General features: G+C 38.2%; 1 protein-coding gene across 2 annotated transcripts; it reads left to right on the top strand.

Annotated features, from left to right (window-relative positions):
* The first annotated feature begins 25,434 nt into the window (after positions 1-25,434).
* LOC127429347 (gamma-aminobutyric acid receptor subunit beta-4-like) lies at positions 25,435-129,329 on the top strand. Of its 2 annotated transcripts, XM_051678329.1 has the most exons (10): positions 25,435-25,551; positions 27,885-27,979; positions 67,677-67,744; positions 86,969-87,189; positions 104,626-104,708; positions 106,995-107,132; positions 119,464-119,616; positions 124,817-125,073; positions 126,566-126,655; positions 128,976-129,329. In XM_051678329.1, exons 1-10 carry the CDS (start codon positions 25,472-25,474, stop codon positions 129,327-129,329), a joined length of 1,539 nt encoding a protein of 512 aa, XP_051534289.1. In that variant the 5' UTR covers positions 25,435-25,471. The 2 variants fall into 2 exon arrangements, with proteins under 2 accessions (XP_051534289.1, XP_051534290.1); XM_051678330.1 differs by lacking the exon at positions 126,566-126,655.
* Positions 129,330-144,179: the final 14,850 nt, after the last annotated feature.

Raw genomic sequence — 144,179 nt, 5'->3', positions numbered from 1 at the left:
ATGTGAGGCCTCCTGCAATGAGGCACGTCACGTCACAGAGGAAGAGGCAAGTGCGTGCAGAAGAGAGAAACAGTGTTCGTCCTAGGAGGGGAGCTTTTGTTGAGTTGAGGTTGGCCGCAGCCCAGAGGTGCCTTGAGCCAATCAGAAGTGTCTTTTCAGATACCATGTGATCATCTCTCTGCCCCTTCTTCTGAAGGTGATTAATGAGCCTTTGTCTGTGAAGATTCCCTTTTCCCGCTCAAAATAGGGCAATGTTTAATCATGACCTTTTATATCTCAGAAACAACTGAATATATAAAAAAATAATTAACATAAAACATTCCTGAAATGCAGAAAGAATCTCAATGATAGTAAACATGATATGCTTTATCATGTATGGTTACCATTCTAATAATATGACATGAATAAGATGAGATTAAAGATTATAATCATCAATTTGTCAGTTATAACTGATTACAAATCACTACACATATTTTAAAGGTTACATCAGTCTACAATAATTTGTGTAAGATAACATTTTTCTATCAAAAATAGACTGTGCGTTGTGCAGTGAAAACAATACAATGAAGTCTTTTGATAGTGTTATATCTCATAATACATGTATATGAATTGTTAAAACGTTAGTTAGTTTTGCGATTGTGTCAAAGTTCCTGTATTAAGATGTGATGACCTGCTAAAAAGAGTTCAAAGGGATCCTTCCAAAGACAGTAATACAATTTTCAAGCTCTCTTATCTCGTACAGAGTTTTAGTATGTGACACAAAAAATGTCTCATTTTTAAGTGTGTCAGATTGGTAAAATCGAAGAATAAAGGAGTGTTTTAGATTTCCATGGCAATATGGGGGTTTCTTAAGAAGATGGCCTTTAAGTCATGTGGTGATCATTAACGTTCAGAGCATTCCTGATTTACAACATGGAAGTGGTCGTCTTGGTGTGTCCACAGAACTCTCGTTGTTCTCAAGACTGTTGACACTCAACAGAGCAGATTTTATGGACCCTTCAGGCCTTTTTAGCTCACTTGTGCCTGGTTTTGGTAGACTTTTGGGTGTGACCAGCCAGAGTCTTTAATTTATGAAATTGAGGAATTTCCGATGTTGATCCTGATTTCAAGTAATTTTGCATAGCCATTGTTCGTTCTTCTACCCATAATACACTACATATAAAACCTGAATATGAAAGAGTGTTTGATGAAATTTTCATGCATTTAAGGGTTAAATGCAAAGCTTTTTTATTTGTAATAAAAAAAAATAAAAAATAAAAAAATAATCATATATATATATATATTGTTGTGACTGTCCTTATATCTGCTTGTTATGTTTTTTTTTTTTGTTTGTTTGTTTGGTTTTTTTTGAGAATTTGTTATGTTTAGGCATGGGGTGGGGTAAACTTGCATTGCCTTGCCTTGCCTATAATAGTGTAATCTAACTTACATTATTGTGACTAAATTTACCTGGCTGTTACATGTTTTATATTATTTCTAACTGGTTAGGTTTAGGGGTGGTGTTGGACTAGACGATATAAAATATTAATATGGTAGTATAATGTAAGTAAACTAAAGTATTTATAAGCATAATAAAACATATTACAGTTAAATGCATGATAATTTTCCGAGCCTGTGACAAAATCGTATGAACTGAGGTGATAATGGAGACTGCCTGCCATTAGAGCATTTACCTCTTCCATACAAACACTTGTGCATGATATCATAACTTGTGGGTTGGGTCCAGTCAAGACTTGTGGTGCACCACTGTTGTCGTCCTTTCGTTTTTCTCATTAGATCAATGTTCTGCGATCACCTCTATTTGAGGGTTGTGGTATCCCTCCGTCCTAGAGCAAAGAGGCCCAACCAACGTCTGCCTAATTAACAATCTGCGCAAGAAGAGTGTAATTGTACAGGGAGCATGACCAATGATTAACCCCTCAGCTGCCTGCAGGCCTGTCATCATACTAGTTGTACCCTTGTGCATGTCAGAACATACACACTCATGCTACCCAATTAGCTTCAGCTGATAAGCCTTAAAATAGACATGGAGGAGGTATTTCACGGACCACTTGCTCCTTGGCTCTGGATTCGTGAATGGAGTCATCCCAAGTGAAGTGGTGACATTTCTTGGCTGATTGCAATCAATATGGATGACCTCTCAAAAAAGAAAAAAAAAAAAAGAAAAAAAGAAAAAAGAAAGCACAACACTCAGCGGAGACTCTTAGTACACTGTGACAATCGAATGCATATCAGACCATGCACAAACGGCTTGTTAAACATGTAGTGGATGTGGAATTGGAGTCCCAGTGGAGCTTCTACACTGTCAAGTGGCGCACAATGATGCATGATTGATATGAGCACCCCTGGCTTCACACTGGTGAGTCAACAATTATTAGACCCCCACTGGATGCAAGAACAGCAGGTTTAGACCGGAACGCAGCCCATCAAAATCTATTAACATTATGTGAGAGCGAGCTCCTTGTAATCTCGTCTGTGAGAAGCAACGAACACTAGAGAGTCCTTGTTTACTATAAATTTTGACAAGATCACAGACTTAATTTCTGTGATGTAAATTTTACATTTATATTTCTCAGGAAACGTGTCATTTGTGCCTGAAAGTTTCAGGAACATTTGTTTAATATAAAATAGAGTCACCTGATTGGTTGTTGCAAAAGTCGTACGAATTCAAACGACCAAACTCGTACGATTTCATTAGATTTAGCCAACTCGTATGAACCTGGGGTGCGTTTTCCAAAAGCATTGTTAGCCAACTATGGTCGCAATTTCCATCGTTACCAACATAGTTCAATGATTTGGTGTTTCCCAAAACCAGAGTTACAAACAGCTCTTTACTACAGCTCTTTACCTGTGGTTAGAAGCATAGTTCCTTGTTAGTTTGCTGTGTGGACATCATTTCACTTCACTGAGGTTTCTATATCTTTTATTCCATATACATTGTTCATACTGTTAAGACTTTGACCACATCTACATGCATTTAAGAAAGCGAATGATTCAGGGGTTTTAGCGGATAGTGGCAATCTGTATGAGTGCAGCTGTTTAAGGGATTAAAGGCTGTTAAGACAAAGCACTTTATCACACACGGTTTCTGTCGAAGAACACAGCTTTTATGTGTTTATATTAATTCAGAAGTGCCGTTAATATGTTTTTGAAGTGTGTGCATGTGCATTTGCTTAAGTGTGTCGGGGAACAGCGGAGTCTAATATAGAGGGAAACCCATCTATGGCAGCGCAATGCAAGTCGCATTAAGTGCATGCCGCTTTTGTGTCTTCAGCAGCTTTTCTGCATTAAACGGCTTTCTGGTGTAGGTGAAAATGAGCTTTTATAATTTAATATTTGTGGAAGTTATTACTGCACCCTCTGAGTAACGTCATTAATGACAGCTCAACCACTGTGGTTCGAACGAAGGGTGTGCGATATAGTTACTACGGTTTTGGGAAATAGTCGTGACTAGCTAGTTAATTTCTATAATGATGCATCGTACTATGATGGTTATGCATTATGATTTTACTAACCGTGAATCTTTGAACACACAGAATGCACCTGGAATCATTTTCACTAATTAGTGGGTCCACAAGGTGGCAACAATCACATTTTAGGTGCTGTGGTCATGAAACACCTTATTACGCATATTCTGACTAGCACTTCATTTAGTTAAAGTTCACCTGTTCATTTGCTTCACTGTGCAGATGTAAGTTGTTATATTACATATATGTTGTGGATATAGGCTACTATACTGATTGAAATTACGTATAAATAGGATGCGTTTGAATTAGGTATTTACCCCGTTTTGAAGTGGTTCATTTTGCCTGTGTTCAACTCACGCATCTCAAGTGGAGAAATCCCCAATTATTAATGGGTTAGATTCTATATACAGATTCTATAGATATTTCTTCTCCTTTTCATATCTTACACTGTTAATATCTTGCAGTATATAAAATCGTTTAATTATCGTCATGGTGCGCCCTTTTCATCTTGTCTTCGGTATTGTTGACAAAATAAAAATAAACCTTTGTCAACTAACGTTTTCATCAGTGATTTCGTTGATGAGATTAATACTGGACACCGGAATGTTTCTTCAGGAGTTTAGACCCAGACGTCTTTATAATCCTTCAGACTCGAGTTATAGAAACGCAGTTAGCTCCTAACCTCCTCACACACATGTTCTTGACATGCACATCCACTGTTGTTGTTTTTACCTTCATCTCCTGATGTTTAGCGCCGATTACATCTTCTTCTTAGCGCTTCTTCGTGACAGCAATGGTTCAAAATGTGAGTTTTGCCACCTTGTGGACCCACTAGTTAGTGCAAAAAAACTCCAGGTGCATGCGCATTCTGTGCGTTCAAAGATGCGTGGTTAGAAAAATCGGGCACGGGCTGCTCCTCCCCCCATCCTGTTCCTATTCCCTGGAAACGGGGAATTCCGACCCTAAAACTGATTCTTCGGTCCCGTGGAACTTTCAACCCGTTGGGTTTTCCTAACTCACTCCACTCTCCCCCACAGGCTGGTGAATCCGCTGTCGCGTCTGGGCATTGCATGATGAAACTATTCTTTTTTCCCTGTGCAGAGCGAAGAAAGTGTTTCACTTAGTTTGAAGAGCATGATGCTACAGCAGTGATGGATAAATTATACATTAATTCAAATTAAACCCAGTAATGTAACGACAGGAATGCCACCCATTGTAACGAAGTAAAAGTACTTTTTTTTCATTAGAAATTTACTTGAGTGAGAGTAAAAAGTACCCACTTTTAAACCTACTCTAAAAGTAAAGTTTGTTTCCAAAAAGTTACTCAAGTTAATGTAACGGAGTAAATGTAGCTCGTTACCTCTGGTTGAAACTACATGTGATCCTGTTTAAATTAATTGAAGTTAATATTATATAAAAGTTTATTGGCCTACTTTACTGATCCTTCGTCTAGTCATTTATACAGTCAATATCGTACTTTGTTCCAATAATAATCATTTAAAAAAAAAATATCAGTAACCTGTAAATTATAGTCACAGGGACACAAATGGCACCATTTCCTTAGAATTCCCTTCAAATTCCAAGACAGACTGAAAATAACAGAATGTGTAACTTCAAAATGTGCGGAAATGAGAATGGAAGAAAATAAGGCTCATAAGAGGTCAGGACTTTTAGCAAGCGCCCAATGTGCACAGCTCCATTTGTCATTTTCCAAGAAACCAGTGCAGCACCAAGCACTAGTCTCCCTGGACTGCAAAGATTTTAAATGCATCTCAGAATATTTATGACCTGAAATTCATTCATATTTGTCATAACGTTTACATAAATGTCCAGATTAGAAAAACTATTGGTTAGGAAATAAAATTAACATGGGTATCAGAAATAGAACACAAAATGTGCCATCAGGTAACCTAAAAATGTGCTTCATGTAGAAAAGGTATATTATTTCAAGCTGATGTAATTTTCTTTCTCATATCCCAGCTGAACATGCAGATTCAGCTATAAGCAATTTGTAGGTTGATTTAACCTAAAAGTGTATCACTGAGCGTGTTTACATGTATGAATCTTACACCGATTATGCTTAGTAAGCTGACAATGCATGTGCGTATAAATGCATTAAATGGTTTTCCTTTTCAGACATAAACGTTTAAGCAAAAAAACGATCGGCACATGTATTTTTGCCCATCACCCTGGTTTCACATGTGAAAACCTTTACTGGCATTCTTACCCGCTTATCTAATGTGCTCTAGTGTTGTGCGCACGACTGTTTACATTTTGAGGTCAAAAGCAGAGAATAATCTGATTATTTCAAATCTCATGTAAATGTGGTTTTGTTGCTTTGTCAGATTTTATGAATAAGCAGATTTTTGGTTGTTATCAGCATATTGGTGAGCATGTAAACACACTCACAGTGGCTCTGCGGCGCTATGAATACATTCCTCTGTTTGCTTAAAGGGAAAGTAACCCAAATATGAAAACTCTCTCATCATTTACTCACCCTCATGCCATCCTAGATGTGTTCTGCTGAACACAAAAGAAGATTTTTAGAAGAACATTTAAGCTCTGTTGGTCCTCACAATGCAAGTGAATTCATATTAAACTTTGAAGCTCCAAAAAGCATTTAAAGGTAGCATAAAACAACAAGAACAATTTAATTAATAAGCAATAAAAGTAATCCATAAGACTCCAGTGGTTAAATCCATGTCTTCAGAAGCAATATGATACATATAGGTGAGAAACAGATCAATATTTATGTCCTTTTTTACATTAAATCACTATTTTCACTTTCACATTCTTCTTTTGTTTTTGGCAATTCACACACTTTGTGCATATTGACACAAAGAATATTGGGGAGGGAGGAGAATTTATAGCATGTGGGTGAGAAAATTATGAGAACATTTTCATTTTTGGGTAAACTATCCCTTTAAGCATTCAGACTTGCCTGGCACATCAACACTGGCTCAACCCATTGTGGGACTATATTTTTGCTAGCCAATGTAAGACAAGGGGGGTTTTCTGGAATGTGTTGAAAAAACGAGATAAGTTTTGCAATTCCGTTTAGTGACACTTTTCAACAAAAGACATTTTAAGGGTCAGCATCACACAGAAACAGCTCTTTGAGAAAACAACAGCACGTTTTCATGTTTTACACTTTACTTGCTCTTTCAAAGTATTTGTATGCGTCCGGGATTAAAAAAGTTCTGGTTCATTATAAACAGAAAATGTATTTTTCGTTCCAGCTCCGGCGTTCGTGGCCTTCTTTCCAAATGGTATCCGGTTAGAACTAGGTCTGTGAATTGATACATATTTTTAATCTAATTAATTACATGATGTGCCAAGTAATTAATATAATTAATCACATATATCAATATTTACTGACACAGGCCCCCAAATAAAGATAATTTTAGGATAAAATTATTATAAATATAATATATAATAAATATTGTTATTTAGATAATTCAAATACATTACATCATTTACATATATTGTGGCTGTAGACAAACATTTCTACAATACAAAAAGTGGCCTACTTCCATTTTAGCTATTTTAAATGGCTGGTCTATGTATTCACGCATCAGACAGACACTTTTGGAGCGTCGCGTCACACTAGTTTTCAGCCGACAGCCCTAGTTACAATGAACGGTTATTAAACTTATTTTTTAAATGACAGTTTCAAATTCCTCCATATACTTTGTATTAAGATGTTGGTGGCATACCTGTTGCAGGGCTGCCTGACGTCATAAGGGAAACAAGCATCCTTGTCTGGAAAAAACAAACCCGAAATAAGCAATTTGCCTCACCAAAATAAGCAAAAATAAGCTATCCATTTATTTTTTTCCTGTGAGGGGGATTAATCAGTGTTGAAATCATAGCTTACATAGTATACAGTACACTCATTGTTCTTGGCTCTTTAGCTTTAGTAAACCATATAAACCTTGTGCGACCCCACGTCCACATGCGTGGACGTTGTATTTTGGCTTCGCTATACACAACACATAATCTAATTTAGTTTAAACAGACTGAAAACTGTTCACAAGACTCTAGATTGTTATGTAAGGGTAAACTTTTGGCGCACCGAGTCATGTGACACAACAGCATGGTGTCGATTTCCGTGAAGCGCTTCTACAGAGCCAACAAAAGTGCCTCTTGTAAGACAATCTCTTTAATGTTTTTCATTGAAACCTGTTTGGGTGTAAAGAGTAGCATCTCTAGTTTAGTTTGATATGCCGCTTTTAAAAAAAATCATTAATTCTTTGCACGTCATCGTGCTGACAAACATGATGTCCACATATGTGGATTGTGGGACATTATTCCCTCAAAAGTTGGAAAAAACAAATATGTTATTTATTTTGAATAACTTTCAACATTAACACACCTGTGGGTCATTTCGCTTTATTTTAGTATCAATTTTGTCATGTTTTATGTTGTTATCACTGTATAATATGGTTCTATTCATTAAAATTAGCGAATGGATTCCTATATTTATTGTGCATTTTCACACTGAGCTGAAAATGTTGCTTACAGAGGCTTTATATGGAGTTAGGATGAAAATAAGAAGCATTTCGAACTGTGCTGAGACCAGTGCAGACAGACAGCACACTGGAGGTTAAGTCATTCACTAAACTATATAATATGATCATAAACTATTCATCATTATATTTGTTTTTACACAATGGGATTCAAGTACAAACCAAATCTAGAATCCACTTTAGAACAGTGATCTGCTATGATACAGGACCTCGCTAAATAAGCCGTTCCTTTCACATAAAACGTCTGACACATAGAGTGTGCCGTACCAACAGTGTTTACAATGAATGGTGTGCCTTTCCATGGTCTTTAATGCATTTGCCCAGTTGCCTCGGGCAGTGAGGAGTGATTCTAAATGTGTCCAGGGTGCCGCTTCAATGATTGAGTCAAATACAGCACACATCGGTCCGCAGTCTGAGGGAAAAAGGAGGAATAAGATGGAGGGAACAAGAGAAGGAGGAGGGCGGGGATTCTCTGTGTGCCCCCTTTTCTACGTCATCACAGCCTTTTTTTTTTCTCATTTAACGCCACCCCCCTCTCTCCCTCTCTTTTCACTCAGAAAGACTGCCTCAAGTCTTTACTTTGACAATTAATTCATTTATTTATGGTTTTCATCTCTCATTCCCTGCATTTTGGCATCAACAGGAAGCGCAGTGTCAGAAGAGCTTCCGAATCAACAACAAACAAGATTTGCACAAACCCTATGTTTTTAATTGAAACACCCTACATAGATAGACTGAATGGCTGGTGGGGTGATGTGGGCACAGCTACTAGGTTGGCTGGCACTGGTCCACAGTCCAAGTGTCTACCTTTCCTTTTTTAATCAGCTGCATCCTTCTTAATTCTTAAATATTAGCTAAGTGTGCTTTAAACGTCAGCGCTTTCAGAACTGTCAAATATTTCTGCCGCTATTGTTCTGTCTGTGCCTCGTTTTCACTCTCTGTGAACCCCTCCTCCTCGCCTGTGTGTACTGAATACAAGCTGCAAGCAGTCACGCAGCTGTTTCCATGGCAATATCTATCTGCGGGAAAGATTCGTTAACCCTCTCTCCCAGGCATTCCTCACCGCGAGCCCACACGCTCTTATGGGCAGTCTAAAGCAAAGCAGAGGCGCTGCTATTTACAGCAGACTGCATTTGAAACATTACAGACACACATATGTCATTGTTTTATGTGTATATGCATGAGGTTTGTGTGTGGGAATATGTGTGAGGATTTCCTTTGTTGCTCATGTATTAATAACCTCCAGACTGGATCCACCACATGCACAGTACTCAGAATTCAGTGTGGGTTATAGAAAAAAGCATAGATTCAGAAAGGGGGGATGGGGTGGGGGCTTTCGTAGCTTAAAAGGGGTTTTCCTCAGCTTTTATGTGCGGAGGAAATCAATTAGCAATGCCTGTAATTTAAAACGAACAAAAAAGAGAATATTGTTTGATAGGCCAGAGATGAGAGGGAGAGCTGTGGTCAGATGGTAAATAAAAAACAGGCACACATTTTGTATGTCCTTTCTAACATGGTCACACGGGAAATCAACATGTTGCTACCAAATGTTCCACTACCCTGAAATCAACCCCATTCAGCCGAATAATTGGGGCTGTTCACACCAAACATGTTTTTGCATGCATTTGTGTTGTTTTTTTAATTGTTTTTCCAAGTAAACACATGGACATGTTTGACTGTTGCACAAGCGTCAAGCGTCTCCATGGAACTAATGGCCGAAGCTGGAAGTGTTTTTGAATGTATGGGCATGTGAATTGTCCATGGAGTGGCACCAAAAGCGAGTTGTATTGAATGTTTTTTTTTTTTTGTAAATGATGTAATACAGTCAACAGGAATGGCTATTTTATTAAACATCAGGGCTTGACATTTACTTTTTGGCTCACCGGCCACTGTAGCAAGTTAGCTGTCCTAAGTAGCCACTCAGCATTTTCACTAGCCAAAATCCCCCGTCCCACAAAAAGTGATAAAAACAACTGGAGACTGGTATCTGCATGCATTATTTGGACATTTTATTTGAACAAGAATTTCAGCAGGTAACATACCTAATGATTTAAGTCACCTTTAGAATATCTGAAGGCAAACATGGCCAGTGAGAACAGGAGTTGGATAGAACAAGGGAAAACTTTGTCAATAATTTGTCCATTTATCCATGGAAATCCAGATTTTAGCCCCTTTAACTTTTCTAAATTATTCTTGCCTTCATGAAAATGTACTGTTGTTCTTCCATTTTTTAACGGTGGCATTTGTAATGATAAAGGCCATAACCACAGGTCAGACCATGAACACTCCACAATAATGTGGTTAGGCTAATGTAGATAGTCTTACTAAAAAATCAACTATAGGCTAGTATTTGATATGAAAAACTAATGGCCTAAACACATTTAGAAACCTAACTACATCTTCACAGTTATTAATTCCATGGAGTACAAAAGGTGATATTGGGTAGATTAAACTCAATCACCATTAAATTTCAATGCAACTTTTTCTACAAATGGAAAAATACATTAACCACACATACATAATATACATGCTATTTCTTACTCAAAGTGTCACTCTTGTTTCAGCAATTGACTTGATTTACATTTGACATTGCTATTTGATGAAGAAACAACATGGAAGTAAACTATAGCAAGTTTAACACATGAACAGTATGATATGACTATTGCCATTTGGGGGTACTACTGAAATAATGTAAGTTGTGCATCTATTTAGATTCAATAAGTGACTGACAAAATACACATAAGATACACATAAGCTACACATAAGTTACACATACATTACACATGTGTACATTATGTATTATGTGTAGCTCAATATGTGTTTGACAGCCAGTTGCATCTCATGAAATTTCAGTGTGAAAAACTGAATCCTGCTCTTGATATGTTCTGATTTGTTGCATTATCTCTTTAATTTATGAAAAATAAAACATCAAAATATATCAAATATATATATTATTTTATTGTTTTCTAATTGTCTTGAAAATATTTTAAAAATTTGACACTATCTGGGCATTTTGTACATCCATTTTTGATAGATATAGGTGCCGAGTGTTTGGGAAAATTACCATGCATTTAAGGGTTAATCTTTTTTTTTTTTTTTCATTCATGGAAGAAAGTCCTATGGGTTTGGATCAAAATAAAGGTAAGTGAATAACAGAATAATTATTAATAACAAAAATGAAGTCTTATGGACTCACTCTAATCATTTTATTATGCATCTATACCAGATACCAGTTATTGTTACTGCAGTTAAAACATTTTAGTTTGGATGTTGACGTGTATTTTAAAAACTTGGTAATCGATGTTGATGCGTTTCACACAGTTGTCTCTTTACCTGTGCTGTTAATGTCAGGGCTGTCTAGCAAATTTGAGTGTTTCAAATTCCTCCATATACAGCTTTATACTAGAACGTTCTCTTTGGAATTCAAATGGGTCACATAAACCGCAATATTGCGTAAAGCTCGACTAAATCACGCAAGTTTCGCTCTGCGCTGTCCCAGAACTCTGGCTGTATCTCTGGAGCATTCTGATCTGTGCTGCGGTGGTTTGTGCGAAACCATGCTTCAATCGGCCCACACAGATGCGCATGTCAGGTGTGAGAAACATATTTACTGCTTATAAAGCGTTGAACATGAGATGACTACTATTATATTTGCTTAGGCTATGGCTAACCGCCAAAGTGGCTATTAAGAGCAACGAAGTTACCCTCCACTGCTGATTTCTACTCGCATTTGGCCTGTGGGCAGGTGTTAATGTCAAGCCTTATTAAACATATGCCCAACCCCTAGACCTAAACCTGCCGTAAAAATGTGATTTTAGTGTGAAAATTTCAAATCACGCACACCATTGTTTTTGTGAACGCGATTACTTCCTGGTTTCCACAGGACCAAAGCCCGTGTTTCAGAGGTTGTTTCTGCAACCTGCGAGTAGGACAATAGGGAAATGTTTTCACTTGAAACGATGCACAAATGTGTGATGGCGGATGGCAATTGGTGGATGGCTACACCGTATGCCCACCTATCTTACAAAGGATTTTGCGTATGCCCACCTAAAATGAGTCAGGAGTTGGAAAACCTGGCATCCAATTAACGAAGTGAGATTGGAGGTGTGGGTTAGAGCTACTTTGACTTATAAAAAACCTCAAATATTTTGAGTTTGCTATTCACAAGAAACATCTGCTGAGGTGGACCATGCCTCGCAAAAAAAAAAAGAGATCTCATAAGACCTACGATCAAGAATTGTTGCTTTACATAAAGCTGGAAAGGGTTACAAAGCTTTCTCGAAGAGCTTAGATGTTCATCTGACCACAGTTGTACAAATTGTCTATAAATGGAGACGATTAAGTACTGTGGGTACTCTCCCTAGAAGTGGCCGTCTAGCCAAGATGACAAAGGGCACACCGCAGAACACTCAATGAGGTAAAAAAGAAACCTAGAATGACAGATAAAGACTTGAAGAAATCATTGGAACTGGTTAATCTCTGTTCATGAGTCTACTATACAGAAAACATTAAACAGGAATGGTGTCCATGGCAGGACACCATGAAGGAAGCTGCTGCTTTCCAACAAAAACATTGATGCGCACCTGAATTTTGCCAAAGACTACCTTGACACTCCACAACGCTACTGGGAACAATTTTTGTGGACTGATGAAACTAAGTTTGAATTATTTGAGAAGAACACACAGCACTACGTATGACGTAAGAAGGGCACTGCATACCAACATGAAAACATCATCCCAATGCTGAAGTATGGTGGAGGAAGCATCAATATTTGGGGCTGATTTGGGGCCTGGACCGCTTGCCATCATTGAGGGAAATATGAATTCCCAAGTTTATTAAGATAACTGACAGGATAATGTCAGGGTGGCTGTGTGCCAGCTGAAGCTCAGTAGAAGTTGGGTGATGCAGCAGGACAATGACCCTAAATATCGAAGTAAATCCATTACAGAATGGCTTCAAAAAAATAAAATCCACCTTTTGGAGTGGCCCAGTCAGAGCCCAGACCTTAACCCAATAAAGATGATGTGGAGTGACCTCAAGAGAGCCGTTCACACCAGACATCCCAAAAATATGGCTGAGCTGAAGCAGTTCTGTAAGGAAGTATGGTCCAAAATTTCTTGTGAACGTTGTTCTGGTCTAATCCGCAGCTACCGGAAACGCTTGGTTGAGGTTATTGCTGCCAAATGAGGATCGACCAGTTATTAAATCCAAGGGTTCGTTTACTTTTTACAAAGTACTGTGAATGTTTAATGGGATTTGTTTAATAAAGACATGAAAGATTATAATTGTTTGTGTTTTGTTAGCTTAAGCACATTGTGTTTGTCTATACTTGTGACTTGATGAAGCTGAGATCACATTTTATGACCAATTAATCAGTCCAGGTTTCACATACTTTTTATTGCCACTGTATAAATAATAAACCTTTCGTGGGTCATGTTATAGATTCTAAATGAAAGGCTCATTTTAGATGAACAATTAGGCAATATAGTTCATGGATATAGCCTAATAGCACAACATATTTCTCATGATTACAAATCATCTTTTCATATGTTCAAAATGTGATAAATATGATGTATTCAGAGCTGAAATAAGCAGGGTTTGTCTCTCACTTTATATTTGTTAACCTGGGATAACACACACACATGACGTTCATTAATCTAACACACACGGTCAATTAGGTGCTTGTAAGGTGCACTAAAAAAGGTTCATTTAAACTCAAGTCAGACATGGCATATGAGGGTTTAATTAACGTGTTAACCGCACATCCTAATATCTGTATACCTCCTTCACAGATGTGCACACAAACATGCACATGCAAAAAAGGGTTATATTTATTTTCAATTCATACTACGTACTATGCATCCACTTTAAACCTCACAAAGAAATATCTGGGTTTTATTTCGACCCAAAATCAAAAGAAAAAAAATATATAAATTATATTTTGCATAAAGGAAATTAAGCCTATTTTTTTAGGACTTTAGGATTACTTTCTCCTATCACAGCAGAGACAACTATAAGTAAGCTCTGTAGTGTTATCAACACATTCCTATGTTTTTTTTTGTTTTTTTTTTAGCATTCAAACTCACAAGACACAGCAACAATGGCGATAGTTTGAGGCGGGATTATCTGCTTTGTCGAACCAGTGGAAGACAGGGGCAGTGTTAAGGCAACATGAACAAACGGGACATTAACATGTTGCTTCAAAGTTCATGTACCCTGAAATCAGTGGTGTAGTAGTGACTGAAGAGGTGGGCATACTGTGAATTTTTTGAGGATCTCTCTCAGAAAAAAATTACATTTGATACAATTACTGGACAACTTGTCATCTGCAAAGAGCATAACAAAAACTAGCACGGGTGCAGTGACACTCAACATTTTCCCAAAGTTTAATAGAATAAGTTTTATTTAAATGCACGCATCAGCATTTCACTGCAGATGCTAGAAATGTCCCGGCCCTTATTGAAATGGAAAATTTGATTGGTTAGAAAATATCCAATCGCGTCTAAAACGAACATTCCGATTGGTCGCTCAGCTGAGTCAGACTGTCTATCTGCCCGTGCCTTCATTTCAGTGCTCCCGCTGTTCCGTGCACATTTAGAGAGAATCTCTGTACACTGATTTAAAAATAATGATAATCACAATTCACTTAACGGTGCTGTGGCATCACCTCAGTATAATTAAAAGTTATGGGTCAAAAGTCTCCTCGCTGTTCTGGCGGCCATATATATAATAACTCTAATTAGCTTTTGTTGACCTCTTTAGCCTAGGGGTTCACATACTTTTTCCAAATCACTGTGAATGTTTAATGGGACATGTTAAATAAAGACATGAAAGACTATAATTGTGTGTTGTTAGATTAAGCGCATTGTGCTTTGTCTGTAGTTGTAACTTTTGTGAAGATAAAATCACATTTTATGATCAATGAATACAGAAAACCAGCTAATTCCAAAGGGTTCACATACTTTTTCTTGCGACTGTATATTATTCTCATAGTTTAATATTAAATTTCTGTGTCTAGGATATGGCTAAAACAATAAAATCTATATATAAAAGACATTTTGAAAGTACCAAAAATAAATGATGAAAGCCTGGTGAAAAGATTCCAAGTCAGTTTTAATGTGATCTTCCTGTAACAAAAAGAAATATGTTGACATTTGTTAGTTTTAATTAAAAAAATGCATTCTGGAAGAGAGCAGCCTAGCGATTCTGCTTATCTTCTCCTTTTGTTATCCATGGAAGTAAGAAAGTCAAGCAAGTTTTGAACAACATAAGGGTGAATAAATGTTGAAAGAATTTTCATTTTTGTGTGAATTATTCCTTATATACCTCCTGATCTAGATGAGGATCACAAGGCCAACATTGGTCAAAGAAGAGGGGCTTTGAACCTGAAGACTGCCATCTGCACTCTTTTGTCTGACGAGGAGATGGGAGTTGTGGGATCGGCAGTAGAGAACAGATGAATGAAAGCCTTGCAGAGAGTCCTCATCAAAATGATACAAGAATAAAGTCTTGAGCATTCATCAGTTTTACAACCATTGATTTTCACATGCCGCTAGCTCTGCCGCTGTGACGCTTCCCATCAAGGTGAGACTTGTTGGAAGGATGTATTTTTCAACCTTGTGTTTTTGTGGATGCTGGAACGCTCTGTTCCCTCAGGAGGCAAGATGACAGAAGAAAACCAGTTCAGACACCATATTAAGAGCAGTTTGGCCTAGTATAGGAAAATCACTGATCTAATACAATGTACAGTATGGTACAGTGTAGCCATATGGCAACAATTGCATGAGAAGGGAGTAAATAATGACAAAAACATAATTGTTTGGGCCAGATTTTGGCTAATTATCCAAGATATATATATATATATATATATATATATATATATATATATATATATATATATATATATATATATATATATATATATTAAAAAATAAATAATAACTAAAAAAAAAAACATTGGTGAAAAGCCTTATTTGATTGTACTGGTGGACTAGTCATTGTGGTGCAGTGACTTTAAAAAGCAGTGGCAATCTGCTTTTTAAATCAATAGCTCTATTAGTCTTAACAAGGAAATGTAAATCAGTTCAGCTGCCACAACGTTACTCTGCCACCATGCTCAGGTCACCATGCTCATGCATGTGCCACCCCTTGCTGCTGGGTGGCACATGCATCCCTGGTTTGTGAATAGCAATAAAAAAAAAATAAAAAAAATAATCTTAAACATTTCAGTGGTCTTATTTTAGACACAGGTCTTTGCTAGCAACGAACAGTGCGTATAAAAAGAGCAGTCAAGGGACTTGAAGGCAGCAATGCATAAAGCATGTGATACTATTTATATCGAAAAAGTGAGAGTGACCTAGTAACTCACACTCCTTATGCAACATTTGTGTGATTATGCATTTGTATGCATGTATGAATGAGTGTTTGTGCACATGCTGAGATTCAACATACGTTCATATTCCTCTCCAAATATAAATGCAATTTCATACAGGTATACATTGCTCGTTGGACCTCATGAGTTGTAGTGTGCTTGGAAACCATTAGGGAAACTGGACTGGTTGATCCAGTGTTCCCACGCATCCTGGAAAACCTGGAATTTTGAAATGCAGTTTTCCAGTCATGGAAAAGTCTTGGAAAATGAGAAAAATACCTAAATGTCCTGGAAAATAATTATTTGTCCTTGAAAACATTTAAGTATAATAAAACTGTTTGACTGTGTGGCTAACATGGTTTTTGTTACATCGACAAAAACATGGTTACGATCAGGACTCGTGATAAGTGTCAAATACACAAATTTGTATCGTTTTGTCACTGCCGGCGGCTGCACAATATGATACAACATCAACGTCAGTTATGTTTTCAGTCTAACTATGTCTGTCACTAATAATTAATAATCACCTAATCATGGTTATTTGATCTAAGTGGGATATCTGAGATAACCGTGATTATTGTGCATTTCAAATTCCAATCGCAATTTACTGGCCAAATAAAGGAATTATGAGCCAAAACATTATGACCACCTGCCTAATATGCTGTTGCTGATTTTTTGAAAATGAGTTCACAACCCGAGGTGGTAGCGTGGTGATGTGGCCTTTACACCTCAGGATGTGAATTCATTTTAAATAATAAATGAACGGTCCGAGTCTGCTTATACCATGTATAATGCAGGGCCCTATGATTTCCACGATGTCGGAATCACTGAATCCAGTCATAAAAATGGCATTAGCTACAGTATAAAACATGGAATGTCTCGGAATTTGACACACTTGGGACTAAAAACAAATGTTTGGATGCACAAATAATCAAATTAAAACTGCAATATGTCCTGTTGTGATTATTAATCTGCAAAAGGCTGCGGTTTAATTAAATAAATATATAATCTGCATGTGCTGCGCGCTTCAAAATGAATGTGTGTAATGAATTCAGAAAGAAATAACCATTCAGTAACCACAATATACCTGTACATCTCTCATGTGTTTTTGTTTATATATTAAATATTAAATATTACACCCGTTAAACACCAGCAAACAAAATGTCCTGGAAATGTCCTGGAAAATTGTGCCTTGATCGGACGTCCATTGGGATCAGTCTATTCATCTGGTCATGCACAACCCAGATAACCTTATAAATATCAGAGACACACCTATTAACACCAGTTTCTGTCCGACAGGTAACTTCCGACAGGTTTGAGGTAAGGTTGCAAAAGTTTAAGATATATAGATTTTTTTTTTCCGTATACATATGATTTCCAGGTTACTTTTGAATATTTACGGAATGTCAACAATTCTGTAATATTTAACAAAAAGAGGTTTCAAATGATAAAACAAAAGATTAAGGTCTCTATTTTCGTGAGCACGCTAAGCGCAGCGCTGAGACTGTGCACAATGTCTTATCTCATTTTTGTGAGAGTGCTAATTCTAAGGGCAATATTCGTGCCAGCGCAAGTGGGCATGGGTGGGAGTGTTTGCGCTATCTGTGGGTGTAGGTGCGCAAACTGTGTGTATATTTCATGTAAATGAAGTGGAGCAAAATGCAATTTGCTATTTTCCTGAGAAACAGGTCATTGCACTCAGACATTTCAGTAGCAGGTCTAATCTCAGCGCAAAGTCTAAACTCATTTCCTGCATTTGCAGTTTGGAGGTTTCACCAGCAGGTGGAATGTCCAAACTCTTAAAATATAGTGGAACATCAAAGTATGTCCCTGACAATCACTGTTGTAACCATTTTATGAAACAAAAATGTATTCGAATTATGTTAATTTATAGGTCATGGTTTATTTTTCAATTATAGTTATGTTTATATTTACAATTTTATATATGGTCTAATTTGTATTGGTATTATTCCACCTGTTGTCATAAAGTGATCTTTAAGTCACTGCAAAATGGGCTGATGAAAAAAGTTTGACAGAGTAGAATGTTTGGATTTGAAATAATTTTTTGACCACTTCGTTATTTTGATTATATTTTCATTTCATTTGAAGTGTAGTTTGAGTTTAGAAATACTTTTGGTTTAATTTTTTCATGTTTCGATACATTTTTCACATTGTTCAATATCAAGATTGACCGGTAGAAGTGAAGTGCGCGCCGATACAATCACTGTTAACACTAGCCACGATTTGTGTGTCAATAGATTGATTATAATACTTACATTCTCTATCATTTAACGTGCGCTTAGCACTAGCACTCTTAAAAAGGGCCCTAGGTGTTTAAAATAAAGACAAATATATTTGGACACTTTCAAGTTGGTAAATATAACATAGTTAATGTGATGAACTACACATGTGGTTACTCTGTTAGGACACCTGAGTAAACTTGAGAGGAACTGACTTCATACATACACTAAAAAAGACAATTTGTTTAGATTTTTGTCATCTAATGCAATGGCATTCAGAAATTTTTGGAGCTCACATGTCACGTCAGACATTTGTCTTTCACAAAATGCAGAGTGGCATGTCCAAATTAAGGTTATATCAGAGCATACAAGTCTTTAATTTGCACCTTTAGCACTTTTAAGCAGGTGAATGATAAAGTGTCCTCTATGGTGTACTGCCGACTTTGAGCATTCATACCTTTCAACTGTATATTGTGCTCAAGCAAAGTTTTAAATAATTGGTGTAAGCACAAACAAACTGCCCAAAGTGCATTTTCAGCTACAGAAACAGAGAGAATGTCTATCTAAGCCGTTTCAAGACTGCATTCCTACAGATAAAGCAATACATCAGGAGGTAAACCTCACAGGGAGAGTTGGGGGAAAAAACGTAATTAGCCTTCCACAACACAACTGAGTGACATTTTTAATAAAAGAATTTGCAACAAACAAATTCAAGTGTTGTAGCACTTTCAAAGTGCATATGTTTACGTATGCTTTCCAAAGCGCATTTTTTTGGGTGAGTCAGCATGAGTGAAATTGGTATAGCTGTTCAAATTTACCTCTTGATTGCCTTTAAGTTTTGAGGTATTTAAACGGAGACGGAAGCACATTCTTCTTTAATGCTCTCCCTTGAGACACCACACAACAAAGAGTAGTTTGTGAAAAATCTACGACCGATGATAGGTGATATTGCTTCCTAACACATAATACCCTCTCTATACAGTGTAAAGATGAGCTCATTGCAATATAATTTTGTTAGGAAAAGCTACAATATGGTCCAATTTTAATAAGCTGTTTTTTTTTTTTTTTTTTTTTCAGTAGATAGAAGAAGAAGATGATGATAAGGGGGGGGGGGAGATAAAGGGAAGCAGACACAGAAGAAGAGGTAAAGAAGGGAAAAAGAGGAAAAAGAAGAGGTAGGGGAGGAAGAAGAAGGGGACAATTAGGAAAAGAAAGAAGAGGAAAATTAAACAGAAGAAAAATAACAATAAAAAGAAGATGAAGGGGAGGAAGAAGAATAAGAAAAAGAAAAAGGGGAGGGAGAAGATGAGGAAAAGGAAGAAGAGGAAGAACAAGAGGCAAACTAGGATGAGGAAGGGGAGGAAGATGAGAAAAAGGAAGATGAAGAAAGAGAAAAGGAGTGAAGTGGGAAGAGCAAGAAGGTGAGGAAGAAGAAGAGAAATAGGAACGGGAGGGAAAGGAGGAAGAACAAGAGGTAGGGGAGGAGGAAGAAGAAGTAAATGTGGAAGAGGAAGGAGAGGAAGATGAATAAAAAGGAAAAGAGAAGAAGAATGGGAGGAGGAAGAAGAAGAGGAAGGGGAAGAAAACAAAAAAGATAAAAAAGAAGAAGATGAAGCAGAGGAGGAGGAGGAGGAGGAGAAAGGGGATGTAGAGGGAAAAAGATGAAGAAGGGGAGGATAAAGAAGAAGATGAAGAGGAGGAAGAATAAGAGAAAGAGAAAAGGAAGAAGAGGAAGGAGAGGAGGAAGAAGCGGGAAATTAAGAAGAGGAAGAGGAATAAGAAAAAAAAGAAGTGGAAAGGGAAAAGGAAAAAGAACAAGAAGTAGGGGAGGAAGAAGAAGAGATACATTAGGAAGACAAAGGAGAGGAAGATGAGGAAAATGAAAATGAAGAAAAAGGAAAAGGAGTGGAGTAGGATGAGGAAGAAGGGGAGGAATGGGAAAGGAAGGGGTAGGAAAAAGAGGAAAAATTAAGAGGTAGAGGAGGATGAAGAGGAAGAAGAAAAAGAAGAAAAGAAGGAGAAGATAAAGAAGAGGAAGAAGAAGAGGAGGTGGACGAGGAAGGGGAGGGAGAGTAAAAGGAAGAAACAAACAGAACAAGAAGTAGAGGAGGAGGAGGAAGTGGAAGAAGAAGAAGAAGAAGAAGAAGAAGAAGAAGAAGAAGAAGAAGAAGAAGAATGAAGAATATAAGGAAAAAGAAGAGGGAGACAAAGAGGAAGAGGAGGACGAGGTAGAGGATGAAGAGGAGGATGAGGTAGAAGAAGCAGAAGAAGTGGAAAACAAAGACGAAGAAGAAGAATGAAAAGAAGGAGAAGAGGAAGGAGGAGTAAAAGAGAAAGAGAAGGACATGATGATGATGATGATGGCATTGACAAACAGAAAGCAGCATTCTAAAATTTGGTGTTTTAAGCCTTCAGTCATGTTTCTTCTATTACTTGACAGTAGAGCAATTTAGATTGAAATAACTACACATACAGTAGTGTCAAAAGAGCACTGTCATTTCCATTGTCATTATCCCGCAGTGGTCTTTAATATTATAGCTGTCATTCTAATTCATTAAAGCATCTAATGGCATTCGGACAGCCTGGAGCTTCTCACTAAAGTACCTTACTTTAATAAGATGACTGCAAAGATGTCTTGCATATTCAACCCGAGGTTGGATAGAGGATGAAACTCCAAAGTAACTAGGAGATGTGTCTGAATGACCTTCTAACTCTCCACATGCTCTTAAAAGAGGTCTGTTGATTTTCCCCCACACTGTTTTACAAGAGAAAGCACTTATATCGATGTAGGATCGTTCAACCCCTGGGTCTATAGGATTAGAAGGACTTTACTTGTACAACCATTACTCGATTAGTTTATCATATGATAAATATGCTCTTTTACGCTCAAACACAGAGGCTAACAAGTGCATATTCATTGTAAAGCACATGTGTGCTTCATAGATGTTATGCTTGGTTTAAAGATTATTGTATATATGCAGTGTAAATTATTAGAGCTAATTTAAAGGTATAGTTCATCCAAAAATAGAAATTCTCTCAACATTTACTCACCCTAGATGTGTATGACTTTCTTTCTTCTGCAGAATATAAACAAGCATTTTCAGAAGAATATTTTAGCTCTGTAGGCCCATACAATAGAAGTGAATGGTGACCAGACCTTTAAAGCTCCAAAAATCACATAAAGGAAGAATAAAATTAATTGATATGACTCCAGTGGTTAAATCTATGTCTTCTGAAGTGATATGATAGGTGTGGGTCAGAACAGATCAATATTTAAGTCCTTTTTTTACTCTAAATCTCCACTTTCACATTCTGAAAGTGAAAGTGAAGATTTACAGTAAAAAGGATTGAAATATTGATCTGTTTCTCAACCAAATTGACTGCATCATGTCAGAAGACATATTAAACCACTGGAGTTACTTTACTTTATAGAGTTACTTTATCCCTTCCTGTAGTTATGGATTACTTTTATGCTGCCTTCATGTGACTTTTGGAGCTTGGAAGGTCAGTAGCCCTATATATACATATATGTATAGCACTGAATTATACTTAAATGTTTTAGTTAAAATTTTTGGTTTATAGTTTTAATGTATATATATATATATATATATATATATATATATATATATATATGTGTGTGTGTGTGTGTGTGTGTATGTGTGTGTGTGTGTGCATACAAACTTCACCTCTTTGTCCACATCCCCACTGGTGTTTCATCACCAGAACATTGAGCACAATAACGATATTTGAAGGGGAGCCATTTATTATGGGACTATGTTTCTTTAAAAAAAATAAAGAAAAATGTGACAATCTTCTATGCAGTTTAGTAGTCCCTTTTAACATAGTCTTGTCCATGGTCCTGAACCGATGTGTCAATATAAAATTTGTTTGCTGCTGTCCATGGTCCTGAACATACATTGCTGTGCTACTGTCCATGGGCCCGAATTTCCCCTTCTGCACTATGTTGCTGTGTTGCTGTCCTTGGTCCTTAATTTCCCCTTCTGCTTTATGCTGATGTGGTGCTGTCCACGGTCCTGCATTTTACCTTCTGCATTAGGTTGCAATACTGCTCTCCATGGTCCTGAATTCACCCCTCCAATTTGGGTTGATGTACAGCTGTCCTTGGTCCTGAACTCACTCTCTGCTTTATTTGTTGCTGTCCATGGTCCTGAACATGTAATCCATTATTTCAAAGGAGGACACATTTTGAATGTCCATATTAACAGTTTTGGGAAAGTTACTCAAAAATCTATCCACTACAAATTAATTCTGTTCGACCTACTCGAGAGAGATAATTACATCTCTAAAATCAGGTTACTTTACTGATTACTTCATGAAAAGAGTAGATATATTACTAAATACTTCACTTTTTAGACAGAATGTCCAAGCATCTGTTTTCCATAAAACAAATGTGTAATTTATATCTCCAAAATTAATTTATAAGTTCCAAAAACCACATAGATATACGTATAAAAAAACAGTCAATATGACTTGTGCGCTACATTCAAAATCAAAGTAATACTTTTGAATTTGTATGAGGAACGGACCGAAGTCATTATTCACTGATAACAGGGGAATTTGGAGTCACATTTTAAATGCATTGCATCGAGATCGGTCACGTGATGTGCTAGGTCCAATGCCATGATGTGTCCAAAAGTGCCCTTTTTTAACTGAACAGAAGCATGAATGAGACTTTTGTGCTCTGGTGAATGGGAAGATTATCAGACAATCGCCTTAAATTTCAGCCTATTCCTCAAACAAAGCTATTGTATGGCGCACAAGTCATATGGACTACTTTTATTATTTTTGTTGTATAAATCACAATCCACTTTTGTTTTATGTAAAAGAGGAGCTCAGACATTCTGTCTAACATCTCCTTTAGTGTTTTACATATGAAAGACAATAATAATACTTGTTTGGAACAACATGGCGGCAATGTTTCATGCAATGTTTACACTGCCTTGACCACTGACAAACACACATCCAAATCCACTCAACATTACACCCAGTAAACATATGATGTAAAGTCAGGGGGGTGTTACCCTTATGACTTCATTAAACTAATCTTGTAAAGCACAACTGAACTACTGATAGCCGTCTATCCCTGTCCTTCATTTCAACGTCCCCAACATTTCAGTGGTGGCGATTAGGGAGCATGTCACCCCGTTAAAGCAGTCGACTTGTGCCGAGGATGCCCATATCACAGTTGGCCCTCCTGTCCAGGAGATGCAACAGAGGCGCCCTCAGCTCCTTTAAATGTGCCATCCAAACACCACTGCTCTGCATCACTGCTCAGGGTTGCCTAGCAACTAGACAGCACATAGATCTCTGTATCTTCAGTACCGAAATAAATGGGGGAAAATTCCCACATCTTATCTGTTTGTGCATTGCACCTCTAGTCTATGATTTGGGCTAAAATTAACACTAGGACTTGGATATGTTTTAATCTGATGTTGTAACGTGCAGGTTGGCATGTGCGAGGAACAGCACTGAATCCTAATGATTCTTCCTCCATAATTATTTGCATTCATTTGAGATTGTGCGCTCGAGTTTGTGAGCGTACTCCGCGTACTTCTGAGCTGAAGAATGTGGCAAAGCATTTTAATAGGTTGCAGCGCGCACGCCGACAAGTACAGACATCATTCCTCCGCGAGACAAGAGCGTGGACAGACTGCCTTTCCTCTTTAGTTCGCTTTCGCTTTTATTTTTCAACAAACACCGGCGCTGTATTCAGCACATTAAACGAAGGACCATGTCCTTTTCTCTTCTTTTCAAAACCGTGCGTGTAGGTCGGAGATTTATGTTGCGCTCTTGATTATTTTCGCGGTTCCTGGAGGTTTTTTTTTTTTTTTTTTTTTTTTTTTTTTTTTGCGATTGAAATGTGTGCGTGCGTGCGTGCGTGCGTCTCATCATTTGTGCGTTTGTGTTCCTCTCTTGAACAAGAGAAAGAACATGCTCGGGGTTTCAACTGAGAGATAAGGGGGCTTTTCCAGTTTAGGGTAGAGAAATCTTGGACATTTCCAACCATTTTCTGTGAGACATACCATTTTTGGACTGGTAACCTATATTTTGCTTTGCGCTTTTCTTCTTCTTGTTCTTCTTCTTCATACATGGCTATACTATAGACTTCAAGCTCTGACGTGTGCATCGGATATTCTCTTCTGCATTTTCTTTAAATGTGCATTTTTCCTCCCCGTGACTTTGAGAGAAAATCTCGAGCATCAGCAGTAGGGGATGCAGATTTCATTTTGCCTTCTTTCACCTCTACGCACCCCCAACCTTTACAGCTGAGGGGGGGAAATAAATAAAAATATCATATACTGTGGAGCACCCCCCCTCCTCTTTGAAGGAACACCACTGGAGCCATGGCTGGTCCACTGCTTTGGACCTGGAAACAGCGACAACAGGTGTAAAAGAAGATAGATTTTCTTCCATATTTATTTTCCTTTTACCCTTTTCTTTTCTTTTTCTTTTCTTTTTTGTTTTCCTCCATGGTTTGCCTCAAGACCACGAAGATCCAGCACTTTTCCAGAAGTCCTGTCGAAGCTGAGAGAGATGTCTGATCTTCTGGTGTTGATCGAGGGGGTCTCTGACCTGCACGGATTTCCATAGCTGAAGAAAAAAATTAAAATAAAAACAGCTGGGACCCATTAAAGCTTTTTTTTTAAAATCATCGCTTTTTTTCTTTGCAGGGCCATCACACGTGTGTGTTTTGGTGGTTTGATCTCAGTCATTCATTTGGCCTTTTCCCCTTCTGTTGGATTCTTTTTTGATTATTATTATTATTACTATTATCATTATCATTTTTGAATACCACATTGGAGGCGGTTGGATTACTGAAAGTGAATTAACGGATTTGTGGAGATGTTGGGTCCTCAAGAAGACAAATTATGTGGAATTGTTTCTGCTCTGGCGGCTTTGTCCTTTGTCTGCTTTGCACAAAGGTAAGAAAACGATGTTTTTTTTTTTTTTTTTTTTTTTTAAATTATGAACATTGGATGACATAAATCAGTTCGCATATTGGTCGGATCCAAAGACTCATCACGGATGAGTCACTGATAGGGATAAAGAGTCTACATAATGTTTCCTTTCCAATTCCACTTCTTCTTTCTTTTTACCTGAATAGAACTTGAGATTTGTGTGTTTGTGTGTGCGCGTGCGTGCGTGCGTTCCCACATATATGTGTGTATGAGAAACATCTTCGCGTCCATTTGTGAAGCGCATACATTATTGGTCCACAATTATACATCATCTTTCTGATCAGTCTCTCTATACTCTTGGCCTTGCGATTTGAGAGTGACATCTCAGTATTCTGGCATCAATTAAAATCAGGTCACGGCAGATCTCTGCTAGCTTTGTTTTTAATCTCATAGTCGTGTTTTCCGAGATCTCGAACTTGTATATTTTGGATGCAATAGTGTAATATCTCTAAATTTATTTGCAATTGATCAATGCTGCTCTTCTAATCCACCCCCACCCATGCCACCATGTCGTGCATCCATGGAGATCCATCATCGCTCAGCCAATAAAAATAAAAACGACTACGCCTATCAGTCAATAATGGTTATGACATGTGTTCACCTGTGATCATTGAGATGCGAGTTTGAAGCTTCTGAGGCCGACATTTAGTAATACGCACATATCTCCATCTCAATATACTCTGTGGAACACCTGTAAGATGTGTCAAATGACAAGCCTAATGATGTGTTCAGCATAGCTGATTTTACCTATATTTGACGGGATTTGACGGAATCATTGAAATCAGTGCAATCAAGCAGTGGTGGCCTTAAACCCACCGTCTTCCATTTTGACGTTTTGCTATTTTAATTTCGGTTCAGAACGCATGGCTGAGATATAGGATGCTGTTAAAAAATACCAGGTCTTTTCATGTGTATTAAGGTTTGAAGCCACATAAGCTGGCAGGTGCAAAGTAACTGTAGTCAGAAACAATAAGACTAAGGGTTTTCAACCTCTACAGATTCAGGGACCCCCCATCCAGACTGTCATCTAACCCAGGGACCCCCAAAATATATGTAGATGTTCTGGGTAACAGTAGTTTAATAACATAAACATGCATTTTATTACAATATAATATTTTAAAGATCTTTTTGAATGTGCAAGTACCACACACACACACACACACACACACACACACACACATATATATATATATATATATATATATGTGTGTGTGTGTGTGTGTGTGTGTGTGTGTGTGTGTGTGTGTGCGCGCACTATTTTCATTCATAAAGAGATTCTTATGCTTTATATATTTATTCACTGACTTTCACAGAACTTTCACAGAAGCCCAGTTGAAAACCCTGACTCTGGACTGATATGTTTGAACTGGATAAACCCAGCTATGTTAATTGTCAAAGTTACATGGTGAACTGGCCAACCCCTTTTGTTCAACAGCCATGACTGTTGCTGAAATTATGTTTTGAGTTTTTTTTTTTTTTATTATTATTTTTTTTTCAGTTCCAGCAAAGTGACCCATTCATGTCAGGGTCAGAAATTAATGGGGTTTCGGGTCAAAAATGTCAACGAAATTGACAAAAATGTTCCCAAAATTCAAAATGATTTTTTTCTGTTCTGTTTGCATCATCTGATTTTATTCTAGGCTTTGTTGTTTATATTACCACTCAAAGTAGGAGTTGATTTAATTTGGGTACATAGGTAATAACCTAATTCATCAGAGTATTTTTTTTTTTTTTTAAATGCAATTAATACATTTATTTTACATGAAAGGATGACATATAGTGTGTTTTTATATGGTTAGAAAAAATATGCCCCCATAAAGTGTAAAAAAAAAAGATTTCCCCTTAATAAAAAAGTTCTTTTTTGACAATGATTAATGTTCAGTATTTTATTTATTTTTTGCAAAGAAGTGTTGTCATTTTTTAAATGTTACCTTAAATTCTAACTTTAAGGACCAGCGAAAATAGTGTTTTCAGTAGCATTTTATACTCTAGAGAAAATAACAATTCAGTCCCATTTATGTGAATGATTATGTGCTTGGTATATTGATATAAAGATAAGCATTTTTTCATTGGCAACTGAGCCAAGCGTGCAAAAAAAACAAAAAAACAAAAAAAAAAAACAAACATGCAAAACGCCTGGCTTTGAATAAATTCTAAACGCATCACAAAAGAATGTTTAATGAGCAATCACATATGACTCAACAGAATCAACTGAATTAGCAAAGCAGCTGCATGTTGTATTTTTGTTTTACCTGAATTTTTTAAACAAAGATTGCTCTGAATTCTTTCTCCTGCAGCACCTCCATCGGAAGTACCGGAATATCTGTGGCCAAGACAACAGTGGACAAATTGCTGAAGGGGTATGACATCCGTCTCCGGCCAGACTTTGGAGGTACACCTGATCCTTTCTTAGAAATTCAGTTATGTTATATTCTCACCTATCAGTATCAAATAAGTTGTTTTATTGCATTGGGTGATCCAGGGTGATAGTCATGCAGTATTTTCCCCACTGCACAGCTGATCATAAATCATCAGTTTAGGAATGTTGTGGAATCTCAGATACAAATATGCAGCGTACGTGCTTTATTGTTTGTTTGTTATGCAGACAGAATTCTGAACATTGGTGCTTGTTAAATATTGTGAAAGACTTGTGATGCATGGTTTAATTTCAAGAGTTGGGTTTATCAAGTGAGTGTGTTTGAAGGCAGACATTTTCAAAATCTGTTGAAATAGCTCGTGGTGTGATAGGATCTAACTCAAGGTTGGGCTGTATTGAGAGCAAACAAAGGACTCTTTCTGATGGAAATGCTTTGCTGTGTGCTTTTGCAATGTGTTTTTCCACGGACCCCTCCTTTCCTATAAAAAAAGTTGTGTGGGTACATGTTTCACAAAGGCTGAGCACACAGTTTTACATTGCAGCTCATGGTCCATATTTATGCACACGCTCACAATGCTGAAGGACAACAAGATGCTTTGCAAACCACAAAGTCGAGGAAAATGTTGCTTCAACACCTCCGCAGAATCCACAGGTTGCAGTCGGCTTGTCCAGCTATTCATCACAAGCCTTCTGTTTGTCCCCTGATATTGCAAAGAGACTATAAATTTGCTACAGAGTGTGCTTTTCAATTCAGCAAATAAGCCTGTATTTTAGCAAAGCAGCAAATCTATTGAGAAGTGCTTAAGACAGCACCAGTTAATATCTGAACAAGCATATCTATCTATCTATCTATCTATCTATCTATCTATCTATCTATCCAACCCTTAACCCATCTATTATTCATGTCCATTTTACGGTGTGCCACTATTCAAATTTCATATATGTATTATTCATGAATATAGTAAATATTTGTTCTGTTCAGCCAACGTGTTCTTATGATTTGGTCAAATGGCAGGACCATTTACATTTCACACATTATTGTACATTATTCTTGGTATTTAAAGTATTGTGAGTTAAATATAAAATTCCATCATGAATTATTTGCTTTGCTGTATTTCAAGGGACATTGACCCATTTGCGATAATTAACCAGTGATCTTAACAGTATTCATACGTAAAGTGCAGTTAAAAAAGACTGAAACGAACAATTTTAACATTGGCAGCATCTGAAATGCAAACTCTTTAATGTAGGAAGTACAAACTGTCATGTCATGTCCTCATGTATTGGGGCTGTACAGTACAGTGGTCAACTTTAGTTGTTTTTATTGTGTTTTATAAATAAAATTGATTGAAAATTGATTGAAAATGTTAACAAATCCTTCAGCAAATCAGTAAATTCCATGGCACTGACCATATTTCACTTGAATTTCATGCTTGTTGACGTTTGATGATAATCAAATTCAGTCATACACTCTAAAAAACTATATCTGCCTGATCGAACCCTCAAAATTAGTTTTGTTTGTGTAACCGAATGTAATCAGGTTGATTCAGACATGTTTAATAATATTTTTTAACGTTGCATAAAACCCGTTAAAGGAATATTCCACGTTCAATACAAGGCATAATGTTGATTACCATATATATATATATATATATATATATATATATATATATATATATATATATATATATATATATATATATATATGTATACATATATATATCTAAAGATATGAATTGTAATTTTGCAATATATGTAGGAAATCTTGAGCACTCACATTAAATAAAGACTCCAGTCATATCAGTAACATTATAAAAGCTGTTTTATTCTACATGGAGAGGGTCCGCACATGGGGGCTGCCATGTTAGGATCACATGACCAGCTGAATACTACTCTTAATCTCAGTAACCTTCCAGTTATTTGACACTTTCACTCATTGATTAAAGTAATCATGGCTGACTGTGAATACTACATTTCTACAATGGCATCTGAAACTGAAAACTATTGATTTCAAATGATGCTATAAGTCCAAGATGACACTAACAAAAAAGTTGCTGAGTGCACTTTTAAAGAGGAGCAAGTCAAAATTATTGTTTGCCAATCAACATTATGCATAATTGACCTTCATTTATATTGAACCTGAAATTCCTTTAATTTAGATGTTAGCACATGAAGCACATTTTTTAGATTAACATTTGTTTCAGCGTAGAAAGAGTACAGATTACTTGACTTTTATTAGTTTCATCTGGATTTAATTTATAAATACATTTCCCATTAAAAAAATCTTTCTCTGACAAAGTGTCTCCACTATTTAATGATCAATGAGAGTTCCGCTATGGGACTGAGGTTCAGGAATTTATGCTACCACCAGTCTGTAGAGTTCTCTTCTTTCACCATTTGTACAAAAGACATATAGACGCAACATTTCTTTCTTTTCTATTTACTGCACTGGCCTGTCACTCAGACAGCAGTGAAGGCCCCTCCACAGAGCACTGATGTGAGGTCAGTTGTCCTACAGCGCTGCACGCTTTTAGCTGGAGCAGCATCCGCTCTGATGCAGGCCAGGGAACTGTAGTCTATCACATCCTGATAATTCCATCATCAGTCAGAGCCCAACTCTCATGACACAACTGCTGACCAACTTCAGCTTCAGGAGCACCGTGCATTTTAATTGGACCCAGACCGCAGCTCAGCCAGCAAGCCAGGGAGGGAGGGCAGAGAGAAGGAGAGAAAGAAAGATGCCAGTCAAGCGGTCGGGAAACCAGGCCGCCCTGACAGTGCTCCATTTCTTTGGCCAGCTGGAGGGACAGCCTCTGGGTTTGGTTGTGTTATTTTTGCGTGCATGCATGTGTGTGTGCATGCTTACATCACACCACACATGAAGGCAAAGCCTGCTTGCACATCATGCAGATACGGGTCAGGAGCTTCAGTTGATGTTCACATCAACCATCAGAATGGGGAAAAAATTTGATCTTAGTGATTTTGACCATGGCATGATTGTTGGTGCCAGACAGGCTGGTCTGAGTATTTCTGTAACTGCTGATCTCCTGGAATTTTCACACACAACAGTCTCTAGAGTTTACTCAGAATGATGCCAAAAACAAAAAACATCCAGTGAGCAGCAGTTCTGTGGATGGAAACACCTTGTTGATGAGAGAGGTCAACGGAGAATGGCCAGACTGGTTCGAGCTGACAGAAAGGCTACAATAACTCAGATAACCACTCTGTATAATTGAAGTGAGCAGAATAGCATCTCAGAATGCACAACATGTCGAACCTATATTTTATGTGATAGTGGCATCAGTATCAATAATCAATGATAGTGGCAATTACATTACATTGTTCATTACACGTTCTGCGGCACTAAAAGTGAGATAAATGTTCTCCCAAACAGATCATTTTTTTAAGATTTATGCTTTATTGAGTTTTTAATCAACAAAACCTACCTCCCCACCCTAAACCTTAAACCTAAACAAAAGTGCCATATAAGCAAATGTGAGATGAAAAATGCAATAGCTGAAGCAACCATGTAATTTTGTGGTGCTTCTATGACACTTTCGGCTCACGTGTTGACTCGTATGCTCTTCAGGACTCCTTTGCATCACAAATGCAACGCTCTATAAGTTGAGATACAGCACAATTTGATCACACTTGAACAAGCTTGTAAATGTAGTTGGTTATGTAATGCAAATGTTAAAATATGTCGCCTTACAAGTCATGTTCTATAGCAGGGGCCGGCAACCTATGGCACGCGGAGGGGTAATCACTTGCACGCCAGCAACAGCAAGAGAGGAGTAGACTATTTTATTTATATAAATTCCGCACCTGCATTCCAATCTACATCTTGATGTAATCCTTCCTCGTGATCACGCAGCGTGTTTTCATGAGCTGAATGGGAGGCTAAACAAAAAGTTAAAATGTGACGAGAATGCAGTATACCCAACAGACTCGTGCAGCGTGTGCAAGCCATTCACGCATCACGAGGCAGCAGTGCTTCACTTTCGGTTAATCGCACGAGTAAACACACCCGCTTTGCTTCGGTCAGGCTGCCCAGATGACAGCTTACATTCCGTTTTTCATTTGTTTCTTTTTGCTTTCAGAACAACACGTGATGTAATTAAGAAAACACCACTATTCACCGAAAAGGGCTAAATAGTTGATCGGCTTGTGATGCGCGAATGGCTTGCATCAAGGATTACGTCAAGATGTAGATAGGAATGCAGGTGCGAAAAACTTCGTATAAATAAACTAGCCTGCTCCTCTCTCGCTGTTGCTTGCATGCTAGTGATTACCCCTCTGAGTGATTTTGAAAATTGTATGAGAAATACAAGAAATATTTAAGATTCCACACAAATTTGTGATCAGTAATCAAATAAGCAAATTTGTGACATTAACTTTGTTAACTCATTTTGTTCAAAAGGACAGGTTTTCTTTCGTTAAAGCACTTTCACAAGATGCTCTGTGAAAATGCACATGCAAGATCATGATTGTATCATAATCATCAGGTTTTGCACAAATTTTTCACTCAAACTGTTATGCTGGCAACATTATTTGTAATGAAAAATAAACGACTAAATTAGAAAAATGCAAAATAGAAACATTTTCACAAGAGGACTCATACTTCGGAAAATCGCATACAATTGCTGACCCTTGCTCTATAGTAAAAGAGATGGGTAAAGAGCATTGTGAGAGAAACGGCAGAAAGCTCACTGTGTTTATGAACAGATAATCTGTCGTTATACTCGTGTTTTGTGTGAAATAGAATAAAAGTCTTTGTTTTTTTAGTAGGGATGTCCCGATACCGATACTGGTAATGGGTCCGATACCGCGCTGATGTACTGGTACTCATAAAAATGCTCAGATATCAAAAACCGATATCATCTGACGTACGAATATCATTACGTAAACATTAAGCGCACAAATTAAAATCACGTTATGTTCTAGTGAAGTTTGGGGGGGGGTGTACTTGCTTGCCCCCATCCCCCTGGAATCTACGCCTCTGGTTCTGCTAGTTTTCTTGCTTATGTATGCCTTAAACTAAACTATGAATATCTTAAAAAAAAAAAAAAAATCAGACGGTTAATGAAAGGACTGCAGGTGTCCCATATGCATACCGTCTGAGACTAACCTGTGTATGACAATGCCAGTTATAAAAAGCACATTCTTTTGATTCTAGCCTCTGTTACACAGAAACTTTGCTAAACGGCTTGTTTTGAGAGGCTTTCAACCCCACATTATTCATTGTTTCAGCAGAAGCAGATGATGAGTTATTTTATTCAGCCTTGCTTTACAACTGACTCTGTTGCCTTTCGTGTTTGCGTTATAGTTTATTGGCTTTGGTTCCATCTTTTGACAAATAGCCCATGGATGTATGTTCTGAGAAGAAAAATATGAAAAAAATATGATGCTGGTGGCACGTATGATTATCCATTGTTTTGTAATCATCATTGTTGTGTTTGTAGCCTGATCTCATGAAAAAGATGTGACAGTGGCGACATTTGTGCAAAATATTACATGGTTCATTTCAGGTATCGCAACAGTTCCGAGGTGAAATGTCCACTGTGTGGCCCTAAAAGTGAGTTAAATGTTCTCCCAGAATATAGTGTTTTAAATAAACAAAACCTACCTCCCTACCCTAAACCTCAAACCTAAACCTAACCAATAGTGTCATAAAAGCACAAAAAATAAAGCAAAAAAAGAAAAACACAATTGCTGAAGGAACCACGTCATTTTGGGGTGTCTCTATGACACTTTCAGTTCACATGTCGACTTGCATGCTCTTCATTAAAAGTGTTTTGATGTCATAGTAGTGATAGCATTGTATATGGAACAGGACTAAAAGTAAGTGATTATGAATTTTTAATCTGCCGTTTTACCCATGATTTGTGTGAAAGTGAATAAAAGTCATTGTTATTGTAGCGCCTCAAGTGTTTATTTTTACCAGGAAATTGCCGAGATACGCACAAACAGCCAAGTAAAAATAATTTTGCAAAAATATAGGTATAGTAACGTGATTAATATTAGTGTTCATATTTCAAAGACTTCATTTGGAACCTGTACAACTTAAAAGGTTTGACTGTCACCACAGTAGTGAGCTGGCTTGCTGTCCACTGCCTACATTGGTAGCTACCTTCAAATGCAGCATCCTGGCCAAAATGAAACCTCTCGGAAGTGAACAATTTGACACACTCTTCATAGGCAGCAACTGCGCATGCCAAAAAAATAGCCCTCCGTATGTGAAGCACACAACTGATTTCAATAAAGTTGTATGTTAGCATGTTGCTAAGCTAATGATGTGATACTATAATGAGCTTTAAAATGCAGAGCACACACAATATTGGGTAAAATAGTTGCAATAAAGGCATTATTAGTAGTGCTGTCAGTCGACATTTTTTAATTGCTGTTAATCGCATAATTTTCATAGTTAATCACGATTAATCGCAGATTTTAAAAGTGCTGAAATTTGACTCCAAATATTTTATTTTTTTCCTGTCAAAATGCATTTATTCCACCTTAGCAAAGAAACAAAACTATATGTAACAATATAATGCTTTATTATCATTTTCCAAACAAAGCCATCCACAGTATACAGATAGAAATGCACTAAAATATCACCAATTCAAGTTGCATTAAACGTTTCCCAAAGTCTAAGTGAAACGTTTGACTAATTGAAAGAACTAGTCCCCACATAGGTTACATATTCATTGCAATGGGCATTAAATCTCTTAAACTCTCATCCTCCACAATATTAATCTGCCGGCAGACTGTAGCTATCCGCTTTCCTACAGCAATAGTGAAGCTGCATTCATGATTCACAGGGCATTAGTGCCAGAGTCAAGCGGCACTTTGAACTCCTCATGAAAAGCGTTTGCAGACAAAAATGCTGGTTAATGCTGTATTAACTGTAAATGCGTTAATTACAATTAAGAAAAATGTACTCGTTAAACGTTTTTAATTAATCGTATGCATTAATGCATTAATTTTGACAGCTCTAATTATTAGTGGTGCTTGCTTCAGCAAGGCTCCACTATCACTATTGCTCTGAGCTTCGGTTAGGGATTTGCCAAAATCCCTAACCCAATTCTTCCTCTTCCATACAAATTTCGGCACCTAACTCGTCCCGCACCATTTGTCGTACACCCATGAATAAGGTATAAAATCGTAAAACCTGCTTAATGAGGAGAGTTGTGTTAAATCCCATAGACTTAACATTGCAAAGTGATCACAGTATTCACATCTCCAGTAATGAATGTCATAAAGACTTTTGAGTGGGCTTATTTGACTCTTTGCAATATTTGAAATTGCAATTAAGCAGCCTTTAGTAACCCTCTGAAAACAGCCTAGCCACGCCCTAGCAACCTTAAAGTAACATGACCCTGACATATTTTGGCACCAGAACATCGTAGAGACATTGGGTGGGCTCTTTTAGCTTGGGGCAGTGTACTAAAGCCCTTGGTGGGACATTGTGGTGACAGGTTTTGCAACAGCAGGCACTACTCACATTTTCTTCAGAATCTAGTTATTATTATAATGCTTTCAACATAGGCAGTTCATTGTGTTTTGGAACAGAATCTTGTTTGGTATTTTTATTTATTTTTTTTCATTTTAGATGACCTGTGCAGGCTATAAATGGATCGAAACATGATTTGTCTTAAACTACATACAGTACACTTTGCTATGGAATATAAAGTAAGCATTTTAAACCTCACTTAGTTGCATCAGCCCTTGACATAGTAGCTCACTAAGTACAAGTGTGCTCATTGTATCCTGAATCCAAAGCATTTAACTATTGAGAACACTTAGCCTAGCTAATAAGGCACGTTGAAAATAGCCGGCACCCTTATTTAAGTTGCGGACATGAGTAATGATAATTGAGAGGGCTATATTAAACTACATCAAGCTGAAAATGAAGCCACTTATATAACTTGCAAAATAGTGCCAATATCCCTATGGAAAAGTGACATTGGAAAATGAACATTTCGCTCCATGTAAATGAAATAGAATTCCCCATTGTCTAAAAGAGGAAGACACTGAATTAATTACAGCCTGTGCTGGCCTTATCTACAACTTCAATAATCAGGGCAGCCTCCGAAGGTCTCCAAAGACCTTGAATTTATGAGATTGCTGTATCTCATATCAAGTCATCCTATCGTACAAAAGATACCTCCATGTGCGCGGTTCCGGCTGGGTCCGGTTGTGTCCGGCCATGTCGCTGGGTCCCATTTATGTGCTGCCCATAAAAAAAACATGCTGAAAGTTTAATCAACAGAATGGAACATGAAAGCAGTTGCCTAGATACGCAACATGTCACACCCAAGGCCATAAATCAACTGTGTTTGTTTTTTCTGCTATTTTCATGTCTGTTTTTTAATAATGATAACAGTAATTAGTGGAAATAAAAATAATTTTTCATTAAAGAAAAAATTGCAAATATTCCTTGTGAGCCCTTTACAAGCAGCTAAAATATTAATAATATTAAGATGAATAATTATTAATTCCTGATTTTAGGTGATTGTAGAAGTTTAATAAACCAGATTTAGTATGTAAAATTGTGAGAGTTTTTAATCAGACTTTCTGTCACTATTGGGAGTTTACAGCACTTAGACCATGTGTTCAACACAAACACTTCAATACACCTGTGCACTTAATGACACTTAATCACACAGACATAGGTTTGATTGTACACAATTGAAAGGAATATGTCACCCCAATTTTTTTTTTTTTATTTTTTTTTTTTTTTCATTTAGTCCACCTCACTTTGTTTCAAACCTGTATGACTTTCTCTTTTCCGTGAAACACAAATAGTGAATTTCTGAAGAATATACTGGCTGCTTTTTTCCATACAATGAAAGTGAATGGAGACTGGGCAAAAAAGCACCATATTATGATACCAAATGACTTATGACTATATTCCATGTCTTCTAAAGCCATATACACTTTTTTGAGCACTTTATTAGTTACACCAGCACACCTAATTATTCATACGATTAACTAATCAGCCAATCATGTGGCAGCAGTGCAATGCATAAAATCATTTAGATATGGGACAGGAGCTTCAGTTAATGTTCACATCAACCATCAGAATGGGGAAAAAAATTTATCTCAGCGATTTTGACCGTGGCATGATTGTTGGTGCCAGACGGGCTGGTTTGAGTATTTCTGTAACTGCTGATCTCCTGGGATTTTCATGCACAACAGTCTCTAGAGTGTACTCAGAATTGTGTCAAAACATCCAGTGAGCGGCAGTTCTGTGGACGGAAATGCCTTGTTGATGAGAGAGGTCAACGGAGAATGGCCAGACTGATTCGAGCTGACAGAAAGGCTACAGTAACTCAGATAACCGCTCTGTACAATTGAAGTGAGCAGAATATTATCTCAGAATGCACAACACGTCGAACCTTGAGGCGGATGGGCTACAACAGCAGAAGACCATGTCGGGCACTTTATTAGGGACATAGTGTTCCTAATGAAGTGCTCAGTGAGTGTATCTTTGTTTAATGAAAAGATTAATATATAAGTTGTTATGCACTGTTATTCATCTTTACCTCCTCTTAAATGGACAACAAAAGGTGTACGCACTACAAAAATGGCGCCATTGATGTCAAACACCATTGGTTTGTTTGTGTCTTGCGACCAAGCGTCAAACTTGATGCAGGATGTCTAATGGTGTCATATTTGATTTGATAGCTACAGTGGAGGAAAAAATTTGAATGATGACTTCAATTTCCGTCTGTTCCTCACACAAAACTATGACTTCGTGTCTTGGAATATAGCAGATGGGTGATATGGACCACGTTTATGTTACATTTATAGTGTGTTTATTTTTTTAATCTTCTTTTCATTTTTGTGTTTGAAAGCCCCAGACCCCAATGTCCCCATTCACTTTACTTATATGGAAAAAAGCAGCCGGTATATTCTATAAAAAAATTCACCTTTTGCTTTCTTGAAAGAAAGAAAGTCATATGGATTTGGGACTACATTATTGCAGAATGTTATGTGAATTATCCCATTTAAAACAATCATTCACTCTCACAGACTCTTAACTCCCACAACATTCACTTGAGTGCTCAACATGAACAAACAGTCCACGATTCCCGACACCCCTCCAGACATACACATACCCACACACAGGGCATTCCGACAGAACCGGCTCCCGCCTATCTGTCAGCATCAGAAAATAACTTTTACTAAGATTCCAATCACAGTCTGCCTGTATGCCATGATTCAAATCTAAAGTGTATTTCTTGCTCGGTTCTGACTTGACGTGATGTGGACACTACTAATGCAAACAGCAATTCTACCAATATGAACAAACCATAAATGAATATTTCACCCAAAAATGAATTCTCACGTTGTTCCAAACCCGTTTGACTTTATTTCTTTTTCTGAACACAAAAGTATAAATTTTGAAGAAGTTTCACGCTGCTTGTTTCCCTCACACAACAAAAGCATACATTGACCAGGGGCTGTCAGACTACAATTAGTTCATATATAACTTGTGCTCTGTAGTGCAAATCTTCTGAAGCATACGATATCTCTGTGTGACAACCAGAAATTAAAAGTTTAATTCAACTTACAATTTATAAGTAAATCTTTCCCTCTGCCTCAGCTTTCAAATTTTATTTGCAGCCTAATCTCAGGAAAATTACGTGACTGTGGCAACAATTTTGCAAAACAATATTACATGGTTCATTACATGTATTATTCCAGTTCCAAGGAGAAATGTCCACTGTGGTGATTAAAGTGAGTTATGTTATCTTCCAAACAGATCTGATGAACGTTAATGGTGCTGTAAGCTATTTTAACGTTCTGAAGCTTTCATGTGACTGAGCTGTTGAATTAGCCACTCCCCCTCATACCAAAACCCTTCCCTCCAAATATTATTTTGAGACCAAAACTGAGCAAAAGAGCCGCATTGTTTGTTCCTGTGGCTGTCAAATTCAACAGTGGCACAATAGCGCCCTCAACTGTCAAACATTATGAACCATAGCCTCAACGATCCGCTTCAAATACAACGCTATGAGAATGAGCAAAATGATTGACAGGTGAAAAGCGTCATTGTCTCACATTTTTGTTTGCAGTTTACAAAGCGTACAGCTGTCACAGAGACCGGTGAGATATCTCAGCACACTTATTTCATTAATATCTTTAAGGGAGTAGGAACATTTTTGGCATACTTTTCCTTGAAAAATCGCTTACAGCACCTTTAATGTTCAAGTTTAAAAAAATAAAGTTTAAAATCAATCAAACCGAACTCCCTACCCTAAACCTTAACCCTAACCTAACCTAACCCTAAACCTAACCTAGACGTTAAATCAGTGGTGTAGTATTGTCTGAAGAGGTGGGCATACTGTGAATTTATGAATTATGCCTGCGTATGCCCTAGACTACACTACTGCATTAAATGTATCACCTAACAAGTCATACACTATTATAAAAGTGTTTTGATGTCATAAGATAACATTGTGTGAGGAACATGGTGAAAAGTAAATGTTTATAACCTCGTAATTTGTGTGAAAGTAAATAAAAGTCATAGTTGTTGTAGCGCCTCTAGTGTTCATGGTCTTATTGCAGATCTGAGACCAATATTGTTTTGACTCCCCCAGATTAATAACATATGTTTTTTTTTTTTATCTTTTTAAAACAGGCTTCTCCCAGTTCGGCACTAACTTACACCCTCAACCCATATCAGATTACTGACAAATCTTCAAATAAAAAAGGGGGGTGCAGCTCACATGAAGCCCCTGAAGGATTAGACCTGCGGTCTGAGAGGAAGACTATTGAAATAAAACTATGAACTGAAGGCCGCTAATTACATTATCTTCGAGGAGCTCACCATTTTGCCCGAGATGTAAGTGGTCCCCACAGACAGCAGGAAATGTAATAAAAAGCAGTGGCCTGTAAATTGTAGCAGTAAGTGTTTTTCCCGCGTTGGGTTATCGGCTTCTCCTTCAACTTTAGTACTGTGGGCAATGTTTTAAAAGCTTTGTTACATCAACACTGAGTAAATTAGGTTTGAATGTGAAGAAAATCCACAGAAATGGCTCAGCCATGCTGTAACTATGTAATAATAACGTTATAGAGCATTTATAAAGCATTTATAGCTGTTCGAGTTTGGAACGCTTCGTGATCCATGTGGCCCTTTTATGCAATTTCCTCTTATGCAGCCAGTTTCCCCTTAACTGAAATTTAATCATAACTGTTTCATTGAAAATTCGAAACATTGAAAAATTAGATTAGAGTAATGGCACATCTTTGGTTAAAGTGCTCTTTAATGTGCCAATTTATGGATGCAAACATATAGGATTCCTAACTTGAGTGCTATGTGGTGTCACGTCTCGCATTCATTTAGATCACAGGGCCGATATATAATCCCAACGGTTGCCAGACAAATAGCAGTGCAGAGTAGCTAGAGGGCAGTTAACAATGTGATTTACTATCCCCATTCTTAGACAACAGTGTGTATGTGTGTGTGTGTGTGTGTGTATGTGTGTTTCATGAAATGTAGTCACTCTGATGTAATGTACAAACTGACATTTCTCCTTCAAGCATTGCTTCAAACAATGCATTGCTGTGCATAACATGCGACTGTCACGGGCAAGGTGCTTCAGATGAATCTTAACATGAGAGGATGTACGTGTCTGTACTCTGTCTGATGCTGGCCAGCACGTTACAGTGATGTACCGTTTTCTGCATCTCTCAGGGACTTGTGTCAGAAAACCATGTAAAGCTAGGCTGTGATATACCATAGCCGCAACATTTGCTGCTCACTATCCATAATGTCAGCTGTCATTTTTAAGTAGTCATAACCATACAATATAATAATTTGTATCTCTATTTTGGCCACTTTATATCACCCCATAGCTATACAAGCTTAAATAGTTCACCCAAAAATAAAAATTCTCTCATTATTTATTCAATCTTAAGTCGTTCCAAAGCAGTATGCAGTTATTTTGTCCGTGATACACTAAAGGAAAATTCAGAAGAATCTTTACATGGCTATTTTCCATACAACAGTTCATAGTGACCACGTCTGCAAACTCTAAAAAGGACACACATACACACACAAAAAAAGCACCATAAAAGTAGCCCGTATGACTTGTGCACTATTTTGTACACTAAGCCTTCTAAAGGTATAGGATTTTAATAATTAAAATCGTTTAAATATGGTGCCTGTGGCGCAAGTTGGACATTGATAACATCAAATGTCATTGGTTCTTGCATGTCTTGTAACTAGGGATGGGAATCGTAAGGAATTTAATGATTTCAGTTCCGCTTCCTCTTAATGTTTTTGGTTCCTTAACGGTTCCATTAACGATTCTTTTAGTACCTTTAATGAAGAAATATTTGGAAATATACTGTAAATAAAATTAAATTAGCATTTACTGCCATTAGCAGCCTGTTACAAAATGATGAGCTCATTTCATTTTTTAACAGAACAGATTCTTGCAAAAAAGTGTTTGGAGGGACTAATTAAGATATTTTGTTCATTATTTTTGTAAATAAAAATGCCAATTACAGCAAAAATTATAATGTTTATCTTTAACAACACATTATCATATCAACAGCCATCCAGGTATTACTCTGATTGAAGTCTCACAAGCCTTATACTGTACACATAAAACAGTAACAGTTCTCAATTCGTTAAGATTCATGACAAAATGAATGACTTACAGTTCAGTAAGTTTTTCACTAAAAAGAACCGGCTGATGAGATTAATCTGTTTGGGAGGTAAAGCTGTATGTTTCAAGTTGTATATTCAAACGAACTGACTCAAAAGAGTCATTTGGATGAGAATCGGACTACACTGGTCACGTGTATGTTTTGCTGGGTAGATTAAAAAAAACTGACTCATAAGATTAATTCATTCGGGAATCGGACTACACTGATCGCAGTGTATGGATGAGAATCGGACTACACTGGTCACTTGTATGTTTAGTGTTGTATATTCAAAAGAACTGGCTCATAAGAGTCATTTGTTTAGGAATCAGACTACATTGGTCAAGCTGTATGTTTCGCGCTGTAGATTCAAATGAACCGGCTCATAAGAGTGTTCGTTTGGGAATCAGACTAAACTGGTGGTGCTGTATGTTGCATGCTGTAGATTCAAAAGAATCAGCTCATAAGAGTAATTAGTTCGGGAATCGGACTACAGTGGTTACGCTGTATGTTTCGAGTTTTAGATTCAAAACAACTGACTCATAAGAGTCATTCGTATAAGAATTGGACTGCACTGGTCATGTGTATATTTTGCACTGTAGATTCAAAAGAGCTAACTCATAATAGTCATTTTGTATCAACTTCTGTTGTTTTTTAAATGTGCTTTATAAAAAAAAGTTGACTTACGAGAGTCATTAGTTCAGGAATTGGACTACGCTACACTGTTTCGAGTTTTAGATTTTTTTTAAAAACAGCTCATTAGAGTCATTCATTCGTAAACCGGACTACACTGGTCGCCCTGTATGTTTTGTGCTGTAGATTCATAAGAACCGGCTCAAAAGAGTCATTAGTTTGAGAATGGGACTGCACTGGTCGCGCTGTATGTTTCACACTACTGATTTAATTGCGGTGTTTGTTTCTGTCCTTTTGGAGTTTGACAGATGTGGAACCTATAAACCGTTGTTGTATGGTAACGATCTGTGTGAACATTCTTCATAAAATCTCCATTTTGTGTTCCACAGAAGAAAAAAACAAAACAGGGGTTTGGAACGACACAAGGATGCATAAATAATTACATAATTTTCCATTGTTGGGTGAACTATTCCTTTAATAAATACATCTGACAAAATGGAGAATGTAGTGGAAGTACGATTTATAGTATACTACAGCATATTCACTGGGATCCTTTAGTGTGCCAGGAAATGGGACAAACGTGTGGCTGCTGTGTTTGATTTAAGCAGGAAAACAGGAACGGTGAGTCACCATCTCATAGTGGAGCTCCCCCAACCTCAAGAAGGGGAGATGCAGTGAAGTAATATTGCACAAAAGGTGCAAAAAAGAGAGATGGGGAGCGACGGCTCAGAAACTCACCACCACCCTTCCAGTTTTAGCCCCTCACCCTGGAGATGGCACTTTAAATCTAGCTGTCATCGCTGCTGAAATGGGTTTTATGGTCTCAGCTCACCACCGTTAACAAAGCTTGAAATGGTGGCAACACATCCGTTGAGCTGCAAACACTGCACACTTTCCCTCAAGAGTGAGGCCACTCTAGGCCTTTGGTTATGTTTCAAATCTTGATATCGAACCAGGCTGATGCCACTGCATAGATGCTTTGCTGTTCTCTGTGGGCTAAGAGCATTTTTAGATCCGCATCAGGGATTTGAACAAACCCCTAACTCTAAAGAATTAAACTTTAGTTCACAACTTATTCTGCACAGATATTTAGAGCAAGACAAAAAATAATACCTCAAATTGTGTGGCTTCTTGAGGTATACAACAGTCTAATGCAACCCTGTAAAATGCTATTAGCCATTACGGGGCACAAGAGAGACTTCTCAGTTATATTCAATGTATTCATGCTGTAAAATATCCACTCCTCTACGTCACAGGCTGCAATAGGTGAGAATGATAGTCCCACAACACATTTACTATGCTGAGTGTAATCTTATGAGAGCAAAGAAACTGGTGGTGAAGAAAAAAGGAGATAAATTTAAACTCTGATGTGTTCTACATTACATAATGTTGCTGCAGTCGACTCAGTTCCACCTGGGTTGTCATGGACACCAATGCATTCTCCAAATACTTTGCACACGCTCTGGCTGAACCGTTAACGCAAGCCATCTTGAAGATCAGGAACATGTGACACTGGCTGTCATGAGGTCAGGCTGTAGTCAAATTGCTGAAGAGGCTGGACTCTTAGACGGAATGCACTGAAAGGCTGTCATTGGTGTAGTGGCAAATATGTGATATTTTAAAAAGGGGCAAAAAATTTGCAGGGAGGTCCTGAGATCCAATAGAGCGCATTAATTTGGTTCCGGAAATAAAAATCCCATTTATTTTCTCAATAGGTGACAAAACGATAATCTATTTTTACACAGTATATCCTCCTGAGATGCGAGCGTGACTGCTGTGTGCATTTTCCATTTCCCTTTTTGATTTGTAACTAGTAGTGTAACGGTAGCCACCTGGTGGCTCACTCCCCTGGCCTCAAGAGGTGCACCAGCGACTGACGTTAGGGGCTGTAGCCTTTAGCCTTCTTGTTAGCACACCCACCTCCCATGCCGGAAACCCCAGTTCAAATCCCGCTCGGAGCGGGTTGGCAGGACTGGTTACAGTGGTGCCGTGACCCAGATGAGAGTGAGGTTTAGGGGGGTGAGTGTAACGGTAGCCAGCTGGTAGGTAGCTGTGCAGTGTGTAAACCTCACTCCCCTTGCCTCAAGGGGCGCACTAGTGACTGATGCTAGGGGCTGTAGCCTTTAGCCTCCATTTTAACATGCCCGCCTCCCATGCCGGAGACCCCGGTTCAAATCCCGCTTGTGCAGGACCGGTTACAGTAGCACCAAATAAACATCCAAAAAAATACATACATTTCCTAAAAATTGATGTCTGCATATGTGGATAGTGCAACTAAGTTGTGAAATTTTAAATGATACCAAGATATAGAATGTCAGACTTTTTGGTTGTTTGTGTTTTTGAGACATTACAGACATTACATCAGAAATTAGCATAATTCTGATTCAAAGTAATGGCCAGGAGTTTTAGGAGTGAATGCACTTAGCTGCATAGAGAGCTAAAGGATGCTCCCTTGCTTCCTTGTTTCCTATTTAGACTTAATATCCAGTGTACTGTCTGTCTTCATTGGTCCAGAACAGTTCGAAATGCAGCTTACTTTCATCCTAACTCCATAAAAAGCCTCTTAAAGCAAAAGTTTTCAGCTTTTGGATGCACCCATTGATTCTCAATGTGATAATGCACTGTAAAAATACACAAAAAAGTACACATTAGTGTACATTGTGTTTATCAGCGTGGCGTTTCGCGATAAATCACTCAAATGTTATAAATGGCATTTCGGATGAATACAGACTCTAATCTTTCGACTCAAACAGGTTTCAATGTAAAAACTTAATTACGATATTTACCAGATGTAGTTTTGTTGCAGTTACTCCCAAAGACAAACTCCACTGTGGTCGGCGCCATGTTGTTTTGTCACATGACTCCATACGCAGTAGCGGCTCGTGACCACAGATATAGGTGGAGCAGATCTTGCCTTTTTTTTTTTCTTTTTTTTTTTTTTTTACATTATTCTACTCATTAAACTCATTATTTAAACACAAACGCACTAACACAATATATGGTGTCCTTGCATTTTTTTCATCACAAAGCGGCACCCTTAGAACGTAATGTTGATTCTAATATTCTAAAAAAATAATGTTTTATCTTAAAATGTTGACTTGTTGCAGACCAAAATCAAAATCAAATGTTATTTTATAATGTTAATTGTTGTTGAAGAACCCCAGCGAGGAGACAGAGAGAAACAGAATCTGCATGTCATTTATAGGTTTCCACAGTACTAAACAACTAAATGCTTTATAATGATAATAATGTTTTAAATCACAGTAAATTTAAAACAGAAAGTTTCAATAGCCAAGGCTTTTTGACGTAAAATTTGTTATTATTCAAAACATACAACGTCTTATCACCTACCCTTATCTTTTGATTGCCAAACTAGTTTTGTTTGGCTTGTCAGGGCCAAGTTGTTAGATGGTCAATGAATGAAATGAATCAATGAAATGTCTTGAATTTTCAATAGAAACGACACGCTGTTACACACAAGTTTATCGATAGTGCTTGCCGTGTTTGCGATCTGTCACACTGCTGGTGTGCACTAATACTAATGTTACCTTTGGTTTGGCACTACATATGGGCAGATTTATTTCTGCCCCAGTGTGTCTCAATGAGGGCTTGTTGCAATACCATATTTGACCACAGATTTCCACTTGGATAACTGAGGGGCGCTGTGGAGTTCAGGAGGGCAGCAGACTTTCTGCCCCACATGCTTGAATATCTATATCAAACACTGTGTAATGGAGCTTTCAGCTATTTTAGAATCAGAATATTTAAATAGAATCAAAACTTGTTCTAAGTCTTCTTTTAAATACATATATCAGCATTTTGAACAATTGGCAAATAAATGACATTATTGGCAGTTTATAGTATGGATCTATGTTTTCAAGTGGATGAATATTTAGGTGGGGCTTTGTCCGACCTGCCCATATAGACGAGCCGCGCCTGTCCATACGTCGAAAGTTTAACAGAGTCTCCTGAACTGAGATCAGTAAGTTTAAAATAATTTAAATTATGCGTTGCGTATAGCAAAGCCAAAATACAATGTCCAGGCATGTGTACGTGGAGTCGCACGAGGTTATATATAACTGACTCACAGTGAGCTCCGAGGTTGATTATCGATTGTATATGCTTCTGTTGATGCCATCAGTCAGTGTTATTTCAGTGTAATTTTTTTAAATTTGTGTGCATTAGCGAGATCACTGGTGAACAACTACACCACCCATAATCCTGTAGAGAGATTCACCAATCACGGCCATCAAAGAGTGCTCAAAAGAGCTGTGCAGCGACCACCCACATCCATTACACAGTCTTCCTACACTCTCAAACTACTAAAATTTATATTTAGCAAAAAACGTAAAATATATTGTTTCCATACTAATAAATAACAACTTTAAATCAATAGTTTTATATTTTTCTACTTCTTTTCATTCGCTATGCTTCATGGGACTGTAGTTCATGCCCTAATTAAATAAATTTTAGTTAGGGAGCTACTTTAGGTCTAATTTTAAATAGTCCCTAATAGGCTTCATTTACTTTATGAAAAATATAATTTGCTATGTTCTTCTTTTGATTTTTGGGTGTAATATGACCTGGATGTGTTCTTCATGAAATTCACCCTATTACTTGTTTACTTACTTAAAAAATTGCTCAAGTTTACTGTTGCCTACAGCAGAAATCCACCACACCCTGAGAATGAGATGCCAATAATAAAAAAACAACTCCCCCCAAACAGTAAAGTTATGAACTTGATAAATCTGTGACCACGCTGCGCCTCACAGGGGACACACTCCCATATCCAAGGACGACTCCATGGCACAAAATCTCCCCTAATTGCTGCCATCTCTCCCAGCTGGCATAAAGTATCTTAATTAATAATGAATACACCTACAATGCTCTAGCTAGTTTCCCTATTAATTAATTAACTTGACTCCTGCAAGCAGCCACACAGTTTCTCTCCCATGTGACGACACTTAAAGAAAAGGAGCTTTCTTGGCATGTGTGGGATGAACGCGCATCATCGCTGAATGCAAAAGTTGCGCGCATTCAGCACAAAAGCATGCATTGTCAGAGTGGGACGATTAATGGTCAAGCAGTGCAGGAATGATCTGTATCCCGATGAGCAGAGAAAGCCTGCTGATTTATGGAGAGAGAGCCCATACAAAGAGAATATGCTTGAGGAGGCTCCTTTTGCTTTCTGTCTCGTTGCAGTCTTCTTTGAGTAGAGCAAGATTCTTTAACATGGGCAACATTTTTCAGAGCAATTATTAGATTAATGCACTTTCATTGTAAATAAACATGAACAGCAATTAGCATGAAAACAAAAGTTGACTTCCTTAATACTGTGTGTTCCCATATAGAGATCTAATATATGGTCATTTATGAGCCATAATATAAAATTATAGTTCAAATATTTGGGCATACATTTACATTAACATTAAGTCATTTAGCAGATGCAAAATGCATGTATTGTATATACTGTATATACATATTTCAAATTTCACAATTATATGGGAAAATATGTTACATATATAAAAACTGACATTTTTTAAATGTATATTTACATTTAAATTCAGACATTTAGCAGATGTTAAATGCATATTTGGGCATATATTCCAATTCAACTGTTATTTGAAAACATATATCATGTTACATATATGAAAATAGCTATTTCTGAAATATACATTTACATTTAGTCATTTAGCACACTGTTTCCCAACCTTTTTTTGCCATAACTACCCCCACAGCACCATAAGATTGAAGTACCCCTTCATCGACACGAAACTAAAGATGTGTACCAAAGACTAAATATAATTTATCATTATCATTAATATTGATTATTATTGATCAATCAGTATTGGTTTGATCTTTTTATCAATACTCATTAGGGCTGGGTTTTGATAAAGATTTCCTGATTCGTTTCTGATTCACAAGCTCTCGCTTAGGTTCTGATTCAACTCTGATTATTGTGTGTATATTTCAGTTATAATGTCCATGTCCATTTTGCTTGCATTCTCTGTTAGCTAATGCTGTTAATTACATAGGGGACCTTCTAATTTTGTACAATATGAAATATAAATTTTAAAGGAATAGTTTTTCTATTCTCTCATCATTTACTTACCCTCATGCCATCCCAGATGTTTATGACTTACTTTCTTCCGACTGGATCACTTAAGAAGACACGGATTAAACCACATGGATAACTTTTATGCTGCCTTTTTGTGCTTTTTGGAGCTTCAAAGTGGTGGTCACCATTCACATGCATTGTATGGACCTACAGAGCTGAGATATTCTTCTAAAAGTCTTTGTTTCTGTTCTTCAGAAGAAAGAAAGTAATAGACATCTGGGATGGTCTGTTTGGTGGGGGGGGGGGAGATAAAAACTTTGGTCTTCTATACAGATATAACAACCTTCACACTTTTACCATAGGAGACATCATAACAGTCAACAAGCATGTTACGACAGTAAGTCACCATTTGCGGATATCATACAAATGAATGGGGAGAGCCGTAAACCTACTCTTACATGTTGCAAAATTGTCATGTCTTCTCTTATAAAACAGCCATTTTATCGTAGTAAACTCCACACATAGTTCATTCCAAAAGGATTTTTTTGTGTAAATATGTTTTAGATTAGTAGACAGGCAGTTAATTTATCAAATGATGAGCTTTTTCCTCACAAAAGCAGTTTATTCTGCGTAATGAAGCATCTCCTCCATTGACATCCATTACAAAAAAAAAACTGTATCTTGTCTCCTCGCCAATGTACCGCCCATAGAATGTCTATGGGAACGCCGCTTAATGTTATATGTGAAATTAGCATTACAGTTTCTTTTTTTGTAGTTTTTGATCTACAACTAACTACAAAGAACAGGAAGGGTATTACATGAGACACTGACACAATGGATTGCTTGAATCTCATCTTTGGGCACACATTAGCCTAAATGGAACGAGTTAAACCAAACTTTTACTCTCAACACGCAGTGAAAAGAACACTGTGTTTAAAAGATCAATATCGGTATTGTTCAAATGTAGGTCATGATTTATTGGATAATCTATATTTTTATCCCCTAATCACTATTGTTTTTATTTTAAGACATACATTTTGACACACACACAGCAAAATCCAAATCTTTTCGTGTACCCACTGGAACCTGCCCTGGGCTCTGTGTACTCCCGTTTGGGGATCACTGATTTAGCCAACGCTAAATGCATAGGCCTATATGGACATGTTCCAAATTCAACTATTATATGGGAAATATGTTAGATATATTAGATTTATTGATTTACATTAAAATAACGAAGGGTATTCAAAGTCTTTCATGTTCGATCTGTTAGCCTCTACTTGTCCTGTAAATATTGTGAATCTGCACGCTCTTTGTTGTTAATGTCACTGCTTTGTGTTGTTTAATTCACAGTAGAGTGCACTCTGATGTAACAGGAAGTAATCTCTTCACAATTAGTCGGAGGGCTGGATAAAATTAATTGAGGGGCCGGATTTGGCCCATGCAATGCCAGTTGAATAGCCCTAGACTGGAGTAACCTGTTTTGTGTATGCGTGTTCGGTGTTTGTGCTTGGAAGGAGAGTAAGGAGGCCTATTAGCGAGCACATAACCACAGAAAACATACTTCATTGTTCACCTACAAAGTACTCATTTCAGCAGCTTTGAGGGGACACGCGGCAGGTGGAGGCGCTACACAATAACGCGGACACCCTCTTCACACCCTCGGGTGATGGATGGGAAAGACTAGTCCTTGGGAGCCAGGAGGGATCTGTCAAGGACAGGAACCGGCCCTGTGATGATCTCAGATAAATACACAGAGAAAGACATGTCATTTATCGTAGGCCTGAGATGAATGCGACCGGCTCAGCAGCCAGGAAGCATGTTTAAAAGCCCATTTCATTATTATACCTCTAAAGAGCCTTTGGGAGCCATTGACCTTCCAGATGCAGTTAGAACTACCAACTCACTGGCTGAACACCGAATTGCGACCCACCATTTTAAAATGTAGCTTGGTTAAAGGTGATCTGTGTATTTTATTAAATTTTTTTACATTTAAGGATTAGTTCACACACACACACACACACACACACACACACATGTCTTTTCAAACCAGTGTGGCTGTCTTTCCTCCATGGAAAACAAAAGGAGACATTTTGAATAAAGCACTGGTTGCTCTTTTCTGTTCAATTACAGCGAATGAGAAGCTCACTGGAGGGGAAGATTAACAGTTAATAATGACTGAAATTGTGGTCTGTTTCTCATGCTATTGTATGGCTTCAAAACTTGCAAAACACTATACATATTTATCTAGTTGTTCTGGCCTTTTTATTTTTATTTTAATTTTTTTAATTTTTTTTTTTTTTTTTTTTTTTTTTAGTTTGTGAAGTGCTTTCATTCATCAAAGACACGACTGAGTGTTACAAAGATGTTTTGCCAGCCACAGATACACAAATGGCCTCTCTTAAAGGGATAGTTCACCCAAACTATCTCATCATTTACTCGTCCCAGATGTGTATGACTTTCTTTCATCTGCAGAACACAAACTAAGATTTTTAGAAGAATATCTCCATGATACAAGTCCATACAATGCAAGTGAATGGTGGCCAGAACTTTGAATGTCCAAAAAACACATAAAGGCAGCATACAAGTTATCCATACAATTCCAGTGGTTAAATCCATGTCTTCAGAAGTGATAAGATAGGTGTGGGTGAGAAACAGATCAATATTAAAGTCCTTTTTTTAATATAAATCTCAACTTACACTTACACTTTCACTTCAACATTCTTTTTCTTTTGTTTTTGGCAATTCGCATTCTTCATGCATATCGCCACCTACTGGGCAAGAAGGAGAATTTCTGGTAAAAAAAGGACTTAATTTATTTGTTTCTCAACCTCATCTATCATACCACTTCTGAAGATATGGATCAAACCACTCGAGTGATATGGATTATGTTTATGCTTCCTTTATGTGCTTTTTTGGAGCTTCAAATTTCTGGCCACCATTCAATTGTATGGAGCTACAGAGCTGAAATATTCTACCATAAATCTTTGTTTGTGTGAGGCCACATTGCAAATCAGAGATTCAAAATCTAAAGTAAACCTGGAAATAAACATTTTAGGATGTTGGAAAATTTGAAACAGAAACGCTATGGCATAAAATGAATAAGAGATATTTAAGATTCTACACTATTTCTATGTTGGTAATAAAATGTGCAAATGTGTGGAGACCAGCTCAAGTGCATATTTTCATGAAAGCAAAAAGGGGACATATTAAGTGTTTTTTTTTTTTTTTTGTTTTTTTTTTTAACTGTAATAATATTTTATAGGGTTTTATTATTTTTTTTATTTGCTTTGGTACTATTTTCAAAAGTAAGTTTTATATTTTCAAAACTGTTAGTAATAATCTCACAACAGATCATCAAACATGCAGGTTTTTTTTTTTTTTTTTTTTAACATTTCAGCATAGTTTCAACTGATTAAGTGCAAGATGTGGTCCATCAATATAAACATTTTAACTGAAGAAATAGTTTGCAACAAGATTTGAAAATTGCTTGTGAAAATAGAACCAAAGTTTTTTTTTATGTTTGACTTTTTAGTGAAATTGCTATGCTGAGAATAGATTATGCTGATAATAGTAGAAAAATCCATGTTCACTAGTGGCCTCCCACTTGTTGACACCGATGTAAAGTGATGACCATTTTTAAATAAAGGGATGGATGGATGGATGGATAGATAGATAAGACTGCTTTACTGTTAGTGTTCTTGTTAGTGTTTCCAATGAATATTTGCTCATAATAAAATAGCTGTTATTTCTGACTCACCGTGTCCAGCGACACATTTATTTTAAATGTCAACAGTGTGTTAATATCTGCAAATGTTAGGTAGAAGAACATATGAATATTCTCATTTTATCCTGGCACCTGCGAAACCTTGATGTTTCAAACATGCGACTTAAACATCTTGTAATATTTTTGTCCACTCCACAGTGTACAATCCTAACAGAGTTACCATACTGTATATAGATGTTCCTCATCGCAGAAAAGGACATGATGCCAGCATTTCACCATTGATGATATGGGGGGGAAATTAGAAGCAGACTGAACACAATTTATGAGGAGCACTGTGTCTCCCATGCAATGTAAGAGTGACAATGCTGCCTTGTTGCTATGGAACCCCTCTGTTGCTAAGCAATGAGTTGATATTAAGAATTTTGAATCAAGTGGAAGAGTGGTATTTTCTTCACCACACTATTTCTTCATTTATGGTGCTGGCTAGTCTCGCACTGCGTGACTGTGTTGATGAAACGGATGTTACCCTATTCTTACCACAATTCACATGCAATTAGCTTTTTCTACCTTGTATTAAACCAACATGGTAAAACAATCAATGTTCCCTTTATCAAGGGATAATTAAAGGGTTCATTAATGACTAATAATTAATTTACAAATGCATTATAAATCCCTGCTATATGGTTATAGCAACATGCATAAAAAGGGTTACTTTTAATACCTGCCAAATAGTGAGTCATTTTACCTCACATGTTATTAATCCCTAAAAACACTTTTTCAACATTTGTAACCTCTGACAATGTACCGTAATGTAAAGTTGACACACATGGAGATTATATGAAGGAGTTGACAACATTAGAAACATATGGACATACCAGTTCAGTATTATATGATGATGAGCATTTAGACCTGAAAATGGTTTTTGCAAAGGACTTTAGGTTACTAGTACATCACTGTGACAAGGAAAGTGACAACACAAGTGAATCAAGTCATAAATTCATGAATTAGGGTATTTTAGGGTGTTTTTCATTCATATAAGCATTTATAACATGCTTACTATTTATTAAAATGCTTACTATTTGGCAAGTATTGGATGAAAGTTGCTATTTTTTGCATGTTGCTATAACTGCATATAAAGGAATTATAATGCATATGTAAATAAATTATTTGTCATTAATAAACCCATTTATAAACCCTTTACACAGGGAACATTAATGTAAAGTGTTACTGCAAGCATATATAGTCAACAATGATTTTTATCTTTAAATATATGCGCAAGTATTGAATGAAAGTTGCCCTTTTTATGTATGTTGCTATAACTACATATAAATTATTTAAAATACATTTGTAAATTACTTATTAGTCATTAATGGATTATAAACCCTTAACAAAGGGAATATTAAAGTAAAGTGTTACTGCAAAGTTCCTTGTTCTATGTGTGCTTTATTTGTTTCTATGTCGAAGATGTACAGGATTGTTAAAATGTTCTATATACGATTGGAGGGGAAGAAAATCTTTAAAAAGTAAACAAAACAATTAATTACCAAAACAATTGTAGATGGCAGTATCTGCTTAAATCACCAGAAAAACACACTGCAAAATATGAAAAGATAATTTTTAACACACCACTATCAACATCAATGTTAGCTCAGTCGTATCTTTGAACAGAAATAACATGCTGACATGCTTCAGTGCAAACAAAAGAAGGGGAATTATCCATGGCATGACCCTGTAGCATCAGTAGAGGGAGCTCTAGGGTACAGCACATAATCATACCTTCAAACAGGGACTCTTGACCTGTAGGTGTGTATTTGTTTAGCACAGACTGAGATCTATTTGTATTACGCTCCCTTATGCCATGATAGCTCATCAACTCCTGAATTAATTGGGGCAATAAATCCTCAGCAATCCACTGTTATGACGAAGACTTATGGCTATGCATCATCCGTACGACTGCTAAGAGTTACCTTCACCTCCTCACCAGTAAGCATTTTTAGCTCCCTCCTAAGCAAAGAGGTAGAACACAAACGCTCGGCATTACCGTCATCATTACCTGCAAGAGAGCAACACTGCTGTGTAAGTGAAAACCTGCTTAGGGGAAAAGCATCGGCCCATGAGAATTCAACTCGGGACGTTATATCCTTGGCACTCCTGTTCCGTCAGAACTGCTATTTTTGCTGTTTCTACTTAGTTTTCTCTTTTCTGCTGCGTTGGGTGCTGGGTACCTTGTGATTTGCCCACAGTTTAGGAAAACAAAGGCATTGGGGCAGCATAGCGGTCGTCTGAATGGAGTCAGCGTCTCTTGAGATGCCACCTGCTTTCCATTTGTCATTTAAATATGTACACAGATGATGGTGCCATCTGCCAGTGGAGTCGTAGAACAAAAAAATGGGTGGAAACAATCTGAAATCTTGAGATGGTGGAGGGGTTTGAGGGGTGGGAGAGTAGAGCCGCCCTGGAGCATTAAGCAAATAAATGCAAAATGTCAGATTACGCAAAAGGAGTGATGGTTGAAATGATCTGCCATTTTGTGCTCTCTGTTTGTGTGAGTGGAAGCAGCATGCTTTGCCTTGTGCACTTTCAATCAAAGATGTTTTCAGATGTTAGTTTTCATATTGTTATTCTTCCTCTCTGGAAGTCTTTTTTTTTTTTTTTTTTTTTTTTTGCTTATAAATCCTGAATAGTTTGGTCTAAAATTGTGATGCTGGTCTCTTTAGATTTCTTAGGGCATAACGAATCAAATGATAGCCAATTTTTCGGTGTCAGCCATTTTTAATTTTGGTGTAAAATGCTGTATTTTACTCACGCATTGCCGTACCATTATGAAACTTGGAATGCATCATCGGCACTATTCCCTGAGTGTACCTTTAAAGTTTTGGGCCAGAGCCACCTTGTGGTCAAAAGTTATACCAAAATGTTTAAAAAATGCTCATAACATTTGATTATTTTGGCCTATCCTCCTGTCATTACTCTCTTTAGATTCCTATGGTCATGTCGAATACACTGATACCAAATTTGCCATGGTCGGCCATACTTCCTGTCTGCTATTTTGAATTTTATTAAAAACCTAGTTTTTTTAACTCCTCATAGGCCATAAGTCCTATTTGCACAAAATATGTTTTGTATAACAATAACCCATATGGGCAACATATTAAATACTGGGCAAGATATATCGATGACTGTTTCTTAATATAGCAAGGAAATGAAGGAGTACTTAATGAATTTGTTCAGTTCCTAAATTCCAGGCTTAATTCTATTTCATTTCCAGTTGAGAAAGAATTATCATCTATTAATTTTCTTGATTGTACTTGTATCCAAAAACAATGATCATGTCTCCACCACTGTTTTTTTTTTTTTTTTAAACCAGCCAATAAAAACACATTACTTTCTGCTGATAGTCACCATCCTTTACCCCTAAAAAAAGGGGTTACCCCTAAGCCAACTTTATAGATTAAGCCGAATCTGCGATTCAGATGAGGAATTTGATGAACAATCTAAAACTTTATTCAGTCGTTCCATTCTAGAGGATACCCATTAATGTGGGTTCAATCAGCATTTCAGAAAGTAAAAATGTCGAGTGGAGGAAAAACTATTACATAATACAAAGAAAGTTACAACAAAATCTTTCTCGGTTAATTATGTCCTCATTTACAATGACGAAAAAAAATTTATCAATAAATGCTGGTACATTTTAGCTTCTGATCTCTCTTTGAAAGAGATGGTTAAATATCCTCCTCTATTTACTTTCAAAAGATTTCGCAACCTGGCTAATATGTTAGTAAGAGGAGATGTAGTATGTTATAAAACGTATTTAAAACAATGTTTTCCCTGCAAAATTGTGCTTCTTGTTCCACTGTTGAAAAATGTAGTGAATTTACTTACATATACGCACAAAAAAAGTGTATCAGATTAAATCCTGTATAACATACTCTACAAGTAATGTGATTTACATATTAAATTGCCCATGTCCACGTATTTATGTGGGCAAGAGATCTCCAGCACTAAAAACAAGATTCAGCGAACATAAATCAGCTATTCGTAGGCAAGACATCATTTCACCTGTTGAGACATTTTATTGATCATGATCACAGTGTACAACAATTAAAATGGATTGGAATTGAAAAGGTTATAGTCTCGACGTGGTGGAGACATAGATAGAAAGTTACTGCAGAGAGAAACATTTTGGATGTATAATTTACAAACTGTCTCCTTTAGGCTTTTCTATAAAGTCTTTTTTTATTTTTTTATTTTTTATTTTTTTTTAGTAAGTGGCTGCCATAAAAGCTAGAACCGACACTGAAGACTCATCATAAATGTCATAAAAGCATTTACTGATCTTGCCTATGTGAAGTTATATCCAGTCTTTCAACTCCTGTCATGACCACATAAAGACGCTAAAGCCAGTAACTTTTGCATGACTGTAAACATGATTTTAGTTTATTTTTACAAATTGATGAAACAGTTGCAATCATTATCTGTGGTAATCGACAGCATGTCACAAATGCTGTCGATAGAGCTTAATGTTCCTTTAAGCCAGTGGCTCAACACTTGGGAGGGATCTGTTCTGATAGAGTTGTGGACACAATACTAAATACTATATGCCATTCTATAAGCAAATAATAAAATGCAACTAACCATGTTTTGTTATGATAGCAAATAAACAGTCTTTTTAACTTTTAAAAAGGAGAAAACACTTTCCATCTATGTTCGTCCAATGAAACTGTTATATTTTAACTCATTTTCATTTGTCACTTTGTAGAAACTAGCCAAATTAGGCAAAGGCCAACATGAACAGGTTGCGTGACATGTCCTCATCTCCTTGAAAGTGTTTGTTAAATGTGTTTGGCTGGTAAATCAGACTTCTGCTGTTGTTTATGCATTTGCAAGATGTTTATAATGTTAATAATTTTGCATATTTTTGAGCATATACCATTCATGGTAATATGAATAAATTTCAGTATTTCATTTTAAGGACATATTGTTTAGTTTTGTACAATAAACAATTCTGGTACTGTGGTTGGTTGCCACTTCATGTCTATGGTAAAAAAAATAAAATAAAAAAAATTCACACATTTCACAGTTCGAAAAAATAAAAAGCATTACCGTTAGTTCACATTTACAAAATAAAATATTTTCATAAAATACGATAATCACAGATTAATCGCATAGTTGTGATTAATTACAGATTTTGAACGTGCTGAAATTTTACATTAAATATATTCTTTTACTGTGAAAATGCATTTATTTCCATATTAAGAAAGAAAACAAAACAATATGTAACAATATAATGCTTTATTATCATTTTCCAAACAAAGCCTTCCACAGTATAAAGATAGAAATACACTAAAATAGCACCAATTCAAGTTACATGAAATGTTTCCCAAAGGCTAATTGGGAGTTTGACTAACTGAAAGAACTTTTCCCCCCATAAGTTGCATTTTCATTGCAATGGGCATTAAATCTCTTAAACTCATCCTTCACAACGTTATTCTGCCAGTAGATTGTGGCTATGCACGTGAAGCCACATTCATGATTTGCGCCAGTGCGTCAATGCCTCAACATGAAAAGTGCTTGCAGACATATATATACACACATACAGAGTTGGGAGGGTTACTTTTGAAATATATTCCACTACAGATTACAGAATACATGCTGTAAAATGTAATTTGTAATGTATTCCGTTAGATTACCCATGGTCAGTAATGTATTCTAAATACTTTGGATTACTTCTTCAGCACTGGTAGATTTTTTCACTTGTTTTGACTATAAAAATTCTGCCAGTACAGTAAGACAAAATACACATGTTAAAAATACATTCTCTGAAAAACCTAAATATCTTATGCAGTGTTGTTTCTAAAACAAGATAAATCAAGTTTTAAGGATTTTTAGATGTTTTTACAGGAAAACAATACAAAAATTATTATCAAGAATATGATTTCTGCCCTAATATCATAGATCTTACTAGAAAAATGGTGGGTAGAGTAGCCAAAAATTTTACTCAAGTAAAAGTACAATTACTTTAAAAAAATTATTACTCAAGTAGAAGTAAAAGTAATAATGTAAAAATTACTCAAGTAAGAGTAAGAAAGTATCCAAGTATCCACTTTCACATATAATGTAATTGATATTTACTCTCCTATATTCCACTGCATGATACACATTTACATGCCTAACAGAATAATTAATAATAATAATACTATTAATATAATTGTAAATAATGGAAATTGTCATCATTCACCACCATGTTGTTCCAAACTCATATGACTTCTTTCTTCCATGCACCAAATTAAAGGGATAGATTAATATCACCCTCATGCTATCCCAGATGTGTATGACTTTCTTTCTTCTGCTGAACACAAATTAAGATTTTTAGAAGAATATCTCAGCTCTGTTGGTCCATACAATGCAAGTGAATGGTAACCAGAACTTTGAAGCTCCAAAAAGCACATAGAGTCAGCATAAAAGTAATTCATATGACTTTAAGAAGCAATATGATAGGTGTGGGTGAGAAACAAATAAATATCTATAACTTTATAATATATAATGTCCTTTTTATACTAGTAATTCTCCTCCCTGCCCAGTAGGTGGTGATATGCACAACAATTGAATCACCAAAAACACAAGAAGTAGAATGTGAAAATGGAGATTTATTAGGAAAAAAGCATTTAAATATTGATTTGTTTCTCACCCACACTTATCATATCCCTTCTGAAGACATAGATTGAACCAGTGTCATTTTAATTCTTTTAATGCTGCCTTTTATGTGCTTTCTGAGCTTCAAACATTTGGTACCCATTCACTTGCATTCTATGAACCAACAGAGCTGAGATATTCTTTTAAAAATCTTTGTGTTCAGCAGCAGAAGAAGAAAACACATCTGGGATAGCATGAAGGTGAGAAAATGGAAAAATTATTCCTATAAGGAGACAGAATGCTAACCTTAATCATCATTTACTTTCACTGCATGTTTTTTCCCCCCTCCATATTTTGAAAAGGAATGGTGACTGAGACTGTCAGTCCCTAACATTCTGTCTAACATCTTTTGGGTTCCACAGAATACAGAAAGTTTCACGGGGTTGGAAGGACATGAGGGTGGGGAAATGATGATATAATATTAATTAAAGGCTGAACTATCACTTTAAAGATGCTTCTCAGATTTGGATGAATCTGTCAATTAGAAGAAAAGTTTGGAAACCTTTTTCTAGTAATTATTACGGTGAAAAACGTGAGCAATGTCACACAGTCCTAAGTTATATATAATGTTTAATTATACAATAAAGCAAGATCATGCTTTATTCATGCCTTCTGTCGTTATTTCACAGCTTTTTACGTCCTGTGTTAATTTAGTTCAGTGACGGTCCAGCATTTTCAGTGTAGAAAGTATTTCGATAATTAGTTCTGTACACTAAGTATAAATTGCACCTTATCTCTGTGTTTGGAAGCTTGTTTTCCATAAGACAAAGCCGCACGCATCTGTCAAACGCTGTGCACGCTCCAACTTTGCACGTGCAGAAATGCTCACAGTCGCGATTGACAGGGCAAAACATTTGCACTTAACGGAGATGTTTACAAGGATTTATACAGTACGCACTGATATGTTGCAGCGATGATATAACAATGCAAACTTAGAAACTGAGGTCATAAGAGCCCATATTACAGATTCACGCTGAAAATGAATGAGTATCACCATGACACAGACAAGCCCACATTGTCACAATCTCTAAAACATACCTCACCATGTTTTCATAAGTTAGAGCTGCAATTTTAATCTTGAAATATATCCTTGTCTTGGTGTAAAATTAAGGCATTGTGTGGAGTGAAGAAATGTTTGTTTTGCACGCTTGCTTCTGTAGTGTTGAACACGAATCGAGTGACAGCGTGCAGCTGTGAAGTTCCACTTTCGTAAGAGTCCCATTCAAAAATCTGAATAAATTACACATTTATTAACACTTATTAAATTAAAACCAGTAATGTAATGACAGGAACGCTACCCATTGTAATGAAGTAAAAGTAAAAACTAAATTCAAAACATACTCATAAAAGTACATTTAAAAAAAAAAAAGTTACTCAAGTAAATGTAACAGAGTAAATGTAGCACGTTACTACCCATCTCTGCAAATGAAGAACATGATTAACTGGAAAATCAATATGTTTACCCGTTCCTAGAGTTGAACATAGCAGTACTCTGATTCACTGGTAAATGTCTCATCTGATTAGCTAAGGAGGATGTACCTTTGAAAATGTTTTATTTGTGATTCGAAACCTGGCAGGAAAGTCCTAAAACATCTACACACAAATCTGAAGTGACTCACAAATGTGTAACAATTTACAAATGCAGATTCAACAATCAGTTTGTCAACAAATTTGTGAACTCACCTGTGTATTTATGAATCATGTTATGCATTTGTAAATCCTATTTTCTGAATCTGGTGAAGCTGTGAATTTGAATTAGGTTACACATTTGTGAATTATATTTGGTGTGTATACTTTATATTCTTTTGATATCATTCTCATACTCAGACTCCATACAAAACCACTGTTTAAACTGCCACACAAGTGTCCAGTTCGGCACGTATGATAAGATCGTAAGAACATTGCAAAGATGGCTAACATTTGCATTACGAGCCAAAACATGCTTTCACTTTAAGAGCCTCAGACGCAGGTAAGTGGTTTTATTTTGAGCCGCAGCATGGAAGGCCCTATATGCTGGACACCATTCTCCAATGTTCCTCTATTTCATGGGAGCCCAGGTCACAAATATGTAGCGGCAGGAGCATGCGAGAGGTCTTAGGCCTCGCTGTTAACTAGCTAATGAATGTACTTTGACATCTCCTGGGAAAATTCTTGCTGGTTGCGTTCACAAAGCACACAGCAAAATGGCTCCACTTTTTCCTCAGCTCCACAAGCACTGCTCTCTCTTCTGTTTTTATGAGAGCGAGAGATGGGATCAGGGAATAACAGAACTGCGGGCATTCAAGAGTGCGACAGGATGCCGTGCAAACATGTCAATACTGAAAGGGATGGGGTGAAAAGTAGTGCTGCACAAAGAGAATGGAGAGGACGTATGGAGAGATAGAGGAGTAGAAACCTGCACTCTCAGTCAAGTGCTCAGTTAGTAAATATTTCAAAATGTGCTGTCAAACGAATGTTGTAATTTTTGGGTCTTTCCAGTGGCTGTGGATGGCATCTTAGAGATATTTTAAGACAGCAAAGATGACGTATGACAAACAAAGGAAATGTCAGGAGGAAAATCATTGTTCTGAAGGTTTTAAAGGTTATTCTAAAACATGCTGCATCCAGTGTTACAAACTTTTCCATTAGGTGCAATATTTGCCACAGGAACTGATTTTGAGGGGTATTTTTTCCCCTATAAGGTCTTTTTTTTATCTTACAAATGTAATCAATCAATTCAATCTGAATAACAAGGTATTAGGCTGCTAATAAGATTCTTCAGCCTGTCGCGGCCCGTTCTGCATAATGCGGCGGCCTGTTTCAGCTTATCGCAGCCCGTTCGGCCACATTTCGCGGCCGGCCCACCGGGAAATGTCCTGGTTCTCCCTATGGCCAGTCCGCCCCTGGATTTAACCACTGGAGTCGTATGGATACTTTTTATGCTGCCTTTATGTCCTTTAGTAGCTTAACAATTTTGGTATCCATTCACTTGCATTGGGCCTCATTCAGGAAACATGAGCAGAACGAATTTTTGTGTAAATCGTTCATAAAGCCAGTTTGACGTAAATTTTCGGATTCATGAAACTTTTCATATTTTCAAAACGTTAGTCTGTATGAACAAAATTTACACCTGCTCCCGACCATGTGTAAATCTTGCGTAAGACATCCAAACGCGTTGTGTTCTTTCAGACAAATTGTCTTAACTACATTTTGATAGAAGTAAAATTAAAGAAGTAATGAAAATGTATTAATAATTAAATGAGTGGAATTAACCTTAAAAAATAACGAATAATAATAAAGAAGAACGCTTTTATTTAGAAACAGTTCTTTGCTGCTTGCATTTATTAATTCCCACTACTTAGTAGGTCCTTGTGGTGGTGCGGTTGCTTACCTCAATCCGAGTGGCGGAGGACAAGTCTCAGTTGCCTCCGCTTCTGAGACCGTCAATCCGCGCATCTTATCACGTGGCTCGTTGTGCATGACACCGCGGAGACTCCCAGCATGTGGAGGCTCATGCTACTCTACGTGATCCACGCGCCCCATTGAGATCGAGAACCACTAATCGCGACCACGAGGAGGTTACCCCATGTGACTCTACCCTCCCTAGCAACCAATTTGATTGCTTAGGAGACCTGGCTGGAGTCACTCAGCACACACTGGATTCATACTCGTGACTCCAGGGGTGGTAGTCAGCGTCAATACTCGCTGAGCTACCCAGGCCCCCCTCCAGCAGAAGTTCCTGATATGGGTTTTCGTTTGATTTTCTTGAAAAAATAAATAAATAAATAATAATAATAATAATGCCCTCTAACATGACTGAATGGACTTTTTTATTTATTTAATATAAACTCTTTTATTTAGATTTCATAATTTAGTATAGGCATCAGTAAATTGCGTTTAGATGACTTATGGTCAGTGGTAAAACCTTAAATGAACACTTTGAGGGCAGGTGCATAAACAATACAACAATACGCTGTCGTATAGCTTTTAAATCTGTAATATCTTACAGCGTTTCGGTCAAAGACCTTCTTCAGGCATTCTATCAATTTCTTTGAAGATTGTTACTGTTGCAAGGGAAGTAGGCTATATCACAACAGTCTTGGATTTACTCGAAGTTTCTCCAATGACACTGGTGATGCGCTCAACTGAACCAGAGAAGGCCATCCTCCTGTGACCTGACAGCATGAACTGAAATTGTTTTACACTAAAGCTTCATGTCAAACCATTTTTATTGACCTCTTGGACTAATTCACAAAAGAACCACTGATGACAGCAAAGATGACTGTAAGTTCCTCACTTTCTTTTTAGATGCGAGTGTTTGCTAAATCAGTATTTTACAATGTGAATGCACTTCATAAAATAAAAAATAAATAAAAATGTATTACTGTCCACATATGTTAAAATATTACTATTCTCATTTACTTGCGAGTCTGAAGCCTACCTTATATGGCGTTTTCATGGGCGTGGATTATGATAATTGTGAATCAACGTGGACGCGCACTCTATTTACGAATGTTTGGAATTGACTAACACACAAGTTGTACTAACAAATCTGGGAAATAAGAAGTGTTCGTGAATCTGGCGGAAAGTTTTCGGGAAGCTCCATTGTACACGGAAATTACTCCCAATTCTTTCGTATATTTACGAAATTTTCATGAATGAGGCCCATTGTGAGGACCTACAGAGCTGAGATATTCTTCTAAAAATCTTAATGTGTGTTCTGCAGAAGAAAGAATGTCATACACATCTGGGATGGCATGAGGATGAGTAAATAATGAGAGAATTTTCATTTTTGGGTGATCTATCCCTTTAAGACAATATGTACTGTAGATGAAATTGTTCGATGTCATTACATTACAATATTTTTTTAACAATGTAAAGAAAATAAATGGAAACAAAAGAAAGAAAGACAATGTAAAGTATTCACATGGAATGAATTTAACAATAATTTGCAGTGCGGAATGGAACGCAAGTTGGGTTTTTTTACACTAGAAAGCATTTTTTATGTGGTATGAAATAATTTTATTGATTCAAAGTCTTTTTGAGGGTAGATGAAAGAAAAAGATACATATTTATAATCATACCTTGTTCCTCTGCAGTCAAACATCTTCTCAATAAGCTGACATTGTCAGTTGTTGAACCGTAAAAAGCCTATTATATGGCCCTCATGGGCAAGAAAGCCAAATGTCACACCTGGGATGTTTTGCTCATGTTACAAATGGATTCCTAGAAAGAAACTCCATGTGCTTAAAACACGCCTCTGAATTTTTAATGCAACTAGGGAAACTGTTGCTGAAAACAGCAGCCATTTCAGATGTAATGTTTAACTCTGAAAATCTCAGCGATTATAATCCAACAAAACACACGTGATTTCTCTGGCTTGCCCAACAGAAGATAAAATTCTCCATACATTGCTATTACTCTATACTTGTATTAAAATAAAAAATAAAAAAAAATGCATTTACTGTAATGTACAATAGAAGTCTATGTGGCAAGTATACCAAAGGGTTTAAAAGCAGATATGTGAAGCACATTTGTTCAAGCACTTATATGAATTCTTCTGTATAGAAAGGGGTGGCAAATAAACTTCTGGTGATGCATTACAGATTTTTTTTTTCCATATTTCATGTGAAAGTTACTGTGTTTACCCACTTTACATGGTCTTGACAGGAGTTCATTATTGGTGTATGTTTTATATATACTGTATACAGCATCTTTGCACAGACAAAGTCTTGTGGCAATACTTTTACAACAGTGCGTATGTTAATGTTTCTCTTAGTGCAATGCCTTGCCCCATAGATTTCTATTGTAAGACCATTACTTTAAAATGACATTTGTTGTTTTTTTATAAACTCTGGGGCAAGTGAAAATGATTTTTGTGGTAATCTGCAGCATGTCACACATGCTGTGTCAATAGAGCTTAACTTGTATTGAACCTGGAACATTAGTTTAATGCCCTTACCTCAAGGTAATAAAAATTTAGCATCTTCTGATTACATACCCATTTGTTTTGTGTGATAGCTATGATTCAGTGTTTTGGTCTTTGAATAATAACTCCAAAATATACTTAACCCAAAAGTAAACCATGTCTTCTGTGTCACAAAGTTGATATATGTACAAATCAAGGTGGAAAACTAGTTGAAAATTTATTTTCTTGGAATGGAAAACAGGCCCCTGTCTGACTTAACCACATAAGTTTGGCATTATGTATGTGATAGTTAATGCACTAACACATACTGTTAATTATAATGTAGTATTTTACCATTTTTAACATATTTTTATTTTATGGTTTGCTAATAGTACCTTATTAGATTTAAATAGATATGCTTACTTGCAAAAAATATGTTCAAAAAATAATAATAATGGTGAATGTAACTTTGAGGTGGGTTCACTGATAATCGTGGACGCCAACCGGCACACAAATATCACATACAGTTTTGAATTGGATGAAAAGTGTCATCATATGTAACCAAATTTCAAAATGCTATTAACTGAGATTTATTTAAGCAATATCACATGAGCAAAAGTGTTGTTTTATTGAGGATCAGCATAGCTTTGATTACCAAGATATTGCTATTGAGTAACTTTAATTTTAGACAGAAACATGGCCAGTAATCTAGTCTATTTTGATCCGCTCTTGAAATGTTGCATGACCAATCAAATTAGAGGACCGGAAATAACTTTTGTAAAACCAGCTTTAACACATTAAAACACATTTGGTGCTATTAATTACAACAACAACGAAAAATGTGTAAATTAAAGCAAAAATCTCATGTGAACCACACTTAGCGAGAACTGGCTGCACTGTGTAAATTAGGAGGCATTCACTCAGGACATGTCTATGGAGTGCAATAGAATGAAAAAGAATGCAGGGGTCTTGAGATGCATTTTTGTTTTTTTTCAGTTGAAACACTTTTAACTTGACACAGTGTCTTAAAACGTCACTAGTTCTGGCAAGAGGCACTAAAAAAACAACTAATTGTACACATTACACATAAACCTATTAAAACAAATGGCATATACAGTATAGTATAATAATCTACACTATTTCTCTGATGTATATTTGAGGGCCTGGGTAGCTCAGTGGTAAAATACGCTGGCTACCACCCCTGGAGTTCGTTAGTTCGCTAGTTCAAATCCCAGGGCGTGCTGAGTGACTCCAGCCAGGTCTCCTAAGCCACCAAATTGGCCCGGTTGCTAGGGAGGTGTAAGGGGGTTTCGAGGAAAGGAGGAGGCGAGAACCGGCTTGACAACTTAAATAATAATTTATTAAACAAAAACCCAACCAAAAACACACAACTAAAAACACAGCACAGCTGTCTGTAATTCTCTCTCTCCCGAACTGTCGTCCCCGGCCGCCTTTATCCCTCGCGCGCCCCATCAGGCTGATTGGGGACCGGGTGTGTCTCATTCCAGCCCGGCCCCGCCCTCCTCAGCTCTACACTCCTCCCGGCGTTGCCTCAGGCCGGGGAGCCCCCGGCATGACGTACATCCCCCCCACCCTTCCTCTCCGGGTGGGGGGCGTGCCTTATGCCCCGACTGCCGGCGGGTCCTCCCCGCCTTCCTCGACCTGGGAGGAGAAAAAACAACACAAAATGGCGAGGGAAAGGCCAACACGGAGCGGCAGAGAGAGAGAGAGGAGAGAGAGAAAAAGAAACTCACCGGTTCTCTGATGCGCCGTCGCGTGGTCCTCGATCACTACTCCACCCTCTCAGGCGGACTGCAGCCGCTCCTCCCCGGGCGGACCGGAGTCAGACCTCCGACCCCCAGCGGACAGAACGCCCCTCCGCGTTCCCGGCGTCCCGTGGAGACTCTCCTCCGCCCCTGGCAGCGGCCCTACCACTCCAGGCGGTCGGGGAGTCACTTCCCTCCTCCCCCCGCGGACGGCGGTCTTCTCTCGACCCCTCCGCGTTCCCGGGGGACGGCAGGGCACTCCTCCGCCCCCGGCTCCCTCGCTCCAGGCGGTCGTGGAGTCCCGTCCCCACTCGCCTCGCGGACGGCGGCCGTTCCCCGCGTCCAGGTAGTCGGGCTACTCCGTCCCCCGTCGGACGGCAGCGGCGCTCCCCTGGGTGGACGGCAGTGTCGAGGACTCTGCGACGGGAATCCCTCCTCCTTCCCGGGTTTCGGCACCAGTGTAAGGGGGTTTCGAGGAAAGGAGGAGGCGAGAACCAGCTTGACAACTTAAATAATAATTTATTAAACAAAAACCCAACCAAAAACACACAACTAAAAACACAGCACAGCTGTCTGTAATTCTCTCTCTCCAGAACTGTCGTCCCCGGCCGCCTTTATCCCTCGCGCGCCCCATCAGGCTGATTGGGGACCGGGTGTGTCTCATTCCAGCCCGGCCCCGCCCTCCTCAGCTCTACAGGAGGGTAGAGTCACATGGGGTAACCTCCTCGTGGTCGCTATAATGTGGTTTGTTCTCAGTGGGGCACATGGTGAATTGAGCGTGGTTGCCGCGGTGGATGGCGTGAAGCTATGTCTCCGTGGCAACGCGCTCAACAAGCCACGTGATAAGATGCGTGGGTTGACTGTCTCAGACGTGGAGGCAACTGGGATTCGTCCTCCACCACCAGGACTGAGGCGAATCACTATGCGACCACGAGGACTTAAAGCGCATTGGGAATTGGGCATTCCAAATTGGGAGAAAAAGGGGAAAAATCCCCCCCCCCCTAAAAAAAGATGTATATTTGAAGTGCAGCCTGGCAAGTACATCAGCCTCACTATTTTGTCACTGATCCATAAAGAAACAGTTCACCCAAAAATGTACATTTTATTATTATTTACTCATCCTCATGTGGTTCAAACCGGTATGACTTTCTTCTGAACACACTTTTCCATATAGTAAATGTGAATTGGAACACATAGTTTCAATTAATTTCACTGGTTATTTTTAAGGCCTAATTGGTTGCATGTTCTAATTGACTGACCTTTTCTCTTCCTTTCTCTCTTTTTTTCTCCAGGTCCTCCGGTCATCGTGGGAATGAGCATAAATATAGCCAGTATTGACTCCATTTCAGAAGTCAACATGGTTCGTAACAATGATTTGACATTATTATAATTTTGTTGCTGTCATTTGTTTCTATCAAAGCTTTTTTAGCACTTGTACAACAAAATGAAGAGTAACGATGCACATTAGGTGTGAAATTGATGCTTTATCTGTGTGTTTTCTTTATTCTCATTCTGCCACAGAGAATGATGGCATATGTAGTTTTAACCCTTAAATGCATACAGTACCATGGGACTTTAGTGACACGAGGCCTCATTTCACCTCCTTTTCTTCATCCGTTTTTTGGAGTTTTGCTGAAACCTTTTTAGTATTCCTTAACCTTTCTCTTATGAGTAGTGTACCAAGAAAAAAATGCCAAAATTGCATATTATATAATACATATAATACATTTTATTTGTAACTCAGGGTGGCGCTGTTATTTCAGTGATTGATTTGATTCACATTTTACATTGCTATTTGATGAAGAAGCAACATGGAAGTAAACTATAGCAAGTTTAACACATAAACAGTATGATATGGCTATTGTTATTTGGGAGTACTACTGAAATTATGTAAGTTGTACATCTATTTAGACTCAATAAATGCCTAGGAAAATACATATGTTTAGCTTATGTTAACCAAAGCAACAAATGACAAAATAAAACATTAGTTTCTGTGTTTTCAGTTAGTATGCTAACCGATTAGCCTGCTTAGCTAACATTTCATCATGCAATCCCTACAGTTAGCAAGCTAATGAAATATCCTGCTAAGCTCACATAGCCTATTCAGTGCCAATACAACACATAATTATATAAAAACATTGCATTTTTGCTATATGGTAAATTGATATGGTAGTACTGTATTTACTGACTTCATTTACATGATCAGCTACAGTAGAAATCAGTAACGGACATTTCTGATCCAGCATTACAAACAACTAACCAAGGGGGACAGGAGTTCATGGGGGGACTCAATATTGCAAGACATGGAAAATGAGTAGTATTATAAGGCAAGCTTTATAACTATTCATCTTCAACATTTCACAAACTGCTCACAAACTAAAATTAACAGTCAACATTTACAACTTAATTATGACCAATATAAATTAGTTTCCACCATGAGTCTTTAATTGTCATGCCCCCAGTTTGGAAAGTCAGGACTAATCAGATTTTCCCTACTCTTAATTACATCAAGGGTTGGGCTGTTGGGCTGGATACATGTAACAGCGTTGTGTATTCAGAATACAAAAATGAAGTTACTATTTTCAGCCCGTTACCTTTTCAAGCACCTGTATTTAGAATACAGTTACTTTATAAAATTTTGTTAGAATAATTTTAAAATACTTCCCTCATAATGACCACAACATAAGGCAGAAAGAAAAAAAAATATTGTCAATCAAGTGAGAAACTTTCTGAACAGTTTTTCTAAACAGCGCAAATGCAGCTGCAGCGTGTGAGCAGTGTTGCCAGAGTTTCATGCCAAATTGGGTTAATTAAAAATAAATCACAATCACAAAAGGTTTGATGGTAGACACTAGATAATGAAAATACCATGTCTTAGTCATGGGTAATGATTCCGGGATTGAATATCTGGCAACCGCACCGTAATGTTTTTGTCTTAATCTGAATCAATACAGCCACATTTTTACACAAATATTACATTCAATTGCATGATATATAGTTTCCCGCGATTGTAAATGCTTTCTAAATAAATTTCCTTAAAATATCATACGGATCGATTCACAAAAGTGCCATTTTTTTCTTTTTTTTTCTGACAATTAGCAAGATCGCTGTTTAGACTCACTTGTAATGCACTGTATCTAGTTCAGATACAGTGCATTTTACACGTTTTGTTATGTTGCAGCCTTATGCTAAATTGCTTTATTATTATTTTTTTTCACATCAATCTCACTCCCTATCCCATAATGACAAAGCAAAAACCATATTTTTGATAACTTTTCAAATTTATTACAAATAAAACACTGAAATATCACATTGACATAAGTATTCAGTCCCTTAACTCAGTACTTAATTGAAGCACCTTTGTCAGCGATTACAGCCTCAAGTCTTTTTGGGTATGATGCGACATGCTTTGCACACCTGGATTTGGGGATTTTCTGCCATTCTTCTTTGCAGATCCTCTCAAGCTCTGTCAGGTTGGATAGGGACCGTCGGTGGACAGACATTTTCAGGTCTCTCCAGAGGTGTTCGAGTGTGTTCAAGTCATGGCTCTTGCTGGGCCACTCAAGGACATTCACAAAGTTGTCCCTAAGCTACTCTTGCATTGTCTTGGCTGTGTGCTTAGGGTCACTGTCCTGTTGGAAAGTGAAACTTCGGCCCAGTCTGAGGTCCTGAGCACTCTGGACCAGGTTTTCATTAAGGATATCTCTGTATTGTGCTGCGTAGTGCTTTCTTTCAACCCTGACCAGTCCCCCAGTCCCTTACACTGTAAAACACCCCCATAGCATGATGCTACCACCACCATGCTTCACCGTTGGGATGGTGTTGCGCAAGTGATGAACAGTGCCTGGTTTCCTCAAGACATGATGCTAGGAATTGAGGCCAAACAGTTCAATCTTCATTTCATCAGACCAGAGAATCTTGTTTCTCACATTCTGAGTGTCCTTTAGGTGCTTTTTTATGTGTCTTGCTCTAAGGAGAGGCTTCCGTCTGGCCACTCTGCCATAAAGCCCAGATCAGTGGAGTGTTGCAGTGATGGTTGTCCTTCTGCAAGTTTCTCCCATCTCCACACATGATCTCTGGAGCTCAACCAGAGTGACCATTGGGTTCTTGGTCGCCTCTCTTACCAAGGCCCTTCTTCCCCGATTGCTCAGTTTGGCCGGGCGGACAGCTCTAGGAAGAGTCCTGGTTGTTCCAAACTTGTTCCATTTAAGAATTATGGAGGCCACTGTGCTCTTGGGAACCTTCAATGCAGCCAAAAAAATAAATAATTTAGCCTTCCCCAGATCTGGGCCTCGACACAGTCCTGTCTCTGAGCTCTTCAGGTAGTTCCTTTAACCTCATGGGTTGGTTTTTGCTCTGATATACATTTTCAGCTGTGAGATCTTATATAGACAGGTATGTGTCTTTCCAAATCATGTCCAATCAGTTGAATTTGCCACAGGTGGACTCCAATCAAAGTGTAGAAACATCTCAAAGAGAACATCTCAAGGATGCACCTGAGCTAAATTTCAAGCGTCATAGCAAATTGTCGAATACTTATGTCAATGTGATACCTGAGCTAAATTTCAGTTTTTTTCTTTTTAATACATTTTCAAAGTTATCAAAAATCTGGTTTTGGTTTTGTCATTATGGGTTATGGAGTGTAGATCGATGTGAAAACAATAATAATTTAAAGCATTTTAGCATAATGCTGCAACATAACAAAATGTGAAAAAAATGGGGTCTGAATACTTTCTGAATGCACTGTAAGATAATAATGACAAATCACACATACATTTTCCAATTGTGCCTTGCTGTTATAAATATGTATTCTTAAATTATTCTTGTATTGTGAATATGTTACTTTTTTATGTGATGTATTGAACTACATTACTGAATACTTTTAAGAGAGAGTATTTAGTATTCAGCCCAGAATACTTTCTGTAAGTATTCTGCCCAACCCTGATTACAACATTGGGGTGTTGTTTATGTGTGCTTATCTTGTAAACATAATTATCACTGATTGTTTTTAGACACTAAAAAGGACTCATATTTCATATGTATCATATTAGATCAGTGATATTTTGATATAAGGGGCCATTTTGGATAGAATTTAGCTTCGGTTCTTGTTAAAAATATGTTTAAAGGCCCGTTCTTTTGAGTGTTTCTGGTGCTCAATAAGAAAAGGATCAGTATGCATGATTATGTATAACTGCAGTTATGACCAATTATGCAGAGCTTGTAGACCTTTTGGCTTTGGACCATCACCTCAAGTTAAACACTGCCCTGGAGCCCTTAAAAAGCAGTTTACTTAAAGAGCAGTCATCTACATTTCTGCTGACAACTCCCTATACATACTTACCGTAGAGACCCCACGGAGCGTTATTGCATTCATCATTTCCTTATGCACAGTCAGGGACTTTGGTTTTATTAGCACCTCGCTTCAACGACTGTGGCCTGAATCCATAAAGTACCTTCAAGCTGAAGTGCTGCACCTTGGTTGGTTCTTCTTTCAGGTTATTGTTGAAATATAAAGCAATAAGTAATAAGAGGTCATGCATTATAATGATTATACAACAGGTAATGGGTGCTCTACACGTGGTAAAATCACTGTATCGCACAGACTGGAGTGGATTACTGCATTACATCATAAAAGACCAGTATTAAGTAAATTGTAAAAATTATTGGTAATTATCAGAATAAACAATACTTCCGTAAAGTAATATAGTTTATTATCCTAAATATAGGCTGTTTGCGGTTGCCAAGCAACGACTTGACACTTTAATATAGAAAGTGTGGTCAAGGTTTGAGTTTGGAATACATTTACTTTAATTTTACAATGGCTTAAAGGTGTTTCATCCAATCAAAATTCAAAGTTAGAACTATTTGTTTTATAGTAATGGTTTGACAGCAAGAAAAAATGATCCTAGATCAGGGTTATTAAGGTTTTGAATTTAATTTAGCTCTTATTTCTATTTTATTTTCAATTTGTTCTTTGGATTTAGTTTAACTAGCGTTATTCTTCAGTCCAACGCTGGATTCCTGTCCACACATTTTTATGCAAATTGTGGTATTTCGCAAAAGAAATGCTGGATGGAAACACCAAGACGTGTAAAAAATGTATATGCTTGTGTGAGGTGGATTTTTTTTATTTGATAAGAAGACATGCACATAAACTATGATGGAAACACATTTACAGAATATTTTCCTATATAATCTAGTGTGATAAATGTATTTTGATCTCTTAAACACATGGGATTTACATGCTGCTTTATTTGTAAATTGTTTTTGCGATATTCCAAATTTGCACATAAATTAAATTCGTAACTTGAATGGGAAAATGACTTATGACCATAGCTGCCGTCGCTAGCATTGCCAGTATTGAAATGGCAATACTAGTTTTACTTGAAGAATCTAGTCTCTCTCTCTCTCTCTCTCGTGCAGCATTGTCATTGGACGCTTGTCGAGTTTAGTGTGAGTGCGCAATGAGCAAAAGAAGTTGCACATTTGCTGAACTTAAAGATTATACCTATATAAACCTGTTAATTCGCAACGTGATAAAACAATCGGTCCTGTTTATACAGTGCAAGTGTGCGACATTGGAGCGATCTTATTTTGTTTCTTCACATTGTGGCACTCCCTCATAAAACAGCACCTTTAACAAGAAAGGAAGAAATAGCAAAAAATGCATTGTGTGTAATGCTACCAGAACTACTAAGAGTGAAGAGAAATGCTTAAAACAGAATTCATCACCCTGTTACTTCCCTCATCTGATGTAGGCTATACAGGTATTTTCTCTGCCTTGTGAATTAGTCAGGTTTAATAATATACGTAGCCAGTAATAGTAGACATAATAACATAAATACTATAATATCAATACTTGTATATTACAATATATATTATTTATGTTACACTGTACATGCAAATTATTCAAAATATCATGTTATTATCTATCTTTAATATAGCCTACATGTTATTATCTTTCAGTAAACATCGTAACTGATTTAGCAACAAAGTCCCCTCTTTTAGGATTTCATCTGTTAACATGTTTAGTGCATTTTGTCCTTAAACTTGTGAGCATTGACTATTAAAGGAATAGTTCACCCAAATTGAAAATTCTGTCATTACTTCACATTTCCACGTTTTTGCAAACCCACAATGTTTTTTCTTCTGTGAAACTCAATAGGAGATGTTTGCAGAATGTTAGTCTCCAGAATTCACTTTCATTGTATGAAAAAAAAAAAAAGAAAAAAAAGATGCAGTGAAAGTGAATGGTGACATAGACTGACATTCTTTCTAACATCTTTTGTGCTACACAGAAGAGAGAAATTCATGTGGGGAACAACATGAGTTTGAGTAATGATGACAGATGTGAGATGTTTGGCTGAACTATCTTTTTAATTGCCTATTTAAGTTTTTGTTAAAGGTATTTGCCAAGAACAAGAATATAAATTTAAGTCAGCACATGATGGCATTTCATCTTGCTGGGAAACAAGTGACTGAAGAGAAGGGCTGTAACTTAGGCTGTATACTTAAAAAACTATTCCATCTGAATAAAACTAGAAGTAAGAATTAAGAAAAATAGCCCCCTGTGAGATTTAGGTGAGACTGTTTCTCATGCAGTAAAACATAATAATTTGGATAATTTAGAACATAGAGAACAAACAGAGCGCTGGATGAAGTGGATCTTTATCTACAATCAGTTGAGAGGTAACTTTGAAAAAAAAAAAAAAAAATGCTTTTATAGCATATAGCCCAGCCACTTATATTAGAGTTATACACCTTGCGGTGATAATTTGTCAATTCTACTTTGACACATGGCACCCCCATTTATGGCTAGTTTCACTTTAGTTTTAGTTTTTCAGTATATTTAGTTTTAGTTTTAGCATTTTAGGGCTGTCAAAGTTATGCATTAATTGATATGATTAAAATATGTTTAACACGATTACATTTCTCAGGTCTGTCTAGTGATATATGTTTTTTGGTTTATTGAAGGCAACTTGTAAAGGTTTCAAATTGTATAATATACTGTATTGTATCAAAAACTACAACTAAAAATAATTTAGTTTTGGATCCATGAAAATATGTTTTAGTTCAGTATGTGTTTTTTCCATTTATGTTTGGTTCTACTTATATTTCCGTTTTCATTTAGGCCACATCCACACTAAAATGTTTTCATTTGAAACGCATTGATTTTGGTATGTTTAGTCCTCTCATCCACACTGGAACAGCGTTCTCCTTCACTGAAGGAGCAGCCTTTTAAAAACGCTCTCTGTTGCTGCATAATTCGGAAAACAATGACATTAACAAACTACAAACATGTTTTCACTCGAAAACGGTTAAGTGTGGATGTGGCCTTAATTTTTTGTTTAGTTTCGGATCTGGATCAGATCTCTTATTAGGAAATGTGTAAGTACAACCCACCACGAGAATAAGACAACATGAGATCCCACCTAAAGACCCTCTTCGAAAATTAAAGAGCTTAATTTATTACAGTTCCCTCAAAGTCCCCCAACGTGCTGTGACCTCAACATCAGAGAAGGGCCTGTCCACAGTCATCACAGGCAGTAGTCATCACCTGACCAAAATAAACCCAGCCTTGCAAATGGGCGAAAAGAAGACGCTGCGCTCAGAATACATTAGCTCCTTATTTTTAAAAAACTCTTCACTTTTATTTCAATGAAAAAGTCCTGACACAACAATGCGCCTCTTTCAGAGAAGTAGTTTGAAGGCATTTTGAGGTCATTCGTTTAACAGCTTTGACATTTCTCACTGTCCACTTTTGCCTCAGAGAAAAAAGGTGATGAGACAATCACAATGGTGTTGAAAATTGACTACTGGTTGAAAACATGCTGCGTTCAAGTTCTTTTGGGAAGTTCCTACCAACAAGTTTTGGAAGTCACACCCTTTTTAAAATATACACTTTCCCTTGTACATTCCTAAAAAGTTTAACCTAAAATCTAAAAACTCATGGACATGTCATGCATTAGCTACCAATGTGTTGTTAATCCAAATAATTGCAATAGTTAGTTGAGTGTTACAGCTGTATAATGAATGGTTCAAATCCCATCTTCAGGTTCAGACAGTGTTGATGCTCCGGGCTGAATCGTTCACGTGTTGCACGCATTAAGCTGCAGGTGTGTTAATTAGCTTTGGTCACAGCATTATCAAGCTCCAAGTGAAATTCTATTAACATTTGATGACAGAGAGCTGTGATTTTTCTAGATTAAACTTTGCATGAAATCACTCCCAGGCACTCAAGAGACAGCACGCTATAGCTTTACAAATGCATCATTTCTAATTGACAGAAAGCATACAGATAGAAACAGTCTAAGCTCATCTATTGATTCCTGGTTAAGTGATTATTTTGAAAACAAACAGCACATAAAGATTTCTTCCAGGCTTCTGAAACAAATATTCTGAAATCATTTTGACTTATCTCATGAAAGTGTAACCAAGAGACTTATACATTAAGGGGCAAATTCACTAAACAGTTTTTTTTTATTATTACAATGAGATGTTTGTGTGCATTTTCTTTTGCTCAAGGTAGCAGTAATTCAACAAATGATGATTAAATGATTGTTTAAAATTGTTACCAGGCATCTATCCACTAATTGCACCATGCAAATTTGTGTGTGTTTGCGCCATTACCTGACCTCAACATCAGAGAAGGGCCCTTCCACAGTCATCACAAGCAGTAGTCCTCACCTGATGAAAATAAACCCAGCCTTATAGATGTGCGAAGAGAAGACGCTGTGCTCAGAATACATTAGCTGCTCATTTTTAAGAAACTCTTCACTTTTATTTCACAGAAAAGGTCCTGACACAATAATACACATTTTATTACAATGAGATGTTTTTGTGCATTTACCTGATTTGCATAATTCCTTTAGTTAAACTTAATTAGATGCTAACATAAGGCAGACAGTATGTGCAAATAAAAAGTGCTATTAGCGGGCATGATTCATTCTTTCTGAATTCACTACTATCTGTTTTAACATGAAACTAGTGCGATAGAATCGCTTACTAACCTCGTCTTTGTAAATTTGATCTAATCTTTCAACTCCTGTCATGGCCATGTGAAGCTGGTAAACCTTGCAACTTTCACAATTCACCCAAGATTACAAGAAAGGGACTCTTTACATGGAGAAAAATCTCACATTGGTGACACATAACCAAAACATCATCCACACAGAACGTAGTCCCACTCAACATTACTTTTTTACGGAAGAATTAATATAAGAACTTTCGTAAAAATGCAAGCTGCACAATTCTGGTTTGAAACCACCGTAATTTTTTTGCCCCATAGACTTCCATTATAAGTGCACTTTTTCTTTTTTCTTTTTTTTTTCTTTACATATTCAGGAACGAGTCGAAATCAACAGCATGTCACAGATACTGTCCATATAGTTTAATTTTGACAGAGCTGGTTTTCAACCTGGAACATTCTATTTACTTCATATGAATTTGACTTTGCAGGTGTGCTAGTTTGTTCAAATGTTGAGTCATAATATGGCTCTTGTTAAGGGCGTAATATCATGCTAACATGGCTATAACATATTGATAGGATATTGGTCTTTGCTGACTAGATCTGATACTTTGCTGCTGCTACAGATCAAGTATACAGACTTTCTACTGCTACTGAACATATACAGACATACTGAGTTATGCATGTGGACCTGCTGCTGCTGCACAATTAGAAAAACACTAGACATGCTGCATCAAGGATATATTACATGCTGCTACGCAATAAGATATAAATACAATCCCCCAGCAAAAAAAGAAAGCTGCAAAACACATAACACAAAACAAAACACCCAAACAAGCAGATCTACCACCAGGACTTATGTACTGCTGCTGCTCTGAAGAGTCATGTGCACTCTTGAATACTAGCTAGGTATGCCTGGGCCTGCTTTGCTGAAAGACTTAAACAGCTAATGGCCTGACTCATAATGTGTATCTGGACCTGGAAAGCCCAGAGCTTTTTTAACTAGTGATTTAGCCTAGATATGTGTGGATTAATTTAAACTAATGACAAAGTAAGCAATGTGTGCCAGTGCCTGTTTTTGCTGTGTCTTACCCTGATAAAGAGATGGTTCTGTGTTGTGGCCAAAGGCAGACCTTACCATGCAAGCTATTAGAAGGAAAAGTCTCAGCAACCACCTGAGCAAATTGCATTTTCGAAACTGGCTTACTTGCAAACTGAGCAAATTTAAAGGAATAGTTCACCCAAAAATGAAAATTTGCTGATAATTTACTCACCCTCAGGCCATCCAAGATGTATCTGAGTGTCTTTCTTCATCAAAACAGAATTTAAGACTTTTAGGATTTCATTTCAGGCCTCCTCCTCTAAACAATGCAAGTGAATGTCCTCCATTTTGTGACGGTCCAAAATGCATATTTAGGGTGCATCAAAATAATCCACACGACTCCAGTCGACAAATAAAGTTCTTCCGAACCCAAATGGTTGATTATTTTTAGAAACAAAACAATACTTATATACTTTTTAACTACAAATGTTTGCTTCAGTACATCTCTGTGACGTGCACTCATGAGAGGGATGAGGTAATCTCATTGGTAAGGTCACACATCACGTGGAGGAGGAGTCAGGAAGCGCATCATTATTTACAAGAGAAACTTGTGCCGTTCACAAACCAAAACAGTCCAAAACAATTTAAAAACAATATATATATATATATATATATATATATATATATATATATATATATATATATATAAAATAATATTTTCCAAATAATAATAAAAAAACAATGTAAACAATGACGCGCTTCCTGACTCCTCATCCATGTGACGCGTGACCTTAACAACGAGCTTACATCAAAAATCAAATCAAATCAAATCACTTTATTGTCACACAGCCATATACACAAGTGCAATGGTGTGTGAAATTCTTGGGTGCAGTTCCAATCAACATAGCAGTCGTGACAGTGATGAGACATATACCAATTTACAATAACATCAAATTAACACAGCACAATTTAAACATCTGATATACACATAATTACACTCAACAATATACAAATAATAACATACACTGTACAGTATACAATACGCACTATATAGATACACATTATTCAATAAAAATAAAAAATAAAAATATATAAAAAAGCATATATATATATATAGAATGTACAGTATTGTACTGTATTGACATTCAGGCTGTCGGCTGATAGTTGTTAAGAGAGAACATAATATAATAATAATAATATCATTTATGACAGTCCGGTTTGAGATATAAGAGTAAGGGTAATAAAGTGCAGTGCTGATGTATTTTGATTGTGGGAGATCAAGAGTTCAAAAGTCTGATTGCTTGGGGGAAGAAGCTATCATGGAGTCGGCTGGTGCGGGTCCTGATGCTGCGATACCGCCTACCTGATGGTAGCAGTGAGAACAGCCCATGGCTTGGGTGGCTGGAGTCTCTGATGATCCTCCGAGCTTTTTTCACACACCACCTTGTATATATTTCCTGGAGGGAGGGAAGCTCACCTCCGATGATGTGTCTGGCAGTTCACACCACCCTTTGCAGTGCTTTGCGGTTGTGGGCGGTGCTATTGCCGTACCATGGGGAGATACAGCCAGTCAGGATGCTCTCCACAGTGCAAGTATAGAACCGTGTGAGGATGTGGCGGTTCATGCCAAACTTCCTCAGCCGTCTCAGGAAGAAGAGGCGCTGATGAACCTTCTTCACAATGACTTCAGTGTGGATGGACCATGTGAGTTCCTCAGTGATGTGGACACCCAAGAACTTGAAGCTGCTGACTCTCTCCACTGGTGCTCCATTGATGGTGATGGGACTGTGTTCTCTGTCTTTTCTTCTGAAGTCCACCACAAGCTCCTTTGTCTTACTGACGTTGAGGGAGAGGTTGTGCTCCTGACACCAGTGTGTCAGAGTGTCCACCTCCTCTCTGTAGGCTGTTTCATCATTGTCAGTGATCAGACCTACCACCGTCGTGTCATCAGCAAACTTAATGATGGCATTGGAGCTATGTGTTGCCACACAGTCATGTGTGTACAGGGAATACAGTAGTGGGCTGAGAACACAGCCCTGCGGGGCTCCAGTGTTGAGGGTCAGTGATGAGGAGATGTTGCTGCCTATTCTAACCACCTGGCGTCTGCTTGACAGGAAGTCCAGGATCCAGCTGCACAGCGAGCTGTTTAAGCCCAGAGCCCGGAGTTTCTCATCTAGCTTGGAGGGCACTATGGTGTTGAATGCTGAGCTGTAGTCTACAAACAGCATTCTCACATAAGTGTTCTTTTTTTCCAGGTGGGAGAGAGCAGTGTGTATTGTAGATGCAATGGCATCATCACTGTAGCGGTTGTTGCGGTAAGCATACTGCAGCGGGTCAAGAGAGAGTGGCAGTACAGAGCAGATGTAATCTCTGATTAGTCTCTCAAAACATTTGCTGATGATGGGGATCAGAGCAACAGGACGCCAGTCATTTAAACAAGTTATTTTTTATTGTTTTGGAACAGGCACAATGGTGGATGTTTTAAAGCATGTGGGGACTACAGACAAAGAGAGGGAAAGGTTGAAAATGTCCGTAAAAACACCATCCAGCTGGTTCGCGCACGCTCTGATGACGCGGCCCGGAATGCCGTCTGGGCCAGCGGCTTTGCGGATATTCACCCGTCGGAAGGATCGGGTTACATCCGCTACAGAGACGGAGAGTGAACTAACCTCTGTAGCTTCAGCCGCGAGAGCTCTCTCCGCTAGGGCGGTGTTATTTCCCTCGAAACGAGCATAAAAAGTATTTAGCTCATCCGGTAGAGAGGCAGCGGTGTTCATGGCGGAGTTTTTATTCCCTTTAAAGTCCGTGATGATGTTAATTCCCTGCCACATGCTTCTAGAGTTTGTGGTGTTAAACTGTCCTTCAATCTTACTCCTGTACTGGCGTTTTGCGGTTCTCTGTTTTTTGGAGGTTATAACTGGCTTGTTTACGCTCCTCCACGTTCCCGGAATTAAAAGCGGAGGTCCGCTTTTAAGGATCCATGGTTTCTGATTCGGATAGATTCGTACAGTTCTGGTCGGAACGACGTCCTCTACGCACGTTCTGATGAAACACATTACGCTATCAGCGTAAAGCTCGATGTCATCATCAGAGGCAGTCCGGAACAGGGTGCGCGGTTTCCTGCTCACTTATAGTCCCATACAGTTCCTTGAGTGCCCGGTCTGTGTCGGCTTGTGGGGGAATGTACACAGCAGTGATAATGACCGCTGTGAATTCCCTCGGTAGCCAGAATGGTCGACACAGAAGCATAAGAAATTCCAGATCAGGAGAGCAGAAAGACTTGATAGAATGTACGTTCCTCTGATCACACCAGGATTTGTTGATCGTAAAACATACACCACCACCTCTGCTTTTACCTGAGAGGTCTTTCGCTCTGTCCGCTCGGTGCATGGAGAACCCCACGGGTTCAATGGCTGAGTCTGGAATCTCCGCAGACATCCAAGTTTCTGTTAGGCAGATAATGCAGCAGTCCCTTGTATCTCGTTGGAAAGAGATCCGCGCTTTCAGCTCGCAGAGCTTGTTATCCAGAGACTGAACATTTGCCAGTAAAATAGTTGGTAGCGGGGGTCGATTTGCGCAGCGTCTTACTCTCATGAGAACGCCGGCTCTGTTTCCCCTTTTCCTCCTGCGTTTCCGCGGCCGTGCTGCCCAGACAAAGGGCTCCGCTTGCGTGTTTGTAAACAGCGGGTCGGCATTGAGGAATGTGAAGTCCGGTTTACGCTGTGAAATTGCTGAACCAATGTCCAAAAGTGTTTGTCTGTCGTAGACAATAAGGCAGACAACATCCAAGACAAAAAACATAAGAATTGTTAACAAAACAAACAAAACATTACTATGTTGTGTCAGAGCTCGCAACGCAGCAGCCATACTCGGCGCCATCTTGAGTCCATCATCCCTCTCATGAGCGCACATCACAGAGATGTAATGAAGCAAACATTTGTAGTTAAAAAGTATATAAGTATTGTTTTGTTTCTAAAAATAATCAACCATTTGCATTCAGAAGAACTTTATTTGTCGACTGGAGTTGTGTGGAAATGAAATCCTAAAAGTCTTAAATTCTGTTTTGATGAAGAAAGAAACTCAGATACATCTTGGATGGCCTGAGGGTGAGTAAACTGTCTGCAAATTTTCAGTTTTGGGTGAATTATTCCTTTGAATGTTAGACAGAGTACGCAAATTGATTGGCTTCCTGATTATAAAAGGACCTATCAGCTTACTCCATGTGAGCCGACTGTCTAACAAACAAAATGTTTAAAGAACCTTTCAGCTTGCGCAATTCAGAGTTACATGCATGAAGTTAGTCATTTAAGTTAGTAGCATGGCTACTTTAAGAGCTTGAAAAGTCTGTTTTCAGTTTCCGAACAACATCATATTCCAAAGTATGCAGTTATAAAGAGCATTTTCAAAAATCCCAATTTCTGTGAAGGAAAATTACATTCTAGTGTGAATGAGAAGCATAAACAGCTTGATTAATGGGTTTTCCAGACAAATACAAATTAGTGTGGATGTGGCCTTAGTTAGTTATACTTCCCAACACTGAGCAAATAGTATGTCCAGAATCTGATCAATGACATTAAAGACCTTTTAGTCCATATCTGTTAGCTTTGAGGCCATCTGCCGTATATGCTAATTTTCTCTTAAATGTTGAGAAAATTCACTTTTAGCAGATATATGCATTTTTAAAAAAAAGGTTTTCCTCTTTTGGGTTAACAGATAGATTTTTGTCCCAAAAAATGCTCTCTAAAATGAGAATGTCCATCCCCCTAATATCACCTGCAACTGACTAGCAAGTCACAAATCATGGTTAAAGGCTGTGAAAAAACTAAAGCCTACTTTATTTTTCCAAAAAAAAAAAAAAAACCTTTGAGCCCTCAAACTTCCTTTTGCAATAGGACATACGTCATCATTATAGGATTGAAAACTGCACTCATCAAGAAAATTCACAGGGTCTTTTGTTTACAGTTTATATGCTGCTAGATTTTATTCAGTGAGGCAAAGAGAAAGTGAGAGAGAAAGAGGAATACGAAGAAATCAGAGACGAGAGGCAGGAGAGATAGCAGGGAGAGGGACAGAAAGATCTGATGCTGTTCTCTCCCAACTGCAGTCCCTCCATTTGGGGCCACTGGAGGTTTTCCTTCCAGTTCCAGGCAAAATATTTTATTTTAATTTGCTCCAAGTATTCACTCAAGTATGAAGCTGTTTTCCTTCACTCTTTTCCCCCTCCTTCTTCTTCAAGAACAAGTGTGTCTCTTTGATTTATTTATCATGATGTTACTGCTGAAATGTCTTTGTACTGGGGGGTTTTGAAGATACCACAAGTTTCAAGCAGATGTTTTGTTACTTCTCTGTCCCCGGACATTTAAGAAACCTGGAGGAAAGTGTTGTGAAACATCAGAGAAGCAAAAGGTTGCAAAAAAAAAAAAAAAAAAAAAAAAAAAATTCACAGAACAGAGGGAGAAAAGACACACACAACTCATTTAAACTTTTAGAGAATAGAGCCTGCTTATAGAAACGCCTTATAATCAAGAGTACAAAACAAAATTCTACTATAATTTGGTATTAACAAATTTCCTGTATAATTTGACCATTGATTTGTGGTACTTTTCACAAATAGGGTATCAAATTTGACATTTAATATTTAATGTGTCCAGTGTTGAATGCAATCTGGTTACAAAGTAATTAGTTACTGTAATTTAATTACTTTTTAATTAAAAAAGTAGTGTAACTCATTACATTTTATATTTGTGTAATCAGATTACAGGTACTGACTGTCAATTAAGTGTATTACTTTTAAGTACATTACTTGTATACACATTTTTAAAATAATATTATTTATATAGAGTACAATTAAAACATTAATCATATTACTATGTACATTTGTTTGCAATTCTGTCACAAAGGACCCTATTTTAAGAGCGTAAGCGTTAAACACAGGGCAATGCCTTAAGTCATAAGCACAAAGTCAGTGGGCATGGCCATGAAGTTTTGGTATTGAGATCTGGGGAATTTGGAGGCCAGAGCAACACCTTGAACTCTTCATCATGTTCCTCAAATCATTCCTGAACAATGTGTGCAGTGTAGCAGGGTGCATTATCCTGCTGAAAGAGGCCACTGCCATCAGGGAATACCATTGCCATGAAGGGGTGTACCTGGTCTGCAACGATGTTTAGGTAGGTGGCACGTGTCAAACTGTTACGCTCCCACCACCGGTTTTACGTCTTCCCACAGTGCATCCTGGTGCCATCACTTTCCCAAATAAACTGCGCACACATACACGGCCATCCATGTGATGTAAAAGAAAACGGGACTCATCAACCTTCTTCCACTGCTCCAAGGTCCAGTTCCATCGCTAGCGTGCCCAATGTAGGCACTTTCGATGGTGGACAGGGGTTGTCATGGGCACTATGACATGTCTGGCTACGCAGCCCCATATGCAGCAGGGTGTGATACACTGAGTGTTGTGACACATTCTTCCCATAACTATCGTTCAAATTTTCTGTAAGTTGTGCCACAGTACACCTTCTGTTGCTTCAGACCAGACGGGATAGTCTTCGTTGCCCTCGTACATCGATGAGCCTTGGGCGGCCAACATCTTGTCACCAGTTTGTGGTTTATCCCTCCTTGGACCACTGTTGGTAGGTACTCACCACTGCTGACCAGGAGCACCCCACAAGCTTTGCCATTTCAGAGATGCTCTGACCCAGTCCTCTGGTCATAACAATTCGGCCCTTGTCAAAGTTGCTCAGGTCTTTACTCCATTTTACCTGCATTCAACACGTTGACTATGAGAACTGATTGTTCGCTTACCATTTAATCTACCCAGACCTTGACATGTGGCCTTGTTAGGAGATAATCAACATTATTCTCTTCACCTGTGAGTGGTCATGACATTTTGGCTCATCAGTGTAAATATATGCATATTGCAGTCAATATTGCAAGTGTAGCTACACGGAAAGCTGCAGTACATATTATAGACATTCTACATAGGACTGTTTATCATTATGAAATATAATATTGTCTAACATGTAGAAGGTAGCATTTGAATCTGCTGCATGAAATATTAAGATGCCTACTTTTACAGTACTTTCCAGTCAAACACTGGTCCTGCTGAGTGGATGAATGAGAAATCACATGCATACACCAACAGGTTGCCATGTCATCTGAACACTAAGAAGGTCTTTGTTCTTTCCAGTGCATCAGTGCAGTGCAGTCCATTGTCATAGTCAACCATCACCTAAAAATCATGCAGCATTTTTAAACATAGTTCACTCAAAATGAAAATTCTGTCATCATTTACTTACCTATCTCTTTAATACCTTAGTCAAGTGTCTAGGCAGAAGCTTTGCTTGTTGTTATGCCCTAATGCTGTTTCATTACTGAACCTGCTCCAGATGTCAGTTAGCGTTAAAGCTGTGATGAGTCATATCAGTAGATCTAAAATGTGTCCTTCACCAATGCTGTTTGCCCCGCATAAAAAAGTAATCAATTTCAATGTTGGTTAACATCCTAATCCATTTAATAATGTTTGCATTACCTTCCCGTACAGTAGAAAATGGCTTAAAATTAGTTGGCTGTCCTGGGTGTTATAATGCTGTCAAACCAGAACAAACACATACAGGCCTAATTCAGTTCTAGGTTGATACTCAATTAGGGCTGATACGACATAATACATGTTTTAAAGTCAACCGTTTCATTTGTAATTTGGGTTATTAACCAAACTCTTAGACACACTTAGTGTAGTCTCGTAAAATGTATTGACTAGATTAATTTTCATTTGCATTCAAACAGAATAACAACACTGTAAAAAGATTTGCTCAATGAAGCAAGTATTTGATTAAAGACAAGTTCACTTGTAAACAGGGACAAAAACAGTTCAAGGAACGAAAACGAAAACCGAAAATGAACAAAAATTTTAGCAGAACATAACCGAAAACCGGAACAAAGTGATTTTCAATTGTTCTGGAGTGAAAACTTTATTTTTAAATGCTGGTAACCGGTTATAACTGGTTAATTTTGTTCCGATAATTTTTTCATGAAACTAAAGGCCATAGGGTTTATCACAGTATATTTTCAGAACTACACCACTTCATGTTGTCCGAAAAATGAAACGTGTTTTGAACCTGAAGGAAACCGCTGCATCACACACTTCTTTGCCGTTGTGGATGTCATATTCTGTGAATGAAGACCTTTTTAACAACTATGTATAATTTCTATATATATACATGCATGGCTAATCCAGATACAAGGAAAACATTATTAGATGTAAAAAGTACTTTCCTCAGTTGTTTGCAAGTCTTCACTGAATTATTGTTAGATATGATGCATTAATACAATCAAATCAAATCAAATCACTTTATTGTCACACAGCCATATACACAAGTGCAATGGTGTGTGAAATTCTTGGGTGCAGTTCCGATCAACATAGCAGTCGTGACAGTGATGAGACATACGCCAATCTACAATAAACATAAAATTAACACAACACAATTTAAACATCTGTTATACATAATTAAACTCGACTTAAAACATCAAATTAACACAGCACAATTTAAACATCTGTTATACATAATTAAACTCGACTTAAAACATCAAATTAACACAGCACAATTTAAACATCTGTTATACATAATTACACAACTTAAAACATCAAATTAACACAACACAATTTAAACATCTGTTATACACAATTACACTCAACAATATACAATAATAACATACATTGCACAGTATACAATATGCTGTTTTTGTTTTTTGTTTTTTTTTTTTGTTTTGTTTTTTTACTATATAGATACTATATAGATACACATTATTCAATAAAAATTAAAATATATATGAAAAAAGTATATATATAGAATGTACAGTATTGTACTGTATTGACATTCAGGCTGTCGGTTGATAGTCAGTTGTTAAGAGAGACATAATATAATGACAGTAATATAATTTATGACAGTCCGGTGTGAGATAAAAGAGTAATAAAGTGCAGGGATGATGTATTTTGATCGTGGGAGATCAAGAGTTCAGAAGTCTGATTGCTTGGGGGAAGAAGCACAGATTTGATGCTGCTGAGTTTTGACTCAGAAGCAGATCTTTAATTAAAATGTTACTTAACTGTTAATTAACTGTATGCTTGTTATGATTTTTGGCATATTTTGAGCTTGTTTTTCCAGACCAGATTTCTTGCTTCTCTTCAATTGCAATGCTGCAATTGGCATTTCACCCACCCCTTAGAGCAGAGTACTGTCATTTTAAAAAGAATGTTGTTAACTGTTCTTTTATTTTGCTCCAACTGGTAACCATTTGGAAAGTAGGCTGCGGAACTTTTGAAACGGAATGAAAAAATACAGTTTTTGCTCAGAACGAACCGAAATAAATATCATTTCATTTTTAGATCCTGCTTGTAAAAATTTTTTGTGGTGAATTAAATATAGCAGAAAAAAGTATATGTAAGTATATAAAAGAATAATGAACAAATAAATAAATCAAATTAATAATATTTTTTCTTTATTTTAAAATACAACGAATGCTAATATGATGATTGCATACTGGACTAAACTGGACTAATCTTTGTTTTGCAGGACTACACCATCACCATGTATTTCCAACAGAGCTGGAGGGATAAGCGCTTGGCCTATGCTGAAATGACTTTAAATCTCACTCTGGACAACCGCGTGGCTGATCAGTTATGGCTGCCAGACACCTACTTCCTGAATGACAAAAAGTCCTTCCTGCACGGAGTGACGGTGAAGAACCGAATGATTCGGCTCCACCCAGATGGCACTGTTCTGTATGGATTGAGGTAAATGTAACTATTGTTACACTAGTGTTAACCAAGTGTGTTGTTCTTTTGATGACATTGCAAACCATGCTCTTAAGATCCTCGTAAATTAAAGAATGTAGGACATTTTTAACAAATGTTTCTTGAACCAGCACATAAGCTAAAATGAAATAAATTTGTTATTCAAGAATGAATAATTGCTTCAGCGGAAATTCACTTTCGCCAAAGCAAATCAGGTCACTCGGCGGCCATATTGGTAGCGCCATTTACGTCGGCCATATTGGTAATGCCATTTACGTCGGCCATATTGGTAAAGCGCTATTTTTTAGCCATCCAAGTACAGCTCCTTTCTATTTTAATTTCTACCAACTCTGTTGGTCAAGATTGTGTTAAAATGGCATATTTCAAATCAGCAATAAAAATTTACATCAATAGAATCATAAATTTCAACTTTTTTAGTTAAAACCTTGTTTAATAAAAGTAGTAAGTACATTACAAGTGTTCTGAAGCCATACAATAACGTTGACAGCTGTGAAGGCAAACACCACTGGTTCTTATGTGTTATATGACCGATCATGACATGATGCATGTAAAAATGTATCTGCAAATATGACTTGCAAAAATATATATGCATATACAGTATTTCAGATTGGTCTTGCTAATGTGCATGTACTATATGGGGGCTGATGCCCAACCTCATAATTTTGTCCCGGGCCCCATGAATTCTAGCGATGCCCTTGAATTCATTGCATGTAAAAAAAAAAAATGTAACTCTTATTTTTTTCTTGGTTATTGTGTAAAGGTTTTATATATATATATATATATATATATATATATATATATATATATATATATGTCACATGTAGCAACGCATAACATAATAACTGCACATAATGTAATAAGTTAAATGTAATACAGTAAATGTTCAAAATTTAGTAATTTCACATTTTTGTAATAAAAACAAATTGTGAGCGCATAATGTAATAATGTTTTTTGGCTAAATGTAATAGGTCATAACATCATGAGAAATTTATTTCACCACCAAATGATTCACCAAAAACTGTTTTTTTTTTTGTCTGAAAAATGTAATAATTTTGTCAAAACAAAGCCAGATTTTTTAAATCTACACTTAATCTACTTACAAAAAGCACTAAATTAAAACTTTGATGTATTATTATTATTATTATTATTATTGTTATTATTATTATACATAACTACTTATATACATATAAGCATATACTACTAATTATAATAATATTAATGTTATATATTTATGTTTGTATTTATACATGAGCCAAAGACACTTGTAGATTTTAGTTTGAAAAGAATAATAAATGTTTTTAATATGATAACCAAATGTACTGTATACATACTGATAAAGGACAAAAAGTGAGGTAAAAACACTGTGTACAAGGAATAGCTTACATTGTTCAAAAAAATAATAAAAATAAATAGTGTATACAGTTCTGTATGCCTAAATGCAATGTTCAGATAACGTGTTAATGATCAGACACTTTGTTAAACCAGTAATTTAAAGCTAGGGTGTGTAATCCAGAGAGGCTAGCTGTTAGCAAGCTAGCTAAGAAAGCATAGAGCCCGCCCTCGCTTCAGAGGTGTCTCCAAAGCCACGCCTCCTCTATCATGACATCGTACTCACTGTTTTGGTAGAGACTGATGAAATAGATGTAACAGTTGGTGGTGGTGGCCTTATGAATCCATGCACCAAAGGTGTGGATGTTGCAGTGTTTTCGTAATTTTGAAAGCATAAAAATAGTTTCATTTTACACCGTAGCTGCTGTTAGCGTTGAAATAATTCGTAAAGGTACACAAACTACATGAGCTAAATACTTCATTACATTAACACAATTTATCAAAAACAAATCAAACCATGTAATTACCTGTCCAAAAGAAAAACAGCAACCATGGCGTCATTTTTCAGACCCTTTGAGTCCCGCAGCTGCCTCCAGCGTGGAAAAGCAATGCCAGTGTTAATTCTGCTTTTAGCACGCTCTTGATCCAGACGTTTTTTTATTGTAGAAGTTTCTAACACGGTCTTTCTTTTCTTGTTTCCTTTTAATGGTGGTTCAGGAGGAACATATGGTAGCTGCGGTTCGCCTTCCATTCTCGCGCTCTCTCTGCATAGCGTCAAGGAACCCGCGCTGATGACGTGTGATTGTCTGCGCGAACAAGTTGCAAATATAGATTGACAGACAGGAAGGACATCCTGTCATTACATTCAGACTGAATGCAATGATTGGTTGACCATTTTTTAGTCCTGTCCCTTCCACAGAAGATATATATATATATATATATATATATATTTTTTTTTTTTTTTTTTTTTTTTTTTACATTTAGACCACTTAAATTATTGATTGCTATCAGGATGTGAAGAGACTTTCAACCAGTATAACAAAAAAATGTTTCTGGAAAAGACTGCACACCCTAGCTTTAAAAAAATAAAAATAAATAACAGTTCAACAACTCAAATGATGTAGAATTCTGTTGTTGTTACAACACATTAGCGAGGACAGAACGACAACATTAAAGCTGAAGTGTGTAAATTCTTCGGTGTTAAAATGTGTTCTCCTGTACCAGTATAATATGCAGACCCAACTAAAAGTAAGCCATTCATAGGTTTATTTTATCGAAAACTGTGGGCTCTATTTCAAAGAGCGCCTTAAGCGTAGTACTACACAATAATCATGTGTGCAAAGTCAGTGGGCATGGCCATAAATTTTGGGAATTTTCATACAAGCATGAGCTAAGTCTAGGCGCAAGTGTGTTGGCGAAAGTAATTCGGCAGTATAGGGTTGATTTCAGAATACATGAACATTTGGAAGCTACATGTCGATTTCTTTTGTCGTCATGTTGTAAATCCAACAGTTTAAACCACTTAAGACCAGCCATTTGTGTGACATCATACTTGAGATCACTGTTGTATCAGTATCAAAGTTCTTTATTTGACTTTACAGGCAAAACTTCAAATCTCACCTGATATCACAGTGAGGGGGCAGGTTATCTATAGTAAGGCATCTATTTGGGGTGTGTGAAAGATCTGTTAATGGTTCACAGGACTGACAGACCGTGTTAAAAAAATGGGGGTGCTAATGATATTGGATGAAATGTGTGATCAGATGAAGAAGCTTTGCCTTTTTTGAGGTCCAGCTCTCTTTCAAACTTCATTTTTGAAGGTTTTCTTCCCTTGTTTGAACTTCTTTAACAAGGTTGTCCTGATTTTCTGAAAACATAAAATTGGATATTTCAATCTGTAGTCTGCAATCCACTTCGGAAGCAAAACATCTACTATACAGCAACTAACACATTGATAATCATTATGTTCTCATACACTACATCATGAAATACCTTCTTGAACATTTCCTATGTTGTTATTATTTCCTATTGGGGAAGCTGTTATGTCTAAACACAGTTGTCCCAAATTTTGTCCTCTTTTGGACAAACAGGGACACAGGCATAAAAACAAACCACTCTCCCTCCCTGCTCTGCGATGCATTAATCTGGAGCTGCTCTGGCAAGGCGGAAAGGAAGCTCTGGGTGCCCCACTCAGTCAGCCTATCAATAATAAAAGATGACAAACTGTTTCCTCTTCCAAGAGGCTTGGGCACAGGTGGAATCGAGGAAGAGGAATGAGGGCACGGGGCTCTCAAACTAACGTGATCTCATTAGTATTCCTACAACATAATCACTTTGTATAAATGTTTACGAATCCTACAAGGGATATTTTATTTTTATTTTTTTTTTTGGGGATTTGACGACAGTACATCAAAAGTTCTGCTGCTGAAATCTGTCTGTACTTAGCGAAATTCGAACCACTGCTGCCAGTGGACAAAGCTGGAAGCGTTGAACGTATAGGCACTTGTAAGCTCCAGTTTCCGGGTGAAATGTCCACAGGGTGGCGCCAAAAGTGAGTTGTATTGTTAGTGTAAATGATGTAATACAGTTAACAGGAATGGATAATTTATTAACCCTACACCTTAACCCATACTTCCACCCATAAACTAACCATCAGTGGAGTCAAAATGTAATTTTAGAGTATAAAACGCAACCTCCGAATCATGCTTACCATTGTTTATGTGAATGTGATTACTTGCTGGTTTGTCATGGGACCAGAACCCGTGTCTCTAAGGCTGCTCGCACAACACACTATCAGTAGCACTAGAGGAAAAGGTGAACACTTTGAAATTGATGAAAATATGTCTAAATGGAGATGGTGCTTATCATTAATTCAGCAGAATTGGGGTTGATTTCAGGGCGATTTTCCTTGTGGTTCATGTCCATGTTTGCATCATGCATATTATCATTGATTTTGTTTTATAAAAAATGTAATCAAATATGTTTAACTCAATCACATTTATTAACCACAGTTAACAAATATACTTTTAATGACATTTAACCTGTGTTATTTTGTGTGATTTCTGAAGACTTCTCAGAAGTATTGTGACCAAACACACACACAAATCAGTACTTGTTGAAATGTAATAATAATTATTTTGCAAGTGCAAATAACTTCCCATTAGTTCCATCTTAGATTCATTTATACGTAAATGTGCTATTAAAAAGTTTTTTGTTTTTTTTTTCAGATAAATTTACTCTATCATTTACTGATAATGCCTATTAATGAGTGTTCCTTGATCCTGCAGTTTTAGTTGTGACCAGTCGTCAGAAGAGTTTTAAAGATTTGTACGTCCCCAAAGATGCTGTCAATATTGTACATTTCAGTGTCTATCCAAACATTTTAAAATGGTTGTGTACACATTATATATGAATACCTGTGATTACAGTCTGATCTAATGAAAATTACGTGACTGTGGCGACAATTTAGCAAAATTATATTACGTGGTTCACTACACGTATCGCAGCAATTCCGATGTTAAAGCTCCACTATGTGATGCTAAAAGTGAGTTAAATGTTCTCCCAAACACATGAGTTTTTTAAGGTTAATGCTCTATTGAGTTTAAATAAAACAAACCCACCTCCCTTCCCTAAACCTTTCAGCTAAACCTAATCGATAGTGTCATAAAAGCAAATGTGAGATGAAAAACCCAATTGCTGAAGCAAACAATATTTGCCCCAGTGCCGCAAGGACACTGCGTGAACTGTTGCTCTCGTGCTCTATCATTAACACACACAGGAGATCAATGGTCGGTCAACAGTTTCACTAAATAATACATTAGATTTCAGTTTGTTTCTCATCAGACCTTATCATATGCTTTCATAACAATCATGAGTCTCATGGAATAATTTATTAGACTTCTGAATTATACATTTGCGTTCTTTTGAGGCTTGAAGAGGTGGTCACCATAAACTGCCATTGTATGACATCACTGAGCACAACATTTTTTTCACAATTTCTCCCTTTGTGTTAAGAAAAAAAGAAAGTCACATGGGGCTATAACAACATAGGGGTGAGTAAACAATGGCTGAATTTTCATTTTTGGGTGAACTATCCCTTTAACTTAATGAAAAGACATATAGTATTCTAGATGTAATAAGATATATTCTCTGTAAGCCTTAATCAACAGTACAGTTATGTTTCTCATGTAAACTGATCGTGTTTAAAGGATGTTTAGATATTTTTACACTAAAACTAGACAAAGATTAAGAAACATTTTAGCAGCCACGTCTATTCGCTTGCAACATGTAGGCTTCAGTCTGTTTTATCTTAAATGTTCCTAGTTTCTTGCAGTCGCACAGTTGAACGCAGCAGTATGACGTTTCTGAATGGCAATAAGCATATGGTATTTATAGGCAGATGAGGTTATGCATAGTAAAACCAGGCATTGTACACTCCACATATGTTTGGTTTTTTTTTGCAGATGAGACAGGGTTGGGATTTATAAAGTGAACTTTGCTCAGGTTCTGGCATACGTACGTAACTTTACGTAACTGAAAACTTTTTGGGTATGCAAAACTGACTTTTGCCCATACGCACACTTTTAGGATGAAATGTACGCAAAGTTTATACATGACGCCCCAGGTTGTGTGATTACGAATGAGCTCACCCTATTCAAACCTGTGCAGCTGTGGAGAATATAAATATGAGGGAGGCTACAGCGTGAATGTTGGCAGCATCGATATGTCCGCTTTTTATAATACCTTAAGATGGACCTTTGCTGGTTGTAAATTATTCATAAGTCATTGTTAATGTTTAATTATCATATCATGCCCTGCTGTGTCTAAAAAGGGATTTCGAATTAATGTGCCTTAGTCAGCTTTAATACTGATTCGGTATGTATGCAAAGCATCCTCCATATGACCCATAAATGCACAGATATATAAATATGCAGAGGGTTGTGCTTTATGGAGATTTGGAGGAAAAAGGTTATGCTCATACAGAAGGGGTTTAAGCAGTGTGTTAAAGGGAATGTTTTTTTTTTTTTTTTTTTAGAGAACATTTACATTGAGCTTACAAGGTAGCCAACTGTTTACTCCACATTTCTCAGAAATCTTGGCAGAATTCTCAAGAAATGAGAGTATGTTTTTCGTCTTTTCATGCCCAACACACATAGCTCTTATTTCTGCAAAGTATGTTATATAGAAATAATGCGTTTTTACAAATGTTGTTTGCTCCTTAGCCACATAATTCTGTTGCAAATCAAAATGCTTTGGAGCTGAAAACAAATCCAACTCTAAATGTTAATTATAGGATGCTTACAGTTAAATGCACAGAAGGCAGGGTAATAGCTACATTACTATGTTACGCCCATGCTTTATTACCTAATTTAACTCCACAATCAGTTACATTGAACATCGAGTGGGAACACAGTACCAAAACTGTTTAAGTACAGTTAAAATAAAACATTAAATGGATAGTTCACCCAAAAATGAAAGTTCTCTCATCATTTGCTCCCCCTCATGCCATCCCAGATGTGTATGACTTTCTTTCTTCTGCTGAACACAAACAAAGATTTTTAGAAGAATATTTCAGCTCTGGAGGTCCATACAAAGCAAGTGAATGGTGATCAGAACTTTGAAGCTCAAAAAAGACATAAAGGCAGCATAAAAGTAATCCATAAGACTCCAGTGGGTAAATCCATACCATCAGAAGTGATATGATAGATGTTGCTGAGAAACAGATCAATATTTAAGTCCAAGAGTTACAAATGTATGATCACTATTCACTTGCATTGTGAGGACCAACAGAGCTGAAATATTCTTCTAAAAGTCTTCATTTGTGTTCAGCTGAAGAAAGAAAGTCATACACATCTGGGATGGCATGAGGGTGAGTATATGATGAGACAATTTTCATTTTAGTTTTTAGATAGTCAACTGTCCCTTTAAAATATATGAATATTACCATGAGCTGCATAGGCCCAAATATACGCAGTCTTATTAACAGCAGGAGGTGAAGTCACCGGAAGCATCTTGGTGTGCCTCAATTGCCATAGAGCCTCAATGACTAACAGCTGATAACACTGCCGTTTCACCGTCTCCGACCTCTCGATACGGCATTTCGCCCTCAAGTGAAAATCATGATTAATGTTTAATTTGCTCACTATGGATTATATTTCTTACGAGGAAGACAATTTAAGCGATCGCGATGTCAGCACTATGATCATCAAGGGACATGGCAAAACTTTCCACAAGTTTTAATGCAAGTAGGAAAAGCTGTAATATCTGCTTGTTTTAAGGTGACAACAAGTCTTTTCCCTCTGAGGGTCTTAAAAAAGTCAGACTGGGATTTCGAAATCACCTAAAATGCCCGGGATTTACCTGTTTTCCTATTTAAGATCTCTATGTAGTCATACATATATACATGTCTTATATTCTGTGTGCATTTGCCATATAAACCTAGCATATCAGTAGAACTAACTTTGCTTTGCTTGTCTCCCTCCCTCTCTGCGCACCCGCTGCATGTGTGTGATAGAGAGAGAGGGAGAGAGAGAATGCGTGCTCTCAGGTACAGTAAGTGACCGCTAGAAAGGTACTTTTTAATGAAAACATTACCGTACATGAAACAAGTAACTCAAGTACATGTGTAGGATGTTTGCATTGTAGGGATATACAGGCAGATTTTAGGAAACAATCTGTGATTGAAGGGCCGATGTTTACTCACTAAAATTAGATGATTTTCTTTTAAGTCAATAGCCACACTGGAATGTTTGGGCATAGCTGTATTATATATGGGACATTTTCCCTAGCGGCCACTAGAGGTCGCTAGGAGGTTTAAAACTTTTAGTTTGAAGTTTGGTTTTTGTTGTGTCTCTGTTCTCTGTGCTCCCCTTTATTGCTCCCAGGTGTCTTGTTAATTAATCTTTCTAACCTTGATAGGTCTTGTGTATATAATGCCCTCATCTTACTTGTGTCTTTGTCAGTTGTTAACCTTTCATGGTTGTAGTGGTTTGTTCTGATTTCGTGTTTTTAGTTTCTTGTGTTTACTTTTCTGAGTTTATATTAAAAAGCCTGCACTTAGATCCTCTTTCTCTCATCTCATTCCTGCAAACATTACAGAAGAACTGACCTCACTATGGATCTAGCGGCTTTGCAACTCTCAGACAAGGAGGTGGTACCATTGAACAGTATACCGAGCAGTTCTGCAGTCTTGCCCAGATTCTCAGTTGGGGAGATATTGTGCTCAAGGACTGCTATCGTTTTGAACTCAACGAGCCAGCGTTTGAAGCCTCGTCCATAGCCAGCGCGTGAAGCCTCGTCCGTAGCCAGCGCTTGAAGCCTCGTCCGTAGCCAGCGCTTGAAGCCTCGTCCCAGAGCCAGCGCGTGAAGCCTCGTCCGTCCCAGAGCCAGCGCGTGAAGCCTCGTCCATCCCAGAGCCAGCGCGTGAAGCCTCGTCCGTCCCAGAGCCAGCACGTGAAGCCTCGTCCGTCCCAGAGCCAGTGCGTTGTAGGGCTTTACTGGTTGTTTAGATCAGTGTTACTATCAGAAATAATTAATAATTATTTCTTTAGTTATTAATTAATATTTAAATTAATTAATTGAATCTAACTCATTAAAACCTCATATGGGGCTCCAGTAAATGTAGTGTGCTACGTTTAGGAGCAAGTTTGGTTATTAGCAATAATTAATAATTATCAAAGATAATTATTAATTATTAAAATCAATAGAACATTAATGAGAATCAATGTTAGCTTTTTTTTAAATATAATGCCCTCATCTTACTTGTGTCTTTGTCAGTTGTTAACCTTTCATGGTTGTAGTGGTTTGTTCTGATTTCGTGTTTTTAGTTTCTTGTGTTTACTTTTCTGAGTTTATATTAAAAAGCCTGCACTTAGATCCTCTTTCTCTCATCTCATTCCTGCAAACATTACAGAAGAACTGACCTCACTATGGATCTAGCGGCTTTGCAACTCTCAGACAAGGAGGTGGTACCATTGAACAGTATACCGAGCAGTTCTGCAGTCTTGCCCAGATTCTCAGTTGGGGAGATATTGTGCTCAAGGACTGCTATCGTTTTGAACTCAACGAGCCTGTAAAATACTGTCTGCCAGGAGGCAGATGTGATCTTTCCATGGTTGAGTTCATTGACTATGCTTTGAGGCTCACATTCTCCCCTTACTCTGTGAGATATGGCAGTAATCACATACCGCTGTCAGCGTCCACACCTGCCACGGTCAATGAGCCAGTGCCCACGCCTACCATGGTCAACTAGCCAGCACCCACACCTGCCACGATCAACTTGCCAGCGCACACGCCTGCCACGATCAACGAGCCGGGGCCCACGCCAGCCACGGTTAATAAGCCAGCAATTGTAGCCTCATCCAATCCCAGAGCCAGCGCTTGAAGCCTCGTCCATCCCAGAGCCAGCGCTTGAAGCCTCATCTGTAGCCAGCACTTGAAGCCTCATCCGTAGCCAGCGCTTGAAGCCTCATCCGTAGCCAGCGCTTGAAGCCTCGTCCATCCCAGAGCCAGCGTTTGAAGCCTCGTCCGTAGCCAGCGCGTGAAGCCTCGTCCGTAGCCAGCGCTTGAAGCCTCGTCCGTAGCCAGCGCTTGAAGCCTCGTCCATCCCAGAGCCAGCGTTTGAAGCCTCGTCTGTAGCCAGCGCGTGAAGCCTCGTCCGTAGCCAGCGCTTGAAGCCTCGTCCGTAGCCAGCGCTTGAAGCCTCGTCCCAGAGCCAGCGCGTGAAGCCTCGTCCGTCCCAGAGCCAGCGCGTGAAGCCTCGTCCGTCCCAGAGCCAGCGCGTGAAGCCTCGTCCATCCCAGAGCCAGCGCGTGAAGCCTCGTCCGTCCCAGAGCCAGCACGTGAAGCCTCGTCCGTCCCAGAGCCAGTGCGTTGTAGGGCTTTACTGGTTGTTTAGATCAGTGTTACTATCAGAAATAATTAATAATTATTTCTTTAGTTATTAATTAATATTTAAATTAATTAATTGAATCTAACTCATTAAAACCTCATATGGGGCTCCAGTAAATGTAGTGTGCTACGTTTAGGAGCAAGTTTGGTTATTAGCAATAATTAATAATTATCAAAGATAATTATTAATTATTAAAATCAATAGAACATTAATGAGAATCAATGTTAGCTTTTTTTAAATCCTTTAAATCAACAATTATCAAAGATAATCATTAATTGTTAACATCGATGAAACATTAACTAAAATTAACACTAGCTTATTGATCATTCAAATTCAACAATCATCAAAGATAATTATCAATTATCAAAAATCAACAGAATATTAATAAGGATTAACATTGACAGGGCACCACCCTGGAATCAGGGACTAATAACCAGAGAGTAAAACAGTCTCAATATTAGATTGTTTCTTTGGAAATTCGACATCCGAAGAATATCGATTTTTGGGAAAAAAAACAATGAATGAAGGCTTGAATCCGAGCACTGACATCCCGTCAGCATGACACAGGCGTATGCAAAACAAACCAAACACTTCTCTTTGTAATATAAACAAAGTTTATTTATGCAGTAATATCAATTAATAATTAATACAATGCAGTCAATAAACTTCCGACTTACAACAACAAACTAAACAGTGATATGATTAGATATGGAAATAAAAATAATCCTATAACACATAAGGTGTGTGTGTGTGTGTGTGTGTGTGTGTGTGTGGTTAGTATGAGAGAGAGAGAGAGAGAGAGAGAATTAAGTGACGGCCCTAAAGCCGATTTCGTGATCGTGGGAGAGAAAGCAGCTGTTAGTTTATCACTCAGAGACGTGTGGACGGCTCATAAAAGTCCCACGTTCTTTGACTCTTTAATGGATAACTCAGTTTGCCGGTTTCACCCACAATGGCGAAAATGCACAACAGTCCAGTTTGGTTGGACCACAATACAGCAAAACAAATTCGTGATAATTAATAACCTGAGTATTAATAATGAGCGGACATGGTGGTCTGTAAACTGTACAAGCAAAAACCTTGAAACACAAGAATAACACTATAATATTCTATCTCTGCCCAGTCATAAACCTCTTACTTGAATCGCATGAGGACACAGGTAGAATGTGTTTTCCTCCATCCTTTAACTCCGACGCAGTTCCTTGAGGCTCGGGTGATGACGGGAGGCCGTTTCCTCGCTCTGTCGGCGGGCGGTACGGCTGTTGATTCTCGGCGGGCTGACGGAGAACTCAGAAATGTCGACTTGATTGAAGATGGAAGAGAAATCTTTAATCTCTTCACTTCTGCAGGCAAACAGATGAAAATGCGGATTGCTCGGCGGTCTCCTTCGGATCCGTCAGAGTGTTCGGTTGAACACAGAGTAATCTCAACTCGTCCAGCGAGATGGAGATTGTATGACCACAGTTTCAAGTTGGACGTTACTTCCTTGTGCCACAAGGTTGCACATGAGAGCAGCGATGAGCTGCGTCTACACACTGCAAACAAAGTTACTGGAAGCAAATCCCGGAAGCATTTCAGAGGTATTTCAACTCCTGATGATTTCATGGTTTGAGGTGCGTTCTGTTTTGTGCCTCATCCAATAGGAGTTGAGAGTTCAATCCTTTAGTGAGCAAGGCTTCATGAGATTTGTAGTCTGTTTTGGACTCCCTTTGTTTGATTTTGGCGTGATTTTTATCAGTATAATTTATGACGTAGAATGTGGGGGCTTGAGTTAGGTTTTTACGACTGTGTTAGGCCTGCCTTTGTCTTCTATCTGAATACATGAGGCCCAACAGCGTGAAGCCTCATCCGTCCCAGAGCCAGCGCTTGAAGCCTTGTCCATAGCCAGCGCTTGAAGCCTCGTCCGTAGCCAGCGCTTGAAGCCTCGTCCATCCCAGAGTCAGCGCGTGAAGCCTCGTCCGTCCCAGAGCCAGCGCATGAAGCCTCGTCCGTCCCAGAGCCAGCGCGTGAAGCTTCGTCCATCCCAGAGCCAGCGCGTGAAGCCTCGTCCGTCCCAGAGACGATGCGTGAAGCCTCGTTCGTCCCAGAGCCAGCGCGTGAAGCCTCGTTTGTCCCAGAGCCAGCGCGTGTAGCCTCGTCCATCCCAGAGCCAGCACGTGAAGCCTCGTCCGTCCCAGAGCCAGCACGTAAAGCCTCGTCCGTCCCAGAGCCAGCACGTGAAGCCTCGTCCGTCCCAGAGCCAGCACGTAAAGCCTCGTCCGTCCCAGAGCCAGCGCCTGAAGCCTCAGCCATCCCAGTGCCAGCGTCCTCGGCCACAGAGGCTGTTCTCACAACAGTGCTCCCAGCCATCTGGAAGAGGAGGAGGAGGATAAGGGCTCCTGTTCTCCAGCCGCTGCCTGCACTCACTGCCACGGAGGTCATTCCCCTGCCACTGCCTGCACTGACGACCACGGAGACAGTCGACGAGCCTGTCCAGTTCCCCGAGGCAGTCGACGAGCCTGTCCAGCCTTGCTCCCTGGTGCTATGCTTCCCTTTCCCATGCTTCCCAGTGCCTTGTTTCCCAGTGCCATGCTCCCTGACTCCCTTTGTACCTTGACCCCTAGTTCCTTGCACTCTGTGTCCCCAGGTGATCTGACCTCTGATCCCTCTGTGTTCCTAGCTGCTCTGACCTCTGAGCCCTCTGAGTCCCCAGCAACTCTGACCTCTGAGCCCTCTGAGTCCCCAGCTGCTCTCACTTCTGAGCTCTCTAATTCCCCTGTTGCCTGGACCCTGCCAGCATCTAACGACCATTCGCCGTGTTCCCAGTGGTCATCGGCTGCTCCGCATGGTCCGCCCTAGTCTCCTGGCCGTCTGCCTGGTCTGCCTTGGTGTCCTTGGTCTTCTGGCCATCCACCTGGTCCGTCTGGGTCTCCTGGCCATCCGCCTTGTCTGCCCTGGTCTCCTGGCCAGCTGCCTGGTCCATCTTGCCCTCCAGCAGTCACTCCAGATTCATATATATATATATATATATATATATATATATATATATATATATATATATATATATATATATTGGACATTTTCCCTAGCAAGCACTAGAGGTCGCTACGAGGTTTAAGACTTTTAGATTTAAGTTTGATTTTTGTTGTGTCTCTGTACTCTGCGCTCCCCTTTATTGCTCCCAGGTGTGTCTTGTTAATTAATCTTGTTAACCTTGTTAAGTCTTGTGTATATAGTACCCTCATCTTACTTGTGTCTTTGCCAATTATTAACCTTTCATGGTTGACGTGGTTTGTTCTGTTTTCGTTTCTTGTGTTTATTTTTCTGAGTTTATATTTAAGCCTGCACTTAGATCCTCTTTCTCTCGTCTCGTTCCTGCAAACATTACAGTAGCAATATGATGGCACAGTGGCTCTAATGTTATGACATCATCAGCAATCCATATATATATATATATATATCAGTGATGTTAAGTAAAGTCATTTTATTTGTCTAGCGCTTTTCACAACACACATTGTTTCAAAGCAGCTTTACAGGAAATCATGCATTAACAAAAAAAAAAGAAATGAGTTGAGTTGTTAGGCAATGGTATATGTTTCTTCTGAAGCCATACATTTAAAAAAGAAAAATGATCATGAATGGAAACGATCCACTAATCGGAGAATCAAAGAGATCAAAGTGCGTCATAAGAGCTCTGCAGCATCTGCCCACTCTCACACAATCGAGATGGTCTTGGAGAATGGAGAAAGTTACTTATATTTGCATATATCTAAATACTTTGCAATAAAATAAAAATATATTATGTACTTTTAATTTAGAAGAAACTACAATTTAGTTTTAAATTGTACCCATTTTTTTTATTTTTTATTATGTCATTCGCAAAGCTTCATAGGATTGTAGTTCATTCCCATGTCTTGGAACTTCAGTAAAGTATTTTAAAAAAACTTTTTGCTGCAAGTCAAAGTTCGTAACCTTGTGATTCACCTCAGAGGATTTTATGAAATCCCTATAGAAAAAATTGATGGGAAAAATTCTTCCGGAGCCAAGACGACTGGAAAAGTGGGCGGGGACTGTATTATACAACAAGGCTTTCTTAAAACCAACTAGTCTTTCAGAAAACCCACCAAGCATCTAGAGGTCCCTGGAGAGATTGAGTCAGCACTGAGTGTGTGGCTCCAGCAATCCACCAGCCCAGGATGAAGTGAGACTAGAGGAATGTGTTCAGACTGTCATACCAGTAATTACATTTGATGATATAGGTGTTTCTTCAACTATGGACACATTTAGACCTGTGGACTTTTAACAAAGTTTCTTAAATGGATAGTTTTACATACAAAATCCATAGTTGTTGAAGCGCCTATATATGGAAATAAATAATGAGTTAGTACTATGGAGTTCCAGATGCCTCCATCTTTGTCTTCTGTTCTTGTATGCTAAAGGTGCCGTAAGATGCATTTCTGATCAACTACCAACTAACTTACATTTTGCTTCCACCAGTCTCAAGGTACCCAGAAGCAGCTGTGGAAAGGCTTGAGAAATGAGCCATGTGTTTTGAAGCATTGTTAAAATATTCTGCATAGCTGTTAAAATGTGGCCCATAGTTGCACTGAGCAGACAGTGTGCTCTGAACTTTGCGTACTCAGTGATTATTTAGCTTTGTGAATACTCAGACTATGCCTGCTCCCAGAATTATGTAATAGAAGATTTCTGACATACGGTATTTTGGTTTTAAAAAGGTCATACAAGAATGGCATATCCTTACCAGAAAGGTAATAAGGTACAGGCTACATTTTGTAAAAACGAGCAAAAAATATTTTTTTACAGTCATGCACTTACAGTACAATGCAAGTCTATGGGGAGTGGCATTACACATGGATGAATGTTAAAATACACACTGCAAGTAATGTATAGCCATAAGACTTCAAGTTTTCTGTGGAGTTCTGTGGGGGCAGTTACCATGTGGGCCTGTGGATACACTGTACAGCAGAACTTGAATGTGAGGCAGATATTAAAAAGCAAAATTACCAGTAAACTATTAAATGTAGTTCAGACAGAGAAATGAGAAGTTATTTATGTTTCCAATACAAACCACTTGGACAGACAGACCATTTCAATATTTGTATGCTTTTATGTAATCTTCTTTCTCTTCAAATGCTACTTTCAAGTCTCTTGGGAAGTTCCTACTCACAAGTCAGGAAATTGTATGTGTTACGTAATGTGCATTCAAGTGATTTTTGTTGGGAAATTTCATGTTTCTTTCCCTGTTTTTCACTTACTGACAAACACTGGAATTTTTATTTTATTTTTTTTGCAACAAAATGAAAAAGCAGTGGAATCAAACCAACTAGCTCCGAGGTGAATTGCAACATTATAAACTTTGAAGCAAAAAATTATTTGAAAATCGGACAAAAAGGCAAAAGTACAAGCCTGCGTACTTGCTGTCTTTCATGAAGGTGTAAACTACAATCCCAAGAAGCATTGCAAATGAGGTACTCAAATTGAATACAATGGAAATATATAAAACTATTGATTTAAAGTTGTTGTTTATAAGTCTACAAACAATATATTTTAATTAATCAAATTAATTACATGGTATGCCAATTAATTAATCATATTAATCACAATTAATTACATATGTAAATATTCATGAGAAATCCGCTTAAAAAACAATATACTCATAAGTATTAAATAATTATATATAGTTATATTTTAATTATTATAAATAAAATATATACTGTATATTAGAAAACATTTAATGAATCAGATAATTAAAATGCATTACAATATTGTGGCAGACGAGTAAAGAATTGATAAGACAACACAAAAATTGGCTTTAGAATGCAATATATTGTTTATTTCCATGTTATTTAACATAAGCCTTTCATTGGCCTACAGTTCTGTCGGTGAGCGCGGTTTGTTGTTCTCTGTTCTTTGTGCATTGTCTATACTGCTGGAGTTTTGCTTACTGCCCCCTGGAGGAAACAGGTGGTACTTCATGCTTGAATTGCTCCAATGGTAGGAATATTCCTCGTTACGGTCCGTGACATGATAAATTGTGTAATTTGTTTAATATAATTAATCACACTGAATTAACGCATTATATTGACAGCCCTAATTTTAATTTTATTGCAAAATATTCATATATATATATACATTATATATATATACATATATATATATATATATATATATATATATATATATATATATATACACACACACACACTGTTACAAATATACATAAACACTCTCACTCCTTTAAAAGCGCAAACAGACTGTGTGCCCATAATTCATTGTGCCGTGAATGCATTTGCATGTTTTTAGTCAGTTAATAAATCCCCCACCATCCCACTCTGTCTTCACAAGGTATCAGTGAAAACCAAAGGGAGTCACTATGATTTAACATCGCAAATGTAATTATGAAAATGTTCTGCCATAGTAAATATACCCGTGAAGCGGCGACACACAACTCATTTGTAACACAAGACATTTTCTTGGGCCACTGGATTTATGGAAATTAAATGTAGTGTATACCCTTGCTCTCACAGGCCTGACACAAGACGTCCTTGATAAACACACCCACAATTCAAGCAAATACACTCAAATTGCATAGAGGTGGAATACAGAGTGTTGCTCTCGACGAGGTCTCTTGTGTCAGTGATAGAAATTTCATTTGCATTTTCCATTGACCTGAGACATATAGACATTACTGTGACTCATCACATCTATTAGCTTTCTAAACTTTTGAGCTGGAAGTTGGTTTGGACAAATAAAGAAAGTCATACAGGTTTGGAACAGCTTGATGACGGTGGGTGGGGGTTGGGGGGGTTATAAGTATTTATGTATATAGATACTCTCGCAACAAAGATACATTTATAAGATGACGTCTTTTATGATATTCTTCATCATGTTTTTACAAAACATATTATACAAGAGCATTAGAAATGTGCAGGATATTGCAGGTCTCTTCCAATAGGAAGTGCTGAGAGGCTTCGTGCAGCATTTGCATACCAATGACTGCTTTTTACCTACTTTCTTTTACTTAGAACATGAAAAATAGCTGGCAAACATTGCTCATGACAGAGATGTTCACATGGTGCAGTCAAGGCTAAGCTATGATTTCCTAAAGGTAAAGGTTACCAAGGTAACGGTGGCTCTCATTCTCTCTTCTCCTTTTTTTCTACCCATCCCTCATTTCCTTGCTGTCCTTTTACCAGAATAACCACGACAGCAGCCTGTATGATGGACCTGAGGCGGTACCCCCTCGATGAACAGAACTGCACCCTGGAGATTGAAAGCTGTAAGTATCACTGAGTGAGTGGAAATGTGAACACACAAACTGATTCTGTTCAAAATGAAATACTAGAGTACTTTTTACTGCATACAGAACAGTATATACAGCATACTGCCTAATATTTAAAAAAACTGTTTGTGAAACAGTAATTTACTATTTAATTCATACTGCACAGTATATGTATAGTGCATACTGCCATGATTTAGATACACATTTAAAACAGTAGTATGCTACATTGCATCGCATACTGCACAGTATATACTGTATACTGCCTACAAATTATTTTGTGAAACAGTGTACAGAATGTAATGATAAGCATTTCAAACAGAATTTGTTCAGAATAGAATACTAGCATACTGTTTACTGCAAACTGCACAGTAAATACCGTATACTGCCTTCTTTTTAAAAAATAGTATGTGAAACGGCACTCAATATGAAACGATAAACATTACAAACAGTAGTATGCTACATTATTCGGAGTGGCATACTAACATACTTTTTGCTGCATAGCTACTGCACAGTACATACGGTATACTCTTTACTATTTAAAAAAAGTATGTAAGAAAGTATGCAATATGTAACAATATACATTTTAAACATGCAACATTATTCAGAGTGGAATACTAACAATATGTTGCCTGGACCCTGCAATATGTAAAGAAAAACATTTAAGCTACATTGTTCAGAATGGTATAGTGCACTATTTTATTCATACTGCACAGTCTATACTGTATACTACCATCATTTAAAAACATATTTCAAACAGTATTATGCTACATTGTTCAGAATATCATACTAGCGTACATTTTACTGGATGCTGCACAGCATATACTGTATACTTCCTACTATTTAAAAAATAGTATGTGAAACAGTTTGCAATATGTTAGTTTGCAATATGTATCAATACATGATATTTACTTCAGAAAAAGTAAGTGTTGCATGGTAATACACTCAAAGATTTATGGCTCATTACACTGTGAGGGGCTGCAGGGGTGTCCCATACGCCAGTGCAAAGCAACTTATTTATCTCCCACTCTCTAACAAAGTTAATTTTTCTCTAAACACAAAATAAACCCATGACAATAACAAAGCCAGATTTCTCATAGCCATGTGTAAGCCTACAGGAAAATGCCATAATGTTTCTGCCAAATCTTACTCACTTACTCATTTTCAAACCTCATCACCGCATCACCAAAATGTGACCATGGGTACAGGAGTTTGAATTCGTCCAACTCATCAATTTCACTTTTCGCTTCTTATCTCAGTCATACTCCACAGAGACCTAATGTAAGCAAATATAATCATTAAGCCCATTTAGAGCAATCAGCCATATCTGCAGCTCTGACCACTCTGTCTTTGGGTGTCAGTTGTGATAAATGCTCTTGACGGGCTTTGACTCTGAGGGCTCATGGCAGAATTGACCAACGCAGGTTAGATTGAACGTGTTTGCCAGTTTATCAATAAGGTGCCCTGCACTATTGATCAGTCAGCTGTACCAGGCCGGTGCGCCCCGTCCATCACGGGTACATCAGTGGTGCCCAGATAAATAGCTAGGCTTGTGTTTCCAATGTTTATGTAATAACAATTATTTCATGCTTAGCATACTGTTTATCGCTTTGTGCAGATCAATGGGTCAGAAGCCTGCTGAGGCATGAAAATCATCAAAATTGCTTGTATCAACATTTCCTTACATTTGGAACAATTACAGTATGTTTGATATTCTGATGACTTTACACCAATCGTACAATTCTTTTCATTGCATTACACCCCAAAAGAATTTGGACACTTAAGTCATATTTAAAAATTTATGAATTATCATGATGCTAGAAGTTTTTCTCAGAACTAACTTCACTTTTCTGAGCCATTTTTGCAAAGACTTTAAACAACTGGTGTCAAGGTGATTTTTAATTGATGTATGAAGTTAGTTTCTCTCAAGTTCAAATAGGTGTCTTAGCAGGGTAGTTCAGCACATTAACTATGGACATGTTCCACTAACATTTGACAGCCAGAAAGTGCAGAAGTGAAGCATAAACATCTTTAATTGACTTAGACCATTTGAAACAGTCTCTTGGTGTTGGTGGAATAATTCTGTTCGATTAGAGTAAAGCAAATAAACATGAAGTTTTTGCCATTTTTCTTTAAAATGCATGCCACTTGATTTGATATTTTGTTATATAATGCAAAAAGACATTCATACATTTATTACTGTGGCTTAAGTGCCCCAATTATTGTTGTAGACTTGTATGCAATGAAACATAAAAAATCATTATTCTGTCAACCATGTCTGTGCAGACGGATATACCACAGATGATATTGTATTCTTCTGGCAAGGAGGGGACAGTGCCGTCACAGGTGTGGACAAACTGGAATTGCCTCAGTTTTCCATTGTGGAGCTACGTCTCGTGTCCAGGGCAGTGAGGTTCACCACAGGTATGGACGAATAACCTCAAACTGTAGAAGAAATAGTCCAAATATGGAACATGTCATAGAAATAGCCCAAGTATACAGTCATGCATGGCAGCAACTTATACAGTAGTGCAGTCAAATAACTGATTCCTGTGAAACAAGCCCACAACCTTGGCATTGCCAGCACCATGCTCTACCACTTGAACTATCAGAGCCCCAAATGCTGGCATAAATAATTAGCAAACAATTTTTGTTATAGTGTGAACTTTATCAGTATAGTTTCAATATTTGAGATCCTCTTCAATTTGAACACCCATTCATCTAATGCATTTTTAAGACTGCATCAATGTTGGGGAAGCTACTTTGAAACTAGCTTCGTCAAGCTTCAAGCCACTCTTATAACTGAAAGTAGTTCAGTCAAGACAACTCTCTGAATAAATGTAAGGTGTTTTAAAGGATATGACAAGCTACGCTGCTGCTGCAGGGCAAGAACATACACAGACATGTTGTGTTGTGCAATTAAGACATGCTGCTGCTGCTGCACAACTAAACATACATACAATTCCCTTGAAGTAGATCTAGACAAGTGATGCTGAGGTGGAGGAGGGTTTCAGAGAAAAAATCTTGTAGTGCGATGCAGTGAACCTGCAAACAAATTTAAAAGAGTTATTTAAATGTTAGATAAAGAAAGTGCATGCAAGTTGATTGGCCATCAGATTATATGTTCAAAGGACCTATCAGTTTGCACCATGTACAACCCCAATTCTGAAAAAGTTGGGACAGTATGAAAAATGCTAATAAAAACAAAAAGGAGTGATCTGTAAATTATATTCACCTTTTGATTTATTGAAAGCACTACAACTACACATTATATGATGTTTTACCTTGTGAATTGCATTGTTTTTTTTGTTTTTTTTGAAAATGTACAGTAATTTCAAATCAGTTGATTGCAACACGCTCCAAAAAAGTTGAGACAGGGGCAATTTAAGACTAATAACAATTTGACGAGTTGAAATAACAAGGCGATGTGAAACAGGAGATGTTAAACAGGTGAGGCAATTGTGCCATAGTACTGTATACAGTAGGAGCCTTCAAAAGTCCCAAAAGTCCTAGTCCTTCAAGAGCAAGGATCATTCAAGACTTGCCAATTTGCCTTGAGATGCTTAGCAAATAATCCAGCACTTTGAGAACAATGGTCCCCCAAGACAAATTGGAAGGATTTTGGGCATTTCACCCTCTACGGTGCACAATATAGTTAAAAGATTCAAGGAATCTTGTCAAATCTTCTAAATGCACGTGATCTCTGATCCCTCAGACATCACTGTCTTAAAAAAATGGGCTTGAACATTTACTTTAGTAAACCTTTGTCAGTCAACATCACTCACCGCTGCATCCATAGATGCAAGTTAAGACTTTACTTTGCAAAGCAGAAGCCCTACATCAACACTGTTCGGGGTTCATGGTTCGTGGTTCATATGTGCGAGCAATGGCAGCCGGTGGAGTTTCTGGTGTCTCTAGGGTAAGATGGTGCCCCTGTAGGGAGTAGGTGCACTACGCAGACTGCGTTATGCGTATAGGGAGCAGCAGTACCAGTCAGTAATATTACATTGAAGATGAATAATGCCAAGAAATTGACCATGTATTCAGATGGTCCCTTACCACATCCTTCACAGTTTTAACAATAAATGCTTTTTAAGTTAATAATAATAATGTATATCCTTTATTATATGCTGATAACTTTCCTAACCCATGACTTTATTTCTTCGATTATTTATCTAATTTATCTTATGTATACATCTGTGTTGGTTTATATTATTTCATTTACTTTATTTTAATTATTAAATGTTTTCCTTCACCTGTACCTTTTGTCTTTATAACTCAGTGATAGTATTCATACATTGGATCTGTGTAATTTTGTGTAATCTTACTGAATATTTATATTCAACCTTCTATTTTTACACAAAAAAATCCAGTTTTAGCACATTGTGTGGACCTTTCAGGCGGTCCCTTACCACACCCTCCACAGTATTAGCACGTTTCAGCACAATGTGTGGACTTTTCAGATGACCCCTTACCAACCGTATGAAACATTTCCAACTTGTATCAATGTTAAATTAACGATATGAAACGATATTGCCGTGACACAATCTTACTGGCTAATGGGACAAATGGCATCCCGTATTGATTCGGGGTGATCCCGTATTTTAAGGGACGTGTGGCAACCCTACTTGGAGGTCTAATCAGAGCCCCTGTAGTATGGTGACCCTATAAGCTTAGCCTCAAATAGCATAATGTGGCAGTCCCCTAGACATTGTTTTTGAATGGATGTCTATGGAGGAGATGCCTCAGTGTTCTGAATAAACTGCTTTTGTGAGGAAACAGCTCATCACTTAATGAATTGACTGCCTGCCTGCTAATCTTCAACATGTTTTACACTAAAAATCCTTTTGGGATGAACTTTGTGTGGAGTTTACAATGATAAAATTATGTTTTATAAGAGAAGTCATGGATGATTTTGTGACAGGTAGGTGTCAGTTTACAGCTCTCCCCATTCATTTGTATGATATCCACAAACGGTGACTTACTGTCGTAACATGCTAGTGGACAATTACGCTCTCTCCTATGATATGAACCTCAGAGGTTGTTATCTCCTAATCTAATACATTCTCATGCAGTGTTAGGTAAGTTACTCTAAAACAGTAACTACTAATTACATCTTCTACAGTGTAATTAGATTACAGTACTAATTACTCTGTATGAAAAGTAATTGCATTACTTATTACTAATTACTTTCTAAAACCCTTATCAACCACGACCATATTAAAAAATACAAGGATAGACATGAAACTGTTCTTTTAATTCTTTCAAATAAATTATATAAAATCAAATAAATTATTAATGAACTGGCCAAAGAATTCAAGGGGGTTAAATTAGAAAACATATATTATAACATTAGACATTAAATTTAGATTTTAAATTCACTATTGTTTTATATAGAATTGTTCTATAGTCTATACAGTATTTAACACAATTACATCAGAAGTAACTGTAATTAAATGACTGAAAAATTAAGAGTAATCCCTTACTTTACTTTTTTCAATGAAAAAGTAATTTAATTACAGTAATGAATTACTTAGTAATGCATTACACTCAACACTGTTCACATGAGCAAAGTGTGGATGTGGAGAATCGTGAGTTTATTGGGAGAAATTGTAAATGGGGAGTACAGTGGGAGGAGGTGTGGAAAAACGGGAGAAACCCAGTAAAATCTGGAGCGTTGGCAGGTATTAGGTGTGGGAATTACAAGGTAATTGGCGATATGATATAATATCAATATTTAGGTTATGATACGATATTATTGTGATTCTTTATTTTTGGTGTATTGCGACACTATAACTACGATATATTGCGATATTTCACTCAGTGTTTCTCATTTGTCTACATCAGACTTAAGAGAACTGTTTCCAAATCACCAAATGCATTGTTAAATCAATATAAAAGTGCCAGTTTACAAAACAAGGCCAGTTTATTTCCTAATATCTATGTACATGTAACATCTGAGGTTGTTACCCATCCTACCAACCACCAGAGCCCTCTCCCAAATACTGATCTTCACCCATTTCTTCACAGCTCATTTCCTGTTTACCACATGTATATATAGCCATGCAGTTCCATTGCTCATTGCGAAGTATTGCCAGTTTACCCTGCATTATCGAGTGTTTTTCCCATTGCCATTGTTTATTTATTCATGTTATGACCATTGCCTGTTTTTTCTGGATTTACTGCTTTTTGGATTACCCTTTGTTTTGTTTACCTGGTTGGATTGTCTATTTGGTTTATTGGATTTATCTGCCTGCTTTACAACTACGTCTCTCTGCCTGCTGTTTTGGATTGTTTGCTTGTCTCTTTTAATAAACTTCCTGCACATGGATCCTAACACCGTCTCCATGGCCAGTTCATTACAGAATACTTCACCTACCATGGATCCAACGGAAGTCTCACAACTCCAGGCTGCATTTGCACACTAGTGCGAGGTTTTAAAGGGTAATCAAGACCAGCTGAACAACCTACAAGCTGCCAACGAATGTTTGACTCACTACATTCATTCGCTGCCAGCTCCTCATGCTAAACCGGTAAGCTTTGCTCTTCCTGACAAGTTTGATGGTTCCACTGAGAAATGCTGGGTTTTTTACGACAGCGTAAAGTCTATTTCTCTAATCAACCTGAATCATTTAATCAAGACGCCAAGAAATGTACCTTTATGATGTCTCTGCTTACCGGTAAAGCACTCGATTGGCCACTGCTGTTTGGGACAAAGATCCTCAAATCCAGACCTTGTTTGACTACTTTGTTCAACAGATCCATGAAGTCTTCGAGTATCAAAGCGTGTGGTCAAGATATCTCTGTTCAGCTGCTTCATTTACGGCAGGGCCATCGATCTGCAGCGGACCACGCAATTCTGTTCAGGACGCTAGTGGCTCAAAGTGGGTGGAACGATGTCGCTTTAAAAACTGTTTTCCGCGAGGGGCTTCACCAAGAACTCATGGCGGAACTGACATGCAAGGGTGAGGGTTCTACTCTGTCAGAATTCATTACCATGGCTATCAAGATGGATAACCTTCTCCGTAATGCTCCACGGCCCAAGTTTCACTCCGCTTCTAAGTCTACAGTCTCAGTACAGGCACAGGCATCCACCGAATCACCCGAACCTATGCAAGTTGTTTACGCCCGTGTTTCTATGGAGGAACGCCAACATCGATTTAACAAAAAACTTTGCTATTACTGTGGTGAACTAGGTCATCTCAATGCTGCATGCCCACATAAGAAGTCAAGTTCCCCTGTATCAAGGCTGAAAGTGAGTACCATGAACTTTGTATCACCTATCCTTCACAGTTTTTTGTTGCCTGTAGAGATCTCCATTGGTGATCATATAAAATATTTTACAGCTTTAGTGGATTCTGGGGCTGCTGTTAATCAAGAGATCATACAAGAACTCAATATATCCACCATTCAATGCATTCCAATGATTAATATCACCACTGTTGACAACGCTCCAATTGGTACTGGTATAACCCAACAAACTGTTCCCATAACCATCAAGATTGGACTATTTCATGTAGAGAACATTTTACTGTATGTTAAACTCACCCAATCACGCTCTTATCCTGGGCCATCCTTGGCTGGCCATCCATAACCCTTCTATATCCTGGAACCAGGGTGAGCTCACACAATGGTCAAGTTTCTGTCATGAACATTGTCTCCATGTTGCTGTCTCCATGCCTTGTCTCACCACCAGCATTGAAAGCCTTGAATTCCAAACAGTAACCATGATTCCCAAGGAGTATGCAGAATTCAATGGTTTTTAGTAAAGTCAAAGCTACTACAAAGCTTCCTACTCACCATCCGTGGGACTGCGCCATTGAACTTCTGCCTAATACAGCTCCTCCGAGAAGCAAGGCTTATCCATTGTCACGCCCCGAGACCCTAGCTATGGAAACATACATCGAGAAAGACCTTGTCTCCGGTTACATCCGTCCCTCCACCTCTCCAGTAGCTGCAGGTTTTTTCTTCGTGGAGAAAAAGGAAGGTGTACATCCATGTATCGACCATTGAGGCCTGAACCCTGTCACCTTAAAATACCATTACCCACTGCCACTTGTCCCCTCAGCCCTTGAACAACTCCATGAGGCTAAGATTTATACTAAGCTTGATCTACGAAGTGCTTATAACCTCATCAGAATCAGAGAAGGAGATAAATGGAAAACTGCATTCATCACCACCAGGGGGCACTATGAATATCTGGTCATGCCATATGGACTTGCTAACGCCCCCTCTGTTTTCCAGTCTTTTGTCAATGAGATTTTCAGAGACCTACTGAGTGTGTGGTGGCCTACATTGACGACATCCTCATCGACTCTCAAAATAAAGAACAACATATCCAGCATGTCAGGACAGTCCTATCACATCTCCAGGAACACCAGCTATTTGTCAAGGCAGAGAAATGTGAGTTTCGTATCTCCCATATCACATTCCTAGGTTACAATATCAGCCACCAAGGTGTAGAAATCAATGTCTCTAAAATCACAGCAGTTACCGAATGGCCTTGACCTTCCACAATCAAAGAACTACAGCGATTTCTGGGCTTTGCCAATTTCTACCGCCACTTCATAAGGAACTACAGTACCATTGCAGCACCACTCATGTCATTGCTCAAGGGAAAATCCAACAAGTTGCCATGGAATGACGCCGCATACCAAGCCTTCATCTCCCTCAAGTCAAGCTTCACGACCACTTCTATACTGAAACACCCCGACCCCAATCTTCCTTCCGTCGTTGAAGTAGATGCTTCTGGTTGTGGGATTGGAGTGGTCCTGTCACTATGTCATGGTACCCCAGGCAAGCTTTACCCTTGTGCATTCTTCTCCAGAAAGTTAAATTCAGCTGAATGAAACTATGATGTGGGGAACAAGGAATTACTTTCCATGAAGGCAGCACTCAAAGAGTGGCATCACTGGTTAGAGGGGGCAGTCCACCCGTTCTAAGTTATCACTGATCACAAGAACCTTGAACACATCAAGGGAGCCAAGAGACTGAATCCACGTCAAGCCCGATGGTCATTGTTCTTCACCAGGTTCAATGCTGCCCTGGCAGCAAGAATAGCAAAGCAGATGCACTTTCATGCAGGCGTGATCCACCCCACATCCAACCTCATCCTGGGACATCATGGAAGAAATACAATGAGCACAACAGAATGAACCATCACCACCTAACTGCCCCCCAACCAAGCACTTTGTACCACAAGCTCTACGTCTGAGAACTATCCAATGGGTCCACACTGGCATCCAAAGAACAATCACTCTGGTAAGTAATTCCTTCTGGTGGCCATCTGTGATTCGTGATGTTACTAACTATGTGAAGTCTTGTCAAGTGTGTGCACAGTCTAAGATCCCCAGGGAACTGCCCATGGGATTACTTCAACCAATACCCCAAAGACCATGGTCCCACCTGTCCATCGATTTAGTCACTAACAAACTCCAATGGATACACCACCATACTGGTAATTATCGATCGATTCTCAAAATCATGTAGACTTGTCCCTCTCAAGGGTTTACCCACGGCTATGGAAACTGCTAACGCTCTATTTCACCAAGTATTCAGAGTCTATGGATTACCAGAAGACATCGTGTCCGATCGAGGTTCACAGTTCACGTCCTGAGTTTGGCAGGCATTCTGTAAGCAACTGGACATCAGTGTGAGTCTAACCTCAGGCTATCACCCCCAAGCCAATGGACAGGTGGAACGTTTAAACCAGGAGATTGCCAGATATCTTTGGAGCTACTGTAGCCATGAACAGGAAAAGTGGAGCGACTTCTTGCCCTGGGCCGAATACGCACAGAATTCCCTCACTCATACCTCTACGGGACTAATCCCCTTCCAATGCATGCTGGGATACCAACCCCTGATGTTCCCTTGGTCAGGAGAACCATCTACAGTGCCAGCAGTGGACGATTGTATTAGGTAGAGCGAGAGGGTGTGAGACAGCGCACATGTCCGGCTACAGTGAGCGATCGCTTTCAGGCTGACCGGCGGAGGTGCCCTCACTCCAACTATCAGCCTGGACAGAGGGTCTGGTTATCCACAAGGGATCTGAAGCTACGGCTACCCTGCAGGAAGCTCAGTCCAAGGTATGTGGTTCCAATCAGAATTATCCGTCAAATAAACCCAGTTACTTACCGATTAGAGCTTCCTGCTAACTACAGCATCTCACCTTTCCTTCCATGTGTCCTTGCTGAAACCAGTCCACCCGGCGTCTGGCCCTGGAATCACAGATCCCGAGCCTCTGCCTCCACTGGAGGTTGATGGAGCACCAGTGTATATGGTCAGAAAGATCACGGACTCAAGGTGACGAGGGAGCCAAATGCAATACTTGGTGGACTGGGAAGGCTACGGACCAGAGGAGAAATCATGGTTAGCCACCAAGGACATACTGGACCTGTTCCAGATCCAAGAGTTCCACCAAGCTCATCCTAAGCACCACGACCAAGGGAACGTCCCAGCAGAAGAACACCAGGAGTTGTTCGTAGGAGGGGGGGTTCTGTAACATGTGCGGTTATTACCCATCCTACCAACCACCAGAGGGAGCCCCCTCCCTTACCCATTTCTTCACTGCTCATTTCCTGTTTACCACATGTGTGTATATATAGCCATGCAGTTCCTTTGTTCATTGTGAAGTATTGCCAGTTTACCCTGCCTTACCGAGCGTTGTTCCATTGCTATTTTTTATTGATTCATGTTATGACCATTGCCTGTTTTTCTGGATTTACTGCTTTTTGGATTACCCTTTATTTTGTTTGCCTGGTTGGACTGTCTATTTGGTTTATTGGATTTATCTGCCTGCTTTACAACTACATCTCTCTGCCTGCTGTTTTGGATTGTTTGCTTGTCTTTTTTAATAAACTTCCTGCACATGGATCCTAACAACGGCTCCATGGCCAGTTCGTTACAGTACAATGCAAAGCCATAATCATAAGACCATAATGGCTACCTATTTCTATGGTTATGTCAATGTAGCTAGTCTTTCTAAAATTAAATTATAGTATTTATAGTACAATAGTAGCCGAAACATTTAAAAAAAAAAAATTATTACAATAATAAATTATGTGTATCAGTTTCAATACACAAAAGTATAATGATTTCAACTAAATGGTTAGCTTATTTTATATGGTACTTACATTTTTGTCATTTGCCAAAATACCCTATGTTACTAATGTAAAACTGTAATAAATTTCAGTAATGGAGGATGATTATGTGTAAAGCTTGATAACGGCACCTTTTAATGGAGTGTTGTTGAATTCCTAGATCGATTTGGCAAAGATATTTTTTTTTCCTATCACCATAATATTAATGTGGAAAAATGTAAATAATTATATACAATATCACAAGGAAAAATATCAAGATACTTTAACATATCGCTATTTTTTCCCACCTCTAGCAGGTATGCAACTGTGTTTTTTTTTTTCATAACTAAAAAGTTGTACTCCTAAAGAAATAGATTTTTTTTTTTTTTTTTTTACATTTAGATAAAATCATGACCACACACTTGAGATATAGACTCAAGTCATATCAGTAACCTTATAAAAGCTGTTTAAATCTACATGAATACTGCTCAAGCCTGCTACTGCTCGCTAAATCTCAGTAACCGCCCTGTTCTTGGACACTTTCACTCATGGATTAATTAAATCATGGCTGACTGTGAAAAGTGAATTTTTACAGTGGCATCGGAAACACTAGGTGTTTTGACCAGCAAAACACAATCAAAAAATTACTGAGCACACCTTTCACTAATGGGGCTTTTCCACTGCACGGTACAGCTCGACTCGACTCTGCTTGCTTTTTGGGGGTTTTCCACTGTGGATAGTACCTGGTACCTGGTACGTTTTTTTAGTACCACCTCAGTCGAGGTTCCAAGCAAGCCAAGCCGGTATTAAATGTGACGTCAAAACCCTGCAGATCACTGATTGGTCAGATAGAATCATCACTACCAGCGTCACTGGATTTGCGACACGGGACATGAACCGGCTAGTTTTAAAGATAGCAACAGCGATAGCAATATCATTTGTTCACGCGACTTTCGAATTGTAAAAAGAAATGGCTGTACGCAAAACCACGCCATGGTCAATAAACGAGGTGCAGACGTTCCTCTCGTTAGCGACGAACGAAACGACGCAAAACGAAAAAGTCTTTCAGGAAGTTTCTCAGCTGTTGGCCGCACACGGCTACCACCGGACCTACCAACAGCGTAGGGAAAAGTTAAAAAAACTTAAAAGCAACTACAGAACCATCAAGGAGCACAACAGACGGAGTGGTTCAAACAGAAGAAAGTGGAAGTGGTTCGACCAAATGGACGCTATCTATGTCAATAGACCCGTCAAGCAATGGGAGGGAGAGTGCCCTGGACTCAGCCACAGTGTTGTTGGAGTCCACGATGGAGAATACGTTTTGTTACGTTAACTCTATATTCTGCTTGAAAACTTCACTTTATTTAGTTGACCAGCTACTGGAAAGCTTGCTTCTAAAACAACCAGGCCAATTTAACTGTTACACTTGTGTAAAATCACCATGCAACAACTGCTTTATTCAGCACAATGAGCTAGTAGCTAACGGCTAGCAGTCGTGTTATTGTTTATGGTCAGTAATGTTTGTGTCGCGTTTAAGATGATGTCATGGCAGTAGAGGCAGCGCAACTATGACAATCAGCCTATAATCCCACCCACGTTGAGGCGGCACTAAACTGCAGTGGAAAAGCAAGCTCAGAAAAGTAATGTGAGCAGAGTCGAGTTGAGTCGAACCGTAATGTGCAGTGGAAAAGTGCCATAAATATTTAAAAGAGAACCACTTATTTTGCATTTACCGTCCAAACAAAATGATTCACTAAAATGTATTGGAATTTCCAACACTTCATATGAGAGAGAGGACGGTTTAGAAGAAAACAATGTGAAATAAAAACAGCCCCTGCTAAAAAGATCATGCTGATACAGGCTAGTTAGTGCTGAGATGGTGCTAGCCATTTTGTTCACCAGCAAAGCTTAGCTGGGTGAGTAAATGATAGAAGAATTTACAAGTTAGTAGCTCCCCTACTTTTAGTTAGTTACTCCCCAGCACGTGCCAGCATCGAGTTAACACTCTAACAGCTCTTAATTCATGGCCCAGGCTAACCTTCACTGACAACAATTTGGTGAAAGAGATCTCCTGAAGATTTAGTGTTATCGCCATGTGCTGCTCAACAGAAATTAATTTTGAAAATGTGGCTATCGTTTTAAGTGCTTTAGCCCTTGTGTGCTCTTGTTGATTTCAATTCATGGGGAGGTGACCGAACAAGTGTGAATAAAAAAATGTGTTGAAGGAAGCGAGCTGTGATTGGGTCATCTCACGACGTGTGCCACTTGTAGTTAATTGCTATTTCAATTACAGCCTGATCACTTTTGCAAAGCTACCTCCCTCTCTCTTTGAGAAAATTGCAGTGGAAAGGCTCCCAATGGAATTTGTTCTGTATCCCTAGCTGAAAGCATTTCACTTAAGCCCAAGCACAGGGAGATGGGAACCACAGGGAATAGACAAGAATATTTCTTTCACATTTAATAAATAGCCATTGCAGTAATTTGAATAATCAGTACAATGAATGTGTCAATTAATCTTGCCACACCTGCCATTTAGCTGCATAAACATAGAGCAGACACATCGAAGCTATTCTTAGAAAGGCTGCTTATGGTTTTTCTAATACAGTATACCAGAATTTACATAATAAACATGAAATGCTGTTCCCAACCCTTTTTTACTTCTGTATTGTGACATGTCTCTGTGTGAAAAAGAATGTTTGACTAAAAAAATGTAGGGCATGACTTTATGTTATCCATCAAGAGTTGTTTGGATAGTGAAAAGTGAACTTTCACAATGCAACCAGGTGGTTAGAGGAGAAGGGAAAGGAAAGTCTTACATTATGCTAAAAGAATCCAAAGACAAACTTTTTTTTTTTCTTTTTCTTTTTGGGGAGATGACCCACTTTATATTAGATGTTTTTAAAAAAGATGTACCTACATGAAACATTTTTTTTATTTGATACAATGTACTTATTGTGAACCAGTGTTGGAGAGTAGTTAACGAAAAGTAGCCACGCTATTAATTTAAAATTGTTCAGTAGCATGACAGTGGCTCAGCTATTCTAACAATAATGTAGCTTTTCCAGTAACAACCTATGTTTTTCGACGAATTGCGCTGTAGTGTCATGAAAAGTTACATTTGACACATTGTATTGCGAATGCAACAATGGAGCCGAGTAATAAAATCCATAATGTAGTTAGCTACTTTTTGTTAGTAGCCTGTAGTGTAGCTACACCCAACACTGGTAATAAGTACATTGTATCAAATTTTATGTAAGAACATAGTAGTTAGAGAGCTAATATACATATACTGTATATGGCACCTAATATAAAGTGGGACCTATTTTTTTTTCTTACCCCTGTAATTCCCTGTTTAAAACGGCTAAACAGAAAATTCTCAGAGGGACGTAGTCAGTGTCTGCTGAGAAGGGGCTTTCAGAAAAAATGTGCCATGTTTGCGACTTTCTGCCATGTTTAATTGGAATGGAACGAGTCCCTGGGAAGGAATCCATTGCTTTGGGGAAATTAAATGCTCCGTCTGAACAAATGGGAAAATGACTATCTGTTGTCAAAGTGCAGACTTTGACAATTGCAAATTGTATATTTTTTTCCTGTGCTTGCTCTTTTGTGTTTCCACTTACATGTTGACATTTTTATTTATTTTTATTTATTTTTTGGCTTCTGCTGTGTCTCCCCAGGTTCATACCCTCGGCTGTCGTTAAGTTTCCGCATCAAGAGAAACATCGGCTACTTCATCCTGCAGACCTACATGCCCTCTATCTTGATCACCATCTTGTCTTGGGTCTCCTTCTGGATCAACTATGATGCCTCCGCTGCTCGTGTGGCCCTGGGTAAATTTCAGGATTTAGTTTAAAATGCACCCTATTTTTCTGTTTAAATACCAGAATGTTTTTTGCTCATAACATTCTTGCATACCACTTCCTGTTAACCAAGATTAAAAGGTGACTTAAAGGTGAAGTGTGTCATATCTTCACCACTCCTAAACAGAACTAAAAAAAGACTGTTTACAAAATTTTCTCAACATTTCCCCGTATTCCATATGTCTATCAAACAGATAGTCCCGCCCAAACTCACACCATTGGTTGAGTCAGTGTTGCTGGTTGGGATGCTCAAACAAACAGCAGTGTTTTGAAAGCACTACCCCTGATAGCACACATACATTGAATATTAAGTTGAGTCATACAACAAAGTATTTTAGGAAGCCACTGATTTAAAAAAAAATCATGATTTTGTGCATATTGTGCATTTAGTTTTTTTGGGGTGAATTTGGGAAAAAATTGCCACATTTGGGTATTTAGTGTTGCAAAATGTATTTATTTATTTATTTCAGACAATGGAAGTGGAAATTTTGAATTCAACACAGTTCAACACAAAGTATTTGGAGCAAAATAATTTATTACAAGCAGTGAGGGTAAATTCATGAACAGTTAAAAAAAAATACTATTTAAAACTAATGAGGACTATTGATATTGATGATATTTTCAGGTATAATAAAATAATAAAATCTCTGTGTAATGTAGTATATTTATTATGCCATGAATACCATAAAACAAAGACCTTTTAATCCATAACAGCAAAGAAAACAACAAAAATCATTTGGATTAGTTTATCTATGATTTACTCAATAGGCTCCATTCTTTGAATATAGATACATGTTTCACCACTAATGCCCAAAGTTTAATTTTTGCTACATCATGTCCCCAGACAGTAATAAGGAATATTACTACATCTTAGCAATTTAAGCATGAAGTACAACCTGTTTTCTCTAGGGGCAAGTAAGCGAAACTTCAGCTCTATAGGCAATGTGCAGCTTATACACAGAACAAACCACACACACTGACAGCAGACAGCACAAGATGAGAACACGTTCTTGCATTCAAACACAGCTTGATGAAACATAAATTCTAACGCATGGCTCTCAAGATGTGTTTTTCTAAGTTTACATCTCATTTACTAAATGTATATATATGTATATATATACATATATACAGCGTTGGGAGGGTTACATTTGAAATGTATTCCACTACAGATTACAGAATATGTGCTGTAAAATGTCATTTGTAACGTATTTCGTTAGATTACTCAAGGTCAGTAACGTATTCTAAATACTTTGGATTACTTCTTCAGCACTGGTAGATTTTTTCACTTGTTTTGACTATAAAAACTCTGCCAATACAGTAAGATAAAATACACATGTTAAAAATACATTCTCTGAAAAACCTAAATATCTTATGCAGTGTTGTTTCTAAAACAAGATAAATCAAATTGATCTTGCTTTAATGATTTTTAGATATTTTTACAGGAAAACAATAAAAAAATTATTATCAAGAATATGGTTTTTGCCCTAATATCAAAGGTCTTACTAGAAAAAAGAAATTGATCCAAGTGAAATTTCTTGATAAAAAAAAATATGATCGTGCTTGGTAACGTGCATGTAAAATGGCTAGAAATAGCATTTTAGCTTAGCGTAAAGCTGACAATTCACACAAGGTTTATTTCTATTTCTTCTGCTCCAAACTTACTTCAGACTTACTTCTCTGTCTGCTCGTATGAATGTAACTCATCATAAGAAAATGTTTCACCGCTGTTCAAATGCACTTTGGATCACATCATTTATATGTATAAATGTTCCCTGTCTGTCACTCACTGTATGCTGTGTCGATGTAGTGACACTAGGGGTTCGCTCTTGAGAGCCCCAATCACCTTTGCTTTATTCAGAAAAGGCCAATGAAAATTGGCGAGTGGAATTTGCATGCCACTCTCTGCCCTGGACATACAGCTATAAAAGGAGATGACGTGCACCACTCATTCAGACTTGTTCTTCTGAGCCGAGCGCACATGTGTGTTCGTCCTGTCACCTTGCCATCACTGCTGTCACCCTCGCATGGTCGAGTGTTGTGCTTCCCCATGGCGCTTCGGCGGCTGAGTCCACAGGTGTAAAAAAAGAGTATATTTAAAAGAGTATATTTTCTCTAAAAGAGCTCGCACAAATGATTGGCGTCTTTTTAAAGATGTCCTTTCGCCTTTGTGTAACTGGGTGTGGCTGTTATCTCTCTCCACCGGATGGTCACGAAATCTGATGCTTTCGAGCTGATGCTCCTGCCGGTAGCCCCTCCCTGGTGCATTCCCCTGAGGCTGGACCTTCTCACTCAGGGGCAGAGCATGCTCCGGCACCCATGCCCAGACCTCTGGAATCTCCACGTCTGGCTCCTGGACAGGATGTGGAGGACCTAGTAGGCCTTCCTCCAGCAGTGGTACACATGATCACTCAGGCCAGAGCCCCCTCCACGAGGCAGCTGTACACTCTGAAGTTGTGTCTCTTCACAAATTGGTGTTCTTCCCACAGGGAAAATCCACAGAGATGTGCAGTCGGGTTTGTATTGTCCTTCAGGAGGGGCTGGAGAGACAGCTGTCTCCCTCTACCTTGGAGGTGTACATGGCTGCTATAGCAGCATATCATGATACACTGGATGGGAGACCCTCACGGCAGCATGACCTGATCACCGGGTTCCTCAAAGGCACGAGGAGATTGAATCCCCCTAGACCGCACCTGGTTTCCTCTTGGGATCTCTCTGTGATCCTACCTGCCTTACAGAGAGCCCCCTTTGAGCCCTTGGAGCAGGCCGAGCTCAGCACTTTGTTGCTGAAGACAGCCCTCCTGGTAGTGCTCACTTCTATCAAGAGGGTTGGGGACCTGCAGGTGCTCTCTGTCACCAGCGAATGCCTGGAGTCTGGCACACTCTCACGTGATCCTGAGACCCTGGCCCGGTTACGTGCCCTAAGTTCCCACCACTCTCTTCCGGGATCAGGTGGTGAACCTGCAAGCGCTCCCTTCAGAGGAGGAAGACCCGGCCTTGTTGTTGCTGTGTCCAGTTCATGCCCTGCACGTCTATCTGGACCGCACGCAGAGCTTTAGATGCTCTGAGCAGCTCTTTGTCTACTTTGGAGGGCAGCAGAAGGGGAAAGCTGTTTCCAAACAAGGTTGCCCCATTGGATTGTGGATGCCATTTCTCTGGCTTACCAATCACAAGGCCTGCCGTGCCCTTTGGGAGTCTGGGCACACTCCACCCGAGGTGTTGCGTCCTCCTGGGCACTGGCGAGGGGCACCTCTCTAGCAGACATATGCAGAGCAACGGGTTGGGCTACACCCAATAACTTTGCAAGGTTTTGCAACCTACGCATAGAACTGGTTTCGACCCGAGTGTTACGGGGTGACAACAGGAAGGCCGGGCAGCCAGTCGGGTTTATCGCTTTCCTTTCCCCTTTTTTAAGGTGATAATGTGCGCTATCTTGTCCACAACAGTTCCCCACAACTGGTGAACACTGGACGCCTCTTTAATTCTTTAAGCACTAATCAGTGGCGGACTCGGTGGAGGAGTAACGCCGCCAGGCCCAGTACTCATGGTATGCCCCTTTTCAGGTGAGCCCGTGTATTGGGCTCAGTGCTCCATACGTGGTGATTCCCCCCTCAGTAATCCTGTATGATGCGTTTCCACTGTTCGGTTTCCCCTCAGGTGAACCCTTTGTTTCCCCTCATCAGAGCTCTACTCTGCCTCGGCCACTGTTGGCATCATTCCATATGTGAAATTCCCCGTCGGTAAGTCCATGTGAGGTATTCTCCACATGTTAACCTCCCTCCGGTAGGATGTGGTCTCCATAGTACTCTCCCTCTTGGAGAGGGAAGAGCACTTCCCCAGTGCTATTCTAGCAGGTGCTCAGCAGGAAATTGCTTAATACAAAAATCAGGAAAGGCCACCACCTGTAGCCTCCTCGGGTAAGTGCCTCCTCCCACCCTTATCAGGACCAAGGAGACGCCTTACCTAACTCGCTGGAAGGTCACAACGTGGTCGAACGCTCGCTGCAAGGCACACAGCAGCCAGTCCGTGTCCGCTCCTCCGTATCTCGTGACACGGTTCAGCACCTGCAGCATTTCAGATAGGAACCCCTAGTATAGGAACACAACGTTGAGTGAGTGACAGATAGGGAACGTCTTGGTTACTGATGTAACCTCTGTTCCCTGATGGAGGGAACGAGACGTTGTGTCCCTCCTGCCACGGCACTGAACCGACTGCTGACATGGCCAGGACTCTCTCTCGGCTCCTCAGCACAACTCTGAATGAGTGGTGCACGCCATCTCCAATTTTCAATGGCCTTTTCTGAATAAAGCAAAGGTGACTGGGGCTCTCAAGAGCGTATCCCTAGTGTCACAACATCGACACAACGTCTCATTCCCTCCATCAGGGAACAGAGGTTACATCAGTAACCAAGACGTTTTCCATCTGAAAGGACTAAATATTAAATGAAACAAATGACAAAAAAATGCAAAGTAATCTCTTCAGTAATCAAAATACTTACTGTATTGTAACTGTATTCTGCTTACTAATTATTTAATTTGTAACTGTAGTGGAATACAGTTACTTACTGTATATTTTGTTTCTTAAATACATATTCCCGTTATTTGTATTTCATTACTCCCTAACACTGCATATATATATATATATATATATATATATATGCATACACACACAGAGGCGGACTGCCCATAGGGAGAACCAGAACTTTTACCCGTGGGCTGGTTGCGAAACGGGGCCGCAATATGCCTCACTACCCCCACCCAGTCAACTAGCCACAATCTTTTTGTGCAACTTTAGCAAGTTGTGACAATTAATGTGCGAATTATACCCACCAAAACTGTTGTTGTGATATACTTCAGAGTATCAGCTATTGTTAGGAGTACTGGTGTTTTTACCCATATTTAATGAAAATTTTATTGAATTTAATTGCTTTAAACAAACTTTTGATTCAATTTCAGGTTGCCTACACAAAAATACTTATACACCTGCTTAATCCTACAGGCCACTTCTCTAACATCTATGTCATATTTATTCCCACAGTAGTTCTGTGTGGTCTCAACAGAGTATTAGTTTGCAAATATCCACGCTGTGTGGCCAGTCTTATTTACACCAATAGCAAATACTCAATCCATTATTTTATTCGCCTGACTAACAACTGACCTTGGCTGCCTTGCAGGTGTAACTACGGTGCTCACCATGACAACCATCAACACCCACCTGAGGGAGACCCTCCCAAAGATCCCCTATGTGAAAGCCATCGATGTCTACCTCATGGGCTGCTTCGTCTTCGTGTTCCTGGCCCTGCTTGAATATGCCTTTGTAAACTACGTGTTCTTTGGACGGGGACCCCAGCAACAGAAAAAGATCAACGAGAGGCTGAACAAAGCCAACAATGAGCGCCCGCGCTATGAGGAGAAGCGTCTGAGGGAACAGGTTCGAATCTAAAAGTATTTTCTCTCACCATTTCAAAGTGTCAATCAAAAATTTAATTAATTTAATTTAAAGGGATAGTTCAATCAAAAATGAAAATGTTGTTATCATTTACTCACCCTCATGTTGTTTCAAACACTAAAGGAGTTTTTAGGCATCATTATGTCTAACATCTCTTTTGTATTCCATGAAAGAATGAAAGTAATACAGGGTTGAAACAAAATGAGGGTTAGTAAATTATAACAGAATTTTTGTTTTTGGGTAAACTATCTACTGTATTTAATAAGCATTGTCAATGTTCATGCATGTCTAAATTGTTACAGATACAGTTAGTATGTAAGCAGAACAACTTCATTCATCAGAATAAATATGAATCAATGAATGAATCACTTCACATCATCCAATTCTAGCCTGCTATGTCTTTCAATCCAAAAAGTACAGTTACGTCCCATGTGATTGTTTTTTTCAACAGAATCGATTCATTTTTTCCCTTCACAAAAATGTGTCAGCCATTTCCATACTTCACAACTGTGTGGATTAAGCTCAGTCTCAAAAATAGAGTAATGAGGGACAAACACCATGCAAGTTTTACTGAATTAAAGGGATAGTTCACCCAAAATATAACATTTCGCCATATGTTGTTTTTTTTTGGGGGGGGGGGGGTTCACAGAGTTCAAAGTGACTGCATCTGTCAAGATCCCAATAGACCATATTCACAGTTGCGCCATCTTTGATTTTCACGTGAATGAAAACAAGTCTGAACAACAATGTTGTCTGAAGTTTTTTGTCTACTAAAATTTCTTGGAAATATTATTATTTTTTTTTTTATGTTTCATCAGTGGAATGATCCAAAAACACTTCAAACAACAATACAACCCACTGGGGAGACTGTACGTCTATATCTCACAGCCTTGTTGTCATTCCCGTCTAAGATGGTGCTGCTGTGAATAAGGCCTATAGGGTAAAAAACACAATAAAAGTAGTCCAGATGACTTTCGTGTTATATTCCAAGTCTTTGAAAGTCATAGCTTTGTGTGAGGAAGTGACCGAAATTTTAAGCAATTCACTGACAATCTTACCCTTTGCTGAAGTTCACGTCTGGTCCATGTTTGCGGCCAAATGCAAAAAAATAATAAATAAAAATTAAACAAAATAAATGGTGCATCAAGGTCATTGATATCATTGATGCCAAAACGATATCGTTTCCCATGAATCAAAGATTCTTCAAAAATGTCTACTTTTGTGTTCCACAGAAATACATTAAATCAAAACAAAACTTGGAATATGCAAGTGAGTACAGGCAGAATTGTTATTTTTGGGTGAACTGTTCCTTTAAGACATTTGTCTCTGTGTGTCTTGTCTGTCTTTATGTGAAGTTCTTTGTTATTGACCCTCGTGTTTATGCATTTTTGTATTCCTAGAAAAATCTTGCTTGATTGTCAGTTTATATGGGCATTTTAATGTTCTCTTCATTTTTTTTCTTTTAAATTGCAAGGACTCCATTTCAGCGCCGTTTCAAAGCAACACCCTCAGGTCATATACACAACGAAGAAATCTGTATCTTGAGGAACAAAGAAAAGTCGGGGTACATGCATTTAGAACTCATCAGCTGAAACAGTGATGAAATATGAAATATTCTCATTCTATTGTGTGTGTGTGTGTGTGTGTGTGCGTGTGTGTGTGTGTGTGTGTGCATCAGCCATCGCATTTTGAATGATACTTTGTAAAGTATTCTAATCTTGCCAAGTAATGATATTAATTACATCACATCATCATTGCATCTGCATGAAAGTTTGAAAGGAAGTTATGCTGTTTGAGATTTGAGTTTAGGACAGGGATTGGAAAGGTTTTTTTTTTTTTTTCGTTCTTGCTCCGGCATTCCGCAGTTTCTCTCTAAATTGTACAAAAAAATGGTTAGAATGAAATAATTGAATGCATAATAACATTTTCCAAGTGGTAACCAATTAAAACAAAATTAAACAATGTTTAATTGCGTTTTCCAAAAGATAACCGGTAAAAAAATAAAATAAAAAAGGTTAATATTGTTTCCAAACAGTAGCCAGTAAGACACAAAGAGCAGTTAATAACATTTTCCAAATGGTACTGTAAACAGTTACAATGAAAAACAAAAACAAAAAAAACTGTTAATAAAATTGTCCAAATGGAACCGTTTATAATGAAATAAATGAATGAATAATACAATTCTAACCATTTAGAATTAAATAATGTTTAATAACATTTTCCAAATAGTATCTCACTAGAACACAGTAAATAACTGTATGGCGGCATGGGCGTGGTCAAGCATTCGTCCGGAGAGAGAGAAAGCAGTAAGGGTGCACATTCCTGAGCGCTATAATGTTGAACACCTGTATGCACTGGGGAGAGCGATAAAAAGGGACCACGCCAGAGACGAGGGAGAGAGCTACCCATCTGAAAAAGACCAACCCTGCCTGTTAGAACTAAATCAAATAACTGCTAATAACATTTTTGAAACTGTTCCTGGTTAGAATGAAATAAAATAATAGTTAATAACGTTTTCCAAATGGTAACCCATCAGAATAAAATACAAGAACTGTTAATAACACTTTCCAAATTGTAACCAGTTGCAATTAAATAAAAGAACACTAAATAACATTTTCCAAATGGTAACCCGTTAGAACGAAATAAAAGAACAGTTAATAAAGTTTTCCAAATAGTTACTGATAAGAAATGAAATTACAGAACAGTTAATAATTTTCCAAATGGTAACCGGTTAAAAAAAAAAAATTAACAGTTATTAGTGTTTTCGAAATGGTAACCAGTTTGAACTAAATCAGATAACTGTTAATAACATTTTTGAAATTGTAATCGGTTAGAATTAAATAAAAGAACCGTTAATAACATATTCCAAATGGTAACCCATTAGAATGAAATATACGAACAGTTGATAACATTTTTCAAATGGTAACCGGTTAGAATTAAATTAAAAAAAACGTTAATAACATTTTCCAAATAGTATCCAGTTAAAACAAAGTAAAAGAATGGTTAATAATGTATTCCAGGGGGCCTGGTTAGCTCATCAAGTAAAGACGCTGACTACCACACCCTCGAATCCAGGGCATGCTGAGTGACTCCAGTCAGGCTTCCTAAGCAACCAATTGGCCCGGTTGCTAGGGTGGGTAGAGTCACGTTGGGTTAACCTCCTCGTAGTCGCTATAATGTGGTTCTCACTCTCGGTGGGGCACGTGGGGAGATGTGCATGGATGCCGCGGAGAATAGCGTGAAGCCTCCATATGCGCTAGGTCTCTGTGGTAATGTGCTCAACAAGCCACGTGATAAGATGCGTGGATTGACGGTCTCAGATGCGGAGGCAACTGAGATTCGTCCTCCGCCACCCAGATTGAGGCGAGCCACTACGCCACCACAAGGACTTAGAGCGCATTGGGAATTGGGCATGCCAAATTGAGGAGAAAAGGGGAGAAAAATCATCCCACCAAAAAAAAAAAAAAAAAAAAACGTATTCCAAATGGTAAGGAAATAAAAGATTGGTTACTATTGTTTTACAAATTGGACCCGGTTAGAATTAAATAAAAGAATGGTTAATAATGAAATGGTGGAATTCCAAAAATTGACTGTGAAGTCTTTGGTTTCATGAAAAATGTGATTTTTTTTTTTTTTTTTTCATGAAAAATAAATAATTATAGTAACTGGTTACAACATTTAAAAACATAATTTTCACTCTGGAACAATCGCAAGGGATTTTGTTCCCGTTTTATTTTATATTCTGTATTAAAAATAAATAAATAAATAAAAAAGTTCATTCGTTTTTGTTTCACTTTACTTGAACTGTTTCTAATCCCTGGTTTAAGGCCACTAATGTTTTGCGGCTGTCCGTGACGTCTCTCTCTGTCTTGTGTTTCCTCAAGGTGGACGCTTACGGAAACATTCTTCTCACGACTTTGGAGATGAACAACGAGGTGATGCCTTCGGACATGGGCAGCAGTGTCAGTGATTCGCGGAACTCAGTGATGTCCTTCGACAGTCCCGGGGTGCAGTTCCGTAAACCCATGGCATCGCGGGACGGCTTCAGCCACCACTCGTTGGACCGCAGCGCCATGCGCAGTCGCGCCAACTGCCGGCTAAGGAGGCGCTCGTCCAAGCTGAAGCTCAAAATCCCCAACTTGACGGATGTAAGCACCATTGACAAGTGGTCCCGGGTCATTTTTCCCATCACTTTTGGATTCTTCAACCTTATCTACTGGTTGTATTACGTGAATTGATATGCGTTCCCCTAGGAAACATGGGCCATATTTTGAGAGCACATTTAATTGGCTTTGATACAATTGGAAAATATGTGTACACATATATGAAAAGTTGATACATATGTATATGCATATTTCTATATATTATATTTCTATATACACACACGTGTGTAAAATCGAATGGACATTTCTGGTGTAAAAAAAAAAGTATTATATAGAATGACTTGAATGTTTAAGAATAATACAAGAGAAACATTTCAAGTATCTGAATTTCTTTTCCTTCTGAGACAAATACACAAACATCAACCACCCATTCGAGGGTATGGAACTTAAGACTGCATGATATTTTTGCTAAAAGAAAATGAAAGGTTGCAAGAAAAAATGGACATGTCAGAGCATCTCATCTGCTTTTTATTGATACTGTAATCAGCCTCTCCCAACTGCAGCTCATGAAATCAGAAGTGGCTTGTGCGCTTTGGGGCATCAACCGAGCAGAACCCCAAACCCGATCCGCTGCTTTCACCCTCCCCATGGAAGAGACTTACGGCATTGTCCGTTTCTACACTGTACAGCAACCTTTTTTGGAATTATGTGTCATTCCTTGATTTTGCAAGTGACAAGCATTCTCTTTAACGGACCTCAGCTCTGGTCAATGGTTTACACACTGGATGGCCATTTAGAGTTTTACCCAATGCATCCTGCCCAGAGTCAGTACGTTTCATTTCTCTCTTCCCTTTCTTTGGTGATTCTCTTTTCATTGGCTTTCGGTCTGAAAGTATAATCATTTTTTGGAGGGTGTCATCAGATGTTCTAGAGTTAGTTCATAGATTATAAGAAACTGTTTAATTACCTGGAATTTAAGAAAATGAAGAAAGAATTGAGAGAACATTCATTCATTCAATAGCCTTATTGACACGGTCAGGTAGTATTACTGTTCTCCTTTACTCTTGTTTCTAGTGCATTTCATCTGTTTTATTGATACAGTATTCATGACCATCTTGTAGAGCTTTGAGTTGTTTGGAGTGGAGGGAAACCTTTAGTGGATTTGAAGTTAGTCCATCAACTGTGAAAATGTACAAAATAAGGAAAGAAAAGTATTGATTATTGTGTATTAAACAGGGGGTGTGACCATATTTTTATCTGTTTCATGTTTAAGTCGACCAATCCGACCATAGTGTGACCTGATTTTGTATATATATTCAGTCATTGTAGTGATTCATCCTGAATGATACACACCGACGCTTTGAGTTTCTCTAAAATGTGCCTGTCTGATACCTGAAGGATGTGTTCTCAGTTTATTTTGTCAATGGAAGAGGGCCAAACGACCCTTGAACTTTAAGCACTGCAGACCCACCCACAGCTCTGATGTTGTGCATCTCGGGATTGAATCTCGAAGATGGATGACATCAGCATAATCAGGAAAAAAAAGCTTCTGAGTCTTTTCGGGGCAAAATGACATGTACGATAAAAGCCATGAACTGACGTGACAACCAAAAAGGCCTATAATCCATTTCTCTTTTTACCATTTACCTCAGATTCACCCACCACCACTTTGTTTTGGAGTTCGCCTCATTATGATTTACCTCAGCTCCACTGATGTTCTCTGGGGAGGGTTTTTCACAATATCAATATCATTGAGGTCGCTAGATCTCTATCCGCTCAAATCCATGCACCAGCTCATTTACCATCCATATTCATCCAAAACTCATTCACAAAGCTTTTAGATGTCTAAGTGCTCAGAGAAGCTCAGTTGAGTAGAAGCAACCCAACTTGTGCTTCTCAAAGCAACGTTGGGTCAGTTCTTGCAGATGTGGATGAGGGGTGGACTAAAGGGTAACTGGTGGAGGCTTCAGGGGCATGGGAGATGAGAACCCTAGACTATGTTGAGTTCTTGAGGAGAATATTCTGAGCAGGTCTCAAACCTCAGAGCTCAACAGAGTCCTTTGGCTCTCAAACCCCATTGTACCTACCTCACCAAACCTCTTGACAGACTACCAAACCACCGACAGAATATTCATACCATAAAGTAACAACAGAATCAGGGAGAACTGAATAAACAGAAGGATGTACTTCACAGTACTAGCGAGTTCCTACGTTACTTGTCAGCAAATAACCATACAAGCATGTTGGAGGGATTTCTAGTTGTGTTTTTATTTATTTTTGTGAGCACGACCATAACACCTGTGCAAGGGAGTCTGAACTCTCAAGTGCAAAGTGAAAAATGCACAGATATTAAGTGTAGCAATTAAGTTAAGCGTAAATCTGCACTAAACGAGGATGGAGTCGGAGTGCTTCTCATGACCATGTTTTTAAGAGTAGTTACCTTGGCCAGTTACAACTCCCAGGAGGCATTCAAGATGCTGCACAGATTTGCCCAATGAGTTTTTGGTTTAGGTTTAGCTAAATTGGAAGACTTTTGTGTCATTGGGATTCGGTAGACGCATGTAGTTAATGTGGTTTAGACCATTATTTTACAATGTAGACCAGATCTGTCATGCCCCAATATATTTCCACCTCTACTAGTGCGGTAATTTAGAATAGTCTAGGCCTAGGATTTTGGCAGAAACTGGAAAGTTTGCTTTGCCTTTGACTTCTAGGTGGCACATTTGTTTAATTTATTTTGGCATCAGCCACTAACTAAAAAGACTGCACCTTTTGACAATTTAAAGGATAATATTATATTTTTGTATCAGATATTAGCGTTCTATAAAGTTATCAATCAGCTTATGACATATGTACGCAGGTGCTCTAGTTTTTCCCCTTAGAGCGACTGATAACAGAGCAAAACAATCACGTATACTACAGTATATTATAATCATAACCTATGGTTTGGTATATACCCATGAGAATAATGGATGATTAAAAATTCCAAGAAGTAGTTAGTACAAGGCGTTTCATAAATATATGCACGTAAGTTACCATCTATTTACTTTCTTACAAAGCTGCATAATCTTCTAGTAGATCTGCTGGCACTATGCAGCCTTTGGTCAGTTTAAAGTCCCACAGGGTATCCTGAAACACTTTTTGTCCGTGCGTTCTGACCAATCACAAACAGCAATGATTGAATTTTCAGTAAACTAGGGATTAGCTACATGCTAATGTGGCCATACTGTGCCAGTGTCAGACATGGTGGATGTTGAATTTGTGTTCTTGTAGCACCAGCACTCTGTTGATTCGCAGTGAGTTTACACTTGGATTAGACGTTTTGTTAGGGTTCTGGTTTTCCGGCACTTGTGCCTGTCCTGCAAGGTTTGCCTTAATGAGATCACTAAGCATTTCGAGAAATACTTCAGAGCAATACAATGCAAATACCATAAAGTCAATGAGAGAGTGATTCTCTTTCAAATCAATTCAAGCCTTAAAATAGAACATTATAATTTGATCATTGGACATTTGGGGTTCAGTAAAGTTAGCAGTTCTAGGTTTTTGAGAAAATATAGTGACTAATTAGCGCCCACAAATGTCTCACGCAGGTACTTTGGCTACGTTTCCACTGTTGAACCACAATGATTAGAACCAAATGTCTACAGGTGTAGGATTATACTGAATTTTAATTTATCAGACTATTAAACTAAATATTGGATCCAGTGAGAGATCAAATGTTTGCTGTCATGTGCAGGTCTAATTTGGGTTTGTACTGTGCAACAAATAGGACATGACACTGATTTTCTCCAAGTCTAAGAACTTAGTTTGTCTCTGCATTTAGTAGTGAAATCTTTAAAAATATACATATATTTTCTAATTGAAAGTTTTTTATCCTGGTTAGGGATAGACAATTCCACTTATTTTATTTCCGATCCAATACCATGTGCTATCAAGGCCAATCCACCTTTTTCCTGAATGCGGAAGTGTTCCACAATTCATAACAGAAGACTTTTTTGGGGTTTCCGGTCTCCAGTGTTTTCACTCACATCGGCTTATGTTTTTAGCAGATAATGTGATGTTTATTAAATTTGTAAAAATTGCCAAATAAAAAAACATGCACCTGACAAAAAATCTAGGGTACTGACAAACTTGCTGCATACTTGCTGCAAATATCCCACTCATTATTTTCACATGAAAATGAGCTTGCAATTCACCTCAAAAGTTTGCCAGAAGTTTGTAGCTCTTCACCAGTAGTGGTGAACCTGCAACAAACCTTTGGCAACAATGAAGAGTTTGTTAAAATATTGAGTGGCGAATTTGCGGTAAGTTTGCGGCAAGTTTGCAGCAAGTTTGCAGCAAGTTTGCGAGAACTCTTGATTTTTGTAAGGGCTAGCTCCATAGTGCCAATACTTTACAGAGTTGCAATGACTGTCTTTTGACAGTGCATCACCCGTAAAAGTTTAACGAGTGGGTAGATGACATGAAGTGATGGCTTGAGGTCAGTTACATTTTATATAATTAACTAGTGACCCTGAACTCATTTTTACTAAAACTAACACTTAAAATGGTTGTTGTCCTCCATCTGGATTGCTCATTTTGGTAGCTTTAACATTGCTTCTTACAGAGTCCAGAACCAGGAAACAGTCCAGCGGCAATCAGAATCATTTTGGCCCCGCCCAGTGGTTGGTCAGGCAAACAGTGGATATTGCCAATATCAATACCAATAATGATACCTCTATTCAATGGATTTTTGGGGGGAATTCTGAGGATAAAATTTTACTTTTATTATATTTTATTTAAAAAACATTTTATTTTTTACATTTATAGGGCTAAATGAAAAATCAAGACTTGGTTTCATTTATTAGCAACAACTGCGGAACATTAATAATGTTTTAGCAACATTCATGCCATTTTTTCTGTTTTTCTGTCATTACCTCAGCCAAGCCCTACTCCCTCGTTTGAACAAATGAGTACTGTCTGCGACTACTTGTGCATTTTAGCATTTCTACGCATTAAGATGAGTGGAAAGAGAAGTAGTTCCTACTCTATGTGACTATTTGCTAGTATAATTCTATTTTATTATCCTCAAAGTTTATTCAAAGCTCATGGTACACATTAATTTGCATAAATTAATAATAAAATCACTGAAATATATTTATATTTATGTGAGGATCGATCTTCCATATTTTACAATAAATCTGCCCACCCCTAATCCTGGTCATTTGGTTCTTAGTTCCCACAGTGAAAACATGGCTAATGTAGATTAACTTACATCAGTAATTATGTTATAAATAAAATATTCTGGAACCTTAATTTTTGCTCACAAATTTCTCCAAGAAAATGGAGGCTTGTAAATTAGCCCAATTGCTAATTTCTTTGTAGTTAGCATATTTGAGCAATTTGCTAAGTTTGCAACCCACTGCTGTACAAACACAGTGATATATAGTTGTATGAGTATCTTAAATCTATAATGGCACAGGTTGCTGTTTTCAAAATACAGTCTTAGCTATCGGGGTAATCAGTACAGGTTTCTGTACTCCCTTGTCAGATCTGAGGGAGCTAGCACATCATACTAGCATTTTATTGTTTTATTTGAACATTTATGGTTTCATCGCAGTGCTAGGATAGATAGTCATTAAGACCAATTTAAAAGTTTACATGGGTCATTTGGCCAAAATACACAGATAAATGTAGCAGCGCTGGACTGAAAGAGTGATGGTAGTTGATTTATGAAAGTCTGTTTAATCTTCGTTTTTGCTCTGTTATTAAAATGATGAGTTTGAGTCTTGTGAACTAAACAATGGTCATGTTTTATGCTGTGGTTTTAAGTATGTTCCTAATATACTAAACCTACACTATAAATTTTGCTCGATAAGCTATTTTGTGCTCATTTAAGTTTTTTCTCGTCTATCCATAAATGAGAAGGATGGGTTAAAAAATGGTGAAAGATGTTGCTGGTAATGACCTCTTTTAGCTGTCTAGTGGGTGATATTGTACAGATAAGCAAGACAGTTTTGCATTAGTGACAATTTTAAGAGGACATACATATAATTTATAGTATTCAGCCATAACTTGACAGCTTAGAAACTGTGTTTGAAGAGATGGGTTCAGAAGTAGATGCTAACCTACCTATTTAGCATACAGGCGCTGATAGCACACGTACATCACCTGACATCTATTTGATGCGTGTGTTAACATCTTGAAGAAGTATTTTTAAAGTCTATAAGACATATATTTAATAAGTATGTCTCAGATGTCAATAAGACATTCAGCAGATGTCTTTGAGACATTAATGATTTAGAATGTTTGTAAATCTGGGCCTGTATTCACAAAAAATCTTAAGGCTAAAAGTAACTCCTAATTTAGGAGCAACCCTTAAAAATCAGGGGTGTGTCACTCCTAATTTTAAGACTTGTAAAATTTTCATCTAAAAGTAATTCATGAACCATTTTAATGCTAAAAGTAGCTCCTAAACCCATCACAGCTTAGAAGTCATCCTGATCACTTCTAAATCCCTAAGAGTTACTCACAAATGATCCTTAGCATTGCTGCCGCCATCAATCCACATTAAAAAAAAAATTTATTATAATATTATTATGACATTGACCGTTTAAAAATGTAATTACATATTTTAGCAAGCAGGTGGAGGCAAAAGACCATTTTTGTGTGTAATATGAGTCAGTTGGTGACGTGAAGTCAGTGTCAGTCAGTGTTTACATTTATCAGCATTCCGTGATTGCTCGTTTTACTACTACACTGCTAAAGCTAGGAAATAGCTTTAAATGGCTTTAAACTAACAACTTAAGCATTAAGGCTCATCACAGCTGAGAGACACAAAAGACTGATTAATTACACAAACTCAAGGCGCTTACCTCTTACCGAACTTTCCACATTGGAGAGGACAAAATGGTGGAGGAGATTGCGGTTTCTATAGTGATTGCACACTAGCTACCGTGAAATAGGGAGGAATACCCCCACTTGGGCGGCTATTTTTCCACTGAGAAAATAGGATGAATTTCACCAAATTACATTATCTTCAGAAAGCTGACTAACAGACTACAGCATCATCAACTGGTGATTGCACACGCTCCATCTCTCTCTCTCTCTCTCTCTCTCTCTCGCTCTCTCTCTCTCTCTCTCTCTCTCTCTCTCTCTCTCTCTCTCTCTTTCCCTCTCCCTCCCTCTCTTTACACACACACACACACACACACACACACACACACACACACACACATCCTTATTTCTCCAATAACATGTTAGAAACAGCCCAAGCCATGATACTAGCAGTTCTAAAGTGATGTTTTTGAGAGGCTTGGGCACGTTATTTATTTTGAACAAGCAACAGCAGATTCTGATCCGTTGCGTAAAAAAGTAGTTCCATGCACAAATGCATTTTTTATGACTGTACTCAGTTTTTCCAAAAAAAAATTTACATTTACCTGTTCATTGAACTGTTGTATATAAGTAATATCACACATTGCAATCGTGCTATATGTCCCTACATCAGCACTGCTGTGATTACCTATGGCACTTGGCCTGTGGCCGAATTACAGCAGTGCTGATGTAGGGCCACATTGCACTTTTGCTCATGATATTGCTTAAATATATATATATATATATCGTTGTGTTTCTTTGCTGACAAATATTTAAAAGAGCGCACTAATAAAACCTGAAGTCATCCATAGCCATCAACTCTGCCTTACTCCTATCTTAAGATTTCCTTAGTAAAACTTGCTCTTTGCAGTTTAGTGAATAGGTTTTAAGCAAAAACTCCCAGCTAGGAACTCTTTGGAGAACTAGTGGTAAGATAAAAATCTTTGTGAATACGGGCCCTGTTCTTTTTAAGATGTTTAGCAGATGCTAGTCAGATTGTGATGCTTTCCAAATAAAAAGATCTAAATCAGACATCTCAGAGATGTACGTGTGCTTTCTTGGGCCCTTCATGTCTGTGTTTGAAATGGTTTATCTTGCACAGTCTCTGAAAAATAGTGGCTTAGCCTTAGATAACAAAGAAAAACAGTGCACTCCTTTTATTGAGATGGACATTATTTGAGAAATAGATAATGTTGTGTCAAGGTAGCATACTCTTGAGCACTGATGGGATTGTTGGCCTTTTTTTGGGGAAAGGGGGGGGTGGTGTGGTGGATGTTGCTCATCGTTTATAGTAACATACGATTTCTTTGGTGTTATTTGTTCAGTGTCCTGCTGGTTAGGGGTGAAGGGACACATTTTTTATTGTCCCTTGCACTTTGTTTCAGTTTCACACAAATATATGGTTTATTAATATTTTATTTTTTTTTTGTAAAAGAGCTTTGCATACTTTTGGCGGGAGGGTACGCAGAACTCGATGCTAGTGTTTTCTGATGACAATTGAGGACGTAATTATCAACGCACTTCATACAAATTGCACTGTATGCTCATTTCCATGCTTTCATCCCATGAACATGACTCGACAAATCATCGAAAATGCTTTTACGACTTGAGTCCATTGTTTTTGTCTTTTGCTACCCATGAAGCAGGAGAAAAGGAAGTACAAAAACTGTTGAACTGATTTTAATGTGAATTTTTCTTGCCTCTTGTGTATATGTGTAATTACATGTGAATTGTATTGTAAATATGATATCTTTCACTTATATTTCTTAATGCATGAACAAAACAGGGCAGTTGGTAATAACAGCTAGCCTCAATGCTACTGGCATGGACAGCTTTTGCAGCACCGGTGTAACTTCGGCAAACGAAACCTATCTCTGAAAAAAAGAAAAAGACAAGGAAAAAAAACTCACAAAAAGATACAGGTTTTGTTTTGCATGTCTTAAGTTTTCTGAAAGGTTTATTTTCATAATTTCTTTTCTATACTAAAACTTGCCATTCATAGCCCCTCACACAAATGCGTGCGCGTGGAAAAGAAGTTCTGACTTCTTTGTATGGATGAAGATCTAATCAAACACTGTAAATCATAAATTAAATAAAATTAAAAAAAAATAAAAGAAATAATAATAATATGAATTATAAACAGCTACAAGAACGGGAGAAAATTATGTATGGAAAAAAAAAATATGTAAAGAAAATGCACTTTTTCATCCTCTCTTGCTTTTTTATGTATCACATATAGTTAAGCGTAGATAGACACACCTAGTGAGCCATTAGATCCAAGTAGACTAGACTCGCTTATACATTGTTGAGCAGAACGGCAAGTTTTTAAGCCATGAAAATGCACGACTGGCCGAGTTCATTTCTGCTGGTTTGCGTTGCATCAAGAGGATGTTCATTGCTAATTCCGAAACCTTTACTGAGCAAATCCGAGTTTGTAAAAATGTACGGCCTAGTGACTTTGCTATGCTGACTTCCTTATTTTCTTTGCACCAGGCACTAGTACATATTAACATAGCCCACACAAGCCAACTACTAACCTGAACAGAAAATCATCCAGCAAATTGGTGAATATTAAGGGCAACCACTTCATACCTGATTTGACAATTCAGTCGCTATTCAGTACTGTTTTGTTTCATTTCTAGTTGACTGTATTTGTTGTATTCTTTAAATGAATTAACTCTTATTGTTGATGTTTTCTCATAGAAAGGAATTATATTTCTACTTTACATCCTGCCCTGAAAGTAAAATGCATTCTGTTTTTGTGTTGTACTGGTTTTGTTCACATTAAGCTCTTGATTTGATTCTGTTAAAACTATTGAGGTGTGATGAATTTTGATGATCTGTCTGGGGATATGGTTTGTCTTCATCAAATCAACATTTGTAAAGTATAAGGTTGTAGTTTCTTCTTTTCCTTTCCTTTTTCTTTGTTTCACTTTCTTTTCTTTTTGTCAGTGCCAATTAATGTAATGGTGTCGGTTAAGCTTTTCTAGGTGTTTGAGCAAAATGTGTTTTTTTACTAATACAAGATGTTACAGTACGTGGTACAAAAAAGGGTTATAATTAACCAACTGACTTTTTACAAATAAAGGCTTATACAGTAAAGAATGACAATGCAAAAGTCTTTTCATTTGCCATTTGTGGACTAATGGTTGCAATGGTTAGAACTGATTAGTCCCCAGATGGTAAATCATATCTGTTTTTTTTGTTTTTTGTTTTTTTAAACACAATGTTCAAATGATTATAACAAAACTGCTGCAGGTCTTCACATTGTAATTGTCTTTTTCTTTCTGTCTTTTGAAAGGGCTGCAGAGAAAAACATAGGGCAAACTGAGATTACGAACATAAAAAGTAAAGTCCATAGCAATGTCTTGTATAATCAGTTTGCATTGGATTATAATCATCATGACACATTACTAAGGATATACCTCCCGCCCAACCCTTGGTCCCGAATAAAGAACCATCAGAATCCTTGTTGGAAGAGTGTAATCTTTGCCCCATAACAACATAAGTCTGAATACTCATATCTGCCAAGATCTCATGGCTTAAAGAGCAAACTAACTTGCTGTGAAACCAAAGAGTTGCATCACTTAGTTAAGTAAACTGGGAGACTGAAAGAGATGAAATCTAGAGTTCAATCAAGTCCCTGGTTGCAGTCCAGTGAAGATTGTCTCCTTTTATATCAATTTTCTGTGATATTGGTTACATTTAACTTATGAAACTTTTGGCCATGCATTCCTGTTTGCCATTTTAGTTCCATTTTGTGGATAGTTGACACTGCTAGTGATTCTCTGAAAAGGTACACATGTCTGTGTGATTTCACCTCAAAGACACGGACTACATGCAGTGGTTTACTCCACATGGAGGCCCGTAGGGAGAATTTGCCAGTCTGCCCTTGAGCAGAACATATTTTCGTCCTGTCTTGTGTATTCTGATGGCAGCTTGTGTACATGACCGATGTGCAAAACACAACACTTAACCCAATGGAATGGACTAGGACAGGCATCAGAACCCAGAGTCGAAAAGATATGCTTAGAGATAAAAGTGTCCTTTCTCAAGACACTGCATTGTAAGAAGTGGTAATCTGCAATTGTTATTTTAAGGAGTTATTAAAACCCTTAAAATGAGTTTTGTTGGTGTAATCTAATGTATTCAGTTTGATTCAGACATGTTAAATACTATTTTTGACTTGAATCAAAACAGTTAATTAAGATGTTACCAGCACATTTTTTGGTAATTAGATTATCATTACTCGTGCTTCTTTTTATAAAATTGGAGACCCAAAACAAACTTGCAGGCCTGTAAATAAAATCCCTTCCATCATGAATTGGCTCAAAGGTTTAATGTTTAAGGGAACTTTAAGCCTGATCTCAGTATTATGTTTAGGTACTGTATATTCGTACGTAACATTTACATGTACATTTTTGCACGTTTGAATAGATGCTGAATTTTACAATTTGACTGTACTGACAGCATCTAAAGTATTTTTACATATTTACAGCTTACATATTTACAGATTTTTTTATTTTATTATTATTATTCTTTATTAGGGGCCAAGCATAGAATGTGCTGAAGCACCTATTGTTTCTGTTAAGATTTCTTATTAATCTGCTTTTGCTCTTGAAGTCTGTGGCAGCCCATAGAGCTGTATGTAGGAAAATGCTGAAATCTGGCACACTGATTGGGATGATTATCTAACACCACCGCTCCCCCACCCCCCACACTATAGAATCTTGGGGGGAATACAGAGTTGTTGTTGTTTTTTTGTTTTTTCTCCATCTTGCCTTGGTAAACTTTGAAAATGTTCCCAGTGCAGAAAAGGCACTTATGGGGCTGGGAGTGCACAGATCTGTTGGGAAGATGGAAGCTGAGCACTGAAATAGATCACCGAAATGTGCCGGCCATTTCCTTGTTCTGTTGTCAGCACACCATATAAAAACATAAAATATTGAGATGGTGCATTAACATGGGCCAGAAACTGATGGCTGCATTGGTGAAGGGTAAATCAGAGAGGAAAACAGTTTGAAGAGGCAGAAGTTGTTCTCGTATGAGCTTTGACTTCTTCAGGTAAAATATTTTCCATCTTGAAAAGTTGAAGTGCATTTACATTGGTATGTGAACACAAGCAGAAGTATCTGTTAATTTTTCTTGAATGGGCAGTGTTAAATGTTCACCCAAAAATCTAAATTGTGTGGTCATTTACTCATGTCATTCCAAATTTCTTTCTTCTATGGAACACAAAAAGACACGTTTAGCCGAATGTTAGCCCCAGTCACCATTCACTTTCAATGTATGGAAGAAAAAATGCAACGAACATGAACGTTGACTGAGGGTGTTATTATTATGGCTAACATCTTCTTTTGTGTTCCAAAAAGAAAGTCGTTTGGGTTTGGAAAAACATGAGGCTGATTACTGTAAATGACAGAATTTTCATTTTTGGATACTGCATACATCTTTGTGTTTTATTTACAGCACAGAGACAAGTGTTCTGAAGAAATGTATGTTTATGTTGAGAGTGTATTATTGACTGAATGAAAAGCAACAAAAAGTACCTACTCTGTAAACATAAGAGACAAGAGAATAAAGCCTGATCTGAAGTGTGTCACTGCTCCCCGCCTCCTCATTTCCTCACCCGAACGCACCAGTGGTGTCCCACTTGTGCCAAAACCCAGGATTCAAGGAGAAACGTTGTCATGGAGTCCCCACCACTGAGCGAGGTGATCAAGACCCTCGCCAACATCCAGCAGAACCAGCATCAGGCCCTCGTCAAGCTGCGGCTGGAGCAGGAGCAGCGTTTTCAACTCCTGCTCCAGGCCCAAGCAGAGGACCGACAGGCGTTCCGGAGCCTAATTAGATATGGGGAGGTTGCTGCTGCGGCCCCGGAGCCCACCCCGGCTGTCCAACTGGTCACCCTCTTCAAAATGGGGCCGGCTGATGATCCTGAAATATATCTCGACCTCTTTGAGAAGACAGCTGAGGTGTGAGAATGGCTGCCTGGCCAGTGGGCGGCCCAACTGTTGCCATTACTCTCTGGGGAAGCACAGCTTGCAGCCCAATAGCTCCCCGCAGCCAATCTCCTCAATTATGCTGACTTGAAGAGAGCCATTCTGCAGCGGGTTGGCCAGACCCCCGAACAGAGCCGACAGCACTTCTGTGCACTGAAGCTGGGCAAACACAGCCGTCCATTCGCCTTCGCATAGCAGCTCCGGAATGCCTGCCGGAAATGGTTGCTGGCGGGGGAGCCCCGTGGCGCCCAGGACATTGTGGACAAGGTGGTACTGGAGCAGTTCATCACCCAGCTGCCCCGTGGGATGGCCGAGTGGCTCCAATGCCACCATCTGGCATTGCTGGAGGAAGCAATCCAGCTGGCCGAGTACTACTTGATGGTGTTTCCGGGAAGCAGTGATCCGAAATCTCTCTCTTCATCTCTCTCTCTCATGCCCCCAAACCCCACTTCCACCCCTCTTCTTACCTTCAAGTCCCTGCCCCCAGGAGGCTGGGTGGTCTTGTGCCCAGGTTTCCTCCCCACTTAGGGGGGTCTTCTCACATCTCTCTGTCTCCTGCTAACTCTGCCTCTCTCTGCTATCCCTCCCAGGTTGGCGAGTCTGTTCCCACGGGCCTCCATGTGGAGTAAACCACTGCATGTAGTCCGTGTCTTTGAGTGAATAAACAGGGGCCTGGGCCAATCTGTTGGAGCTGCAGGGATCCGGGGCATTTCCAGGGCCGTTGCCCCATAATGGAGGTGGGTACGCTGGTCCAGATTCCTGATGCTCCATAGGCCACCCCCTGATTGAGCTGGGGCATATTGGATACAAGTGAGTACCCAGGGGGATACATATCAAGCTTTGATGGATTCTGGTTGTTCCCAAACCTCAATCCACCAATGCTTGGTACAAGACGGGGCATTGGGCACATATAATCGGGTGAAGGTGTGGTTTGTGCACGGGGATATTCACACATATCCGGTGGTTACAACCGAGATACTATTCAGGGGGAGAAAACATAGAGTGGAGGCCGCAGTTAATTCCCACCTTACCCATCCGCTGATTTTGGGGATGAATTGGCCTGATTTTAAGAATTTATTAAGGGAAATCTGTGCGGATGGGTCCTGTGAAATAATGTGTGCGATGTGCAAAGCTATGGCTGGAGAGGCGGTGCCAGGTCCGTCTGCATCTGCTCTGCATCAAGATGACGCAAGGGAGGAGGTCCCAGCCCTCAGGGAATTCCCTGAGGGGATTTTGCTCTAGAGCAGTCACGTGACAAGTCCCTCAAACATGCATTTGATCAAGTGAGAGTAATCGTTGGTCAACAGCTCGCATACCTATATTTTGCAATTATTAAAGATCGGTTGTATCAAGTGATGCAGGACACTCAAACAAAAGAGAATACAACCCAGTTATTAGTACTGAAGAGCTGTTGTGAAACTCTCTTCCAGGCAGCTCATCATAATCCAATGGTCGGCCATTTAGGACAGGAAAAAACACTCAACTGAATAATGGCCTGGTTTTACTGTCCGGACATTCATGGCATGCTGCACACCATCTGCGAACGTCCCTGTGAATGCCCGATTGGTGAATCCACCGGCCACCCCAAAAGCGCCATTACGCCCTCTACTGCTAATCGAGGTACGTTTTGAAAGAATTGGTATGGACCTCATCGGGCCATTAGAACGGACTGCTCACAGGCATCACTTTGCATTAGTTCTGGTGGATGATACAACACGATATCCGGAAGCAGTGCCCCTGCGCAACATCTCAACACGTAGTGTTGCGGAGGCACTCTTCAGAATAATCTCTCGAGTGGGGATTCCAAAAGAAATCCTCCCTGACCAGAGCACTACATTTATGTCACAAACACTACGCGAACTGTATGAATTATTAGGTATTAAATCGATTCGCACCAGTGTTTACCACCCACAAACCGATGGGTTGGTGGAACGATTTAATAAAACCCTGAAAATGATCTATAAGTTCTTACACGAGGATGCTAGAAATTGGGATATGTGGCTCGAGCCCCTGTTATTTGCAGTGCGAGAGGTCCCACAAGACTCCACAGGGTTTTCCCCATTCAAGCTGCTGTATGGGCATCGGCCATGTGGCGTGCTCAATGTCATACGGGAAGCTTGGGAGGAGG

The sequence above is a fragment of the Myxocyprinus asiaticus genome, chromosome 38, assembly GCF_019703515.2.
Source record: "Myxocyprinus asiaticus isolate MX2 ecotype Aquarium Trade chromosome 38, UBuf_Myxa_2, whole genome shotgun sequence".
NCBI classification, from domain to species: Eukaryota; Metazoa; Chordata; class Actinopteri; order Cypriniformes; family Catostomidae; genus Myxocyprinus; species Myxocyprinus asiaticus.
Note: the sequence above shows the minus strand (reverse complement) of the source record. Positions and strands in the feature narration are given on the sequence as shown.

Excerpts from the sequence above, each read along its gene's own strand:
- LOC127429347 (XM_051678329.1), top strand. The coding sequence starts at position 25,472 with ATGTTGGGTCCTCAAGAAGACAAATTATGTGGAATTGTTTCTGCTCTG. Across the intron at positions 25,552-27,884 it reads TTTGTCTGCTTTGCACAAAG|CACCTCCATCGGAAGTACCG; the intron begins GTAAGAAAACGA and ends TTTCTCCTGCAG. Across the intron at positions 67,745-86,968 it reads CCATTTCAGAAGTCAACATG|GACTACACCATCACCATGTA; the intron begins GTTCGTAACAAT and ends TTTGTTTTGCAG.